Source organism: Rhincodon typus, chromosome 30 (genome assembly GCF_021869965.1).
Source record: "Rhincodon typus isolate 14 chromosome 30, sRhiTyp1.1, whole genome shotgun sequence".
Taxonomy (NCBI): Eukaryota; Metazoa; Chordata; class Chondrichthyes; order Orectolobiformes; family Rhincodontidae; genus Rhincodon; species Rhincodon typus.
The window spans coordinates 19735039-19878110 of NC_063361.1; the positions used below are offsets into that span (position 1 = coordinate 19735039).

Consider the following 143072-nt stretch of genomic DNA (forward strand, 5'->3'; position numbering starts at 1 on the left):
AACCTCATCCCGCCCCCTGACCTGTCCGTCCTCCCTGGACTGACCTATCCCCTCCCTAACTCCCCGCCTACACTCACCTTTACTGGCTCCATTCCCGCCTCTTTGACCTGTCTGTCTCTTCTCCACCTATCTTCTCCTCTATCCATCTTCTATCCGCCTCCCCCTCTCTCCCTATTTATTTCAGAACCCCCTTCCCCTCCTCCATTTCTGAAGAAGGGTCTAGGCCCGAAACGTCAGCTTTCTTGCTCCTATGATGCTGCTTGGCCTGCTGTGTTCATCCAGCTGTACACCTTGTTATCTCAGATTCTCCAGCATCTGCAGTTCCTAATATCTCTGTACCAATTAGTCCAGACCAGCAACAGTCAACAAGCTTTGCTCATTCCCAAATAGGTAACTAAAATCCTGAGTTTTCTAAACAGCTGACTCAAAAGATAATCTAGCAAAGACTTGTACTGATAGTGAAAATGTTTTGTTTAGTTAAAACATTCAGTGGTACAGATGTTAGGTTGAAATTTCAGGCTGTTAATGAAACTAACTGAGGACTGTACATCACAACATTCCCCTAAGGTGATAACATGTATTTTAGTGATGTACGATATTAAGCTAAAATCCCTGTTAATTTGAATAAACAAAAGCAAAGCAAATGGGAAATTTTGATTAATACTTATGTCACAATAATGTATAATTTGTTCTAAAAGCTTTAAAACTATTTTACCTGCACTGCCTGATTCAAATATTTAATACTTAACTTTGCTTATGTTTTTCAGCAGATGCCAATCTTTCAATACATCTCCCTTGGGCATACTGATTTTACTGGTGGCACTTTTGCTCACAACACTCATTTACACAAAATTTATTATGCTAAGCAATTTACTTCCTATTGTGAAAATGAAGAAGCAGATTGATAACTGGCACATAAATCTCACACCACCTGAAAAACGAACTTTTCTGTCTCCATATGGAGGAATTTGGTAAGCTGTGTCATATAATGATTGATTGATTGATTTTTTTGTCACGTGTACCGAAATAAAGTGACAAGTCTTTTTTTGCCAGCGGTACAGGCAGATCATAGTAAGCAAAGGATGGACAGATCAAAAAGACTTAGACGGAGGCGCACAGGTTACATTGCACAGTGCATGCACTCGGCGAGATCAACGTTAGCAAAATCAGCATTATTTGAGGCTAGAGAGTCCATTCAACAGTCTAATAATGGCCAGAAAGAAGCTGTTTCTGAACCTGCTTGTGTTCAGGCTTCTGTATCTTCTGCCTGATGGAAGAGGTTGTAGGAGATCATTATCAGGGTGCGATTAGTCTTTGATGATGTTAGCTGCTTTTCCACAGCAGCGAGCCGTGTAAATGAAGTCCATGGGTGGAAGTTTGGCTTCTGTAGTTTCTTATGGTCCTGAGCAGAGCAGTTGCCATACCAGGCTGTTATGTACCCAGGCAGTATGCTTTCAATGGTGTATCTGTAGAAGTTAGTGAGGGACCTTATGGACATGCCAAATTTCCTGAGTCGCCTGAGGAAGAAGAGGCGTTGTTGTACCTTCTTAACTGTCCCATCTACATGGAAAGTCCAGGACAGGTTGTTGGTTGTTTCTAATTTAAAATAATTCTCAACGAGAAATGGCTAAAGACATTCATAATTCTGACATTAAATTAGCTAAGACCTTTTTTTTAATTGTCCAAGAAGTTTCCTTTACTTAAAACCGAAATTGGCAGCAATAGATTTAACACCATATAAATGATTTGGATAAGAATATAGGAAGCATGGTTGGTAAGTTTGCAGATGACACCAAAATAGGCAGTATAGTGGACAGTGAAGAAGGTTATCACAGAGTATTATAAGACTTTGATCAGATGGGCCAGTAGGCTGAGGAGTTTAATTTAGACATATGTGAACTGTTGCATTTTAGTAAGGCAAGCCATGGCAGGACTTACCCAGTTGATGGTAGGGCAGTGGGGATTGTTGCCAAAGAAAGAGACCCAGGGGTGCAGATGTGTATTTCCTTGAAAGTGGGGTCGCAGGTGGACAGGATGGTGAAGAAGGCATTTGGCACACATGCCTTCAGTGGTCAGTGCATTGAGTATAGGAGCTGGGATGTCATGTTGTGGCTGTACATGACATTGTTGAGGCCACTTTTATAAAGCTGCATGCAATTCTGGTTGCACTGCTTTCGAAGGATGTTGTTAAACTTGAAAGGATGCATAAAATATTTATATCTGGATGTTGCCAGAGGGTTTGAGCTATTGGGAGAGGCTGAATAGGCTAGGGATTTTTTTTTGCCTGGAGCATCGGAGGCTGAGGGGTTACGTAATAGAGTTGTGTGTGTGGAATGAGCTGCCAGAGGAAGTTGTAGAGGTGGGTACAATTATAACATTTAAAAGGCATCTGGATGGGAGCATGGATAGGAAGGCTTTAGAGGGATATCAGCCAAATGCTGGCAAATAGGACTAGTCCAGTTTAGGATATTGGGGCAAGTTGGACCAAAGGGTCTGTTTCCATGCTGTATGATTTTATGACCCTCTGACTGTAACTTTTCACATGTGGAGATCCAGCATACCTTACACCACTCTGTTGACCTCCTAGTACCAAAAAGAAATTGGCTTTGGAGACCCTATGCCTTTTGTTGGAATCTAGTGTATTTAAATGAATGGTGCATCCTCGGAGCTGCCATGATAATAGCAGGAAAGCAATCCATGGTCACAATTCAACTGCAGATCAATGTCTTTCTCAGTACTGGCCTTAACTTTGCCTGCTGATGTTGAGGTCTTCTCTGGCAATTTTGCTTACATTTCCTGAGTGGAAACCATGCCTCACCTTGATCGCAATGCTAAGGTTAGAGTTATCTTTGGGAAGCAATGTTGTGTATTATCAGGAGCAAAAATGTTGATGGTGTGGCAAGGAATAGAAAGGAAAGATAGTTCAAAAGAGCAGAACCATTGTGATTGTCAGTCTGATGTCTGATAGTGAATGGAAAGGACCAGTAAATTACTCAAGAATCAACAGCTGATGAGTAAATGCTTCAGAACAGGTGAAGATATAGATATCAATATTTCAAAATACAACGGTTCATTGACTGCAGAAAATTAAAGATCACACATTAATATTGGATTTTGTTTAGCTGAGACCGCTGCAATATGGCCGACAAAATAAACTTTCCTGATGCAGCTATCAATAAGTTTGAGCTGCTATATTTGAGAAATTTCCCTAAAATTGCTAGAAGGTCCATGTCATCTTCTTCACATCAAGCTTCAAGAGTTTGAAACAATCGAAATGTTATAGGTTTATAATGATAATTATTTTCATTAATTCAGGGGAGGATGAGAGGTTTGAGATGTGATAGAAAACCTTTATTTAAAAAAAGTTCACTCATTGGATGCAAGCATTGTTTGCTACACCAGTACAATGCATATCCTTGATTGTCATTGTGAAAGTGGTGGTGAGTTGCTTCCTTGAACTGCTGTGGACCATGGGGTATAGCTGCATACACAGTGCTGTTGGGAAATGACTTCTTGGATTTTGACACAGTGACAGTGAATGAAAGGTGATATGTTTCCAACTCAAGAGGTGTGTGTCTTGGAAAGAACTTGCAGGTCGTGGTGTTCCATGTTTTGCTGCCCCTATCCCTCTGGGTGGTAGAGATCACAGATTTTGAAGCTGCTGTCAAAGGAGCCTTTGAATCTTCTATACATAACATCTTTCTACCATTATGTATTGGTGGTGGAGGAAATAAATGTTGAATTGGAGGACAAGGTGTCAATCAAGTTGCCTATTTTATCCTGGATGCTGTGAAACTTCTTGAGTGTTGTTGGACCTGTCTAGTAATTATATCTGACCATTTATAGTTGTTTTTGTTGCTACTAATCCCCAATAGGCCCAAGACAAAGCAAAGGTAAAGATTGATTGTAATGAACTAGCTCAAAAAACATCTTACCCAGTATCATGTACTGCTAGAGGTGGAAAATACAGATGGTAAACCAACTATGGTTAACCAAAGAAGTTACAAATCTCATAAAATTAAAAGGGAAACAAGAGGATTGAGAAAGTCTTTTTTAAAAAATCAACAGAAGTTGAAGGAAAAGAAGATAAAGAAGGAGAAAATAACCTTCAAGAGTAATCAACCTTGTAGTTTGAAAAAGATAGTGAGAATTTCTTTAAATAGGAAGACAGATAACATGGGCCCCTCAATGAATGAGGCTGGGGAAATAATAATAGGGGACCAGGAAAAAACAGAGGAAATGAATAAGTACTTTGTATCCGACTTCATGATACAAAACACTAATAGCATTCCCAAAATATTAAATAATGAAGGGACAAAAGAAGGGGAGGAAATAAATACAATAACAATCACTAAATAAAAAGTACTACAAATACTAATGAGGCTAAAAGCCAATGGGTCCTCTGGTCTTGATGGTTTTTATTCTAGGACATTAAAAGAAGTAGCTATAGAGACAGGAGAATCTTTAGATTCTCAAACAGTCCTAAAGGCTTGGAAAATTACTAATGTTACACTCTTATTGCAAAAGAGAGAGAGACAAAACAATAAGCAATTTTCAGTAGGGTATTTTAACTTCTGTTCCTAGGTAATTATTAGTCTCTATTATAAAGGATGTAATAACAGAGGATTTAGAAATACATTACATAATTAAGCAGCTAGAATGGTTTAATGAAGGTGAAATCATGCTGACAAATTTATTAGAATTTTTTGAGGAAATAACGAACAGGATAGATAAAAGGAAAGCAGTGAATGTAATTTATTTGGATTTTCAGAAGGAGGTAGATAAGATGCCTCATGTTACGTTAATGAGAAAAGAGCCCATGGAATTGGACGTGGTATATTAGTATAGATAGAGGATTGTTTAATGGATGAGAGAGTGTTGGGCTAAGGAGGCTATTTTCAGGGTGGCAATCTATAAGGGATCAGTGCTGGAGCCACAATTATTTACAATATACATTAATAATTTGGATGAGAGAAATGAATGTACGGTCACATTACAAAAGTAGGTGGGAAGTGACAAAGATATAGACAGTTTAAGAAATTGGGAAAAATTTTGGCAGATACAATATATGTGGGAAACTCTGAAGTTACGCACTTTGGTAGGAATAATAGAGGAGCTGAATAATTTGCAAATGGAGAAGAACTGCAGAAAGCCACAGAGGAATTTTGGCCAGCCTTGTGCGTGATTAACAGAAAGCTAGTATCCAAATTCAAAAGGTAATAGCGAAGGCAAATTGAATATTGCCTCTATTTAAAGAGAATAGGATATAAAAATAGGAAGATCTTGCTAAAATATATAAGCAATAGCTTGCTCTTGCCTGGAAAACTATGAATAACTTTGGTCATTGTACCTGTGGAAGGATATACTGGCATTGGAGGCAGCAAACTAGGCTGATCTTAGGCATGGAGAGATGTTATTACCAGCAGACGTTGAGTAGGTTGGGGTTGTACTCATTGGAGTTTAGAAGAATGATAGGCATCCTTATTGAAACATACAACATTCTTAGAAGGCTTGACAGGATAGATACTAGGAAGTTGCTTCCACTTCTGGGAGAGTTTAAGACCCGATAGCATTATCTCAGAGTAAGGGGTCATCCACTTAAGACAGGGAGAAGGAGGAATTTATTGTCTCTGAGGGTGGGGAATCTATGGAATTCTTTACCACAGAGAGCTGTCAAAGCTGGGTCATTAAGTTATTCAAGGCTGAGATAGACAGATTTTTAAACAAAAAGAGAATCAAGACTTATGCGGATAGGGCAGGAAGGAAGAACTGGAGATTATCAGAACAGCCATGATCTCATTGAATGGCAGAGCAGACTCAATGGGCTTAATGCATTACTTCTGATTCTGTATCCTCTGGTCTTATAAAGGTCATCTGGGAAGATACCACAAGGTAAATTCTGCAAATGGGGAAATTAAGGAAACATTAAAGAGCCATGCACAGGAAAATGTTAGGTGCATTGGCTGTCTTGCCAGACAGCTCCTGACTCTTTCAAGAAACATGTAGATGCCAGCCTTCAACTGACCAAAGCTCGCTATCTCCACAGCCTTTACTCCAATCTCCGATCATGCTACTGAACCAGAGTCACTGCCAGTGCTGGCCTCATAACTGCTGCATAGATCACCTGCTCCTCTGTCACCCTGTGAGGATGAGGTGATATTTTCTGCAAAAGCAGGGGCTCACTGAAACCTCTCCAACAACACTGCAAGTTACTGATAGGTGCTTTGCAATAGAAATCTGTTGAAAACAAAATGACGTTCACTCGATTCAGGATTTAAAATAAAGCCACTGCAGGGTCTGACTTTTCATCTTGCTTTTTTTTGTAAGGAGCAAACAATGCAGATCACGCTAATTAATTTATTGCCCAAATTTTCGATCTTGGCCTCCCGGCAGCTAGCTATTTGTGTCACAGCAGGATAGTATGTTATCAATGTCTTTGACTGAACAAAGATAAGCAGCTATATGCATCCATATTCTCCAGAACATGGTACTGTTCATGCCTGTCAGGAAATGTTCCAGGAAATGGAGGCATGTATTCCTGTTGTTGCTATACTATTGAGTTTGCTGAAATTTGTTTATTTAAACATGGTTATTGCTGATATTAAAAATTATGGTCAGTAGTCTAACAACAAAAGTAACAAATAAAAGCTTTTGCACGTGTATGTGTTTGTGTCATTGCTTGTATGGTTCAATCTCACACACTTGTCTATCCAAGAGGTCAGGGTCACAATTGTGGTCAAGCAACCATGGGCCCAAAATTGAACATTCTAATTTGACCCAAAAGGAGAGAAAATTGGCCAAACTACAGCTATCGGCTACAGAGAATGTTGGATTACAAAGGTCAGAGAGGTCAGAAAGGTTTAGGGAGAAACAGTCACATCCAGCCTGAGGGTTGTGAATTGGAGTTCTTTCTAGCACCTTGACTTCCAACCAGTGCCTGAGGACATGCACTTTACACCTCCCTGGCACGGCAACAGTGAAGTGCGTTAGCATGACCCCATTGGATACTTTGAACACCACGCATGACCACACTGACCAAAGGTCACAGAACCTTCGGGGAGGGGGATAAAAACACAGACACCTGGAAACTGCCCCACCCCCACCCCCAATACCCCTCAGCAAAGATTCGCAGCAAGACTCATGATAGAAGACCATGCAGAAGCCCATGATGACCCAGGAGAAGATCCGCCCTGACCTGAAGGACTCACATTATTGGAAGAGAGAAAGCCCTGTCAGAGAGGAAGGAGATTCCAACAGCCCAGCTCAAACACATTGATCATTGTGGATAATATCTTTTTCTCAGGCAGACACAACTAGATATAGAGTAAATATCATGGGAATTTGAGAAATGCTCACATAGCATTTTTAAAAAGGAATATTTTGTATAAAAAATCAAATTGAACCACATGCCAAATTTAGTGTCCCTTTGTCCACCTCACCAACAAAAGTGTTTTTAATGCATAAACTGATCAAAGTGTTCAAAATACAGACAACACAATGGACCAGAGAGGAAGCTACGCCACTGTGAAGGAACCCAAACCATTTACCTGAAGTTACCAACAATTATGATTGAAGCCAAAACATTTCCAAACTAGTTTAGCAGAAGTCACAGCAATATTTGAGTGGATCTGTCTTACGATTCAGGGTTGCATTGTGATTATGATTACATTGAATCGGATTATATGGAATAGACACATGAATTCTTTCACATTTTACTTGTCACTTTGGCTCATGTTAACTTTAACTCCTTTACTGGTTAAACAGCAAAAATAATTGCAGCTGTAACATTGGGCGACCATTACCTTTAATAATCTCTTCCGATCAGAAAGACCTATTTGCAATCAAAATAAGAAGAAAATTACAGTATGAACAACAAAGAAAGAGATATCTAATTTTGGAAGTACTGATATTTGAAGAGCAACTCTCACAAATGTTTTGTAAATTTATGAAATTAGTTTTATTTGGAAACTTTCTTGACAGAAGCATGTTTAGCTTTAAGATTGATTTGTATTTCTATATTATGTAGACAAAATGGAAAGAACCTGGTTTCATTTTTGAGTTCTGTGAGTGGAGATGTGTATCTGAAAATGTGTGTACATGTATTGTAATTAAACTTTTCAAAAAATCTTGAGCTGAATGGTACAGTGCTTTAGAAAACAAAGAATACAAAAGAGAAACAAATGGGCTCTTGACTACCAACAAAATGTCCTATGACAAGAAGTTAGAGACAAAAAATCAGTTCTCTTGGAAAGTCAGAATATCCAGAAAATCAGAGAGTGGAAAGGTTTCTTTGAGCAAGTGACCTACAAAGGCCTCTACAGAAGCATGAGTTGATTTATGTGAATAGACCAGGAAAAATGCCCTTGGCTGATCAAGATATTAATGTAGAGGGTACGTTACCAATAAAACAGAACTTTTATAAACACACGCAGGAGAATTAGTTCAAGCAAGGCAAGAGATTAAGCTCATGGCTTAGAATGTGTAAAGACTGTATTTTTCTGTATTTGTGATTGTGAACTGAAATGGGAAAAGGATAGTTGTAAAAACCTAGGACAGTGGATTGCTGCACTTTTTAAGAGGAAGTTACTGATATTTTTGTAAGGGCTGTTTACACTGCTGTTTGTTCAAGCAGTGGGGGAGGTTACTGTAGATGAACTGGAACCAGGGGTTATGTTTGAAGGGTATTCAGCTGACAAATTGCTGATTGGTGTGTAGAGTGGTGACCAGTTGTTGACGACAACAGTTTTCTGCCTGCCAACAATTGTATGTAGTTGGCTCCCAGGTGGTTGAAAAGCTTGTAGCTGATCATAGTACTCCAGGTGCGGTCTCACCAGTACTTTGTACAGTTGCAGTAAGACTTCCCTATTCTTCTACTCCAACCCTTTGAAATAAGTGTCAATATTCCATTAGCCTTCCTGATTACCTGCTGCACCTGTGTGCTAACTTCCTGCTTTAATATACAAGCAATATTGCAGCTTTTTGAAGTTTTTCTCCATTTAAATAATATACTGTGCTTTTGTTCTCTCTTCCAAAATGAACAACTTCACATTTTCCCACATGATGCTCCATTTGCCAACTTTTTACCCACTTAATTCACCTGTTGTACCTCTCTGTGAACTGTTTGTATCTGTCTTGCGACATGCCTTTCCACCTATTTTTGTGTTGTTTAAGAAGCAGCCCTAGGGTTGTAATCTTGGAATTATTTCCTGTGCCACGTGCCAGTGAGGCTAAGAATAGGAAGATAGTATAGTTAAATAAATAGCTAAAGAGTTGGTGTAGGAGGGAACACTTCATGTGTGCTTTCTGGGGCACATGACCTATACGAGAAGAACGGGTTGCAGCTAAACTGGAGGAGCACCAATAATCTGGCGGGGAAATTCGCTAATGCCATTCAGGACAGTTTCAACTACTGTGGCCGGGGGATGGGAGTGTGGAGTTCAGAGGGGTAGGGGATACCAGAGCAGTAGGTCAGCAAGTAGAATGACCGAGGAGGAGTCAGAGACCAAGGCCAGTAAGGCTAATAGGAGGAATAGAAAGGGAGAGGTTACTGAACGTGGCAGGATAGGTGGTCTGGGGTGTATCTGTCTTAATGTGAGGAGTAATGATGGCTAAGGCAGATAAACCTACAGCTTTGATTAATACATATAACTATAACTATATAACGAGGCAAGTTCTTTTACACAGAGGGTGGTGGGTGCCTGGAACTCGCTGCCGGGGGAGGTAGTGGAAGCAGATACTATAGTGACTCTTAAAGGGCATCTTGACAAATATATGAATAGGATGGGAATAGAGGGATACAGTTCCAAGAAGGATAGGGGGTTTTAGTTGTGACGGGCAGCACGTCGGTGCAGGCTTGGAGGGCCGAAGGGCCTGTTCCTGTACTGTAATTTTCTTTGTTCTTTGTTCTATGATGTTGTAGCTATTGCAGAGACTTGGTTGAGAGAGGGACAAGACTGGCAATTTGATTTAGACACTTCAGGCATGATAGAGAGGGATGTAAAAGAGGTGAGGGAGTTGTGTTGCTGATAAGGGGGACTATCACATCTATACTGAGACAGAACACCTTGAAGGGCTCATCCAGGGAGGCCATATGGGCCCAGCTCAGGACTACAAAGGGTGCAATCACTTTGACGGGATTGTACTACAGACTTCCCAACAACCAGCAGGTGATATAGGAATGGATATATGGACTGTGCCAGAGACTTTGATTGGGTGGGGAGTTTGTTAGGTGTGGATGGTTTCTTGAAACAATATTAAAATAGTCCAACTAGGAAAGGGTGTGTACTAGATCTGATATTGGAGAATGAGTCAAACCAGGTGAAGTTTCAGTGGGGAAGCATTTCAGGAACAGTAAGTTTTAAGTTGCTTATGGTTAAGGACAAGGGTAGTCCTTGGTTTAAACATTTAAATTGGGGGAAGGCTAACTACCAAAGTACTAGGTAAGAACTGGGGAATGTAGATTGGGAGTGGCTGTTTGAGGGTAAGTCCACGTCTGGCATGTGGGAATCTTTTAAAGACCAGTTGATTGGAATTCAGGACCAGCATGTCCTTGTGAAAATGAAGGATAAGGATGGTAAGATTCTGGAACCTTGGGAAACATGAGGAATTGAGAGCTTAGTCAAAAAGGTGATGGAGGCACATGTAGGACTTAGGAAACCAAAGACAGAAAGAATCCTCAAACAATACAAAGATAGCAGTAAAGAACCTAAATAGAGAATTAGGAGAGCTAAAAGGGCCATGAAATAACTTTGGCATTAAGGAAAATCACAAGGCAGTTTATACATGCCAAAGGAGCAAGAGGGTAGCTAAGGAAAGAATAGGTCCACTCAAAGATAAAGGAGGGAATTTATGCATGGAGCTGGAGGAAGTAAATGAGGTCCTTAACGAAAGTTCTTTGCGTCAGTATTCACAAATCAGAAGGGCATTATGGATGGTGAGTCTCAGGAGGGTTATGTTGATATTCTAGAGAGTGTCAACACAAAATGGGAAGAGGTGTTGGGTAATTTTTAAAAGCATTCATGGAGACAGGGCCTGATGGCATGTATCCCAGAATGCTGAAGGAGGTGAGGGAAGAAATTATCGGAAGCTTTTTTTGAAATCGTTGTATCCTTTTTAGTCACAGGAAACGTCCCAGAGAACTGGAGAATAGCAAACATTGTTTATTTGTTTAAGAAGGGCAACAGAGATTATCTGGGAAATTACAGATGATGAGCCATATGTCAGTCGTAGGGAAACTATTGGAGAAGATTCTTAGGGATGGATTTACTCACATTTGGAAAAAAATGCTCTTATTAGCAATAGGCACTATGGCTTTGCACGGGAAGATCATGTCTCAAGTTTTTGAGGAAGTGACAAAGATGATGGATGACAGCTGGGCTGTAGATGTTGTCCATATGGACGTTAGCAAGGCATTTGACAAGTTCCCTTATGGCAGGCTAATACAAAAGGTGAATTCACATGGAATATGCTGTCAGTTGGTAAGATGGATACATCAGTGTAACAGCGGAAGGGTGTTTTTCAGATTGGAGATCTGTGACCAGTGATGTTCAGCAGGGATCAGAAATGGGACCCCTGTTATTTGTAATATACATAAAATGATTGGGAAGAGAATGTAGGTGGCCTGATTTGTAAGTTTGCGGATGACACAAAAATTGGGGGCACTGAGCACAGTGAGAAGGATTGCTGAGGATCTGGCAGGATGCAGATAGGCTGGAGACTTGGATGGAGAAATGGCAGGTAGTGCCTACTCCAGGCAAATGTGAGGCAATACATTTTGGGAGATCTAATACAGCACGGAAGTACACAGAAAATGGCAGAACCCTAAGTCGCATCAACATACAAAGGGACGAAATTGGCAGCACAACTAAATAAGGTAGTCATGAAGGCATATGGCATGCTTGTCTTCATCAATTGGGGCATAGAGTATAAAAATTGGCTAGTCATGTTTCAGCTGAATAGAACTTTAGTTAGGCCACATGTGGAATATTGTGTACAGTTCCAGTCACCATACTACCAGAAGGATGCTTTGAAAAGGGTGTAGAAATGGTTTACCAAGACGTTGCCTGGTTAGGAGGGTATTAGCGATGAGGAGAGATTGGACAAACTTGGTTTGTTTTCACTTGAATGTCAAAGGACGAGGTTCAATCTGATAAAAGCTTACAAAATTGTGAGAGACATGGATAGAATGGAGCTTTTTCTCAGAGTAGAAATGTCAATTACTAAAAAATAAGTCAAAATGTCAAAGGGGGTAAGTTTAAAGGAGATGAGAGAGGCAGTTTTTTTTATATAGAAGATGGTAAGTGCCTGGAATGTACTGCCAGAGGAAATGTTGGAGGTGGTTATAAATTCTGGATTCTAATACCTGCCTCACTCACAGGTACACACATCCCAGCATCTAGCATTTAATGGGTGTTGTTATCTTCTGAAACATGTTATCCAGATATCTCTGCCCTTCTTGATATATCACAGTGTCAACAACTCAGACTCCATCTCATCAACTCTAACATCCTTAAACAGTCAATATTTGTTGCAGATGTGGTTAACATGGATTGGATCTGTTTTCAGTAGTTCCCACATACTACAGTTGCATCACATAGCCTGCCCAGCCAACTCTAATCTATTTAACTAACTACTGAGGATTTTAGATATTTTTAAAGTAAATTTCCTAGCTGAACTCTTCAGCTATAATAAAGAGTAAGGTCAGAGGAGATGACAAGTTTGAGAGGACAGTTGTAAAATCCATTATCATATTCAAATGTAGAGAGAGAGATTCAGAGAGGGTCAGAGGCCAATAGCAGAGAGAGATATCATATGAGGATGCTGAAGTTAGATGGAGGTTAAAATCACCAAGGATGCAAAGTTAGTCAGTACACAAGCTGAGAGAGAAAAGCAGTGAACATATGACAGTAAAAAATGAAGTAATTGGGTGATTCATTAAATACAATTGGCTGAAACTTAGATTTTCTTGGCTAAGTATCCATTTTGTTGAGTATTGACAGAAATCAATATCATAGAACCCCAACAGTGTGGAAGCAGGCCATTCAGCCCATCGAGTCCGCACTGACCGTCCAAAGAGAATCCCACCCAGACCCACCCCTCTACCCTATCCCTATAACTCTGCATTTCACATGGATGCACGTCCCTGGACACTGTGGGCAATTTAGCACAGCCAATCCACCTAGCCTGCACATGTTTGGACTGTAGGAGGAAACTGGGGCACCAGGAGGAAACCCATACAGACATAGGAAGAATGTGCAAACTCTACCTGAGGCTGTAATCGAACCTGGTTCCCTGGCACTGTGAGGCAGCAGTGCTAACCACTGAGCCACTGTGCCATGAAATCAATTGCCACATGTTACCATATACTCCTCATTAACTGCCTACCTTACCCCTATTGCACCCGTCTTGCCCAATTCTAGCCCCATCTTACCACACACCATTCCCCGAATAATTCACTCACAACTCAACATATATCCACTGAAAGAGTTGCGTCCTGGCACCCGCACCATATTGAAAAGGCATTTGTGCAACCAGATGGGCACTTGCATTCTGTAGCTGCCCTGCTCTGTGACAGCATTCACTGAGAATATGTTGGTGAAGGGAAGAACAGCATTTCACTTCTTCAACAGGATCTCACCGTCACCTCACCTTGACAGTGTTGCAGCTGGCCGAGGAAGTAACACCCAATCCACTGGCATTGGGTGGACTGTTAGAGACGAGACAACTGCTCAGTCCCAGGCAGTAGCGGGCCCTTTGGTGTCAGCAGTCAGAGGCTTCATCCACATTCACAGGGAACAACAGGATGAGCAGTCAATTGTGTGTGAGACAATGGCCTTCATAGCAATGAGGCTGCTGAAGAACAGCTTCTCTATAGAGACTCAGCTTCTCAATCTTGCATTTGTCTGGCTGCTTCAATGAACAGCACTCTCAACGTCCTCTGGTGATGCACACAGACCTGCCCTCCACTGTCCCATTGGTCAATGATCATTGGTCCTCAGGACCAAAGGCATAGAGACAGGAGACGGGGAACTGAGTGCGTGTGCCAGATGCCCTTTCCTCAGAAGAAGATGCCAGGAGGCAGAGGACAAAGGAGGGCACACACACAGACCCCTCCAAAGTCTTATTCAAGATAATCCAGATGTTGCTGGGCTCCACCCTGACTGTCCGCCTCCAATCTTTGGAAATTCAAGATGGTTAGTCAATGTCACCCCCAAGAGTCACCCAAACGGGCTTCACTGTCAAACAGACATCCTATCCCTTCATCCCTCCTTCTCACTTGTAGGCCTGTGCGAGGCAAAAAAAGAAAACAATACATTTGAGGTTATTTTGGTGGCATGGGTGAGAGTGCACTTTATCACTACTTCATGAACTTTATTGGTTTTGCAACAAATCTAATTGTCTGAGTCTCTCTTGAGTCCTGAGTGTGACAGTGTCACCGTGATGGCTAACTCAGTATCCAAACTGAATGTACCACAGATTGACATCTGTGTTGAGACCCAGCCGCTGCAGTGTGAAAGCAAGGTGGAAAACGCAGATATCAAGCAATGGGCTCTGCTGGTACCATTGCCCCTTGTGGTCAAACATCGCTACTCTTTTCCTGACCTCGATGTGTAAAAGTATTGGCATGAATGCGGTGGTCAGCAATGTGTGGGACAGGGAGGAGCAGCACACAGGGAGCCAATGTATTTAGATTGCTAGGGCTAGGGGCCTGCAGGTCTGTGTCCTTTACAAAGCATAGGTCTGTGAGTAATGTTGCTGTTGTCTAAAGGACTTCTCATGAGTGTCTTCCTGCTGTGTGTGAACCAATCCTGGAAACAGGTACCCACTCTGTCTCCATGCCAAGAATACTCATTGTCTAGTTTGTTCATGAAGGTGGTAAGATGGAAAGCTGAATATTAATAATGCAAGATGTGGAGTTAATAACACCATTAACAAGCAATAATCCCCTTTCGTAGGCAACTCACCTCTCCTTAGCGAGACTCTCACCTCAATGATGAGAACTCAGTTAAAAGATGCAGCGAGCTGCTCCTGACATCGAGAGAGGCCTTGCCTGACTCTGTCACATTTCTCACGAGAGCCCACATCACTCAATCGCCTGTAAGATTCTGCCCCAATGAGTTTAATTGAATGGTGAGAGAAGTGGAGGCAAGCTGAGGCACTCAAAGGAGAAGTGCTAGAGGAATAGAATGTATTGGAGAAGGGAGAAATAAAGGTGAGCGCCATTGATCAAAAAGGATATATAAAGTTATGATGAAACTTGAAAAACTGATCACCAGTTCAGAAACTCAGCAGCTGGGTCTTAATGCGTAGTCCAGATGACAAGAAATTTGAAAACCAATCTGAGCAAAGATTTTTATGTTAACGAAAGTAAGCAAGTACCAGTTCCAAATTCTACATTTAAAACGAGAATAGTATCCCTTTGAAAGGAAAGGGCTACATTTGAATATGAAAGCAAGTTCTGTTCTTTTCAAAAGAAGTCTCATGGAATTATGTCCCCACCCATAGAATGGGTATCACTATTTACTATTAATGGTAAGTATTTCAGCAGTTACTATAACATTTTGAAGGCAATCTAATTTTAACTGGATATTCAGATTAATCAGCAGACATTTAATTCAAGATTATTGCAGATGAAACAAATTAGATTCCATCTACTAAGTAGTATATTATTAAATCTTGCTAAACAGTCACCATTGAAGAAAATAATCATAGCCCAACCCAGTTCTCCACTAAGCTATCCCATCCATGGAATTGAAATAATACCACAACAGTCAATTATCATTCCAGGTGAGAATATCCAATTTAAGATCCAGGAGAGCAATGAATGTTAGAAACCAAGGTGTAGAGCTGGATGAACACAGCAGGCCAAGCAGCATCAGAGGAGCAGGAAGGCTGATGTTTTGGGCCTAGACCCTTCTTCTTCATTGCTTGCAATGAATGTTATTCATTTTCACTTCCACATTTTGTACAAAACACAATCTCTTCTTTCAAGTTTGGGTGTGTTTGCATTCGATAAACAGGACTATAAGGTAGGTGCATCTCTGTTTCTTCCAAGTTTTTGTTGGTGTGAAACTATGGCTGGCAACAGATAGACTTCCTGCACTATGTTCGAGCTGCTCGTCTGTACCTGGGAGACCAACAGGGCTGTGGAGCCAGCGTGGCTCAGTGGTGGCACTTTTACTTCAGCATCAGAAGATAGTGGGCCCTTGTCTCATTCCAGAATCTGGGCAAGTAATCAAGGCCAATGCTACTGCGAACTACTGAGACAGTCAGAGACACTGCCTTTTAGATGAGATTAGATTCTGTTCCTGTTAATTAAAGTAACTATCACACCAAGGACAGAATTATCCAATATTTGAATTAATAAAAATGAAATGTGGGTGAGAATTTGATGATAAAAATTTTAAATGCTCAATAGTTAAAATGTCTTTTCAACCCTACTCACATGTGCAAGCCTGCCTGATGAGGCTAAATAATAATTTGCATAATTCGCTAGCAAAACCTGCTTTGCATTTAACTAAAAATATTAGCAAGGCAACAACACACAGTCACATACAAATTCTAGACAGTAATACCCTAAAATCACGATTAACTATATCAAAAGCTAATGCATAATGATTTTGTTGTTGAATTTAAAATGTTGCAAAGCAATATGGCTGTGTAATAATTAAAGTGTGAACCCACCTCCTTGGAATAGTGTGATAGGTCAGACACTCACTTTCCCCCACCCCTCCCCACCATTCCAACTTAAGTAAAACCAAACGTGGTGAGGGTTTGGAGTTTGGATTATGGCTTTTAACACTTTAAGCCCACTCCTGTTCATCCAACATGATAAAGATTCATACTTTTGTGTGGTTAAATGCACCCACTTTAAGTAAAGGAGCACATGCATGATTGACATGCATATGACCAACCTAGACATAAAACATTAGCACTGACCATGTATCATGAAGCTGAATTATATTCCATTCATTAGATTGCTTAGCTCTTGGAAGATTTGTTTCATAAAGCTTTCAGTTATATGTTGCAATTCAAAAATGTGCTCTGTGGAAGTGTAACTATGAAAGACATGCAATAACAGCTTTAAGCTTAGGTAGTGCTTAGCATAGATGAAGAACAAATTGATAAATTGTCACATAGCACGTTGTGACATAGAATGTAAAGTTGTCTATCTGACAGTGTGTAACTTTGGAGTATCTTTATTTCATGACTATTCTTAAAATTACACTGTTCTCTTCAACCCCATTGCTATATACTGTAGGTACTGTAAATAATATTGAGCTTTGACAATGACCATCTTCCAGGAGTTCCACATTCCAAACCACCTGACTATGTATGTAGATGATAGTAAGACTGGCAAGGTAAGGAGGAAGATATTAGGTTACAGGAGAATATAAACAGATTGTTCAGATGGAATTTAACCCTGATGAATGTGACATGATGCACCTTGGAAGAAGGATCAAGACAAGGGATCAAGACTCAATTAATTATAGGACACTTCTAAGCTCAGAGGAACAGAAGAACTTTGAGGTGCTTATCCACAGATTCCTAAGGCAGCAGGACAGGCTAATAGGATAGCTAAGAAGACATACAGATCACTCATGGTATATATTATAAAAGTAGGGAAGTCATGTTGGAGCTGTGCAGAACTTTGGTTAGTTCACAATTGGAGTACTGTGTGCAGTTCTTGTCACTGCATAAAAGGAAGGATGTGATTGCACTGGAGCGGGTGCAGAGGAGATTCACCAGCTCCTCTATTGCACACTGTCCATATTGGGGTCAATAATACAACACTGTCACTGCCCCCTTTTTATTCCTAAGGTGTACCCACAAAAGCTTATCTGAAGACTCTTCCAAGATACCATACCCCTTACTGAAGTCACCGACTCCTTAATTAATAATCCAACACCATCTCCTCTCTCACACCCTCCACTATCCCTGCCTGAAGATCCTATACCCTGGTAATTTGAATTGTCAGTGCTGCCCCTTATTCAATTACGTCTCCATGATGGCAACAACAACACAATTCCATGTTTCAATCCATGCCCTTAACTCATTTGTCTTACCTCTAACACTCCTAGCATTAAAGTAGGCATGATCCAACTTTGCCTTTCTCAACTGAAGCTCAACGTGGCTCATCTCTGTGTGCCTAGTTTCCTTTACTAAAGTATGCTGTAGCCCTATCGTACTAACACTCTGTGTTGCCAGCCCTGCCAAACTAATTTAAATTCCTCCCTTCAGCATTAGCAAACTCAACTGTAAGGATGCCGGTTCAGATGAAGACCATCCTGCTTATATGGGTCCCACTTTCCTCAGTGATCCAGGAATTGAAACCCACCCTCCTGCACCAACTCTTGAGCCACACATTCATCTGCCTTATTTTCCTACTTTTGTACTTGCTGGCATGTGGTGCTGGGTGTAACCCAGAAATTGCAACATTAAAGGTCCTGTTCTTTGGTCTACAGCCTAGACCTCTAAATTCTTAATGCAAGACCCCATCCCTCATTCTATCAATATCATCAGTACCAATATGTTTCATGACCTCAGTCTTATCACCTACAGGATGCCCTGCAGCTGCTTGGTGACATCCCTCACCCTGGCACCAGGGAGGGGACATATCATCCTGGAGTCACGTCAATGACTGCAGAAATGCCTGTATGTTCCCCTAACTAATGAATCTCCTATCACTGTCACACCTATTTTATTCATCCTCCCCTGCTGGGTATAAAGATGCTGAGGTGAGCCAGAAGCTTGGCTCTACCAGCACTCCTTTGATGAACCAGCTCTCTTACGAATTTCCAAAATGGAAAACCAATCTGTGAGCAGACCCCAGGGGTCTCCTGCAATACATGCCTGATTCTCTTTGATTGCATGGTGGTCACCCATTCCATTTTTTCCTCAAGTGCCATGAGCTGCAGTATGACCATCTCTCAAACATCTTATCCACATAACACTCAGCTTCACGGATGTGCCACAGTCTCTCCAGCCACTGCTCAATCTCATTAACACAGAGCTCATGTTTCTGCAGTTGGGAGCACTTCACTTTCATTATATTTCAGAGAATAAATGGTGTAGTCCTTCACTCAACAGATTTTAACTATACTATCATTTCCACATGTTCAATTGCACATGCATACTGTAGCATTCTACAAAACTCAACACTATATTTCAAAGCACAGGTAATAATCCAGTTTCTTGTTATTTATGTGAAACTAACAGCTACACTAGGAGTATTTAACATAATTGCTGAGGTCCCAGGCAGTGTATTGAAAGGATTAGGTAAAAAAGCATTAACAATAACAAGTCCAAGTTTGGATTTCATAAATGCCGTGCTTCAATATATTACTCAGACTAGCAAACAATATCACATCAATACAGCTGATATAAGTAAGTACGGCCTTTAATATTTTATTTGTTAAATGTTGTATTAAATAACTTTCAATTCAAGCTGTACATGAAATTAATCCTCTTTCTTGGTAATTATTCCACATTGTTCCTTCATGGCATAGGTATTTAAAAAAAGCAATTCTTACAATTATTCTTGGATAGTTATATCCCAAATTCAAACTGCATTCTATTAGATTTGGCATTATAACTTTTGGTAGTTTTTGGCACAGGACTTTATTTGTACACTTGTTAAATTCTACAATAAAATTGTAAAAATAGCAAAGTGCCTGAGTTCAGTGTTTTTCTGTTGCAACTGACACAAATCCCAATTCTCATGTTCTGCGTTTCTGTGGAGGAGGTATATCTCTGGACTAGTAATCCAGAACCTCAGTCTCACGTTCTGCGGGCACAGATTTAAAATCACCATTGCAGATGATGAAATTTGAATTCAATAAAAACAATTGAAATTAAAAAACTACCCTAAAGGTGATCATGTAACTTATATCTTTTAGAGCGGAAAATCTGCTATCCTTAAATAGTCTGGCCTATATGTGTTTCCAGGCACATAGCAAAATGGTTGTCTCTTAACTGCCATCTGGGCAATTAGGGATGGATAATACATACTGGTCTAGCCAGTGATGTTACATTCCATGAATGAATAAAAAGAATGTATATTTAGAACAGAAACAAAAGTAGATCTGTAAAATATCTGAGGTCTTTATATTATCACTAAGGCTTATTAAAATTAACCAGGCTATTTAAAGGAAGTAACATCTTTGACTGATGAATTCCACTCCCCATTCCCCCGCCCCGTGAGATGGTAATGTGAATCCTACAGACCCAATACTAAACATTCCAATACTAAACATTTGTGGGATTAACTCACTTGAATTTAGCAGAAGGGAATTATCTAGGAAATGCTCCTTATCTAAATTTCTTTTAAATGAGAATTAAAAGCTATAAACCTTGATTCAGCTACTCCAATGTACTCCTAGTCAGACTTCCATCTTCCACTCTTAGAAAATTGAGCTCATGTAAAACCCTGCTCCACAAACTCTAACTTATGCCATGTCCTGTTCAACTAACACCTCATTGATAGTTGACCAGCATTAGATCTGTTTGTCAAAGCCTTGATTTTCAAATCATCATCCTCATTTTTAAATCCCTCCATAGCTTCATGCCTATTTCTGTAATCTCCTCTGGCCCTACAGTGTTCATAGAACATACAGCAGTACAGCACAGGAACAGGTCCTGCAGCCACCAAGTCTGAGCTAACCATGACGCTACTCTAAACTAATCCAATCTGACTGCATGTGGTCCATATCGCTCCATTCCCTGCTTGTTCTTGTGTCTGTCTAAATGGCACATTTCAAGGTCTATACACCTCTCTAATTTTGATTTCCTGCACAACTCCAATATTAATCAAAATACAATGTGGCTGGAGATCTGGAGTCAAAATGGAAAGTGCTGGACAAATGCAGCGGGTCTGGCAGCACCTGTGGAGATAGAAATAAAGATACCATTTCAAATCTACTGATTTATTTCAAATTTCCAATATTAATCCAATTTATGGGTGCCTTCAAACAGGGATGAGGCCACTTTTAGAATACTGCATACAATTCTGGTTGCCCTGCTATAGGAAGGATGTTGTTAAACTGGAAAGTGTACGGAAAAATTTGCAAGGATGTTGCTGGGACTGGATGGTTTGAGTTATAAGCAGAGGCTGGATAGGCTGAGACTTCTTTCCCTGGAGCACCAGAGGCTAAAGGGTGATCTAACAGAGGTTTATAAAATCAAGAGGGACATAGATAGAGTGAATAGACAAGGTCTTTCTCTAAGAGTAGGGGAGTCCAAAACTACAGGGCAGATGATTAAAGGTGAGAGGGGAAAGATTTAAAAGGGACCTGGGGGGCAAATTTTTGACATAGAGGGTGGTGAATATGTGGAATGAGCTGCCAGAGGAAGTAGTACAGCAGGTACAATTACAACATTTAAAAGACATTTGAACAGGTACACAAATAGGAAAGGTTAAGAAGGATATGGATCAAAAACATGCAAATGGGATTAGTTCAGTTTAAGATACCTGGTTGGCATGGATGGCTTGGACTGAAGAGTCTGTTTCCATTCTGTACAACTCTAAATTTGATTTGAAAGCACAATTCAATGATTTGGTATTATATGAAACCATTCCTGATTTCTAACTTTGCCACCCATGTACTGTAACTTCAACATTAACAGTTCCAATGTGGACTGCAAATATTGCACAAAAATGAACTCAGGTTTATTTGGGATTATTTTCAAGGAACATCCAAAATGACGATCAAATCCATCAAAGAATCAATCCATTTAGTCTATCATGGGCTAACTAGGCATTTTGCCTTAATTCCAAGCTCCTGCCTTTCCTCATAGCCCTGTACATTTTCCTTTGTCTTCCAGGCCACAAATATATAATTATATGCCAAAACAAAACACAAAACCCACACTGAGAAGTATTCATCGCAGAAACACTCACTATACAGCCAAAGCATTTTGAAATAATTTCTGTTCCGGGACCAATCCACTCATATAGAATCTTGCAGGAACTTCAACAGATGCATCATCCACTACATTACTCAAACATCAAGATTAGTGTAATCAGTAAATACTGATGCATATCCATCTCCAGTCTGCACGGCCAACTAAAAATCCACAGAAAGCAGGAGTGCATAGGTCAGGAAGATCAAAGTGTACTTTTCAAACTGGAAGACTGCAAATCAGCTAAATGGTTTAAGCCACTATCCCAGGACTTGAAATCCATCACTATTCCAACATACTGTATCAATGGCTGATAGGATTTAGTGTGTTTGCTAACCATGTCACTTCCACTGATGTTGCTTGGGGGAGACTTGAAGCAGAGGCTTGTTACTTCCCTGTGGATGAGTACTCAACCTCAAATGTAAAACTGGTGCTAAAATTATCCTGTTCATTAATCTCGTGAATGGATTTCAAAAAAAAGGATCAATAGAGACAAAATTTGTCATAAAACATCATTTTGATAATCAAGAAAGGACTATCTATTCTGTAATGAAATGACCAAAATTTCAGCGGGATAGTACACTAATTAGAAATTATTTTATTTTTGAGTACTGATCTGAAAGTACAATTCAATGATTTGGTATTATATGATATTATTACTGATTTCTCACCTTCGCCACCCATGTACAGTAAATTCAACATTAACAGTTCCAATGTGGACTGCAAATGTTGCACAAAAATCAACTCAGGTTTATTTGGGGTTACTTTCAAGGACCCAAAATGAGGCTCAAGCCCATCAAAGAATCAATCTATTTGGTCTATCATTGGCTTTCTAGACATCTTACCTTAATTCCAATCTCCTGCCTTTCCTCATAGCCCTATACATTTTCCTTTTCAAGTTATACCTTTTGAATGTCTCAATTGATACTCTCTCCACCAAACTTCCAGGCAATGCAATACAGATTCTAACTACTCACTCCGTTTCTTCTCATTTCATATTTTCTAAACTATTTGTACTGGATGGGGACTGTAGAACTAGGAGGCATAGTTTGAGAATTAGGGCCAGACCATTCAGTGGAGATATTAAGAAGTACTTCTACACATAAAGGGTGGAAGATATTTGGAACTCTTTTCCACAAACATTAGTGGATGCTGAATCAGTCATTAATTTTAAATCTGAGATAGATAAACTTTTGTTAAGCAAAGGTGTTAAAGGAAATGGGCCAAAGGTAGGTATACAGAGTTATGCCACAGATTAACCACGATCTCATTGAATGGTAGAAGTGAGTTGAGGGGCTTAATGCACTACTCCTGTTCCTACGTTCTTCTTTTGCGGAACACAAGTTTGTGCCCTCTAGCAATTTCTCCCCATCTCTTCTGCTCAAACCCATTGTGAGCTTAAAAACTTCTATCAGATCTCCTCTTAGTCTTCTCCTCTCCAAGGCAAACAATCCGAACTTCTCCAATCTATCCTCATCAAATGAAGCTTCTTAGCTCAGACACCAATCTCATAAACCTTAGTCAAACCAGATTTTCCATTTGTCTATTAAGAGTAGCATGATCCTGAGCCATTTTTGGTCCCAGGTTCAATGGCATGAATCCAATAAGCTGCAAGTCTCAAGTCAATGCCTTATACAGCTCACGTGATCTAGAAGGATGAGCACTTGGTCAGTTCACCAACTAAGCCTGCCAACATGTGATGTCATGGGAGCTGGGAGTGGGGTGAGGTTAGCCTGAGCTTCCTGATTTTCGTGAGATGCTCAATTGAGTAAATATGAAAAAAAGCTTCCTTTTATATCACATGGAACTTCAAGTTCTGATTGTCCAGATGTGAGCTGCTTTCAGTGCTAACCAATCTTGAATTGAGGATTCAAACAGCAAATATGGATTTATATCGATATATGCTCAGTGGTAAAGCATATCCTTTGTCAAACTTTTACTCCAAATACACTGGTTATGGCTACTCCCACTGTTGCTGTTTATTCCCTGTACAGTTTTTTTTGATTTGCCTATCGCTCTGGTTTACTCCATTATCTTTCAGCACTATCAAGAGCTTAATCCAATCAATCCGATCAAATGCTTTTTCAAAACCTTAAAGACAAATATATAATTCTTGTCCAACCTTTAAACTACATTCTCTCACTAATCATACAATACCAATTGCATCTCGTGTCTCTCTTCCTCCCTGGAATCCAAACTGGTCTTCTTTAATTTGATTCTGTGACTTCTAAATCCTGCTCTTGGTCCTAACATTATTATTATTAAGAACAGAGTGTGAATAATACCTACCAGACTGGGACTACTGGGAAGGAATTGCCACTCAGTTCTTCTTAGTGCAAGTCCTTCTCTAGCAGATGTCCCAGGTTAGTATTCTTGGAAAATAGAATATAGAATATCCTTTATTGTCGCGTCTGCTCCATTGCAGAAATACAGCAGAAAGCTTGTACAATGTCTGCCTCTTATGGCGCCATCTTAGGTACAAGTACCTAGGTGCAAATCTTGAATACAAAAGAGGAAAGACGCATTACAGAGTTTAAAAAATAAGTTCGAAATAAGGTAACGTAAAGGATTGATGTTACAGTCAGGTAAAATAATTTCAAATTGTAGCAGCTCAGCGCAGGGCCTTTGCACATGGTCTGACCGCCAGCACCAACACCATGAATTCTGCTCACTTCAGCTCACTTCACAATGGTAAGAGCCCCAATACCTGCCAGGAAATGCCAGTGTACCTGACTTCAAACCATTTCAGCTCTCCACCATTCTATTGTCTGCTGCAACATCCTGCAATGAGGAGGGCAAAACGCCAGATATTGTGCACCACTGTGTTTGTGAGATTAGCCTGCCATAGTTTTGTAGCTGGAAGCATTACTGGTGGGTGCACAGTGGTAACATGGGAAGGGGTGTGAATTGAAGTACCTGTATTTTAGACATGAGTTCTGACTAACAGGAAATTCTGCTGGGTAAATGTTAGCTATGTGATGATTTGATTGTTGGACAGTGAAATAGCGAGAATAAGATGTCACATAAAGATACATTCAGTGACATTGACTATCCACGTGAGTTCATTAAGGTTCTCGTAGCACTGGGGCTAGGTCGTCAAGATTAATTGGCAGGAATTGACATCTGCCATGCCTCTCCCTGTCCTTTCTGAGGGCAGTCCTTGAGGGAATCCTTTGCCCTGGAAACAATGGCATCCCTCCTGCTGGCCACCAATACAACTTGCACCTCAAGCACCAAATACTCCTTCTGCACTTGTCTTCCATTTCCCATGTTTTAAATCATAGCATTATTATTTAGTGTCATTTCCCATTAAAAGAGACAATCTTCAATAACACAAGGCTGACTATAACACATAATGTTCACTCAATGTTCCACAGCCCCTGCATATTGCAGGGGCAGCCAATCACATGGCAGATATTTAGACCTGCGCTAAAATCATGGCAATTGGGCGTCAGCAACATACTGATGTGATACCCACCTAAAATGAATCCAGTGTCAAGTGGTAACCCCAGCACTTCTAAGCCAATTTTTAGGCCAGTTCTGCAGGTGTTGGGTAATTCAGTCTATTCCCTGAGTTAGTTTCCTTATTGCAAAACTCAACCATTCAACAAAAGGCTGCACCTCTTATTCACTGTTAACTGGTATGTCAGTTTAATTTCCATTCCAAATTTTGGACAGGATCCTTCATTATGAAAATATTGGAAGATTTACAAGTTGTTTAGTTGAATTAGAAAAATAGGAGGGAAAGAGGTTGGAAGTAAATGCTGGAAAATAGAGTAATCTCACAACTATTGCTCACACTTTAAGCTAAACACTTCTTGTAATAAAATTGAGGCCAACCCAATTTCAAATAACCAAATTCTCTTCATCTATTCATTTTGAAACTCTTGTCATGTTCTTCTTCACAGGGATGGTTAGCTGAAAGAAACTTGGCAGCTTCTCAAGTCACAACTAAAAACCTTCATTGGGTGGATGAGGATTTTTTTATTCACAAAAGATACAAAAGTGGAAAAGCTGGTGGAAGTATTGGAAAACATTGACTTGGATGTGATAAGAATGGAACTGGATAGGAAGTGGAAGAATTTTCTCAAATATTTCAATCTGATGACATTTCAGCTTTATATTTCCAGAAATGAATTTTAATTTGTATAGAAAATATAGTTATTGATGTTTCGGTCATATTTATACACAAAAATGATTTCTACCTATTACCCTAGAGCTCAACATCAATCATACAATAAAGCCAGCAAACTTTTTTCAAGATTATTTCCTTCATCTTACAAGAACTGATAGGTTTCGTTCAGCCTGGAGACTAAATAGCTTGAAATCTGAAACGGGAACTCAACTTGTCTCAGATCTACCCATTCCCAGTTTTTGGCAAAGGTGGTGACCAATTCTCCTCAAGACAGAAGCAAAGCAGAAACTGCTGGTGCAACTCAGCAGGTCTGGCAGCATTTGTGGGAAGAAAACAGAGTTAATGTTTCCAGTCTGGTGACTCTTTGTCAACTCTAATGAAGAGTCACTAGACTTGAAACCTTAACTCTGCTTTCTTCCCACAGATGCTACCAGACCCGTTGAATTTCCACAGCAGCTTTTGTTTTTGTTTCAGATCTCCAGCATCCGCAGTTCTTTACTAAATCTGCTCAAGGCCACACTGGTTATTTCAACGTTTTAATACATATCTTCATTTAAATGTCCCCATTTTCCCTGGTCTTGAGGTAAACAAGGTAAGAAGTGTTGAATGCATGAGGAAAATGTCTTTATTGCATTGCTTTTTGGCTACAAGGAATGGGAATCTTGCTTTTCAGTCCAACAAACTTATTTACAGATTCTTTCCCTGTAATCTCTCTGTGCACTCTAATCCCATAGTTGGATTACCCTGGCTGTTATCACTCTACAACGAATCAGCATCCCCCTACTCCAGCAGGACCAGGTCATAACTTAGTTATACCTGTAGATCAGACATTCCTATTCGACAGCAAGTAGCCTGTCACTCAGAGAAAAAAAACCTCACATCTTGCAGTTAGAAAAATGGAGAAACCCATCTTTCCAACTTGTTAACTCAATGTTTAACAGAGGGTGAGAGAAGGGAAGGAAGGCATGGATAGAGTGAGGGAGAGGTGCAGGGATGAAGGAAACAAGAAAGGGATGGAGGAAGGAACAAAGAAATATCTGTCATTGGGAAAATGCTAGAGTGTATTTCAAAGGATATAACAGCAGGGTAGTTAATAATAAATAATATAACCAAATAGGATGACCATGGCTCATGAAAGGGAAAGCATTCCCAACAAAAATATTCGAGTTCTTTGAGAAAGTAGCAAGCAGAATAGATAAAGGGGAGCCAGTAAATGTAACATATTTAGATTTCCAAAGTGTCTGATAAGGGAACACAATTAGGCTACTTCATAAGATAAATATCCATGGTGTGAGGGTAGTGCATTAGCATGGATTGAGGTTTTGCTGGTACATAGAAGACAGAGAGTTGGGATAAAGGGGAAATTTTCAGGATGGCAACCCATAACTACTGGAGAGCCACAGGAATCAATAATAGGGTCACAATTATTTATAATATGTATTAAAAATATATATTAACAACTTGGATGACAGAAATGAATGTGTTATCACCAAGTTTGCAGGTTACAGAAAAATAAGTGGGAAAGCAAGTAAAAACCATGACACAAAAAGTTTATAGTGGTTATAACAGATGGAATGGATGGGGAAAATATGCCAGACAGAATATAATAAGGGAAATGTGAAGTTATGCACTTTGGTAGGAAGATTAGAGGAGCTGAGTAATACTCAAATGAGGAAAGACTGCAGAAAGGTGCACCAGAGAGGGATTTGAGAATTCTTATGCATGAGTCACAAATAGCTAGCATCCAAATTCAGTAGGTAATAGACAAGGCAAATGGATTGTTGACTTTTAATTCAAAGGGAATGGAGTATAAAAATAGGAAGCTCATGGTAAAAATATGCAAGGCACCAGCCAGACCACAGCTGGAATACTGTGAATAGATTTGGTCCCTTTGTATAAGGAAAGATGTAACGTTATTGGAGACAGTCTAGAGAAGTTTGACTGGTTGATTCTAAGCATGGAGGGAATGTCTTATGAGGAGAAATTAAGTAGATTGTTCCGGCACACATTGAGTTTAGAAGAATGAGGCATAATCTTATTAAAACATAATACTCTGAGGGGGTTTGACAGGGTAAATGCAGAGGCATTGCTTCCTGTTGTCAGCGAGCCTGGAACCAAAACGTGGAATCCATTTAGGATAGTGATGAAGAGGATTTTTTTCAAAGGGTGTGAATCTGTGAAATTCTCTGCCACAGAGGGCTGTCAATGCTGGTCATTAAGTATATTTAAGATTGATATACAAATTTTTAATCAGTAAAGGGATCGGGGTTACGGAGATAAGGCACGAAAATGAGTTGAGGATTATCAGATCAACCATGATCGCATCAAATGGTGTGGCAGACCTGATGGGCTGAATGGCCCACTTCTGCTCCAATGTCTTTTGGTCTAAAGGTCTTGGAAAGGAAGGGTGGAAAGGGACGAATATTGGAAGGAAGGAAGGAAGTAAGGAAAGAATGAAGGGGATAAGGAAGTGAGGAAAGGTAGCATGGTGGCTCAGTGGTTAGCACTGCTGCCTCACAGTGCCAGGGACCTAGGTTTGATTCCAGCATCAGGCGACTGTCTGCGTGGCGTTTTTCCGGATGCTCCAGTTTCCTTCCACTATCCAAAAATATGCAGGTTCAGTGGATTGGCCATGTGAAATGCAGCTTTGCAGGGATAGGATAGGGGGTTGAGTCTTGGTGGGATACCTTTCAGAGGGTCAGTGTGGACTTGACGGGCTGAATGGCCTGCTCCACACCGTAGAGATTCTGTGAAAGGAGGAAGGAAGGCTATTTGTTTCTTTGAAGGCAATCAAGGCATGGAAATCTAGATGAGGGCTTCCCAAAGTGATTGTCATGATGCCAAGTGAGGTCATAAACTGAAAATTTGGTATCATGGACTCTCAGGTAGTAATGGATTGCTTCCCTTTTCCCTGCTCATTCCGTGGTTCTCCATTTCTCAGCAAGACGACTGCTAGAGAACTCACAACAACTATACAGCCTTGAAATGGGCTCACAATGGGGAAACACTTAGGAAGCACTGACATATATACCTTGTGGTATTGGATGAAAAATCATTGAGAAAAAAAAACTACATCCCATTTCTCTAATCACACGAAATATAATCTTTATAGGTTGGAGGCTCAGTAGACTGGAATCAATTCCACTTTAGGCTGTGGTATGAAAATGGAAACCTTGATGACGGAGAACGCTTATTTTCCAAGACTGGTGGCTTTCATGGCTTGGACGGGTTTCCAAACTGTGTGATAACCAGTGAACATAGAACATAGAACATAGAACATAGAACAGTACAGCACAGTTCAGGCCCTTCGGCCCACGATGTTGTGCCGACCTATTATTCTACTAAGATCAATGATCTTAGTGGTGTGGTGAATTTCTTCCTGGCAAGGACATCGAAGATACTGAGTGTTGGATTTGACCCTTGATTGGCCAGGGTAGCTCACTCAGGTAAGTGAACCATTAAGTTGCTCTGCTCCTCTGTCATTACCACTATTAATTGGTGATAATCAACTTTTATTCTGCTTTGTTAGTTTCATGTTTTAGTAACAACCTTAGGGAGCCAAAATTTACCATGAACATGAGTCAGGGGTTTTGTGACAAAATGGGGTTGGGAACCAAGGAGGGTGGGCACAAAACCTCCTTCTGCCAGCTGCCCTGCTCATTCTCAGCATGGTCCAAAGTCTTGGACATTTTCCAGGAGGCCAGGTTGTGACCAAGTGTAAGTGGGTCACCAGTGAACCAATTAAAGCTCCTCTCCTGCACTGACTGGGAAGTTCCAGTTAGTCCATTGACCTTACAGTGGCCAAAACACAGCCTGACAAAAGGAAGCAGCTGGCCAGTGATAGGCCAAGGTCTGACCTTCCAGATTGCTTTAAACCCAAGCCTCCTCCACACACCATCATTGCCAAAGATGAAGAATGACCAGAGCTGCAGTTGTATTCCATCCTCAAGAGGGTTCCCCTTCACAAAGGTGTGATTCAGAGTCATAGAGATGTACAGTACTGTATTCAAGCTGTGGAATGATTGCAGAAGCCATAATGCAAAGGTTAGAAGGAACAGCGCTCCCACTATACGACCCAAACTCTGGGTCCGCTATGTAGTTGACACTTTCATGATTATCAAATGCTCAGGACTACAAGAAACCCACCAACACATAAACAATACCCTCACTGGAATAAAATTCACAAAAGAAGAAGAGAACAATAACCGACTACCCTTCCTAAACATAATGGTGGAACTTAAGATCGACAGGGAACCCCAGACTAGCTTATACAGAAAGATCACACATGGCTTGGACCAGCAACCAACCCCAACAACCATTAATGGAGCTGCATCAGGACATTATTCAAACTGGCCACAACACACTGAAGCGACCCAGGATTACGCAAAACACAACAGGAGCACATATACGGAGTTTTTAAAAGGAATAGATACCCAAAAAGCACAATCCTCCGTTACCTCTGCTACAGACCACAACGAGAGGACACAACACAGCCAGAAACACTAGTCACCCTACCATACATCAGAAACATTTCAGAGATGACCATAAGACTGCTCAGGCCCCTAGGTACCAGGGTAGCCCACAAGCCAACAACCACCCTGTGACAGCTACTGATGAACGTAAAGGATCCCATACCAACAACCAATAAAACTAACGTAATATACAGAAATACCATGTAAGGACTGTGAGAAACATTACATCAGACAAACTGGAAGAAAACTGGCAATGAGGATACACAAACATCAACTAGCCACCACGAGACACGACCAATTCTCACTGGTCTCAACACACACAGACAAAGAAGGACACGAGTTTGACTGGGACAACATATCCTTAATAGCACAAGCCAAACAGAGACATGCCAGGGAATTCCTGGAGGCCCAGGATTCCAACTGGAACTCCATCAACAAACACATTGAACCGGACCCGCGAGACAAAGCGCTGGAAAACATAACCAGAAGTGATGTTAATCACCCCAGCAGACCGAGGCATATAAATAACAAGCAGGACAGAACTCCGCTTCACCGGAGTTGCACTGACGATGTTACCTAGAAGGGTGATGAAACATCTGCAATCAAACACACTGACTCGACAAGCAAGTCTACAACCTCCCCTACAGTTTGCCTACCGACACAGCAGATCCACAGAGGATGCTGTATCCCTAGCCCTGCACTCATCCCTGGAACATCTGGACAACAAAGACACCTATGTCACACTCCTGCTCATTGACTACAGCTCTGTCTTCAACACCATTATCCCCTCCAGACTGATCTCAAAACTCTGTGGCCTTGGTGTCTGCAACTGGATCCTCAGCTTTCTGACCCATAGGCCGCAATCAGTGAGGATAAGTAACTGCACCTCCTCCACAATAACACTCAACACTGGAGCCCACCACACCCCCACCACCACCATCCTCAGCCCCCTACTGTACTCCCTGTACACCTATAACTGTGTTGCCAAATTCCAAACGAATGTCATCTACAAGTTCACTGATGACACCACTCTAGTGGGACAGATATCTAACAACGACGAGTCAAAATACAGAAGGGAGATAGAGGGCTTGGTGACACGGTGCAATGAAAACAATCTGTCTCTCAACATCGGCAAAGCTAAAGGACTGATCATGGACTTCAGAAAGAAAGGAGGAGAATACACCCCCAACTACATCAACGGAACTGAGGTTGAGAGAGTGAAGAGAATCAAGTTCCTCAGAGTGAAAATAACCGATGATCTGTCCTAGACTTTCCACGTAAATGCGACAGTCAAGAAGGTACAACAACGCCTGTTCTTCCTCAGGCGGCTCAGAAAATTTTTATGTCCATAAGGTCCCTCACCAACTTCTATAGATGCACCATTGAAAGCATACTGTCCGGGTGTATAACAGCCTGATATGGCAACTGCTCTGCCCAGGACCGTAAGAAACTACAGAGTGTGGTGTGCACAGCCCAGACCATCGCGGAAGCTGGCCTTCCATCCATGGACTCTATTTACACAGCTCACTGCTGCAGAAAGGCGGCCAACATCATCAAAGACCCATCACACTCTGGTAATGACCACCTACAACCTCTTCCATTAGGCAGAAGATACAGAAGCCTGAAGACACGCATAAGCAGGTTCAGGAAATGGCTTTTCTCCAGCTGTTTTCAGACTGCTGAATGGACTCTAACCTCAAATAATGTAACCTGTATGTCTCTCAATCTTTTTTATCTGTACATCCTTTGCTTGCTGTGGTCTGCCTGTGCCACTCATAAACAAATCTTTTCACTGTATTTTGGTACATGTGACAATAAAAATCAATCAATCAAAAAAATCAATCAACCAATCAATCCCTCATATTGGCCTTTCAATATCATCAACTGTCCTTATGACTGTGAGTGCACCCTGGTTAAGAATCAACAAAGCCTGCAAAGGCTGTAGTCTGACGAAGGATCATTAGACCTGAAACATTAACTCTGCCTCTTTCTTCACAAATGCTGTCAGACCTGCTGAGTTTCTCCAGCACTTTCTGTTTATACACCCATAAGACATGGAGTTTTTAATTAGATAGACAAAGGAAAATCATCACTTGACAATACTCTTCTTTTAACAGTGAAGTACATGTTAAAAATGGAAAACTCATACCAGTAAATGCTTCCTCTTGTATATGATCTTCTTTCTAAATTGCTTCTCTATGAATCGGCAATTGTTTTCTGGGAAATTTAATTGCACAATGAATGAGTACTTTTTTAACTACACTTTTAATTCTTTTTAATGTTAAAGAAAGAAAAACATTTTTAAACAAATATCAAAGTTAGAAACTCCTTGAATGTCTATTTATAACTAATTCATTTCTATAGTTCTTGAGGGTGGAATTATTAACTCATGAATGGAGAATAGGTACAGAGGTTTTCAGAGTTTCAGACAAAGAAACGTACACAAGGTAAGCCATTTTTGGATTTTTAGGGTTCTACTTAATCTCATAGGTGTTCTGAATTGTGAAACTCAAATTGTTTGATTTAGTTCGAACTCTATACCCTTAAAATACCGTGATATACTTGCAAAATGATGTCATCTTCATCGATAATTATGTGCCAATTCTTTCCTGAATCCGCTGCATCTTTATTTTATGTGCTCTGCTAATTCCATGCCACAGTTTTATTCAATGGTGCAGTGCCTATTCTGAGGGTGAAAATAATTCAAATGTACCACAAGTGGGACTGGGGTACATTTGACCATCATGTTCATAGTGCCATCTAAGGATGTGTGATGAGAATCAAGAGAATTGAATGAGGTGACAACAGATTACAGAGGATTGGGGTGACTGGAAATAGTGAAAGGAGGCAGCAGGAGGTGAGAATGTGAGGGAAGTGAGGTCAGATTTTGAGCATGATAATGTCAAAGGAAGGCAAGAGAAGTGCTTTATTGGCCAAACATGAGATTAAGGACCACATCAGCCAGTCCAGTACTTCTATTTAATAGCAAGCTACTTATGACAAAGGATATCGCAGAGACACCAAGGATCAGGTTTGGAGTAGACTTCTTCACTCCCACAGCAAATAATTATCCTGTCACTGTAGACTACTATTCGGATGAATGGGAGTTAGACCAGCTGATGTCAATGACTACCAGTGAGATTGTACAATACCTGACAGCACAATTCAGTATATAATACATTATCTAGCCACACGTTCGTTCTCACAACAGCAGGGTTTGTCTTTCTATTGCTCCCGAAAACGAAAGACCTCCCGCTTAACACTTAGTACACCCGAGGGCACCCAGGGAAGGGTCCGTGAAGCTGGGCTATCCGTTTTCACTGCTTATAGCCATTCCCGATCTTCTTCCTTCCAAATATCGCCAATGAACTGTGTCTTTAATTATTCACCGAGCTGTTATAACGTGTGGGTATTGAGTGACGCCTGGCAATGTACACACTTGGCAGAATCAGAAGCCGGCAAATAAATAATGAAAGGGTGCGAATGTTAAAATAAATGTTGACAAAAAAAAGCTTCCGATGCTGGGATCCAAGGTAAACAAACGGGACTGAAGAAGGGTAATACCGGAAATGTTGAAGTCTCCTTTCCCCCAGATACTGCCAGGCTTGCTTTGTTCTTCCAGCCTCCCGCTCGTTTACCTTGACTTATTCCACCCTGTCACTGCTTCAAATCTGGCACTTTGCGCCGACTCTGTCGGTTCTGCCCAATGTCAGATTGATGTCTAAGCCATTGTACAACAGTTGAGAATTTACAAAAGAGAAATGCTTGTCCCAGTGTGGCATGAAAAGTGTCTCAATAACAGGAAGGTGGAACTTGAAAAACACCGCACCTGATGGCAACAGTTTTCAGGAAGTAGATACCTTGTGTACTGTCTGCTTAAGTAGGAAGGTCGGCAGTGGTTGGGTTTTACCAAAAATTCAAATCATGTTACGTTTTAACTTTATTCTGCTTTGTTGATTTTTTTTTGTATTGCTGAACGAAAATAACTTATTTTTAATTTTCTTTTTAACCGCAAGTGGAGTCTAGTCAGAGACACAGGTATGTCTTTTTCCCCTTTCGTTCTTTGCTACAACTATTCTGTTTGATTTATATTTTTCTTTTATCCTTAATCTGTTAATTCAATTCATTTGGAAACAGGCATACAAAACACTGGCATTTGACTTTTTGGGAGAGATGTAGTAAAACTCAAACCTTCAGAATTGCGTTTCTGATATTTTCATTTGTTCAACACGACCAGTTCTGCAATTCGATACCATGAGAGTCATCGCAATTTTTGTGCGGGGAGAAGCAGATTTTATAAAAAAATTGCTGTTACCTCAAACATCATGAATACTTGTCTAACTCAATGTTAGAGAGTAAAACTTCCAAATGCACTTTTTTCTGGTCAGGTAATATAACTGGAAGATATTTGAAAATATAATTGTTGCTATTGGGTTAGACAGGACTGGTTTCTCAGGTTCTTTACAGTCTTCTGGGTTTCTAAAATGGTGGATAGAAATCCGAAGGTGATTTAGGAGATGGGACTATACTGCTCACCATTTTAGAAAAGATCAAAATTTGGCATCCAGGAACAAGTCTTAAGCAGTTTCCTTGCAGTTTTTTTTTCCTTGTGATCTGCTACAGTTACATTATTAATAATAAATTGGAAACTTTTGTTTATGTTACAAATTAGGTGCCCAAGGTATATTATTTGTAAACAGATATGTTATTCGTAAAGTCTGGCTAGGAATAATTGAGAAATTTTGAGGGTCATTGAATATTTTAATTTCTCTGTGTTGTGAAACTAGTGATAGGGAGGCTGACTTGGTTTGGCTTGTTTTCCCTGCGTTATAACATTATGAAGGGATGCCATTAGCTGCACTGCTAAAGGCAGTTGAACTACGCAGGTTCTGTATTACTGAGGCTCGTAAAATGTCTTACAACAGTGATGACTTTGTGTAGGGGCTCTCAGAGAAATCTTCGAAGCTGTGAAGCACTCAGAAGAAGGCGATGCACAATTCATAGTTACACAACTGAATTACACTGGTTCTGCACAGTCGGGGGCTGAGAGAAGCTCTAGACTAGTTGAATGGCTCTGTGTAGTGGGAGCTCGGGAAATCTATAAGTGAGGGACATAAATCTACTTGAAGTCTACCGTAAAGACAGGTTTACCTTGAAGCAGCCCCAGTTCCAGAGGATTGTAGTGAAGGAAAAAGTGAAGTGAAAGACACTATAGGACGATAGGCTGCACCCTCATTAGAGAGAGAGAGATGACCAGTGGTGAGTTGAATCTGAGGGGCATCATGCTTCAGACAAGGGGTGAAGTTGAGAAGGCAGGGTCTGAATGGTGACCTCAGTCAGTATGGGAGCTGAACCCACAGTGTTAGCATGACTCAGTATTACAAAGAAACCATCCTGCAACTGAGCTAACCAACACCTGAATTACCATTCAGCTGACACTTCATCCTCCCACACCTCCCTGGCTATTGTGTGCAACTGTGTCTAAAGTAGTTCCAGGAATTTTGTAACTGCCGTCTTATCTGATTCATGCATTCATTGATTACTGTGTGCATGAAGAATTTCTTGCAGCCCCAAAGAGACTGTTTTTTTAACTTGTAAAATCTGTGTTTGGATCAATATCTGTAATCCTCCTTATGTAAAGATAAGACAATATGGTTTCTTGGCTGACATTTAGGCAATGAAATGAAAAGTGTACATAGCTTAAAATGGGATCATGTAAATATATCTCACACATATTAACAATGATAGCAAGACATTTATTCAGCAACACAAAAGATGAAGGATCACACAAACGTAACGTCCCCTTGTACTTTATACAAAGACGGAATTGCTTAAACAAAACAAAGTCACAAAAAAATGAATTCAAGCCCAGTTCAGGAATCAGGTTTTCATAAGGCTGTTTCTGTCCTCTTTGGCCCTCTCTGTTAACAATTGACTGCCTCATCTTTATCCTCAAAAGATTGCCGTCAATCCCTCATTGTGTCTGCACCCAGGATATCTCCTCTTCATTGGCTCCAGTTTCAGGACACAGCATGTCAGAGGAGCACTTTGTATGGGCGTTACTGCAAACTCCCATAGAGTGGCTCAGATCCTCACCTTCAGGAGGCCAGAGATGTGTTCCACTGTGACCCTGGTGGAAGTGTTGCTCCCGGTATTGATACTTCATTCTGTATCAGTCTGAGAATTTTGCAAACGTGTCATGAGCCATGTCTGGATCTGATATCCTTGTCTCTCAGCAGCCATCTCCGTATGGAAAATAGAAGGAAGCTGGAAACCGTGAGCTCTCCAATATGCAAGAGACATGGCAACTCCCAATATATAATCACTTGGACCCCCAAAGCCTGGCACGGATGATCACAAATTATTTGAAAATTAGAGAAGTCTAAGCCTTCTATTTTCACAATCATCATAGAGTGGTGATGGGATGCTCTCACAATAACATAAATGAAATTTATAACACCCTGCACTCGGAAGAAGCCAGCAATGATCCCAATGGCCTAGCTGCTTGACTGTCATCAAGGGGGAAGTATATGAATACATGAGAATATAGCATCAGTAACATCCTGGATGTACTTATGGATTGAGGATTTACAGATGCCACAAAGGTTCCTAGCTATTCCCAGAAACAAGCCACTGGCATAAAAGTTCAGGGTTGCTATGACTTTGATAGCCACCAGGATGAGATTGCTACCCTATCCTTGTGAGTGCAAGTCTTCCTCTAGGAGATAAAGCATTCAGAGATAGTAGGGTGGGCCATCACCTTCTCAGTCTTTCAGAGGGTTGAAAACAATGACAGAAAGGTGTATAAATCCTGAGTCTCATCATTCATTTCCATCCCCTCAGTGGATCCCGTCCTGCTGTTTCTCCCTCTGGAGGTTGTATGATAATTGCTGGGAATTACTGTTTTTGCTGGGTTTGTTGAAGATATTCTGCACAAAAACAACCAGATTCCTCTGCACTGATGCACTTTGAATCTAATTCCCTTCAAAATAATAATTTGCCCTTATATTTTTCCAGCCAAAACGGACAATCTTGCACTTATTAAACTCCATCTGCCAGATTCTAGCTCATTCCTCTCGCCTATCAATATCCGTCTGTAAACTTTTTATCTCTTCTTCACAGTCTGCTTTCCCACCCATTTTAGCATGGTCTGCTAATTTTGCTATGTTACAATCTGTCCCTGTTTGCAGATCATTTATATAGATTGTAAATAGTTGACGTGTGAGAACTGAACCCTATGGCATCCCACTACAGTTCACCATCCAGAGAAGGCAACATTTGTCCCAACACTCTGCTTTCCGTCAGTCAGCCAATCCTCTATCCAAGCCAATATACTACCCTTAATCCCCCGCAATCTAGCCTTCTGGATGAATCTTATATGTGGCACCTTGCCAAATGCCTTCTGGAAGTCAAGATATTCCACATCCAACAGACCCCCATTATCCACCTTGTTGGTTACATCCTCAAAGAACTCCAGCAAGTTTGTCAAGCATGACTTGCCCTTCATGAAACGATGCTGACACTGGCGAATTGAGCTTTGTTTTCCCACGTGTTCAGTTATCTCCTCCTTTATGATCATTTTATACTAATTTGGCGGGGGGTGGGGGGAGTGGGGGTGGGATACATATTAAATGTAAACTCAGGAGCCAGGTCCAGTCAGATAAGGAAAGACTGCTGGGATAGTGTAGGAGGCACAGAAAACATGAGCAAGATAAGACACATGAGTGAAAAAAAATGAAAGAACTGTGGATGCTGTAAATCAGGAACAAAAACAAAGTTGCTGGAAAAGCTCAGCAGGTCTGGCAGCATCTATGAGGGAAAAAACAGAGTTAACATTTCAGGTCTGGTGACGCTTCCTCAGAATGCAACATTCAAGACACATGAGTGGTTTAGAAAGCTAAATTGTATCTTTATTAATGCAAGGAACTTGACTGATAAGTGGATGAGCTTAGAGCATTGATCAGAACGTGAGATGATATTGTTGCAATCACTGAGACACAGTTGAAGGAAGGACAGGACTGGCAGTTCAAATTTCCAGGATGTAGAATTTTCAGGTGTGTTTGGGGGTGGGGGGTGTAAGACAGGTGGGAGCATTACATTACTGATAAAGGAAACCATCAATGCGGTAATGAAGGAGGACATCCTGAAACTGTCTTCAAATGAGGCCATCTGGTTAAAGCTTAGAAATGGACAACAAGGTGTGATTACCTTGCTGGGATTTTACTAGAGGCTTCTAAACAGTCAGAGTGAGATAGAGGAGCAGATATATAAGCAAATCACAGAAAGGTGAGAGAGAAACAGTTATAGTTGCAGGGGACTTCAACTTTGCTAACATTAAGTGGGATCATCTTAGAGTGAAAGGATTATACGGGAGGAATTTTTAAAGCGCATCCAGGAGAGCTTTTGTTCCAATACGTAGTTAGTCCTATTAGAGATGGCGCAGTGTGAGATCTAATCCTAGGGAATAAAGCCAGTCAAGCGCTTGTAGTCTCAGTGGGTGAGCATTTTTGGGATATTGACCAAAACCCTGTAAGTATCAAAGTCATTATGGAAAGGGACAAGAATAGTGCAGAAGTTAAATATCTAAATTGGGGAAGGCTGATTTCAATGTCATTAGTCAGGATCTGGCAAACATGGAAAGGTAAGTCTACATTTAGAAAATGGAAGTAGTATAGTGAATATTCAGGGTCAGCTTGCCTTTGCAAGAGTGAATGGCAATGGAAGCAAGTCCAGGGTACCCTGGATGTCAAGGGATATCAAGAGACTGGTAAAGGAAAAGAGCAAAGTATGTGGTCAGGTACAGCACATTAAAAACAAGGGAGGCCCTTCAGAAATGTAGAAAGTGTAGCGGGTTGCTTATAAAGGAAATTAGGAGGGCAAATAAATCTTTGGCAGATGGGATCAAGGAAAGCCTCAAGGTTTTCTGTAAGTATATTAAGAGTAAGAGGATTACAAGGGAAAGAGTGGGAGCTACTAGACACTGAAGGGTCAAGTGGATTTGGGTGAAGTCTTTAATGAATACTTCTCATCTGTGCTCACAGGAGAGAAAGATGTTGTAGCTGGCGATTTCAATTGATATGTTGTTCTCCAGAACACATTAAGATTAATAAGGAACATGTATTAGATGTTTTAGCAAGCATGAAGGTGCATAAAGCCCCAGGGCCTGATGAGATGTCCCTCAGGCAGCTACAGGAGGCAAGGGCAGAGATTCCTGGGGGCCTGATGACTGAAGGACAGCTAATGTCAAGAAGGGCAGCAGGGATAGGCGAGGCACTTACAGACTAGTAATTAGTCTGATATCAGTGGTGAGGCAATTATTGGAAAAAAATTTTGAAGGACAGGATTTATCAATACTTGGAAAGGTAGGGATTGATCAGGGATAGTTAGCATGGATTTGTAAGAGGGAAACCCTGCCTGGCTAATTTAATTGAGTTTTTTTAAAAAGTGACTATGTACATTGATGAGGTTAGTGCAGTTGATGTGGTTTTCATGGACTTCAGTAACGTCTTTGACAAGGTCCCACATAGAAAGCTGATCCAAAAGATAGGAGCCAATGGGATCCAAGGCAACTTGGCAAAAGGATCCAAAACTGCTTACAAATATGAGGCAAAGGAAGATGGTGGAGGTTGTTTTTGTGACTGAAAGGTGGTAACTAGTGGTGTATCACAAGGATCGCTTCTGATACCTTGCTGTCTTTTATGTAGATTAAGAATTTATATGTAAATGTAGAAAATTTGATTAGTAAATTTGCAGATGACATGAAAATTTGGGGTGTTGCTGAGAGTGAGGAATATGGTGTCAGGTTTATAACTGATCAGTAATAAATTGCAGATGAGGTGTCAGGTGATGCATTTTGGGAAGTCTAATAAGGGAAGGATACATACAGAGAATGGTAGGTCCCTATGGAGTACTAATGAACAAAGGGACCTTGATGTATATGACCATAGATCCTTGAAGGTGTCAACAAAGGCAGACAAGGTGGTGAAGAAGGCATATGGGATGCTTGTCTTCATTAGCAGGGGCAGAGAATATTGTAGCAAGAAAATCTTGTTACAACTTTGTAAAACATTGGTTAGGCTACAGATGGAATACTGTGTGCAGTTCTAGTCATTATACTGTCAGAAGGATGTGATTGCACTGGAGAGGGTGCAGAGGAGATTCACCAGGATGTTACCTGGGATGAAAAGTCTTAGCAATGAGGAGAGACTGGATAGCCTGGGTTTGTTTTCTTAGGAGCAGAGGATGCTGAGAGGGATCTGATTGAGGTATACAATATTATGAGAAGCATAGACAGTGTAGCTCATGAGAATCTTTTCCCCATGGCAGATGTGTCTAAGACCAGAGGTCGTAAGTTTAAGGTGTGGTTTAGAGGAGATCTGAGAACTTTTTTTCACGGAGGATGGTCGATATATGGAACATGCTGCCTAAGAGGGTGGTGAAGGCAGTTGCTCTTGCAACATTGAAGAAGCATCTGGATGAGCACTTAAAATGCCAGGGTATAGTAAGCTATGGACCAAGTGCAGGTGAAAGGAATGTGATTTGGTGTTTTTTTGCTGAGCATAGCCATGGTGGGCTGAAGAGCTTGTTTCTAAGCTGTACGACAATGACTCTCTATGCTTCTAATTATGGATGGACAATAAATGTTGTTTTAGCCAGCCATGACTACATCCCCTTAAGAACGAGAATAAAGGGATAGCTGACCACTTAGATGCGGTGCTCCATCTGTAATCTAAAAGCATAGAAAATGCAAAGTTGGAGGCAAAATATCTAATGCTAGAACTTGAAGATAGTGAAATAGATAAATCAAAATTGAAATAGCAAAGACTAGAGCAAAAGTTACAAGAAGGAAAAGAAAAATTCAGGATAAACAAAGCGAGAGATAGAGAAAACAAGCACAAGGGGTTTCCAAGAAAGGGCAATGGAAGGACAAAGAGAATTCCATGAAAAGGAACATGAAAGAGAAAAGGAGTTCCTATTGAAACAACTCAAGCTGAGCAAGACAATTGAAGGCAGCTCTCTTGAGGGAACTGCATTCAACTCAGATCTGAGAGTTAAAGTTTTCAGATTTGACATTTGAATCCCTGAGTTTGATGAGGAAAAGATAGATAGAAAGATAGATGCCTTTATCTTTATTGAAAGGTTTGCACAGCAGTTAAAGTGTCATGTTAAACAATGCACGCTGCTATTAAGGAGCAAGCTACAGGAAATGCTCATGAAGGCAATACCATCTTACTAGAGCAGAGCGGCACTGACTACATGGGTAGCAAAGGGGCTACTTTAAGTGTGTGCCAGCTGGGGCCAGGAATGTATGTGTAAAACATCCCTCCCCTCAAGAAACAGCCTGGCCAGACATTGCTGGAATTTGAACAGTTTAAGCAGCTTGGCTTTGATCAGTGGCTATTGTTATGGACCAGACCAGATTCTCTCAAAATACATTAAGAAGGTAGCCTAGACCCTAACTTTGCTTTCTTTTAAAGGTAAATGTCAAGAGCTATGTGGCAGATGCAATTCAATTGGTCAAACTACTTGTTGTTAAGCAAAGCACAATTTATTCAAATGCTGTAGTTAAAATACAACAAAAGAAAGAAGAACTTGGAATAACTTAATCTTCTTGGAAAACTTAACCAAATAATAGATTATTTTACTACTAAACAGTAACTGTTCCAATATAGTTATAGCCCACAAACACTCCTTTGACAAAAGGAAATTTCAGAAAACAGAATTGCCTCACATGTCACTCTCATAGCGGGCAGAGAGCCCCTGGCTTTTGGCTGTAACCGAGTGAGAAGCAAAAAAAAACACTTCCATCTCTTCTAGATCCCAACAGCGACTGCTGAAAGATAAACCTAAAATTCCTGGTTCTGTGGGTGAGAGTTTAGCCACACCTATTAAGGCTGCTTCTATTGTTCCAATTTGTGAAAAAAACACCCAAGGATTCACAAGTATCTTCTCAAAGACTGCTAGGCACCTGTCCCCCCAGTCTCTCTCTAAAAGAAAACAGGACAAAACACGACTTTTAAAGCCATAGTGCATCATACTACGTGCACTTAAAATTGAGGTCACCTATAGAAAGCATTGTGTGGTACTTCCGTTGAGGAATTCAAAACCTTCAAAAAAAATCTCGAAAACATTCAAAAACTTCATAAAAACTTCAAAAACTTCAAAAATAAATCCAAAAATTTCAAACTTCAAAAACTTCATACCCTGACAAATCCAAATGGACGTTGAGGAATAGTGAGTAACAGGGTCCAGACAAGCAGCAATTCTGGCTGACAACAAGATATAGACCAATAAACCCAGGCAAGCTGTCACAGATCAGAGAGTTGCACTGACAAGGTAAATACCCCTGATACAGGCTGTGGAGAAAAGGGAATCCAGGTAGAGCAAACAGAATTTTCTCTAATTATAACAAGAAAAGATCTTTTTAGGAGATCAGTGGGAAACCATCGCAGGTGCTTCAACTGTGGAGAACTGGATTAAGGAAAATGGTTACTCTGGCATTCCCCAAAAATGTAAGTTACAAGGTCTGTGTCTGGAGTAGTAAATATGGTCAGTGTATGCTCAGGTGTAACTGTTGTTGAGAATAGCTGTCAGGAGTTTGAGTCAAAAGAAATGGTGAGTACTGTCCCTTTTAAAAAAACAGAGAGAAGAATGACAGGTGCTCACAGACCTTGCTACTGAGGAAAGCAAGGGGTTTTCCACCTGGAAGCAAATTATATTCCAGAGAGTTGATGAAAGACCTCCTGGTATATATTAGAAGAGGCACTGGTTAATGCTTGCTTAAAGAATGAATTTGTTACAGGTCTGGGAACAGTTGGGGTAGTCCCAAACTTGCCAGTGCCAGGGACAGACATACTACTGGCGAGTAATTTAAGAGTAATAAAATGTAACTCTCTCATAAAAAGAACTGTGGGTGAGAGCAAATGAGGGAAGATGTTGCGGGCAATAGTGAGCAGGCATGAACCTTGGGAGGAGATGCTGTGCATTCCTCCAGATGGCTGAGACTGCATTGAACTGAGTGGACACTTTGGACCAGGCTGGAATGGTGTGATGTTGTGATCTCCACTGCTGAGGCTGGGAGAAGAGGACTTTCTGCCTGTGGACCAGGACCTCCAGATCCCTGCCTGTAAAGCTAGTTTTCCCTGTCTGCCATGTCCGGGCAAAAAGCACTTACATTGCTTGTTAAGGTGCACCACAGCCTTTTAAAGATGGCGTTGGAGGCGGGTATGTTAGTCCAATTCAGGATTTCCCAGCAGTAGTAATTTGTTTCAAATAAAGCGAGCGATAGAACTGGAATGGGATGAGAAGGGCTTCACAGGGTTGGGGAAAGTAGTTCATGAGGTGGGTTTGGTAAGATGCAATGAGAAAATCCATGAGGACACACGAAGAAAAAACCCCCCATGAAGCGCAACGAAAATGACACTTAGCCACAAAAATGTAAGATTCAGCACAAGGACAGCTTAGAGAGGCTGAACGGGTTGGAGAAAGTGAGCAGCAGAGTGGGTAGCAATTAATAGATCTTTGGAACTACCACAGGAAACAGTAAGAGCCATGGGGATTTAAGTGATTCCAGAAGGTCATTCCAATTAATTGAGCAGAAGCAACAAAGAGGCGAGCAACCAAGGGAGGCTCAGAAGCTGTACAGGAGGGTAGTAAAACCCAGGAGGGTTGGGGTGCATCCGGAAAGGTGTCAGTTGAAGCAAACAGGTCTGAAGCCCAGCAAGAAGTTTCAGAAAGGTTCAGGACAGATTCCAAAGCAGTTAAAAGGGCTGGAGTTACACTAAAAACTTTAAAAGAAGGCAAGAACTGGCCATGGAAGGTAACAAAAGAGAACAGACTAGCATCAGAAATCTAGTTGGCAGATATTTTAATGAAAAATTACAAGGGAACAAGTGGAATTCTCAAACAGGGGCTAGAAATAAATGACAATGATGCCTTACGTAGCAGAAGAGCCATGGGAGAGTATGGGAAAAGTTCAACATCCACCTTTTAGTGGTACTTTCCCAGAGAGGGTTCAACAGATTAGAGAAACACCCATTTGCAAAACAAAGGGTAAAGAGAGTGGAACATTAACAACAGCAGGGACCATTGGTGGAGGTCACCACAGGCAGACCACTGAGCATCGCCCACTGAGAGATAGGAGGAACAAAACTAAGTTTCAAACTTCAACCAGTCCAATCCAAAGTTAAATTAAAGTGAGTTGCACGATGCAAGTCCAGATACCTATTGATCACCTAGAAATCAAATTTGTAAAGCTGCCTGAATGCAGTAAGTAGATTACAGAACTGGGAAATGAAAGGTTAAAATGTTTGAAAATGGCATAATTCAATAAACAAGTCCAACTACCAGACTGGAAATAAGTTTTGAGAACAAGTTGGGACAATGGGCCTGAATGTGGAATGTGAGTGTTGTAGACCCAGTATTTGTACAGGTCTTTCATGCTCGCTGGGCCATAGAACGTTCACTTGAAAATGAAAGGTATACTTTGTCTCTATTGTTGGATATTGGGATCCCATAAGAACTGAACTTTTCTAGTATTTACCGTGTAGCTTGAAATTTTATTTAACGTTAAGTATGGCAATAAGTAACGTTCTAGCATGGGAAAGCAATCGGAAAGAATTATAAGGAACATATATGTCATAATGCACAATGAACTAGTGTCAACAGTTTATATGGTGCCAAATCTACCCTGTTGCCAGTGCGTTGTTTTCAAAAACAAGAAGGTTTCAGACATAACAAAAAGTTAGCATCAAATGGAGGCGGTCAAAGGGACAGTAGTCATCTGACATCATGACTAGTTGCCCCATAGCCATTGGCCAAAAGGGTTCACACAATCGATTGACACAGAGAAAATAACTCGCCCTAGAAATATAACAATAAGCATTGGAGGCAGAGGGATGTTCTTTTAGGGAGTTCGCTTCAAGCAGACCTTGTAAGCAGCAGGTCTAATTGGGCAGTTCCCAGACAGCAATCTTCATCAAGCATTCCCACTCAGGAGATGAAAGAGGGAGGAAGAAGTAGAGGAGGAAGACCCAGGGAAGAGTTCCCTATCACCAACAGTTAGAAAGCAGGATACGTTCTCCCCACCTCCTCCCCACATTAATGAGACTAACAGGTTCTGCAATGACCTCTCTGACCTCTTGTATCAGTGAACTATACCCAGTTGTCATGGTTATGTACTTTCTTAATCTGACAAACTAAGCTATCAAGGTCTATCATTAACACTGAAATTGCCATTTATCCAAACACGATGAAACCAGACAATTAGGTTGGTGTTAAGAAATTTGATTTGTGTCTTTATTGTCTCTAACAATTGATATTAGGAGATGTAATGTTGTTTGCAGAGTATTTAGCTTCAAAAGACAATCCAGCCAGACTTGTGTTCAAACTGCCTGAGCAGAGACAAAATTGGAAATTTGATTGAAATTGCAAACAAATACACTTTTCCACATTGATTATTGTTGAATAGTTAGACATAAGCAATACAAACCTTTCCCTTTAACATCAGCTCATTCTTGACAGAGGCATGAAGCTTTTCTTTGTGTCTTTAATTCAGTTTATTGCAGTAATTGTGATTCATGGTTTGAAATGCACTTTCCGCTCCCTCTTTTCTGTTTAAATAATGAATATAACAATCAACCTTTTGCCGTTTACACTGGCATTTGAGTTTTTGCAAAAGTGTTTTCCAAACTAGATCTTTGTTCTCTTAACAACAACTAGGTTAGGTGAATTGCTCATGCTGCATTGCCCACAGTATTCTGGGATGCGCAAGCCAGGTGGATTAGCCATGGGAAATGCAGGGTTACAGGGATGGAGGGATGGGACTGGGTGTGATGCTGTTCGGAGGGTCAGTGTGGATTCGATGGGCTGAATGGCTTGCTTCCACACTGTAGGGATTCTATGATTATATGATTAACTATCCTTATTTATATATTGTCTTTATGGAGTAAAACCACCAATATCACTGTATTCATTATTTAAATATAAAAGAAAATGACAGTTTTGACATGGTTATTTCTGGAGGTCAGGTTCATCTAGTCCGGGATTAGCTATATGTCAGTCGGGGAGCTGCACAGGGATCAGTCTGGGGTCCAGTCACTCATCAGTCAGGGCTGTCATTCAATTTGGTCAGAGGGATGGTGCAGACTCTGTCCTGTGGGTCTGCTCACTGAAAGTCATGGGGAGTTACCAGGAACCATTGCTATGGTGTGAAAGTTATTTGTGGGGAAGGAAGGCAGCATGCTGGGATCCAGACGGGACAATAACTGTGAAATGGGTAACTAAACAAAAAAGGTTAGGAGACATGAAGGCATAAGGATGCACAGAGTACAACTGGATGAGGGTCATCTACGGTCACCACCAGCCTGGCTTGGATGGGGTGACAGAGCATCCCTATATATTGGCATAACGAAGCTGTAGACTGGGGCTTAGGGGTAAAGTGGGAGACGAAAAGTTAAATAACAGGGTTGGATGGGGAACATGCAGAGGATCAGACCTGTTCGGGTTGACAGAGAGTAAAAGGCAGAAAGGAACCTGAAGGTTTGTGGAGGTCAGCTAGATCGAATGCAGAGTGCTAGCCGTCTTTCCTTCCATCCACATCCAAATCACAAATGTGCATTGGAAATGAAAAACACTTGCCAGCAAATCTGGAACAGGCGGAGTAAGTCTTTTCCGGTCTGAGGGAATAGGCTTCACTGTGGGTGACATTTGGCCCTTCAAGGGGTAATTGCATTAATCAGACTCACAATACAGGTTGAAGACATCAGATTGAAAGTACAACGTTCTGCATTTGTAGCTCTTGCAATGACCAACTACGTCAATTCCAAATTCTGGGCACCAGTAATGTTGACCATGATGTCGATCATTACAAATCAATCCTCGTAATCTCTGTGAAGCAAAAATAATCACAGGCGACTTATCAGTATCACCTGCACACCACAATTCGCACACTAATAGGCTGCATGAGGACCCAAAACTGCTTTTCGAACACATTCAACTGTAAATATTATTGCTGAATGATCACGTTACTAAGGAGCCACTATTTTTTCTGATATCCTCCACATTGGCCCATTGGGACTGAGCAGGTGCCTGACCTCCAGCTCTCCTCTGAGTACCACTGACCTGGAAGCAAGAGACAAGTCAGCGATATGTTCACCAGAATGTGCTCCTGGTTAGCTCCGACCGAGCTAACATAACCATGGGAATGATAGTATCTGAGCTGGTGTAATATGCAAGAGACAGCCTTGCCTGTGCTTGCTCTGAAGGATCTGTGGCTTCTTCCTCACAAATGGAGGACATAATGGTGCCGAAAGGGACTGGTCGCCTCTGGCGTGGTGTTGCTAAGATGTCTCTGCTGCATGCAGAAGACAAAAGAGGAAATGAGTTGAGCAATAGATGCAGAAGCTTCAGCATGTTGCAAAAATACTCCCAGTGACGGTAATAGGACAGCAGCAGCGTGCTTCACAATGAATCTTGGTTGCCAGAGTATGGAGGCCTTGGCATCACCACATCAATGGTCCTCTCCTGCAAAGGCAAGGATTTTTCCCTTGAGCAAATGAATGTCAGGCACCTCATCAGCTATGTTTGCCCCCTCTGTCCCACTGAGGGCCGTTTTCTCCCATTAGAAGGCAATATCGGGCACTGAGTGAGATAAACATGGTTGGAACAGCCGTTAGCATCGAGTGGGAGAAGTGTAGTAAGGTGTTTCAAGTGAGTGAGTAGGCAGCACAGAGGGCATGAGGGTTATTAGTTTTATGGATTGACAGAGTGAAATCATTGAAGAAAGATGTTGCATGCAGTAATGAGAATGGTAGACTATGAGCGTTGGTGGGAGGTGGGTACAGTGGCAGAATTAGAGTGAGTGTGAGGAACCAGAGGGAAGATGGTGGCACTTATCCTGGCAGATCACAGAAAGTCATTAACCTTCTTCCTGCACTGTTAGGCTCTCTTCTGGACCCTGGAAATTACACCAATCCAGAAGGAAACATTAGACCAGGCTGGCAGGTTCTGGTGCGTTGACTCCCCTGGTGGTCCTGAGGAAAGAGGAGAACAATAGATTCCATCACCCTACCTACCAGGACCTCCAAGTTCCTGTTTGTGAACTTGAGTGCCAATTTACCTCTGTTGGCCATCTCCTTTGGACTTCTACATACACTTGAACTGTGAAAGGCATTAGAAATAGCAAGGTGTAGAGCTGGATGAACACAACAGGCCAAGCAGCATCATAGGAGCAGGAAGGCTGACGTTTCAGGCCTAGACCCTTCATCAGAAATGGGGGAGAGGAAGGGGGTTCTGAAATAAATAGGGAGAGAGGGGGAGGCGGATAGAAGATGGATTGAGGAGAAGATAGGTGGAGAGGAGACAGACAGGTCAAAGAGGCGGGGATGGAGCCAGTAAAGGTGAGTGTAGGTGGGGAGTTGGGAGTAGATAGGTCAGTCCAGGGAGGACGGACAGGTCAAGGGGGCGGGATGAGGTTAGTAGGTAGGAGATGGGAGTGGGGCTTGAGGTGGGAGGAGGGGATAGGTGGGAGGAAGGACAGGTTAGGGAGGCGGGGCCGAGCTGGGCTGGTTTTGGGATGCGGTAGAGGGAGGGGAGATTTTGAAGCTTGTGAAGTCCACATTGATACCATTGGGCTGCAAGGTTCCCAAACGGAATATGAGTTGCTGTTCCTGCAACCTTCGGGTGGCATCGTCAACGAGACAGAGGAAAGATAAAGAGAATTAACTTTTAAGCTGGGAGTGGTTATGACCTTGAATTGCTTGATAGATTGCAGAAGCAGATTTAACAGTAACCTTCAGAACAGGTTTGAACCAATACTGTCTCTACCACAGATAAAGCTAAAAAATGATGTGTACAACTGCAATTTGTCTTTGATGCCAAACCAATCTGAAACCTGAACTGGAAGGAATGACAAATCAATGGCCAGCAGTGAACACAGAGAGAGCTGAGTAATCAAGTTCTGACTTCTTAAAAATATGATAAAAAATTAGCAACACTCCTGATAATCCTTTCATCCACGTAGCCTGGTGACAGTGCATTCCCACAATGAATTAAGAATTGTTTTTAGCACCAGGGGTGGGGGGAGAAGACAAGCATTTGGAGTAATTTGAGTCCAGTTGCCTCCTTAACTGGGCTGTTAGTGAGGGAACCTTTGCACAGTCACTCCCTTTCTCTTCCCACTCATCTTCTTCGACTCCTGTGTGCTTTAAGATTTTGCAGACGTAAGGATCTCAGATCACTACGGTGCTTTAGAAATGTTTTTGTGCTGCACCCTCTCCAGGAGATGTGCCCTATCACACACAGCACATAGCTGATAGAACCTGTTCACACTGACGTGACACCAATTTAAAGGATTTTCAAGTTAATATTCAAACAGCTGCAGCCAGCAAGAACCAGCTCAATTATCTGGATGTGATGTGAGGTCAGCAATAGTCAGGGTGGGGATGGAATGGCTAGTAGAAAGGTACTCTTAAAGGCTCTTGCTGCCGGCCTGAAATTATCAGCAGCCACAGTGTGCACTGTGGAGGACCTTCAGCCCACTGCTACTCACCCACTACCAAATCCAGCAATAATGGAAATGTGATTTTAATGTAGACTTTTAGGAAAACTGACCTGTGTGAGTAACCACATGTTTCCTTCACCAATCACAGTAGCACTGGACTGGATCTTCCCTGGGAGTTTCTGAACCACATGAGATGCTTCAATCATGGGTCAGAAACCAGCAGCAGGTACTGACAGAAGGTAAATGAGGGTAAGGATACTTCAAATGAAGTAGCCCTTTCTCACCATATTTTTTGAAGTCTAAATGAATAAAACGAAATAAAAAAGTACAAATTAGGATAAACCAAACTATTAACATATAGTGCAAGCTTAAACTTTTTGAAATACATGGTAAATTATAATTCCATTATTCCTATCCGCACTCCTTTGCAGTACATACAGCAGAGTGAGTTCCTGCTCACTCACATTCAGAGGGCTTAATTTGAACTGTGGCTTCAATTCACTGCCTTGAGAATCTGATAACCTGTTTCCTTGAATTTTCATATAATTAAGCTTAGATGTTCTCAGCTTCAAATAACCTCTTCACTGTTTTAGCCAAGCACATCTGGTCAGGACCTTTCAAGCCATGGCACAGTGGCTCAGTGGTTAGCACTGCTGCCTCACAGCGCTAGGGACCTGGGTTTGATTCCACCCTCGGGCGACTGTCTGTGTAGAGTTTGCACGTTCTCCCTGTGTCTCTGTGGGTTTCCTCTAGGTGCTCCGGTTTACTCACACAGTCCAAAGATGTGCAGGCTAGGTGGATTGGCTATGCTAAATTGCCCATAATGTTCAGGGATGTGCAGATCAAGTGGGTTATACAGGGATGGGTCCGGGTGGTCTCTGAGGGTCGGTGTGGACTAGTTGGGCCGAAGGGCCTATTTCCACACTGTAGGATTTCTATGATTCAAACTCCTTATATTGAGGTCACCTTTTTCTTAACAGTTCTATAATATTCTCTTTCTTTAGGAACAAATGACTTAGACAGCTAGCTGCAGCCAAGACTTTTGCAGAACTACCCAATATCAATAAGACTTTTGCCAAGCTCTGATCACTTCTGCTGAGCCAGAATCAAATCCCAGAATCTATTAACAGAAGCCTAATGCACATCATTATTTATTACATTCAATTATAAAATTTTCACAGTGTAAACAAAATCTTATTACTCTCCGGGAAGTCAGTCTCATCATGTGTTTTAAAAGAAATCACATGGCTACAGAAATACTTACAAGTTAATCCTTAAACCACATCATGGAGACATACCAAACCCACAGGCCAATAATTCAATATCCAAACTCTAAAGTATACGCTATTAAAATAAAAAGAAATCACACAATGTACATCACAATACGAACAAACCATGTTTCAGTGGCTTGCATAGCAGTGCAGACAGAGAAAGAAAAATGGGTTTTTAAGCAAGAGCTGGAACTTTCTCTCGCGCTTGCACATTTTAGTGGAAGTATGATAGCTGTGTGCCAGTATTAAATTAAAAAATATTTGTGGCGATCGACTAAGAGGAGGTTGAAAAGTGGGGAGTGCATCTGAAATGTAACAAGTTGAATTATTCATCAAAAATGTAACAGGTTGAATTATTTTTTTTTTATGAGTCTGTTTACAATTGATGCTTACTGTGCTTAATTAGTCACACCTGGATGTTTGCTCAGAGAAAGGAAAATGAAGCTCGAGAAAGAGCCAGAACCTAAAGCTAGAAGCATGAAGTTGATATTTTAAAACACTGTAAACAAAATCTGTTACGCACATAGGAATGAGTGTAACCTTTGTATAAATCAGAGATGCAAAATGTGCAACATCTCTGACACAGGATGATTGTCCTTCATCTGCGGAGGCACTTAATTCTGCAATTCTTTACCAAATATGTAGCCACACTGCTTCTCTTTCATCCTTTAAGACCCGAGTTAAAACCAATCTCCTTGGCCAATCTTTTAGCCTTCAGCTCTACTATATCCATTGCCTTTTAGGCAGCATCATTAAGGACTTCTGGAAGCATGAGAAACTATAGATATATAAGTTGTTGCTTTATTGTTCATGTTGTTATTGCTGACTGAAAATGAAAATATAGGAAGTTTTCATAAAGCATTAATGCTGTACCCATCTGTTGGACCTGGTGAAAAGGTGAGGAAAGATAGATATCTATAATCCTGAAACTCCCTCCATCCATGAACCATGGTTACAGGGCACTCCAGTATGAATTGTAATATGAGAGGGGTTTAAGAATTGTTTTTCGTGCAAATGGCCCAGGAAGAGGAACAAGCATCTAGGGTAATTTGAGGCCAGTTATCTTCTAACCTGAGCTGTTGAACCATGACACATCTCCTCCTCCTCCCATCTTCTTACTTTCCTAGTCAGCTTAAGGCTTTGAGAACTTAAGCATCTTGAGTCCCTAAACTGGTTTAAAATTGATGCAGTGCTGCATCCTCCACAGGAGCTAGGGAACTGTGCAAGCAGTGTAATTATGTGTTTCTTCAACCAATCCTTATGTCCATGACAACTGCCTAGTTAAAAATACACTCTAGTGGCTAGCTTTCAATAAATAGCACATGGTCATACCTCATTACAGATTTACACTTTTCCAGTATTAACTTTGTCCTCTCTTCCCTAAAAGTTAGCTGCATCTCTTAATAGCACTTTTAGTCTTTGATAAGAAGGGTGAGCAAATTGTTTAAGTTCAAGATGATTTGCTTTCATTTATCTTATTATTTTCACTTCTCTGACATTCAGATTAGACATTTCATGTACAGTTAGCAGAATGTAATCATACACTAATTGAGTAAACTGCAGATCATTGACTTTCTAAAAACAATCAATTTATTAGGTAACAAGGTGTAGAGCTGGATGAACACAGCCTGCCAGGCAGCATCAGAGGAGCAGGAAAACTGATGTTTTGGTTTCAGAAGGGTCCAGACCCGAAACGTCAGCTTTCCTGCACCTCTGATGCTGCTTGGCCTGCTGTGTTCATCCAGCTCTACACCTTGTTATCTCAGACTCCAGCATCAGCAGTTCCTACTATCTCCAATTTATTAGGTTCCCTGTCTCGTTTCATTTGTGCCTTTTCCACGGAACATCTATTCAACAACAAGGGTATCTCACTGTAGACTACATCAGCACTGATAAAATCATTAGTTAAAGGTTTAATTTAAACATGAAGGGCATCAGTTTGCAGGACATGCTTATGGCATCCAGAACCAGAAGACTTCACTTTTGAACAGAAGCCTAACAATTTTCAAATTTGAAGAAGGATTCTGACCACCCAAGAAATATTTGTCATAAATCAACTTGATGTACTTATGCTACAAGAAGACTTTATTGATCTAAGACATTGCTTGCTGAACGCAAAATGAAACACATATCAATTGAGGTCAGTTGGGTTGGTATTAAACAATTTTTTACATTACCAACATAACTATCTCTGAGAGGAATTAGTTCTCAGCTGTTCTAACTTAGTTCTTCAGCTAGTCAGTTCTACAGTCTATAGCAATGTACCATGAATCTAACGAATAACTCTTAAGAGATAACAATGTCTCTCACCTAATATTAATGCAGTTAATCTGTCTTAAGCTGAAGTAACCTGTTATCTTCATATTACTTAATAAACTACTTTGTGTTCAAGTACTTGCCCATTCTGTGAAGACTTAATAATGGTTAAGCTGTTATCAATGAAAACTAGTAAGAGTTCCATGGAATACAAGAATGATTCGTAGCAGCACGTCTACTCAAAAAAGATCTGATCATAATCGGGTGCCAGTTGCAGGCATCTCTTACAAAATTCACTTTTGTTTGAGCACTTTTTTCACGTAGTTTGCAGGTTTTTCAGAGAGAAATGAGATCTGTGTTATCTTGCACCTGTCCTCGGACAGATGTTTTAGTATGGAGGCTGCTTCCCAGTGCACTTACTCAACTTCAGTGTTTTCTGCAGCTACTAAATGAAGAATATTCAAAGTCACCCGAGTTTACCAACTGAGCAAAGAAGAGTAATGTATGGAAAGGAATGACATCTGTCCCATTTATAGCGATGTGTAAATTGTGTCTGCCGTTTAACACTGTGCCCGAGGTTGAGAGGAATATAGTCAAAGAACTCTTTGCATCAAGCGTTGTATATCCACCTGAAGAATGGATACATCTGTCACTGTATCCAACTTAAAATTATTCCAATAGTCATAATATCTCCACACAAGAATTTGTCTTGCAGTCTGCATAATTAGTGCAGCGAAAATCCTGTAGGGGGCCTGTAACCTCACCAAAAAACAATTCATGTTGCCCTTCAGCAACTTCTAATGTCTTGACACTTAAAACCTGTTGTGGTCTCTTTTTTAAATATTGTGCTGCTCTCGAATACTCTCTCTTGGCAGATCTGACCCACTTCGTTAGTGGCTCAGTAAAACTCTTATTGATGGGTTTTCTTCATGGCCAAGCAATGCCTCTTCTCTGGTTTCTGCTGGTGAACTTTCTGAATACTGTTTTCTTTCTCATATCTTTAAAGATTTCCAATCTACAGTTCCATATTATTGGCTGTTGCCGACTGACTTTTCAGTTTGATATGTTTCCTGCTGCAGGCTTTTCCACACATTATCATCATTGCATGGCATTTCCCTCACTACACTCTGGTGTCTGGAATGTCCTTGAAATCCTTGACCCTGCTGTGATTTATTGCAGCGTGTTATCTCTTCAGACTTCTTATTGCTTTCTGTGATCACTGTGATCACAGATCATTGTAAGTCCTTTGAGATTCAGGGCAAGTTGGATCTGCTGAGAGCTGCAGGCCGATCAGTGAGTTCTCTATCGAGTGCCATGCGGATTGGCAAGTGTGGGCAATGCACCCAGCAGAGGCCCAGCATCAGTAAGGAGCGCAGATGTAAGTGAGTGAGAGTTGGCTGTAGAATTTGACATGGGGATTAGGGTGTGTGTGCAAGGGTGTCAGAGGTCGCAGCAGGGAATCGCATGTCAGTCCCTGCCATCCACCAACATCCTCGGCTGTGGCTTTGTCACCAAGGAGAGACTAAGATGAAGCCTCTTTCGTGATTGAATTAAATTAAAACTGCTATGATTTTCACCACTGCAGACAGCATTAAATTCAGCCCCATTGTGTACTGCTGGCTTGCGCTCTTTACAAAACAAAAACAAATCATCTATTTCCTTGTTCCAGACCAACATTTAAAATTTAAATTTTAAAATGTGCATATAGTCTTCCAATTTCACAGTAAAATTATTGCCACGCATTCAGTCAAGAGGCTACAAGATCTTCTGTCATTAAATTATACTGCAGTACCATCTAACAGCAATACATACTTTCAAATCCTTGGTTTACTGTTCTCTAAACATTTGCCTTAAAATTTCATAGTTAAGTTGCATTATCAACTCAACAATCATTTGCTTCTTTTTGATTTACCTATTTTTGTACCATTTTGTCAAATAGTAACTTTTTTTAAAGCTGTGGTTAGTCCGGGATTTTAATTTTGGAATTATTTCATCACATCAGTACTGTTCCGACCAAATTCTGTACCTTCTGCTCAAATTACAAGCAATGCTTGTCCTGACATATTTCATATTTGCTAATCTAATATTCCTGTCACGTGGATGGATTCAAACGTTCAATCAACGTTACCTGATACAAATTTACCGGTCGCAGTTAAATCATAGCTCCATCTGCAGTGCAAAAAAGAAACAAAATTCAAGGAACTGTCTTTGTATTTCTGAAGCGTTGTAAGGTTATTGATGAATGCATGTGTTTTGTCACGTCATCACACCCTTGGTTTTCTTCATCTGTGCCATGAGATTGATGAAGGAGCTTCTGTATCGTCATTTTTGGGTTTTGTTGTTTTGAAGTTAATGATTGCACTAAAAATATAAATGCCTGATATCTGTTGTGTTCATGTACAATTTGACCTATACTTTACCATTTATCTTGCTCATGCTGAAATTACCCTATTGCAAAATAGAAAACAAAGTCTTGAATCCAAATTATGTGCCTATTCAGTGTCCGACAATTGCGTCACACCATCAGACATTTGCTTAAGATGTACAGCACAGAAACGGACCCTAGGGTCCAATTCGTCCATGCCAACCAAATATCCTGAATTAATCTATTCCCATTTGGCCCATTTCGCTCTAAACCCCTCCTATTCATTACGCATCCAGATGCCTTTTAAATGTTGTAATAGCCAGAAATAGCTGAGCAGCAACAATGGCAAAGTAGGCTTGCTTTGTGCGCAGTTATCTGGAATGATTAAAAATCCCAGGTCTACACCCTACATTTCAAAACAGAACTGATCTCTTATTTTGATATAATACACTTCACCACTGGTTGGAACTGAATGGTATCGGTAGAACAATTAAGTCAGGACACCACTCCCTGTATATTTCAACATTGAAATTACATTCAACCCATTGAATACGTGTACAATTCAATTAACAGTTGCAGACGTCAATCAGCAGCAAATATCAAAGCAGTTGATAAACCCTTTAAATAGTGCCGATGCATGAGCTGTCTGTTTACTGAAAGTTCAGTATGCAGCAAGAATACTGAACACCCGCAGTCTGTGTCCGCTCCACACACTCAAGGCTTCAGATTTGGTTTTACAATAAAACAAGTGTATTGCACTAAAGAAATAGAAATGAGACAAATAAGCTATCTAAATATAATATTGTTTGAAATATTTCAAATATGCGGCAAAACAAAATCCTATCTACTCAACACCAGCATTTATCAATTCATCAAAATCTATAAATGTTTGTTCTTGTACAGTCTGTAGGTTTGACTACACTGTTTCTTCTCAATTCCAGTCCAATGAACTAGGAAAGCTTTCCTCTTGACTACGCACTCAACTAAGATCTTAGACTTTATCAACTTTGAATAACCAATGCAGATTTCTAACCAACCGCTCCTCCACCAAAAGTTTTATAATCTACACTCTTCTGCTGAAGTAATTTATTTCTTAGCAGCTCTGAACAATCTTCCTTTTCCTGGTAGGGCAACACTTTTATTTGTTTTCAGTCAGGTCTCTTTCAGTTAAGTTACAAGAAATTTGCTCATGTTATCTTCTGTTAAGAGTTTTAATGGTTTCTTTCTCTGGTAATAAATCCTTCCCTCCACTGAAAATAAACAAGCATCCACTAACAAGCCAGAATGTGCATATTGGTTTAAACTCATGGCTCTGAAAAGACTGCCCCTGTTAATTTTTAAACGCCTTCACAAAAATAAACCAACACTCATATGCCACTAGTTTAAAATCCAAGCTCATAAGAATTGATATCATATATATAAATCACACATCTTTCATCACACAATGGATTACTTCCAGTCCAATGTGCTCCAAGTTTGTTTGCTAACCTCACATGGTGGGGGGGGGATGCTATCAAAATCTAGAAATACTACATTTGCCCTTATCTATGCTACAAGTACCACTCTGTAAAATCTGCAACAGATTTGTCAAATATTACTTCATTTTCATAAACACTTGATTTCCTTTGAGATGAGGGTGTTGCTGGCTAGGCAGCATTTATTGCCAATAGGGCAGTTAAGAATCAACCCCATTGCAGTGGTCTGAAGTCACATGTAGACCAGACCAGGAAAGGAAGGCAGTTTCCTTCCCTAAAGGGCATTGGTGAGCCAGATGGGTTATTTTCCAGCAATGGACTCATGGTCATTGTTAGATTCCTAATTCCAGGTATTTATTGAATTCAAATTCCACCATGATGAGATTCGAACCCTTGTCCCCACAACATTATCTGGGTCTCTGGATTAACAGTCCAACGATAATACCACTAGGCTATTGCCTCTCCCATTGTTATGCTGCCTCCAATCCTACCATTATTTTCTAAATACAGTTAGCTCAAGGACTCTTGTGACTCAGTGATAATGTCTCTATCTCTGAGCCAGGAGGTCTAGGTTCAAGGTGTGCCATAACACATATGCACAAGTCGACTAAAATAAATTAGAGAGGTCTTGTGGTGCAGTGGCAGTGTCCTTGCCTCTGAGCCAGGACATCTGGGATTAAGTCCTATCAGTTGCAGAGCTGTACTGGAACATATTTGAACAAGTTAATTAAAAATACTGACAGCTATCTCATACTTTATTACAGATTCTAACATACCACTGATAGCAAACTAATAGATGAGTAGTTGTCAGTTTTCTTTCTCCCTCCCTTCTTAAATGGAGACAAGGACACTACATATCCTAGTTTCTAGATTGCAGGAAGTTTCAGAGTCTACAGATTTTTAAAGGGTTAGCACCGATGCACAAATTACCTCCATAGTCACCTTCTTCATCATCTGGGAGATAATTCATCTGCCCAGGTGATTTGTTAAACTTCATCCCAATTAATTTTGTGGATACTATCTTTTCATTCATGTTAATTTCTTTAAGTTTCTCATTTTCACAAGTCATATGTTCCCGAGTATTTCTGGGAAATTTTCTGTACCTTCATCTGTGAAGACAGACACAAAGTAATTCTAATTCTAGTTTATAAATTTTCCCACCTCCATCTTTAATGTCACCCTTTTACCTTAGCTAACCATTTCCTTTTAATGTAAACAATAAACTTTAACCATCCAACTTTACACCTCATACTAGTTTGCATTCATATTCACTTTTCCCTTTCTTTATCAGACTATTGGTCATCTTTTTCTGGATTCTAAATTACTCCCAGTCTTCAGTTTACCACTTGATCTGGCAATCTTAAAAGCCACTTCCTTTAACTTTTGTTAACTTTGGTTGATTCATATTTCCTCTGAGTTTTTGCACCTTAGAGGCATACATCCTTGCTTCTTGTGAACCATGTAATAATTCTTTAAACACTAGCCTTTGGTTGTCAATTGTCAATTCTTGTAGTGTACTTTCCAAATCCATCATAGCCAAACTGCTGCCCATACTTTCATACAGTCATAGAGTCATACAGCACAGAAACAGACCCTTCAGTCCAACCAGTCCATGCCGAATGTAATCCCAAACTAAGCTTGTCCCACCTGCCTGCTCCTGGCCCATATGCCCCCAAATATTTCCTATTCATGTATTTATCCAAACATCTTTTAAATGCTATAATTGTGCCCGCATCCACCACTTCTTCTGAAAGTTAATTCCACACAAACCACCCACAGTGTAAAAAAATTTCCCCTCATGTCATTTTTAAATCTCTCTCCTATCACCTTAAAAATATGCCCCCTTGTCTTGAAATCCCCCATCTTAGGGAAAAGAAACCTACTATTAGCCTCATCTATACCCCTCATGATTTTATAAACTTCTATAAGGTCACGTCTCAACCTCCTACGCTCCAGTGAAAAACGTCCCAGCCTATCCAACCTTTCTATAAAACTCAAACCTTCCATACCCGGCAACATCCTCGTAAATCTCTTCTGAACCCTCTCCAAGTTAATAAAATCTTTGCTATAACTGGGCAACCAGAAACTAGACACAGTATTCCAGAAGAGGCCTCACTAATTGTCCTATATATAATCTCAATATGACTTCCCAAATCCTATAATTACAAGGACTGAGCAATGAAGGCAAGCATGCTAAACGCCTTTTTAATCACTCTGTCTATATGTAAAGCAAAATTCAAAAAATTATGTACCTATACCCCTAAGTCCCTCTGCTCTACAACACTATCCAATATTTCCTTTTGCTCAGATTTAAGATGCTAGTTTCAGGATGAACTGGATTATACTCAAGCTTAATATAAAATTCTACCATATAATGATCAACTATTTACCACAAGCTTCTTCGTAGAAAGATCATAGAATCCCTACAGTGCGGAAGCAGGCCATCCAGCCCACACTAACCCTCTGAAGAGCATCCCACCCAGACCCACAACCCCTTACTCTATCCCTGTAATCCCACATTTCCCATGGCTAATCCACCTAGCCTGCACACAATGGGCAATTTAGTACAGCCAATCCACCTAACCTGCACATCTTTGTACTGTGGGAGGAAACCAGAGCACCCAAAGGAGACTCATGAAGCCATAGGAAGAGTGTGCAAAGTCTACACAGACAGTTGCCTGAGGGTGGAATTGAACCTGAGCCCCGGCACTGTGAGGCAACACTGTTAACCACTGAGCCACCATATCACTCCAGATTAATTGTGTAATTTTATATCATTTTGATATAAAATGTTGGCTCTTCAACATACAGCTTCACAAAGGCATTTCATACATACTCCAGGAATTCAATCGCCACAGCATTAGTGCTCATTAAGTTTGCCCAGTTTGTATGTAAATTGAAGTTGCCTGTTATTAATGTATCATTCATGCTATACATATTTCTAATTTCCTGGCATGCATCATGCCCAACGTTATCACTATTATTTAGAGTCTTATAAATAGCTCCCCTAACTACCCCAGGCTGTTTCTTAGTTCCAACCAAACTGATTCTCCATTGTGATATTTTGATATAATATTCTCTCTCACTAATGTTGTGATCTTAACCCATTTTAAGAGTGCTGTCCATCTTCCTTTTCCTTTAAACTTATACTTCCAAATGATAAATATCCTTGAATTTTCATGACCCACCCTTCATCACCCAGTAACCATGACTCAGTAATGGTAATTAAATCACACTGATTTACCTCCATTTGTGCCTTCAAATCTTCTACTTTCTTACAAATATTGCATGCATTCAAATAGACTGTCCTTAACTTTTTATTTAGCATGATTATGCATTCTGATCCTGTTTTACTTTGTCTTCTAATTTTGCTTATTACTGTTCTACTTCATGTTACTAATTTTGGATCTCTCCAATCTGAATTTCCTATTCCCCTAACAATCTAATTTGAACCTCTTCCACCATCAGTCCCAGGTATTAGTCTATCCTGCTAAGGTGTAACTCATCCATTTTGTACATGTCTTACCTACTTTAGAACTATTTGTTATGTCTCTCAGTCAGTATTTCAGTATACCTTTAAGAGACATGCTCATGACACCATCACTAGAGCATGTGACCTTAAGGTCTCATACTCTATCTTTCCTTGCAACACTTGAAGCATGAGATGCTATTCGAAACATACTGTTTAATTCCTTTCAGTTGTAATGTTAATGTTGACTGACACTTATGTGCTTCAAGTACCTAATAATTGTATGTAATAATTAGCTGTAATATTGTCTGTTGGTTTCTTCAATACCACAATATGGTCACCTAGTTTCTTATGTGACAAGTGGTAACATCAGCATTGTCATAATGGGAGGAACACCAAGAACTGGTCCCAGTGTCTCAGAAATCTGATATCCTCCCATATATGTTGAACCATCAGCCATGTGTTCAATTGCTCAAACCTCTTATTCGAATTCACAGTAGCACATGACACTGAATTTACTCTTGAGGTTTTTTTTTTCTTTCCTACTCCCATTAAATCTACATTCAGAGCCATTGGTTCCAATGTAGATCACAAATTGTGGCTGTTCACAACTGCAGAACAAGAAAGAAAGAGGAAGAAAATAAATATATAAAACATATAAGCATATGAAAAGTAAAATCATTCGTAATAGACTGTTGGAATGATCTGGGATAAAGAAATCAAGCTGTGGAATGAGAAAGTATAGTAGAAGTATTAAACAGTTTGATAGTGAAAGAGATGTGGAGGTGGGAGTATAAGAGGAGGATATGCTGCTCTTCTGTGACAGGCAATTATCTGAACAATTGCCAACTCTTAGAAAAGTGTAGATTAAATATTGTTCTTAGCTACTGCACTAACCACAAGGAAATAGAGACTCCAGGAGCCACTCCAACATTGTCCAGTTGGATATGACTATACTTGGCCGGCTTATTCTCATCTATCAACCATAGCCACGGAATGATGTGTATTGGTTTCGCTTTCCATTCACAAACATTTACCTCTGGTCTGAGTCTAAGTTCTATCCTGGCTCATTGATATTTCACATTTACATACTACCTTTTAGAGACACCATCCAAAATAGCATTGGTTTCTACCTCTTTGCTGATAATACCCAGCTGTACTTCAGCGCTACCTCTAGCAACTCCTTTCCTGGGTGTAAGCTACTGGTTTCTTGTATTGATTCAACAGACATTTCCACCAAAGCCATTGTTGTACCCCTCACCAACAAACATAATTTTCTAGCTACAGACCCCATCTTTTTCTTGTCAATTGTATGAGCTAATCCACACTTTTCACAACTTTGGTGATATGTTTTTTTTAAATAATTAACCAGAAAATGGACTTCACTACATATCCATTCTATCATCAAGACTGACCCTTACCATCTCAATAACATCACCTCACTTCACTCTTGCCTCAGCTCATCAACTTGTGAAACCCTCATTCATGTCTTTGTTACTGATGGACATAGATATTCCAACATGCTCTGGGCACCTCTCATATTCACGCTATAAACTGGAGGTTGTTCAAAACATTGATGTTCCCGTCCTCACTTTGAGATCCATCACTCATCACCCTGTACTCATTGATCTACTTTGGTACAGGTTAAGCAAGCTTTCACTTTTAATATTCTCATTCTTGTTTTAACATCTGTCCATTACCTCACACGTATCTAATGCTATGGTCACCTCTAGTCCCAAATATCCACATTATTCTAATACTGTCCTCTTCAGCATCCTTGACCTTAATCACTCCTGTGGTGTTCAATGATTTAATGTTCGATTACAAATTTATTTACTATTGTTACACCTTGTGCTCTGTAAACCAGAACAATTAGAAAAGCGAGCAAAGCTGTAGAAACATCTAGAAACTGGAATTAGAAACATGAAATAGACATTTTAAAAAATTAAATAAGACCTGTTACATATGTAGAAACTAATGTCATGTCTGCACAAATCAGCGATATCAAACATGCAAACAGCTCCAACACTGGTTGTCCTTCCTTCATCACAATTCACTTCTTTTCTCTCTACAGCACTAGCTTTCCTCTGTCCTTTAAACCATGGCTTGAAAATTACCTCTTTGACCAATCTTTTGGTCTTCAGCTGGAATATCTCCTTTGCTTTATGATGATCTCATGGAGCACCTTCAGGTTGTCTACTGCGTTAACTGCTCTGCAGAAACACAATTCATCTTGTTTTGATACTGTCATTGATAACAATAAGATGATTCTACAGGAAAATTCCCTAAAGCAATGTTCTGATTGTGTTCTATGTGCCTTAATAAAGTCAAAGCTGGAAGCTTTTAGTTCATTCTTAGTTCTTTAGTTCAGTCTTTGGTTCAGTCTTTAGTCCAGTTTACAGAGTATGTGCTACAAATGCTAAGGTGGCTGGCAAAGATAGTCACCATTGTGGGAGCATTCACAGGTGGCACTGATGACTCTCGGTATTCATAGCCTTTACCTGGGTTGTGAATCGGCAATAAGGTTTTGATGGGTTAGAGAGATTGCAAGGGGATGTCTCCAACTACAATAAAGACATTTTTGATTGGCATCAAGGGTAATGTGGAGGAAGTCCAGTCCCAGATCAGGTTCAGCATCAGGAGGAAGGTGGTGAAAGATTGCAGACTTTGGCTCCTTCAAAAGTGTTGAGAAGGAAACCTGGGGTAAGTGGTGAAGAAGGTGAAGTTATCAACAGACAGGAAACAATTATTGTGTATAAATCACCACTACTTACTTTAATTCAGCTACTTAATAAAAAACCTCGCAATCAAGTACGGAAACAATGATTTAAATTTTATTGCACGTAGCAATCAAAATAAGACCCCTCAAGTAAGCAAGTTAAGCCTCACCACTCAATTTCACTATTACCCAATTAATGGTAGAATTTAGCTATGATTCCAACTAACAGTGTCTGTCTGTGGATGTGTCCAGGGTTCGATCCTTGTGTAGTGTTGTTCTTTGAAGTTCTGCTACTAAATTGTTCTGGTGTTGATTCTTATACAATTTCCTCTCTTTCAAGTTTGTGGTGTGACATTATTGGGGATCTTTTAGATTCCTTCATCCCTGACATTGATTACACTTCTGGAGCCCTCAAGTCTGTCACTTGCTTTCTTATCAGAAGAAGCTCCCCTGCTCCTTGTTACATTTGGTGTTAGCTGTCTTTTTGAAACAGCCTGCAATTAACTCCTTTACTTCAGGACATTCCTTCTGCCAGCTGTCTAAATTGCCCATTTGTCACAAGGCAGCAGGTTATCAAGCAGTGTTATCTCTTCTATCCCAGGAAACAGATTGTTTATGTTGCTTTGACTCCTTCCTGGGGATGGTTAATGAGCATGTTGCTTTTAATTCCTTTATAACAGTTTCTCTTGCCCCTTTCATTTTGGGAAGCAATTTATTTCAGAAAGAATTATTGCTGATTCTTTCAATCCACAAAGTTATTAAAGTTCTGAACTTTACATGGTCACAGTCCTTCCTCGTCATTTGTTATTTTTAATCTGATGAACAAACACTTGGAATTAGTCACTTTCCACTATCTCGGTTCATATCCAAGCGGAATTGCTATACCATGTACAACTTAAAAATGCACCATTTCATTTTACGGTACAGGTATATGCAAACCAATAATCAATAAGTGAATTACAGAATAATGATCAGTAAATAAATCACAAACCAGAAGTAGGTTAATAAGGATGTATTATGCTTCACCCATGCAGCTTTAAGATTATCATGTCTTAATTCCCTTTTCACCAACTGCATTTATTGCTGATGCCAATAGCAAAAAATAACAATAATAAGAAAGACCCAAGTACACAAAACAAAATAACAAGGTATGAAACAGTACAAACCCATGTGGCCATGTGTATATTACTTCCCCAGTTCCAGATGTTATCCCACCAAGAATGTTCCTTAATGTTTTAAAATCAGCCTTGATTCTCCAACTGTTCTACTGAACCTTAACATGTAACCTGAGCCTTCCACAGAATCCCTTTTATTCCTTCCCAATGTTCCCCTAACAGGGCATCTAACGTCCAAATGCCATTTATACTACACTAAGCTACATTTATTTGATGTTGACCGCTCTTTCCTGCTTCTTTATTAACTTGTTAATTGTGCAGTGATTTGAAATGCAGCACTATTAGTGGTGTCCCCTGCCTGACATCTAAGTTTAGTGTTATCATTCATCGCACCTAATATACCTTTAATTTGAGAAGTTAATTGATTTAATTGATCACTTATATTAGTGATGTGTAGACCATTATTTGTAGAAATGCCTTTCCCATAAATGCCTGCAGCATCTCTTATCAAACTTCTGTGCTTCCTGTTTTTCCCCTCGATTGTGTGATCCTCTTGATTAAACAACCTCTTGACCAATTCCTTATAAACGCTAGGACACCATGATGGTAACTTGACTACCTGAGAGATACAGAATTACTGGTACTAATCCATGATGGACATTTTCATACAATACTTTACCCATACTTCACATAGCGATCCCTCTTTTGCATCCTTTGTTTCCTACAGGACATTCGACAGGGTTTCCAGTCACTTCTGATGTAAAAATGAGTGTGATCTGAAGTTCTGTGCATGTCATCAGCACAAATGGGTCTAACTTCCAAGGTGCATGTAAAATTAACACAAAAGGTGTGGGTGGAGACGTCTGCTCGTGCTGTCGGTCTGTACATATCATGGTTATGTTTACACATCATGTTCACCTTCATTGAGCACTAGATCCCTGCTGCTGACTCCCTACTTCATTTGTAAAAGCCAGGTCAACAATACAATTCCAATAATCAGCTTCATAGTTTATCTAAAGCTCTAAAACAAAACAAAAAATCAAGGTAGTTTCTGCTATTATTTCCAGCTTCACCTTTACACAGATCCTTAATCTGAATTTGTCCTTCCAAAACTCATCGGGCTTGTTGTCTGTGAAATATTCGGCACAGACACTTCAAACAATTTATTACCTCAAAAATGCATTTACCCAGGTGCCCCTGTTTTATCAGATAAATAAAGTACTGCAGTTTAAACTTAGTTTTATTCATCTTTATATTCTCTCTCTTTAGGGTTCATGACAGGGATATGGGAATCAGTTAAGATTGGGGTCGCGTCTTTGCTGTATTTCCGTTCCAGTCCCTCTAAGCCTAAGGCGTATCAGAAAATCATTTCACACCCCCCAATCTTTCAATCCATGAAGTTATTACAGTTCTGAAGTTTACCTTGTCACATAATTCTGAAGAAAACAGCAACCAGTAAATAAAAGGCTGTAAGTGTAAAAATCAGAACTCAGAGTGGCCAAATCTCTCTGAACAGAGCTGAATCCACAAAACAGTGATCCTTGTTACATGCGGAGGCTCATTCTCAATAAAGATCATTTCAAATTCATGCAACATCAAAATATTGCAGATGCTAAATTTCATTTGAATTGAACATTAATTAAATCCCTGCTTTCTCAGTCAAAATGAAGGTATCTGGTAGGTACTTTACCTCTCTCCACATGTGCACTTTGTGAGCCATGTAATGGTGGCATTTATACAAATTCACAGCCTTCAATCTAGTGGAGCAAAAGTATTCCAAATGAACTGATTGAAATGTATTTTCCCTCTTATCTCTTGTCTTCTACTATAATGCATATGGCAATGAACACTTAAATCATCTACACTGGCTTTTAACTTTTTCCAAAGATGGTTAACCAAGCTAAATTCACTTAGCAACAACCACCGACATTTATATAGTCCAACAAGTTTATTTGAAGACACTCCTTCTTCAGGTATCAGTGAGAGAAGTGGCAACAGATACACAATTTTCAAGCAAAAGTTCAAAGTGTCATAGAACTGATGTGAATGTGCTGAACAAACCTAAAATGACTGTTAAATCTTTAGTCAGTTAGAAAGGATTAATATGCAAATCCCAGAATTGCTTTCAAGTCACTGCCCTGCGATTACTAAAGGTCTTTCTTACCAGTTTCCAGAGGTGACATTTCAGGTCAGACAATGCATTTTAGGTGTGAAACCTTGTTTGGAATCTGGCTGTGTATCAGCTTGGGGTCAGACTGGTTTTATTTCCAAAGTAGGAATTTATAAAATGCCACATTGTTGACAAATTGTGTGCTTTTTGAAAAAAATAGAATGTATCTGCAATTACATATCTGCAAATGCAAATTCACTCCATAGGTTTATGTGTGTGTGCACACGGCATCTATGTGTGCATGTGTGTGTGTGTGTTTGTGTGAGGGAGAGAGAGAGAGGAAGAGAGTATGTCTGTGGGTGTGTGTGCATACTTGAGAGAGAGTGTGCATGAGTGTGTGTATGTGAGTGTATGTGTGTGAGAGAGGGTCTGCGTGAGTGTGTGAGTATGTGTGTTTGTGTGAGAAAATGTATGTGTATTTGTGTGCGTGTGAGAGTGTATAGTGTGATGGGGTCACCTATAGTGCAACGTGAACCCAAGGTCCTGGTTGACGCCATCCTCATGGGTACCAAACTTGGCTATCAGCCTTTGCTTGACAAATCTGCATTGTTGTGTATCCCAAAGTCCACCTTGGAGGACGTTTACCCGAAGATCTGAGGCCGAATGTCCTTAACCGCTGAAGTGTCCCCCTGTCTGGCGATTGTTGCACGGTGTTCATTCATCACACGTGCACACATACACACACACACTCTCTCACACAAACAGACTCACACACTCACACAGACCTTCTGTCATACACACACTCTCTCTCCCTCTCTCTCACACACGCACACACTCTGCTGCCTCTGTAATTTACCAGGAGGTCTCGTTATTTTCTCTGAGTTTCCTGATACTTTACAATTTTGAACCTGTGTCCTGTAGTCTGCTCTCACAGTTATATTTCAAGCATTATTTTAGATTTAGTCTAGCTATCCTGTAAACAATCTTATGTACATATGTAAAGTCACCTCTGAGAAGAATTCATCTAAGATGAGTGCATAAGCTGAAAATCCAGCTTTTCTGCATACCTCATGTTGTCTTTTCGTTTACAAAGTGCTGGAAAGGTAGAGTAATGTGGAGCCCTTGCAGATGGTGAAGCTAACAGAAGATTCGAAAGCGGTCTTCAAATCCTTAACAAATTTAGTGAAAAGAAATAGAGAAGGAACCTCTTTCACACAGAAAGATCATGAATCTGAGGACACAGATTTAACATTTTTGTCATGAGGAAAATAACAATGAAATGGTGAGTTATTGTGATTTGGAGTGTGTTTCTGTGAAAGGTGCTGGGAGCAGATATTACAACTATTTTCTGAAAGGTATCAGGCAATTATTTAAAAGGCTTCAGGACTACGGGAAAAAAAGCAAAGCATAGTGTTAATTGCAAAGCTCTGTCAAGAAGCAAACCAATGAGAAAATAATCCTGCTTTTATGCTATACTTTGACTGAATGAATTGCTTTTATATTTGTTTCGTTGTTTTTTTTCTATCAGTTGTTTATGCATAAGGTAGGGAAATAAAAATTCTTTTTTGGTATCCAAAATCTGGTTGTCCCCACCTTACCAGCAACTTTTCAGACAGCACAGTATAGGGGAATTTTACAACGATCAGCCCAACCATCAGAGAAATTTAAAGACAAGATTTTAAATAACATGTTCAAAACCGTGAGCGTTTATTTAATGTAAAAACAGAAACTGTTTCCACCGATTGGTAAATGAGACAGGTGAGAAATAGGCAGAATTTCTAAACAGAGAGTGATTAAGATCTGGAAAGGACTGCCTGAAAGGGTGTGGAAGGAGTCACTTTCCAAAGGGAATTTCGTACCGTCACTAAGATGTAAAATCAAAAGGCATGTTCGTACAAAGGCAATTTGCCTGCAGTCATGGCAACCTCATCGGAAACTTAGCTGGAGTTTTCTCCCAGTTTGTCCTATGTAATGTCTTTCAAGTCCATGCATGGTATTTTGTATATTACGTTAGTTTTATTGGTGTGGGATTCTTCACATTCATCAGTAGCTGTTGCAGGGTGATTGTTGGTTCATGGGCTACCCTGATACCTAGGGGTCTGAGTAGTCTTGTGGTCATCTCTGATATGTCTCGCAAGTACAGTAAGGTGACTAATGTGTCTGGCCGTGTTGTGTCCTCTTGTTGTGGTCTGTTGCAGAGATAATGGCAGATTGTGCGTTTTGAATATCCATTCCTTTTAAAAACTCCGTATAAGTGCTCCGGTTCTGCCTTGCGCAATTACCGGGTTGCTGCAGTGTGTTGTAGCTTGTTTGAATAATGTCCTGATGCAGCTCTGTTTATGGGTGTGAAGGTGGTTGCTGGAGTAATTAAGTATCTGGTTTGTATGTGTTGTCTTTCTGTATACGCTAGTCTGGTGTTCCTTGTTGTCAGAGATGACTACAAGACTACTCAGACCCCTAGGTATCAGGGTAGCCCACAAGCGAATAACTACCCTGCGACAGCAACTGAGGAACATAAAGGATCCTATACCCACAACCAATAAAACTAACGTAATATACAAAATACCATGTAAGGAATGTGAAAAACATTATATCGGACAAACTGGAAGAAAACTGACAATAAGGATACACAAACACCGACTAGCCACCAAGAGACACGACCAGTTCTCACTGGTCTCAATACACATGGACAAAGAAGGACACGAATTATACTGGGACAACACATCCGTAATAGCACAAGCCAAACAGAGACGTGCTGGGGAATTCCTTGAGGCCTGACATTATAACCAGAACTCCATCCACAAACACGTCGAACTGGACCTGATATACAAACCTCTGAAAAACAGAACCGGTAGTAATGCCAACTATCCCTGTGAACCGAGGCTTATAAATAACAGGCAGGATTGAAAACCAATGCTTCACCGGAGGCGCACCGACAATGTTACCTAGCAGGGTGACAAAACATCTGCAATCAAACACACCGGCTCAGCGAGCAAGTCAGTGAACAACCCAAGCTACAAATCTTCTCAAAAATGTCAAATAATTCCATGTTTCTTGAACCAATCCAATAGATGAATTTGCACTCTGGCTGGATTGGTCTTCATTTCTTCAATGGTTTTCTGAACCTAACTTTCAGGATCAACAATAGAATAAAAAACATGAACTGTGTTATAACCCCAGCTTATGATACCTACTGAATAAGTCAAATCCCAAATGAAATCTGGCTTGATGGATCATATGTTTTATTTTAGGTGGTTAATGTAGTGATCATCCATCAAAACATATTCATGTGAGCCTGAGATAACAAGATGTAGAGCTGGATGAACACAGCAGGCCAAGCAGCATCAGAGGAGCAGGAAAGCTGACGTTTCGGGCCTAGAGCCTTCTTCAGCTGCTTGGCCTGCTGTGTTCATCCAGCTCTACACCTTGTTATCTCAGATTCTCCAGCATCTGCAGTTCCTACTATCTCATGTGAGCCTGCATGTTTTTCTCTAATGACAGAACAGAGATTTATTACAGAAAAGAAGAAAAAGCAATAAACAAATCTATCTAGAAAGAGAAGACCATTTAAATGATCTTAAATCACACAGCTAAACAGATTTCCAAAGTGTTTCTTGATATTACCCATTACAGACTCTCAAGTCCAGAACAACTGCTTCCCAATCTCAACACCTCAAGTTTCTACCTAACTGACTCCTTACTTTGTCATAGACTATGCAGGCAATTCAGTGAGCCCTTTCCCAATCTGCTGACATGAATTTCTCACAAATCTGAGAATTTAAGCTTTCTTAGTTATGATAGTCTGCAGATTTCTGATCAAATCCTCCTGACTTGGAAGATTCAAAAACTAACTTCTTCCAATAAGATGACTGGTTCCTTGAACTGTCTGGAACTCCTTCTAGTGGAGGAACTGAACATGCTCCTGAGCCCATCCTCATGTTTTCTGAATTCACTTTTAAAAATTGCTCATTCCTAGATTATTCTGAAATGAAATCAAAGCCAGTTGCTCTAAATATAGATTAACAGGCATCTAAACCGGCACGCCCTGCCAAACAGCAGTATTGGAAAAGCAAATCTAATTGCCTCCTTTTAATCGGACTTGTTTCATGTGGAGGTTTTCAGTAGCTTCTCCCTCTAAATGCAAAGCACTTTCAGTGAAAGTCACATAAGTACGGAAGTCAGAATATACATTGTACTTACAAATGCATTTCTCAAAACATCTCCCTTTTCATTAAATGTCTTAAAAATGCAACATAATGTCTGCTATATTCGTTCTTGCATGTCCCAATTCATCAGTCTTGGCACACCCATAACTCTCAACACACCCAATGGCTTCAACTCATGCTATTGCACAGTACGAAGAAGTGCTCAGTAAATGGAACCAGCACACTGCCTGGCAGCAATAATTTTAACATGTGCTCTGCAGTGCGATTTAAAAAATCAATGTGCTGAGTCTAAACTAGAAAGCATACGCTTTGAAAAGTTGTTTCCATTTAAGGTAAGGCCTGAAAACTGAATGAAGAATTTTATAAAAAACATTAAAAGAGAAAAATAAAAGTGACAAAAACATTTCATAAAAAGATTGACATTTTTTAAATTTTCCAACAATAATTAAAATCTGATAGGATGCTTCACAATTTTGGTAAGATTCATTATTTGTCAGTAATGAAGACCATTAAAAATTCACTTAAGCCTTAATAGACAGCCCTAAATTTATCTGCTATTTTTATTGGATTGCATTTGTTTAAATATAGAGTGCATAAAGAGGGAAACTCAGGCAACAATTTGCTGATATTGATGTTTAATATGTGCAGATGTTGAACATTGTATGTACCTGCCCAAGAGGAAGACCATGGAATGACAGGGCTGAACACAACTGTTTATTCCCCAAACATAGGGATCAATCAGTTTTACTTAGATGATACTTTGTCGGAATGAATTTGAGCTTATTATTATAGAGTCATGGAATCATAGAGATATACAGCACAGAAACAGATCCTTCGGTCCTTGCCGACCAGATATCCTAAATTAATCTAGTCCCATTTGCCAGCATTTGACCCAAATCCCTCTAAACCCTTCCTGTACATATACCCAACCAGATGCCTTTTAAATGTTGTAATTGTACCAGCTTCCACCACTTCCTCTGGCAGCTCATTCCATACATGCACCACCCTCTGTGTGAAAAAGTTGCCCCTTAGGTCCCTTTTAAATCTTTACCCTCTGACCTTAAACCTATGCCCCGTAGTTTTGGACTTCCCCATCCTGAGGAAAAGACCTTGTCTATTTACCCTATCCATGCCCCTCATGATTTTATAACCTGTATAAGGTAACCCCTTAGGCTCCTACGCTCCAGGGAAAATAGCCCCAGCCCTATTTAGTCTCTCCCCATAGCTCAAACCCTCTAACCCTGGCAAACTCCCTGTAAATCTTTTCTGAACCATTTCAAGTCTTCCAACATCCTTCCTATATCAAGCAGACCAGAATTAAACGCAGTGTTCCAAAAGTGGCCTAACCAATGTCTCTGTACAGCCACAACATGACATCCCACCTCCTATTATTATTACCTATTAATGCGAAATTATGATTACATCACTATTATTCCTATTGGAAACTTGTGCCAATATTTCCACAGTATAATGAAACATGATGCCTCTGCGGAAGATACAAGAAATTCCAAGGTTTGTTTCATTAAGGCAACTGACACCATTGGAATGGGGCTGACAGATAATTGCTCTTGTAGCTGTTATGTTTGAGAGAATTCCTCACAATTACATAGATGCACATGTAACCATAAAAGACATAAATCAGTAAGCTATCAGGCTTCCCATTTGCTGAGCAATACCATGGGGAACATTTAGTTAATCACAGGCTCTTCTTGAACAGCATGTGTCTCAGCTCCAGGGAAGAAACTTTAAATGTGAAAGTAAAATGGAAGACATTTAATAAATGGAAAACAAAATGGATGACAGTGGAAAGAAATAGTGAAAATTTAGCATAGCATTGACTAAGAAAAAGATGGAAAGGGAATACAGGCAAAATAAAACACCAATTAATCCAGAGGCGCAAAAGCCAATGAGCAGTATCCATTTCCAAATAGGTAAATAATATCCTGAGTTTTCCAAATTGGCTGACTCAAAACATAATCTACCAAAGACTTACACCTATTATACAAATGATGTGTTTACTTAAAATTTTCACTAGTTTCTATGTTGGGTTGACATTTATATACAGTATACCTGCCCCGATTCTAAAATTCACCTGCTTAGACAGGTAATAAAATTAACTAAGGAGCACATTATAAGGTTTCCTCCAAAACTACAACATGTTTTAGTCATGTACCCCATTAAGTTAAATTTGGACAAATTAAAGCAAAATAAATGTGAAATTCTGATTAATGTAACTATCATTACAATATAGTACAAATCATTTTAAAGATTTTAAAACTATTTTCACCTGTGTTGCTTCAGTTAATCCTTAACTTTGTTTGTTTTTCTTCAGCATGCACCAGTTCTTCAGAATTTCTTCCCTAATCATGTCTGTGTTGGTGCTGATACTTTTCCTCACAATGCTCATTTATACAAAATTTATCATGCCGAGCAGTTTACTTCCTGTTATGAAAATTAAGAAGCACAGTGGTAACTGGCACTTGAATCTCACACCACCGGAAAAGCTAAGCTTTCTGTCTCCATACAGAGAAATCTGGTAAGCCTAGTTGGATATTAATTATGATTTAAATGTAATCCCATTCTAGCAAGGTTAAAATGTATTCTTAATTCTGTCTTGGAACTGGCTAAGGAATGTTCTTTTACATCTAAGTGATTCCAGTTGTCTTTATCTAAAATGAAAAATATCAGCAATAGTTCTATTACTGAACAGCACTTTTAACATTGGTGGTGATCCATCATTACATTTCCCCACTCTGCTGACCTCCTACCACCCAAGAGCTATTGGCTTTTGCAGATCTTTGGCATTCTTTGGATATTATTTCAATAAGTGAAGTATCCTCCAAGCTGCCAGAGCCAATTGCAAGGCCTGCCTACTTTCAAGGAACGAAAATGGATGGACAACTTGGCATTGACCTATGGATTGGAACTGACAAAGACAAACTCAGCCCTGTCAATTCCAACCGGAGCTCCATCAGCAAACACATTGAACTGGACCCGATATACAAACCACTGAAAAACAGAGCCGGAAGTAATGCCAACGTCCCTGATGCATATAAATAACAAGCGGGGCAGAACACCAACGCTTCACCAGAGGTGCACTGACGATGTTACCTAGTAGGGTGACAAAGCGTCTGCAACCGAACATACCAGCTCGGCGAGCAAGTCTACAACCTCTTCTAGCCTAATTAGAATTTTGTACATTTCGGTCAGATTCCCTCTCAGCCACCTGGAGTCCAGTGAATACAGACTCAGTTGAACCAATCTCATCTTATACAATAGCACTGCCATCCTCAATATCAGCCTAGTAAACTTTGCTGCACTCCCTTAATTGAAGAGAGATCCTTTCTTCGGACACCAAAAGTCTGCACAATAAGACCATAATATGGAACCAGAATGAGGCCATTTGACCCTTCAAGTCTGCTCCACCATTCAAGCAAGGTTGATTTGTTTCTCAATCCCAATCTCCTGCTTTCACCCCGTAATGTTTGATCTGCTTACAAATCAAGAAACAATATCTCTGTCTTAAATACACTCAATGACTTGGCCTCCACAACCCTCTGTGGCAATGAGTTCCACAGATTCACCACCCTCTGGCTGAAGAAATTCCCCCTCATCGCAGTTCTACAGGGTCATCCCTTCACTCTGAAGCTGTGACCTTGGGTCCTAATCTCTCTGGCTTGTGAAAATATCTTCTCTAATCCACCATATCCAGGCCTCTCAGTTTTCTGTAAGTTTCAATGAGATTTCCCCTCATCCTTCTAAACTCTATCAAATACAGACCCAGAGTCCTCAACCAATCCTCATATGACAAGACCTTCAGTCCTAGGATCATTCTTGCAAACACCTTCTGGACCCCCTCCAACACCAACACATCCTTCCTTAGATACGTGGCCCAAAACTGCTCATAATATTCCAAACGTGATCTGACCAGAACCTTATACAGCCTCAGCAGTACATCTCTGCTCTTGTATTCTAGCCCTATTAAAATGAACGCTAACATTGCAAATGCCTTCCTAACTGCCAACTGAAGCTGCACGTTAACCTTAAGAGAATTCTGATGTAGTACTTCTAAGTGCTTTTGTGCTTCAGATTTCTGAAGCCTTTCCCATTTAGGACAGAGTCTATGCCTGTATTCTTCCTACCAAAGTGCATAACCTCCCACTTTCCCAAATTGCACACAATCTGCCACTTCTTTACCAACTGTCCTAGTCTTTCCAAGTCCTTCTGCAGCCTTCCCACTTCCTGAACACTACCTATCACTCCACCTATCTTTGTATCATCTGCAAACTTAGCAAAAATGCCCTCAGTTCCTTCATCCAGATTGTTAATGTATAATGTGAATAATTGTGGTCCCAACACAGACCCCTGAACTGAACTCCATCAGTCACCAGCTGCTATTCTGAAAAAGACTCCTTTATCCACACTCTCTGCTTTCTGCCAGTCAGCCAATCCTCCACCCATGCAAGACCAAGGTCAGGCTAACCGACCTATAACTTCCCATCTTCTACCTGCCTTCTTAAATAGAGGTGTTACATTAGCCATTTTCCAGTCCTCTGGGACCCTCCCTGACTCCAGATCGCCACTAATGTCTCCACAATCTCCTGAGTGATCCCCTTCAGAACTCTAGAGTGTTGTCTATGTGGTACAGGTTGTTTAGACCTCTGAGCTTCCCCAGCACCTTCTACTTAGAAATGGCCCCTGCACTGACCTCTGTCTCCGACTCTCTTGAAGCTCTGGTATGTTGTTGGTGTCTTCCACCGTGAAGACTAATGCAAAGTACATTTTCAGTTTCTCTGCCATTTCTTTGCTCCCCATTACTACTTCTCCAGCCTCATTTTTCAGTGGTTCAAAATCTACTCATTGCCTCTTTATTATCATTCGTGTATCCAAAAAACTTCTTACAATCTTCTTTTATATTACCAGCTAGTTTACCCTCATATTTCATCTTCTCACTCCTTACTGCTTCTTTAGTTACCCTTTGACAGTTTTTAAATTCTTCCCAGTCCTCTGGCTTCCCACTAATCTTCATCACATTGTATGCTTTTTCTTTGGTTTAATGCTGTGCCTGACTTCCCTTGTCAACCATGGTTGCTTGTCCTCCCTTTGGTATGTTTCTTCTTCCTTGGGATGAACTTCTGCTGTGCCAATTTCAATCTGCGCTATAAGCTCATTTATCTTGTTTTGAATACTGCATACATTTAAATACAATACCCTCGGTCCTACATTGACCGCTTCCCTTCTCATAGTTGCCCGTTTATCCGCTCTGCCTGAAGTTAGATGCTTTACCCTTTACTGCCCTCTTGAAATGAATGTTAACATTGCATTTGCCTTCCTAACTGTCAACTGAACCTGCATGTTGTTCTGGAAACTTTAATAATCTCTGCTGATACCTTCCTCCCACCTTTAACTTTTTCCATAATTTTTCATGCAATTGAATGCCTCCCCCCTGCCTCACTATTTAGTTTAAAGCCCTATCCATTACCCTGGTTATGTGATTCAGCAGGACTCTGGTTTCAGCATGATTCAGGCAGAGCCCATCCCATCGGAACAGCTCTCTCCTTTCCAATACTCCAAGTGCAGTCTTACCAAGACCCTGTATAACTACAATAAGACATCCCTACTTCTCACAATTCCAGAGGTGAGGTGAGATTGACAGCCTTTGACATCAGGGCTGCATTCGACCGCGAGTGGCATCAGGACCCCTGGCAAAACTGGAATCAATTGGTATCAGAGGGCAAACTCTCCAATGACTGGAGTCATACCTGACACACGGGAAGATGGTCGTGGTTGTTGGAGGTCAATCATCTCAGTTCCAGGACATCTCTGCAGGAGTTCCTCAGGGTAGTGTCCTAGGCCCAACCATCTTCAGCTGCTTCATCAATGACCTTCCCTCCATCATAAGGTCAGAAGTGGGGATGTTCGCTGATGATTGCACAATGTTCAGCACCATTCGTGACCCCTCAGATACTGAAGCAGTCCATGTTCAAATGCAACAAGATCTGGACAATATCCAGGCTTGGGTTGACAAGTGGCAAGTGACATTCTTGCCACACAAATGCCAGGCTATGACTATCACCAACAAGAGACAATCTGACCACCGCCCCTTGACATTCAATGGTGTTACCATCACTGAATCCCCCACTATCAACATCTTGGGGGTTACCATTGACCAGAAACTCAACTGGACTCACTAAATAAACACAGTGGCTACAAGAGCAGATCAGAAGCTGGGAATACCGCGGTGAACTCACCTCCTGACTCCTCAAAGCCTGACCACCATCTACAAGGCACAGTCAGGAGTGTGATGGAATACTCCCAACTTGTCTGAATGAGTGCAGCTCCAACAACATTCAAGAAGCTTGGCATCATCCTGGACAAAGCAGCCCGCTTGATTGGCACGACATCCACAAGCATCCATTCCTTCTACCACTGACGCTCAGTAGCAGCAGTGTGTACTATCTACAAGATGCACAGCAGAAATTCACCAGAGATTCTCAGAGAGCACCTTCCAAACCCATGACCACTTCCATCTAGAAGGACAAGGGCAGCAGACATATGGGAACACCACCACCTCCAAGTTCCACTCCAAGCTACTCACCATCCTGACTTGGAAATATATCGCCATTCCTTCACTGTCGCTGGGTCAAAATCCTGGAATTCTCTTCCTAATGGCGTTGTGCGTCAAGCTACAGCAGGTGGACTGCAGCAGTTCAAGAAGGCAGCTCACCACCACCATTTCAAGGGCAACTAAGGATGGGCAAGAAATGCTGCTAGCCAGTGATGCCCACATCCCACAAATGAATAGAGAAAAAAAAAGAACTTAAATCCTCTTGCAATGGACAACAACATAGCAGTCGCCCTGCTAATCACTTGCAGTACCTACCTTTCTACTTTCATTAACTGGTGTACAAGGACACCCAGATCCCTTTGTACATCCATGTTTCCCAATATAGCGCCATTTAAATAATACTCGGTCTCTCTGTTTTTTCACACCAAAGTGTATAATGTCACATTTAGCTTAGATCTGCTATGCATTTGCCCACATGCTCAACTTTTCTAAATCACCCTGAAGCTTCATTGAATCTTCCTTACAATTTCCAACCCCATTTAGTTTTGTGCCATGACCAAATTTAGAAATGTTGCACCTGCAGTACACCACTAGTCACTGCCTGCGAACAGGAAGAAGATCCATTTATTCTCATTCTCTATTCCTGGCCTGTCAACTAATTCTCAATCCATACTATTATATTACCCCTAATCCCATGTCTTTTAATTTTACCCACCAGCCTCTTATGCGAGACCTTATCATAAGCCTTCTTGAAATCCAAATACTCCACATCCACTGGTTTTCCCTTATCTATTCTACCAGTTACATCCACAAAAAACTCCAGTAAATGTTAAGTATGACTTTTCTTTCATAAACCCAGCCCAACTTTGCCTAACTTCATTAATGTTTTCTGAGTATCCATTATCATCTCTTATATAATAAACTTCAATATTTTCCCCACTGCTGATGTTAAGCTAACTCAACTCAGGAGACATGGCTGACAGTGACTATTGGCATACCACAAAATTCAATGCTTGGACCCCAATTACTCACATACGTCCTCCATAGCCAGAGGATTCAACTACAGTTGTAGGGATGTAGGAGTAGGGATGTCTTCCTGCAACTATACAGGTCATTGGGTAAGACCACAGTTGGAGAATTACGTGCAGTTTTGGTCTCCGTATCTCAGGAAGGATGTTCTGACTATTGAGAGATTGCAAAGAAGATTTACCAGACTGATTCTTGGGATGGTGGGACTGATGTATGGGCAGAGCCTGAATCAGTTCAGGCTATATTGACTGGAGTTTAGATGAATGAGAGGAGGATCTCAGGGAAGCCTATAAAATTCTAACAGGATTAGGCAACATAGGTTCAGGAAGAATGTCCCAGTGATAACAACACAACACATCTGCAAGTGAGGCAACAAATTGTAGTGTCACTGACAGTTCAGATGAAAAGAAAGCATCAGTAGCAGAAGGAGTGTGTGAAACCCAAGGATCTCACCCTCTCCCTTCAGGAAACACCACTTGCCCTACCTGTGGCAGGTTTGTGGATCCAGCATTGGACTATTTAGTAACCACATGACCCACAATTCCCAAATGGAGGAAAGTCATCTTCAATCCCAAGGGACTGACTAAGAAGGAAAAGAAGGGATGTCCAAGGGGGGTGAATGAAGTGCCAATCAAGCAGGTTGCCTTTTCCAAGATGGTGTTAAGCTTTTTGAGTGTTATTGGAGCTGTAATTTTTCCCAGGCTCTTAGGAAGAATTTCACCTTACTCTTGAATTGTGCCTTGTAGATAATTGACAGACATTAAGTTATCAGGAAATGACTTGATCATTGCAGACTTCCTGGTTTCTAACCTGATCTTAAAATCACAGCATTTATATGGCTCGCCAGTTCAGTTTCTGAGCAATAGTAAACACCAGCATGTTCATGGTGGGAGATTCAGTGATGATACTGCCATTAAATGTCAAGGGGTGATAGATTCTCTCTTATTGTAGGTCGTCATTGTCTGGTATTGGTGTGGTGTGAATGTTACTTCCAGCTTATCAGCCCACATCTGACAGTCCAGATCTGGTTGCTATGGACACTGATTTCGGCAGAGACATGAATGATGCTGAACAAAATGCATTCATCATCTCTGACCTCATGCTGGAAGAAAGGTCAATGATGGGACAGTTAAAGCTGGTTAGATTTCGGACACTGCACTGATGTCCCAGGACTCAGATGATAGGCATCAAACAATCACAACCATCTTTCTTTGTGATAGGTATGACTCCAACCAATGGTGAATTTCTCCCATGATTCCTCTTGGTTCAAGTTTCGATACAGCTTTTGCAAAGCACACTACATTGGGCAGGAGAAAGCAAATGTCTAGAAATGGATTAGCCTTATGTTTTGGATATTGGCATCAAGATTCACAACCTGCCATTGCCTGGTCTGGTCAAAGTGCCAGCTAAAATTCATCTACCCGTTTTAACAGCATAATGGTGACACAAAGCCATACACTAACTGTATTGCTGTAGGCTGTTAAATGCTGCTGTTTACTCAAGGGGGGACCCAAGCAGCATTGTTTATAAACTTTGTGGTAAAGGCAGTCTATTCTTCTTAAAGTCAGGTGGGGAGGCTTTGGGTTAGTGGTATTATCACTAGACTATCAATCCAGAGACCCCAGTAATGATCTGGGGATTGAGTTCAATGAAACAAAAATCTAGAAGTAAGTGTTTAATGATGACCATGAAACCAGTGTCAATTGTCAGCAAAAACCCATTTGGTTCACTAATGTCCTTCTAGAAAGGAAATCTGCCATCCTTACCTTGTCTGACCTACCTGTGAATCCAGACCCACAGCAATGTGATTGACTCTTAACTGCTCTTTGGCCAGTTAGGAATAGGCAATAAACGCTGGCCTAGCCAGTGACGCCCACATCCTGCGGATCAATTAAAAAAAAGTCCCAATTAAAAATCTCCATTTCTCACCTAATACCACTATCTTCAACTCAGGCTCACACCTAACATCTAAATGCCACACCTCATCTTCACACACCTACTTTTGCTGCCAACCACACACACACTCCTCTCACCTCCTTCACAAGCTTCCAGCTATGCAGCACTTCAGCACTGTGCTACACAACCACCAACATCTTGCCCTTTCACTTGCAGGAAGGAAAAGGTTCTCTGCATCATGGGATCTATAGCATCCAGTGAGCTGGAGAACATTGAGGATGGTGGCATATTTCTCACTTACATCCTTTGTCAGGTCTCAGCTCACACTCAACCCCAGTATCTGGCATGGTGGGCAATATACTGATGGTGAAATTCTGGACATCTTGTTTTCCACTACAGCACCCACAACACAGAATTATTGAATGGCTACTGTGCACACAGGGTCCATTTAAGTTTAGGTTCTTCTCATTCATGTTCATTTTACAACCTGGAACCGTTTCTCCTTATCTATTTTGTCCAGCTCCCTCATGGTCAAAGAATCATAGAGTCATACAGCATGGAAACAGACCCTTCGGTCCAACCAGTCCATGCCGAACATGATCCCAAACTAAACTAGTCCCACCTGCCTGCGCCAAACCATATTCCTCCAAACCCTTCCTATTCATGAACTTATCTAAAAGTCTTTTAAATGTTGTAATTGTACCCACATTCACCGCTTCCTCACAAAGCTAATTCCACACATGAACCACCCATCTGTGTAAAAAATTTTCCCACCATGTCTTTTTTTAAATCTTTCTCCTCTTACCATAAAAATGTGCCCCCTATCTTGAAATCCATGTCCTAGGGAGAAGACAACTACCATTAACGCTATCTATACTCCTCATTACTTTATAAACTTCTATTAGGTCGCCTCTCAACATCCTGTGCTCCAGTGAAAAAAGTCCCAGCCTATCCAGCCTTTCTTTACAACTCAAACCTTCCATAGCCAGCAACATCCTGGTAAATCTCTTCTGAACCCTCTCCAGCTTAATAATATCCTTCCTATAACTATACTGGACACAGTATTCCAGAAGAGGCCTCACCAATGTCCTGTACAACCTCAACAGGATTCCCAATTCCTATACTCAAAGGAATGGGCAATGAAGGCAAGCATGCAAAACACCTTTTTAACCACCCTGTCTGTATGTGACACAAACTTCAAAGAATTATGTATCTGCACCCCTAGGTCCTTCTGTACTACAACACTACCCATGGCCCTAACATGAATTGTTTGTTTTACTAAAATGCAATATCTCACATTTATCCAGATTGAACTCCATCTGCCATTTTTCAGCCCATTGACCCATTCGGTCAAGAACCCTTTATAATCTTTGAAAACCTTCTTCACTGTCAACTAAACCAATATCAAATCTTCTCTTAGCCTTCTCCTCTTCAAGGAAAACAATATCCAACTTTCTTAATTTATCTCCATAACTGAAGTTTCTCATCCCTGCAATTCTCAAAATGCATTTACATCATTCCTGACGTTTGTTGCCCACTTCTGTTATACTAAACATCCCCTCCAAGTTCTGAAGAAGGGTCACTGGACCCGAAACATTAACTCTGCTTTCTCTCCACAGACCTGATGAATTTCTCCAGCAATTTTTGTTTTTGTTTCAAATTTCCAGCATCTGCAGTTCTTTGTTTATATTCCCTATAAGTTCCTGTCTCTAAGCTCCCAAGTACTGCCTACAAGCAAAAGCTACAGATGGAGGAAAGTGTGCAACAGCCTTGTACTGTGGAAGAGGCCCGAGCACTCCTGGGCAACAGCTTATTGGTGCTCCATGACCTTGAAAATTGGTACAAAACTGGGATCAGTGTATTCTAAGTCGTGTAGGCAAGGGTACGGCCAGATATGTTTGCCAATTCACTACAAGGTAAGGTAAGCACTAATGCAGAGAATGCAGATAAAAACCTTGATGGAGGAACATACAGGTAACTGCCGAACAGGAAGGCACACCAAGATATGGGGTGCATTGACAGCTTCCTGTTGCTATGGAAGAGCATGGGAATGGCAGCCACCAACTCACCAAAGGAGTAACATAAAACCCAGTCTCTGGGCAGCCTCTATTCCATCTTTGTATTATACTGCAGAGCAAGATTCACTCCCAGCTCTGCCCTCATAACTGTTGCAGACATTGTATGGGCAAGTCACCTTCTTCTCTGCCATCCCAGTGGGGTTGAGACATTATCTTCTACCAAAGGCAGGAATTCACGAAAACATCTCCAACAATGCTCCAGATTACTGTAAGACACTTTTCAATAGAAGTATTACAAATAATCAAGTTTCTTGACATTTTAAATAATGCTACTGCAGGGTCTGTCTTTTCATCTTCATGCCTCTCCTTTCATGACCAAACAATGCAGATGGATCCAAAAATAAAGTTGCTGGAGAAGCTCAGCAGGTCTGGCAGCATCTGTGAAGGAAAAAGCAGAATTAACGTTTCGGGTCCGGTGACCCTTCCTGTTCGGAGGAAGGGTCACCGGAGCTTCTCCAGCAACTTTATTTTTGTTCCTGATTTACAGCATCCGCAGTTCTTTCGGTTTTTTTTTAATGCAGATGGATCCTATGGTTTATTGCCCAAATTTGAGACACTGACTCCACATCAGCTGGTTGGTTGTATACTGGCAGATTGGTCCCTCATCAATATCCTCTGCTCCACAAAGGACATGGAAGCTATGTATTCTCCACTAACATTGTCAAGTCAAACCTGTTAGTAATTCGTTGTGCCCCTGTAAAATGCAGTAATGTGTTTCTGTCATTGTTGTGGTCCTGAAGTTTACAGCTAATGTGTTTAGCCAAACATTATTATTGCTGATTTTTGAATTTATAGTCGAAGCTGCAATAACACAAAAGCTTTCTAATTTGAAAGTTCTCTGCTCACTGTGTGTGTGTCTCAATCTCAGAGTTTATGGACAAAATGGAATGGCAGAGTAAGCTATATCACTGTGCAGGAATTCAAGCCACTTAACCATTTACCTGAGGTTCTCAATAATTATGACTGATGTTAAACATTTACAAACCAGTTTGGCAAGGGTCATAACAATGGTTAAGTGGATCAGTCTCATGAATTGGGAAATGCACATTGAATAGGTGAAAATAAGTGAACACATGAATATGTTACCTTTCATTTGTCACTGGCTAACATCAACTTTAAATCTTCAACAGGATTAATGAAAAAAATAATTGCAGCTGTAACATTGGGGCACCATTACCTTTAACAAAGACTTATGATCAGAAAGACATGCTAGCAATCGAAAAAAGAAGAAAAATACAATTTGAACAACACAGAAAGAGGTATCTAATTTTGAAGATGTTGTTTGCATAGTGACTGCCACAGTTGATTTCCCAAAATTCCAAATCTGACCAATTAGGAGGCTGTTTAGAACTTCCTCTACTGTTCCTCAGCAGTGCGTCTCAACTCTAAATTCAGAAGGTTCCTATTTCCTAATCCATTATTAACACAAATTTTAAAAGTAAACAGAAAGGGTAGAATCCCTGCTGTATTATTCAATAAGATAATGATTCTTCTTCTTATCTTGGCTACATCATGAAGCCCTGACAGTGTCTAAACATTGATTGATATCTGATTTGAATATTTTCATTAACTGAGCAACCACAGGTCTATAGAGTTGAGAATTCCAAAGAGTGACAAACTGTTGAGTGAGAAAAAGTTATATTCATCTCAAATCCAAAGGGCTGATCTCTAATTTTCAGATGATGAATCCGAGTTCTAGTCTGCCCAGCTAAGGCAAACGTCTTTCCAGCTTCTGACTTTAAGAGTCTTAAGGATCTAAAGTTTCAGTGAGATTATTTCTTATTCTAGCAAACGACAGAGACCTCAAACTACATAAAATATCACATAGTCACTAATGCAAAATTCAGAAACCTACCAATGGAAAGAGTGGAAAACTGTGGAATTCATTTCCTTAAGGGATGCTTCAGCTGAATAGCACAATGAAATATCAAAAGGAACTAGATCAGCAGAAGAATAGCAGCAAATGATAGAGGTCTCACTTCTGTGTCAGAAGTTGCAACATTCAAACGCTCAACCAGGTAAATGTGGAAGCAGTGAATAACCCCAATTCTCAAGACTGAGATGTCTCAGTTGGACGCTAGCATCTGCTGGATTGCAGCTTCCATAAAATATTCTAGTCGTATCAGAGTGACCACTTGATTGACACATACTAATTTAGCTACAGCCATATCAGACTATTAATCAGCAAGAAACCATTTCCTGTATTTAAAACTACATTTTAACATTTCTATAGTAGTTCTATAGCTCGGCCAAACAAGCAATGTGACATTTAGAGGAAGAGGAGGAATCGAGAGAGGTGGGAATGAGAAATGTTGCCTTTCTTTCTTTGGCGTGCAATGATTTATTTAAGTGCACGGCTCCTGCAAATATCTTGGCAAGCGGCAGATGCAGCAGAATAGATGGTCTCACACTGAGTGACGAAAATCTCCTTGAGCCCATTGCACTTGTTTTTTGAGATGAGGTTGGAGGTGGCAGGGAGAGTTGTTTAAGGAGGTGGTTTTCAGTGTAGAAAAAAAGCTAGGTGTTGCTTGTATATTCCAGGATGATCCTGGCATAGCATCATTTTAGTAGAAAGGAGTTAGACACAGTCATACTTCATAGAGGCCAGCCAGGTTAATACGTGTACTCATTGTCTGTCATAAACTTTCAAGCCTGTGATCACGGACTTCAGGGAGTCGCGATAAGAGTCATGCCAGGGAGAATGACCAGGTTGTGATTCAGCACATCAGTAGCTGTCATGGTACTAAGGTATATGGAGAGAAGAGGAGCCAGCTGAAATTTTCAAAGTGCAATCTTAAGTGCCTTGGATGAGAAAATGCAAAACGGGTGCACACAGAAGAAAGTGGACTTTTGAGTGGAAGGGGAGATGTGGACATAAAGCAATACAAGGAAATAATCAATTATGGACTTGCGATTAACACAATGAGAATAGTAAGGTCATGGGAGATGCCAGCTACGCATTTGGATGGTGGAACTTAGGTGAAAAGAGAGAATGGGGAAAGTTGGAAGACAGTGAATCCAGGGAGTCTTGAGAGAGAGGTAATGAGTTGAGATGGGGATTAAAATATTTAAGGGTGCAAAGTGATTCATTCAGAAGCTAACAGGCAACATTAGGTAGATATCACAATTAAAAATTTGGAGTGGTAAATAGGTAATTGGCAGACAACACAATATTTTACAAATGGCAAATGTGATAGAGAAAATTGAGGTACTTAAAGGAGGAGGTGCAGGAGGAATAGGGGTCACTCCAGGATGTGATTTGGTGATTAGGGCAACACCAAAGTTGCAGCAATATGGGCAGGCCCGACAGCAGAATGTAGAGCCAGACAGGGAAGTCTTTTTTCTTTTAAGGAATGTATGGGTGGGTCATCATCTCTCTGTCAAGTTTCATCAAGGCCATGATACAATCATCGACAACAATCTCATTGATGGCAAGGACCATTTGTACATGTTAATAGACATTCTGGAGGTTAGTATGGATGAGGACTGTAATAGCCTTTACATTGACAGAGTACCAGGGTCAGCATTGGGATGGATTATGGGGGCAGAAGAAAATTTGGAAACATTAACTCTCAACAGGCACAGTGGGCAGGAAGCTCAGCAAGAGAATAAGATGTGGCAGCTGGGGATAGTGCTTATAAGGGAGCAGCAATGGATACATCAAGAAACTCTTCCACAATGTAAAGGCCAGCATGAAGAGACAGTCTAGGCTTGTCGAGGAGATAGTCAAACCCAGGATAGCAGGCAAGTAAAGATGTTGAGATGGGATTAAATGTTGGGGCAGTAATTGGTTGAGAAATGAAAGGAGATGTGATAAAAGGAAAAAGGTGATTATGAGGTCTGAAGAGAAGAGGCGAGGCTTCTACAATATTTATATAACTGACCACTAAATCCTAGACACAGCAGCTGAATGTTACAGGGTAATATAATGGAGAAGTGTCGCCTTAACATTCAGAGAAGGGAAGGAATTTGATAAACCAAGTTTAAGTAAAGATCTGTATGCTCACTGAGGTTAAAAAACCAGCATGTACGGCCAGGAGTGCACAGTAGTAACTTTAAACTCTAAGGTAACTCAGAGTTAAGGCTAAAATTCACCCTCCATTAGGATCAGAGAAACATAAACAGTGGAAGAGAGAAGATTGTGAGATAAAACTCAAAAGTAAGCAACAGATGGCAAAGGGTAGGGTTGAACAGTCGTGGTGCTCCGTAGGGAGCTGCCAACCCAAGAACCATCTTAACAGAGATCTATTTTCCACAGAATCAGTATGAAAATAAAACAAACAAATCTCTTTGAGAGAGCAGGCTTAAACTTGAACACGAGCCCAATGGTCTATTCCTTTCAAAAGAGGTCAAGTTGAAAATGGAATGGGTGCCACTATTTATTTTAATGGGTAGTGTTTCAACTGTTACAGTAATATTTTGAAGTTCATACAATTTTAGCTGGAGATTCATAGAAACATAGAAACATTTGGTTCAAGTTTATTGCAAATGAAAACATCGCTCATCAATTAAGTGGTACATAATTAATTATTTCTATGCAGGAATGAATCACCGTTGAAGAACATAATCATAGCTCAACCCAATTCCCCACTAAGCTATCCCATCCATGGAGCTGAAGTAATGCCACTCCAGTCAATTGTCATTCCAGGTGAGAATAGCAACTTAATTTTCAGAAAAACAATGAATTTGTTCATTTTTACTTTTCCATTTTTTATGAAACATAATCTCTTCTTTCAGGTTTAAGTGTGTTTGCAATCGAAAGAGAGGAGTATACGGTATGTATAATTTTACATTCTCTTTTACTTCCACATTTCCTCACTGATTCAGGGGGCCAACAGTCCCATAGCTATTGGTATCCCTTCAGCACATTGTTCAACAAGGTGCTGGTCTGTACCTATGAGCCCACACGTGATAACCAACAGGGCTTTGAGTGCAGCTGGTCTCACAACTAGCACTCTTAACCTGGGACTCAGAAGATGTTAGGCTCCAGCCATGTTATGGAATGTGAGTTCCTAATCAAGGCTAAAACTTCAGCAGAGCACTGATTTGTTGGAGACATTACCTTTGGATAAAATTAGATTGCATTCCTGCTAATTAAATGCATTTTTGTCCCAAATACCTGAATTATCCAATATTTGAATTGATCAAATAAATAAGAATGAAGTGTGGTTTGCAATTTAGTGTTAAAAATTTTAAGTGTCCTATACTGAAAGTGTCACTTCAACTCTATGTACTTTTGCATCACTGCCTGACAATGCCAAAAGGTCCTTTGTGTTATTCCTTTGTCTAAAAGTTTTATTTGTCTAAAAATATGAATAAGGTAACACACTGTCACATTCTACACAATAGCCTAAAATCACTATTGAAGGTATTATTGACAAACATTTCATGCTTTTGTCTACCATTCATTTATCAAATTTTAAAAGTGTTCATCTTCACCCTCTCGTCCCATCAGTTATAGCTGCCTATTGCTCTACTTTGATATTCCTTCTTTCTTCATGGTCTCTTTCTCTTCCTTCATTTCTGACTCTCTCATCTCCTCAATGAGGTATCAATTAGCACACTTGGCAAAGAAAAATTGTCATGATCCCAGATAATGTTATTATGGTACAAGTCAGATCCTAGACTGATAGATCCTTCTGTCTTGATACATCATATTTTGCTTTGTTTCTATTTAATGAGGTGGTCCTTCTCTGACGCACAAGCATGCAATGTTGCAGATTTGGCTTTAACAATAAAACATAAGTACATTATGTAAAAGCAAGTAAGATAAAATAGACTAAATGAAGCAATCACCATGAACACAATTTGAAATATTACAAACATACTATAACATATTCCATCCATCCCAACAGCACCCCTTTATAGTAATCAAACAGAGGTAATTCCCTTTTTTATCACATCTAAGTTTGATTCAACTGTTGTTTTCAATTCTCAGTCTTAAGTGTTTTATAGCCTCCTGATTGAGTATTCACACACTGAGTATTCACACACTGAGTATTCCTCAGCTTTAAATAATACCTTCACGGTTGAAGCCAAACATATCTGATCTGGAGCTTTCAAAATAAAACCTTTAAATTGAGGTAACCTATTTCTAGCTTATCTGAACTCTTGCTTCCAGGAGAACTGTTCCACACATCCAACTTCAACCAAGACATCTGCAAAATGAAACTAAAAAGTTTTCTAACTGAAAGCAAGCTAATGCTCTTCAGTGGTTATTCTGTCTGTTACTAAAACTCAACCTATGTAAACAAATTCCCACAACCACTCCATACCTTTTCTAATAAAAAAAGTGGATCCAGGAATACTGAAACGTTAATTATTAAACACCTCATCCTCACAGACCAGCCACATGCAATTTGTTCAAAATCCAATCTCTAAAATAAATATTACACCCCCTACATCACAAGATTAAAACTAAATCACTCTCTATAACAGGATCGTTACCAAAAGCTGGAACCATGTGGCACAGCCTTGCAGTTCTTTATTGACTTTGAAGACTTACCTGGGACAAAGGAAAATCAAAAAATTACAATTTAATAGAGTTTAAAGGAGATAATTGTCTGTTTTGGAGAAAAAGTAACTCACGAAAAATAAACCTCGCTCTCTGGCAATTCAACAGGTTCCCTGCTTGGAATCCTAATCTGACTGAGACAGGTAGCTTCTACTCAGAATGGGAGCATCCCAGAGACATCCAAATGGGTCTCCATCCTGGGCTGATGGGTTTGGGGAGGTGGTGCTCAATTACAGGGAAGGTAAAATTAGGGGCTTCTCATTCCCAAGGTCTTGTGATGAGGAGATGGAGTTGAATACATTAGGTAGAGATTGCAAGCCTTGGGGGGATATCAGAGGCTGAAGGTGGAATGTTGGAGGGTTAGAAAATTTTGAAGGACTCTGAGAGGTAGATGGCAGATCAGTAAGTTTGGTGGTTCGAGATGGGGGAGGATCCGAACATGAAACTTTCCCAGCAAAACACAATAGATCCAAAGTTAAATGGAAAGCTGGATATCTTGAGTTGAAATGAAAAGGTTGAAAGCCAAAAGGCTCACAGCCTCAGTTTAGTGATTCAAGCTAAGCTACTTCCTTGAAGTGTAGTCAAAATTCCAAATCCATTAAAATCAGAAGTTGGTACGGATTTTGATATTTAATTCTTTTATCCCTGCAGATATCCCAAACCCATACATTTTTGTGGTTAAAATTCCCTACTTGAGGTTAAAAGAAATGTGCATAACCATATGGTCAACCTGTAGGCAAATTAATGTATTAGTGGTGACCATGATTCATGAAAATAAACTATATTCCAGTAATTTGAATGCTTATCTTTTGGAAGGTGGGAGTTTTACAAGGCTTTCAATGGTATATTACACCTTGAGTATGTATCCTGAAGAGGTATGACGGCATCTTGCTAGTCAACAGGGCTAGAGACTGCAGTCATGTGATGAACAGGCAATGGAAGGTTTGAGTGCTGCCTATCTCACCTTGACTGCTATGGATACTTGTACATCACAAACCCTGTGTTTACTAATTCAATTTATCAAATTTTAGCTCATTCAGTCCACTGAATTATCTGAAGTTATAGCAATCTCCAACTACACAGATTCTATACTTCTGAGATACACAGTCTAAAGAGGGGAAACCTATTATAAGATTTGAAAAGAAAACAGAAAATCTTGATTTCCTTGGCATTTTTCATAGTCACCGAAAATCTCAAAACAACTTACAGCACTAAAATATTCTTGTCAACCGCTGTTGCAATGTAGAAATGTAGGAGTCAATTTGTGCACAGCAGCTTCCCACAAAAAGTTTGTAATAGTGAGCAGCTAAATCAACTTTTGTGACATTAATTGAGGGATTAATATTTGTCAGATTATCAGGGATGACTGCCCAGTTCTTATTCAGTTTAGTGTTCTGAGATCTTTTACATCTATGCAAGCAAGTAAATGCCACTTCACTTTGAGGTCTTACCTGAAAAACAGCATCTCTAATGGTGTAGCAGTCCCAGAATGGGATATGGATCAGAAATCTTACCAACTGAGACACAAGTGACATTACTTACATTAAATTTCAGAGATTAAATGGAGTGGTTCATCATTAAATAGATATTGACTGTCACTGTTTCCCAGGTATTCAATTGCACAAACATATTTTAGAGTTCTACAAACTCTACACCATATTTATGCACTGAAAGGCATTTGTGTGAGGTTAATTACTCATTTTCTCATTATTTAGGTGAAACTAACAGTTACGCAAGGAGTATTTAACACAATTGCTGAGGTCCCACAGGGTGTGCTGAAAGGTTTAGGTGACAAAGAATTAACAATAACAAGCCCACACTTGGAACTCATCAATGCCGTACTTAAATATATTACTTACACAAGCAAAAAATATCACATCGATACAGTAGATATAGGTAAGTTCAGTCCTTAATATTTTCATTTATTGATGTAGTCTCAAGTTACCTTTCAATTCAATCTGAAGATGAAGTTAATTCCCTTTCTTGACTATTTATTCCAGATTGTCTGACATGGTGGAAATGTTAAAAATGAAAAAAAAAATGTTTACAATTATTTTTGGCTGACTCTGTAAGGAGACATCTAGCTGATAATATTATTACACTTTGTAATCAGAAAATGCACTGTTAGTTAGTAGTGATTAAAGCTCTAAATGCGGAAATATCTAGTCACTAACATCTGGTTTGACTTATGCAACATTATCCATCACTGTCTCTGTTTTAGCTCATCTGCACCTGAAATCATCATCCGTGATTACTTCCATTTGTGCCCACTGAAATGTACTGCTGGTCAATCTTCTTCCTTATAACATTGAGTTCATCCAAAGTTCTACTCATATTTAATTTGTACTATGTATTGTTCACCCATCAACTCTGTGATTGCTGACCTACAATGGCTCTCAATACATCAATACATTGTTGATGGTGGGGATTCAGGAACGGTAATGATTTTAAATATCATTAGGAGAGATTAAATTCCACCTTGGTGGAGGTTATCACTGCTTTGCACTTGGTTGATACAAATGTTACTTGCCACTAAGTATCCAAGCCTGAATAGTGTCCAGGTCTTGTTACAAATGGGCACAGGCTGCTTCAGGTTTGAGAAGTCATAAATGGTGTTAAACATTTTGCAATTATCAATGAATATCTCCACTTTTGACCTTGTGATGAAATGATGGTCATTCATGAAACTGCTGAAGGTGGTTGGGCCTACAGTAATACTCTAAGTAATTCCTGCAGCAACGCTAGAGGCCAAAGTAATTGGTCTCCAGCAGCCCCAACCATCTTCCTTTGTGCCAGATATGACTGTCCTAATTGGCACTGGCTTCAAACATGCTTGGGCTCATTAATGTCACATACCCAGTCAAAAGCTGTTTTGGGATCAGGGAAGACTCTCTTACATCACCATTTGAGTTTAGCTCTTTTTTTCCTGTTTTGAACAAAACAATAGTTAGGTCAGGAGATGAATGGCATCACTGAGCATCAGCAAGCAGATTATTGCCATGCAAGTGCCCTGTGATACAGACGTCTATTACCCCTTCCATTACTTTGCTGATGATCGATGGAAGACTGGCCGGAATTTAGTGGCTGGTCTAGATTTATCCTGCTTTTTAAGAGGATGTATCTGGGTAATATTTCACATTTCCACTGGTTAGATACCAGTGTTGTAGTTTTATTGGAACAGTTTGACTAAAGACGCATCTAGTTCTGGAGTACAAGTCTTCGATGCTATTAACAACATGTTGTTAAGACCTGTAGCCTTTGTTACTTCCAATGTCTTCAGCCATTTGTTGATATCAAATGGAGTGAATCAAATTGGCCAAAATGACTGATATTTAAGATGCTGGGGTCCTAAGGAGGAAGCATTACCCACATCAGCCAGCTGAACATGGTTGCAAACATTTAGTCTTGTCTTTTGTAAAGTCCCAGATTATTGCCTCCAGTCTCCCCTCTGTCATTGAGGATGGACGTTTTTGTGGAGCTTCCTTCTCCTCCAATCATTGCTTAGTTGTTCATCACCATGAATGTAGCAGGACAGCTGAGCATAGATCAGATCCCTATTGTTAGAAGGACGAAATGTTGTTTGCATAATGCAAGAGACCAAACTATATGAGGAAGTTATTAAATAAAAGCACAAAGCCTGCACTGAGGGATATCCATCACAGGAGAATTCCGACTGCGCAGACAAAGCATTTTGAAATAGTAGCTCCTCCTTGCCCTGTGGACTAAGGGTGCAAATAATTCAACAGATCCCTCAAACAGCAAGATCAATACAATCAGTAAATACTGACGCATGGTAATCTTTAGTCTGTACAGCCAGCTTAATACCCACAAAAAGAGGAACGCATGGAAAGTAAAAATGTACTTTTAAACTTGGAAGACTATAACAAGTTTAAGCCACTATTCCAGGAAGAAGAACCAGGTGGTATTTTAACATGCTGAACCAGGTTTTGTGTGCTTCCTGTTAGTTCACAGTTATCTGGGGGACGCAAGAAACAGAAGCTGAACACTTCCACATGACTGAATACTGTATCTCTATCATAAAAACAACATGAAAGTCATTAGCTTCAATGTTCATTTGGAAGGAACTTAAAAGTACATTCGATAGAGTCAAACTATGTCATAAACAAATTTTAGAATTAAGAAAGGACCAAGAGTTTTGAGGGTAATGGCATAAGCTATCTATTCTAAATTTCAAGACAAGCAGAATTGTCATAATGGCAGTAGGAGCAAGATTTCTCATTTAGTTTAAGAACCAGAATAAAATATTTTTTGCGCATTATTAATAACTTAAATTGTTACAGTCTTTCTGTCGGTGAAACTTTACAAATCTTCTACTCAGAAAACATATTCTATGGTACCTATTTTACATATGATTTGTTTTTATAAAAGTGTCTTTTCAGTTTGAAGAGCATGTTGCTGAATTTCCGATTATTATCAGGCAGCCCCCAATGCCACGGTTGTTTGATCCCGGTCCAGGTAAATTTGGTTTCATTATGGGTTCTGAACATTAGAGTTTTGATCAGTTAATTGTCATTAACATTGTTCCCTCAACTAATTTAAATTGTCTTTCCTTATTCCAGACAATGACATCAGTTCCTTGGTAACCATTACAACAAAGACATTTTTAAGATATCATAAGCTTCGAATCTTGATAGACAGCATTCGGAGATTTTACCCAAACATGATGATAATCATTGCAGACGACAGTGAAGTTCCTGAAAAAATTGAAGGACCCCACATCGAACAATACATCATGCCATTCGCAAAAGTATAGTAAAGATTTCCGTATTCAATTTATATCCCTTGAAACAAAAACAAGATCTGAAAGCACATTTCAACAAATTGGGATTGTATGATATCATGATGGATTTCTGTCCTTTGCAACCCATTTACTGTAACCTTAACATTAACATTTCCAATGTGGACTGTGAGTATGGTACAAAGATCAGTGCAAGGTTTTTTTTAATTAAACTTATTTTTTAATCAACCTGTTCAGAGATATTATTACACACCTCTGGAGCAGGTGGGACTTGAACCTGGACCTCCTGCTTCAGGGGTTGGATACTACCACTGCACCACAAGAGGGCCCCCAGTTTAAGTTTGTTCGAGGTTATTTTCAAGTAACAGCCAAAATGAGCATGAATTAAGTTGATGTTCCATTTACCTATTTATTGTGGTATGAACTTCAGCCACTTGTGAACCCAGGCTCAATAGAATGGTTACATTGAGCTGCACGCACCAAGCAGAAAAATAAGCATGTCATTAAAAGGAAACATTCTGTTGAGAATAGAAGGCTAGGTGATGTGGTAGAACCCAGCTCTTAGTAGACTAAAACATATTGATATTTTGTAGAAGCTGAGTTGTATTTGGAGGCAATGGTCTCATGATATTATTGCTAAACTATCAATTGTATAGAGCTAAGTAATATTCGAGGGACCTGGCTTCAAACCCTGCCATAGTGGATGATGAAATTTGAATCCAATTAAAATCTGGAATTAAGAATCTGATGATGAAACCATAGCCAATTGTTAGAAAACCTCATCTGGTTCACTAACATCTTTAGGGAAGGAAATTGCTGTCCTTTCCTAGCCCGGCATACGTGAGACTCCAGACCCACAGCAATGTGGTTAATTCTCAAATGCCTTCTGGCTGTATAGGGGCAATAAATGTTGGCCTAGCCAGTGATGGTCACATTCCATGAACAAATAATGGAAAAAAATCACTCTCCATGTTTCTTCCATTATTTTTCCTCGGTCTATCCCTGGATAAGTGAGGTTACCTATTATTATGATTGCATATATTAACTCTACTTTAATAGTTTGCTCATTAATGTAGGATAATTAAGATAATTTGGGCAAGTGTAGAAACATTAAGGACCACTGTAGTAATTTGTGTACGGAGCCAAAGGACCTAGGTAGGGTTCTAAATGAATACTTTGTGTCAGTGTTCACTGGTGAGAGGGATAGAAATCAGGGTGAAAAACTGTGATATAATTCAAGAAATTAGCATAGACAAAGAGGGTCTGAGTGATCTGTCAGGCTTAAAATTAGGCACTGATAAGACCACACCTTGAGAATTGTGCGCAGTTTTGGACTTTTACCTGAGAAAGGATATGCTGGCTATGGAGGGAGTGCAGCAAACATTTACCGCACTGATTTCTGGGATGGCAGGACTGATGTATAAAGAGAGAAAGGATCTGTTAGAACTATATTCACTGGAGTTTAGAAGAATGATGGGTATCTCATAGAAGCCTATAAATTCTAACAGAACTAGATAAGATAAAGCCAGGCTGGAAGTTCCCAATGACTGGGGCGTTAAAAGCCAGCGGTCACAGTTTAAGGATATGAGGTAGGCCATTTAGGACTGAGATGAAGAGAAATTTCTTCACCCAGGCTGTGGTGAGCCTATGGAGTTCTCTGCACCGAAAGCAGTGGCCAAAACATTGAATATTTTCAAGAAGGAGTTAGATATGCTTTTTAAAGATTGATCAAAGGGTATGGGGAGTAAGTGGGGCTAAAGTTTCGGGTTGGATGTTCAGCCATGATTATATTGAATGGCAGAGCAAGCTTGAAGGGCTGAATGGCCTACTCCTGCTACTATTTCTACACTTCTGTGAAAGAGGCAAAATGATATTGATGATATGGCACTGTGTTTGCTTTACATTCCTGCAATAGCTGAATATCTGCAGGTATGGGGAAACAGCAAGTGGTGGGTATGAGGCTGACAGCATTTGTAGGAGTCTGAGTTGGAATGGCTTTATTTTAGGCAGGAGTCCTGAGGAAACATTGCTTGGTAAGTGTCGTGGATGTTTTGCATTAAACAAAGTGAGAGATTGATAGTGGGGTGGAAAAGAGATATGATGAAAATATACATTCACTGATATTGATATCCCACATGAGTTCATGAAACTTCTTGTGGCACTGCTGCTGGGTCCTTGAGGTTAAATGTTAAAACTGACATTCCTACTGTCAGCTCCCACTCATTCCTGAGTGTTGTCCTAACTGGCTTGCTTTGTCCCTAGGCATCGTGGCAATTCTCCCCTTGCTCATTTCCACCACTGTCCAAAGGATTACAACACCAAATTTTACTCCCACACTGTCATAGACTCTGCGTAGTGCAAAGACAGCTGGCAATGCAGCAGATACTTAACCCTACAGTAAAACCACAGTGTTGAGGAGACTTCACTAAACATACATGATATCAACCTCCAAAGAAACTAGTGGGGGCAAGTCTCAAATTGCAAACCACTGCACGAAAAAAAAATTTTTGGTCCCTATTGCTTCAGGTATTATGGCTAATTATGCCTTTTGCCTATTATGTAACATTGTTTGTTTGCTTATTCTAGAAGCTTTAGCTTTAGGTGAGTTCCAGTCTTGCCAAAATTCTTGCTCATTGTTAACTGGCATGACAGGTTTTCTTTCCTTTCTAAATTTCACACAGTATCCTTTATTATTAAAGACTGGGGTATTTAAAAGCCTTGTAGTTGTATCTGAAAAATGGGCAGAACAAGGGAAGAAGAAAATATTTGAGAATGGAGCAACTCTACTACTATTACTCTCACTTAATGCTACACAAAATCATTCTTGTAGTATTACTGAGGCCAACCCAATTTCAAAGACTCAAATTCTCCTCATTTATTGATCTTGAAACTCTTGGCATGTTTTTCTTCATAGGGATGGTTTGCTGGAAGAAATTTGGCAGCTTCTCAGGTCACAACTAAATACCTTCTTTGGGTGGATGAAGATTTTTTATTCACAAAAGATACAAAAGTGGAAAAGCTGGTGGAAGTATTGGAAAACACAAACTTGGATGTGGTAAGTACAGACCTGGGTAAAAGTGAAGTAATGTATTTCAAATGTTTTAAATTAGGAACAGGAGTAGATCATTAAGCCTATCAAACCTGCTGTGTTATTTAATTAAATCATGGCTGATCATCTCCCTCAATCCACCTCAATGCCATTTGACCCATTATCTGTAAATTTGTTGGTATCATTAGTCTCCAGAAATCTATTGAATTAAGTTTTGAATATGTATAATGACTGAGCTTCCACATTTCATCACCTTCTCTGAATGAAAAAAGATTCCTCCTCACCTCAATCTTAAATAACCTATCCATTACAATGTCCCCTGTTTCCTGACTCCAGGCCAGGGAAACATTTAATCTACATGCTCCTTGGCACAACCTATAAATTTTTTATAAGCTTCAAAGAGGTCACTCCCTCATTCTTTGAAACTCTAGGGATTAGAAATCCAGTCTCCTCAATCACTCCTCATAAAACAGTCCCACCACCCCAGGGATTAATCTGGGATTAAACCTCCATTGATTTCTCTCTATGGCAAGTACATGAAGCAAGACCCTTTTAGTCCGTCACTCAAATCCTCTTACAAAGAAGGTCAACACATTATTTTCCTTCCTTATTAATTGCTCCCTCTGCAGGTTCATTTTAAGGACACTTTGGACACAATCTCTCACCATTTAAGAAGTTCCCTGCCTTCTCTGGGTTGCATCTTATAGGACCTTGAACAGTGTGAGCTTTGGCAAGAAATCTGGGAGAATCATGTGAGAAATTAGGCAAGGCTTTCTCAATGTCGAGAGCAAATTGTTGCAATTTCTAACAGACATTTGGGTGTCAAGACATATTCTTGCTAGGAGTGGTGAGATGCCTACTAAAGGGAACTATTCCTTGTTAACAGACTCGTCAACAATAAATCATGTCTCATTGATATGCAGTTTCCTACCCTACTACCTGCCACAGAGAAACTACACGCTGACAATTCCTGAAAGTTGGATGGGGTACCTGATAGCTTCAATTTGCCACTCATTCCTTCATGCTGCTGTCTTGCACACCTGGCACCAGCCTCAGGGCACAAGCAGTGGCCACAAGATAGCCCCACGACTACACTGGTCCATGGACATTGGCATCTGACATGTGCCCAGCCTCCCCACATTGTCATGGTATATCTCCGATCCACTTACAGTATGCACTTTAAAGGTGGACCTTGGGGCTCACTGGCAACCATTATTGCATTGTTGCTGCAAGGATACCTTACACTCAGGGATATGCAACCAGCTCATAAACTAGACCAGTTACTCATCAAGGCTGTTTGCTTGCTGTCTTAGCACTCACTCACTTTGAGCCTTCCAGGATACTCTCAACTTCCCTGCCTTGCCTTGCCTTTGTGTGGTGTACATCCTCGGCTAGAGATACCAGGCTCACAGTACTTCTGTATTACCTTGCACAAAGCTTGGAAGCATGTCAATACTTTCAGAGGTTCTCAGTCAGGTCTTAGGAGAGACATCTTTCAGTCAGAGTGTCCCAGCAGAGTAAGTCAAGGGCAGCCTCCAATAATAGCCCAGGAATTTGGACACAGTCAGCTACTCAGGTCAGGATGCTCTCCTTTGACTGGGTGAGGAGCCCAACATCTGGCAGCCCACCATGCTTCTTGGCTCTTTCTGCCTTCTATTGTGGGCTGCTTTCTCTTGCAATAAGAGAAACCGAGGTATTAAGGGAGATCGAAGTGGTTGCCATAGCTGGTGTACCTCACAGAAAGGTGCTGAGGTGTTCTGAGAGAGTACAGAGGGAATGCAGGGTAAGTAGTGTGCGGAAATCGGGTAAGTGAAAATGAGTAACATTGCGTGCATTAGTGAGAGAGATAAAGCATGAGCCTTGATGAGGGGGGCGTGTAGTTGCAGAGATAGAGTGAGTGTGAAGGACCAGCCAGCAGATGGCGTCTCTTACTCTGGCCAAGAAGATAAGGTCGTTGACTTCTTCCTACATTGCTGGGCATTGCTCCAGACAACTGACGATGCAATGATAATATCAGACCAGGCTGGCAATGTCCGATGGTATGGCATCCTCTGCCTGACCTGAGGAAGAGGCATCCCTCCCCTATACCACCCCATTCACCAGGATCCCCAGCTGCCTGTCCACAAAGTAAGGTGCCAATTTCCCCTTATCTGCCACATCCGGGAAAAATGTCACAAACTGTGCAGAGCAGCTCCAGAATGATGGTGCTGGTTCGGGTGCACATATTTCAGAGATGGCATGTGTGATTGGGATACCAGTCTACTCCTGGATATCCCAGCATTGGTGAGCTCTTCAAGACACAGCAAGACATAGAATCAGGCAAGCATTTGACAAGAGCATTGCTATAGAGGTAGGATGGACAGTTAATGAGTGAGTTTGAGATCCTCATCCTCCCTCCTTAAATAGTAGGTTTACATTTGCTATTTTCCAGTTTGAAGAAACCTTTCCCGAATCTATAGCATCTTTGAAGATAACTACCAATCCAATTATTACCTCCCTAGTCACTTCCATTAGCACTCCTTGAAGCTTATCTGGTCCGGGGAATTTATCAGCCTTCAATACAGTTAACTTATCAAACACTACCTTTCTATTAATGCTGATTCCTTTTATTTTTTCAGTTCTGCAAGCCCCTGGTCTCCTAGCCTTGCTGGGAGATTTTCTGTATCTTATTCCGTAGCGACAGACTTAAAATAACAGTGCAGATTCTCCACCATTTCTCTATTACTCACCGTAAATTAGTCTGTCTGCCCTAGTAAATGGGCCCACAAAGCTTTCATGTTCATCATTAGCTTACATTCATGTTCTTTATTCCTTTTGTAATGGGTATCTTGGTCATCCTTTACTAGAATCTAAATTGATCCCAATCCATAGACTTACCATTTTCTGTCTGCTATCCTTTGATCTAATGTGGTCTTTAACTTAGAGTCGTAGAGTCATAGAGTTGTAAAATGCAGAAACAGACCCTTAGGTCCAATTCATCCATGTTGACCAGATATTCAAAACTGAACTAGTTCCATTTGCTGGCAATTGGTCCATATCCCTCTGAAGGCTTCCTAATCATGTACCCATCCATCTTTTAAATGTTGTAATTGTACCAGCCTTCATCACTTCCTCTGGCAGCTCATTCCATACACACCACCCTCTGCGTGAAAAAGTTGTCTCTGAGGTCCCTTTTGTATCATTCCCATCTCACCTTAAATCTATGCCCACTAGGTTTGGACTCCCCTACTGTGAGAAAAAGACCTTGTCTATTTATTCTATCCATGCCCGTCATGATTCTATAAACCTTTGTACGGCCACCCCTCAGCCTCTGACTTCTTTAATTATCCACTGTTGATATACCTTTCCCATATCAGATTTGTGCATGAAAGGAAAATACATCTGTTGCAGACTATGTAACATTTTTTAAAAAAATACTAGCCATTGCCAATCCAATGACAAATATCTCAGAGTACTTTTAATAACCACAATAGCTGATTTGTACATTATGCCTTCATAATTTCCTCACCCTCCCTTAATAGCTTTGTGTGTCTACTTAAATTAAATGGACTGCAGTGGTTCAAGAGGGAGCTCGCCAAAGGCAACAAGCCCACATCCCTTAAAAGAGTAGAAAAATCTTTCTCTCGATTCTGACTTGATTTTGTTTTTAACTGTTGCTCATCTGTCTTCTATTTACACCTTTACATTTCTATTTGCTTTTATCAGTTTTGTTTCCCTCAAAATCTGAGCTCTCATTTACAGGTACTCAGCCCCTTGACAATCTCTTTTAGAACCTCTGCATTCATACTAACAAGTCTCCCTGTGAAGATATTAGTCCTGGTCCTGCTATGATGTTGTCCAACATGTACAGGTCCCATTTGTCCCTAAATGTGGAAATCTGGTGCTATCGCTCCTGCACCATGTCTCCAGTCACATGTTCAATCATTCAATTTCCCTATTCCCATGCTCCTTAGCACCTCAGACTGACAGTAATCATAAGGTTACTGTTTTTGAAGTTCATCTTTTCGATCACTTTCCTAACTCCCCAAAATATTGAACCTGGCTACTTTCTAGCTTAGTCATTGATATTGATGTGGATCATGACCTCTAGCTTTTCACTCACCCCCACAAGAATATCCAGCAGCCATTCTGTGACATCCTTGACCCTGATACCAGGGAGGTAACCTGTCATCCCAGATTCATGTCCATGACCATAGAAATAAAAATCTGTTCACTTTGCTGCAAATCACCTGTCACAAGTGCTCTTCGCCTCATTAGAGCTGAGCTGTGAGGCTTCTTACGAACTTACCTCTGACCACACTCTTCTGAGACACCAATTAATCATAGAATCATAGAATCCCCATAGTGTGGAAACAGGCCATTTGGCCCAACAAGTCCACACCACCCTTCCGAAGAGCATTCTACCCTAACTCCTTCCCCTACCCCGCATTTCCGTATGTCTAACCCAAACACCTCTGAACACTATGGGCAATTTAGCATAGCCAATCCACATAGCCTGCACATCTTTAGACTGTGGGAGGAAATCCGAGCACCCAGAGGAAACCTCAAATTACCTCAACAGTGTCCAAAATCAATTAGTGAGTGGGACTTCACTGGAATACTGCACTGCCTGATGGTTACTCATTCTCAGTTTACCCCCATATTCCTAGCCTGCAATGTAACCAACTCTTTGAACTTGCTATCCATGCAACTCTCAGCCTCCTGGATACACCACAGTGTCTCCAAATGCTGCTTAAGCTCCAAAACCTGATGTTCAAGTTTCTGCACATGGTGAAACACTTCCTGCACACACGATCATTTAAATCATAGATACTTCTCACATTCCACAGGGTACACTTCCACATGACCATGCCATCCTACCATGCCTTATTTTACATCACTGATGTAACTTTGTTTCAATTTGCTTTACTTATATTAACTTACTTTACTTGCCTTAACTAATAATCTGCGCTAATAATTAATACTAATAAATGTTATAACTATTGACAAACCTCACCAGTTCTGTTAAATCTAATACTTAACACATTTACTAGTTACAATAAATTAAGCACCACTTCAGTCGTTAAAAAACTTGCATCTACTAATAAATTCAGGAATTTTGAAAGGTGATTGAGCTAAATACTCTCCCGAATCCTTGTGGTGACACTTTTATTTTTCTCTGTGCACTGACACATGATGCCTCTCTAAACTAACAACCTTTTACCTCTATGTGATCCAATATCCCTAGGGCTCTCAACCTGATTTAACAGCTCACCAGGTCTTTGCCTTCTGTCCCTGTTTTGACCTTTCACCAGGGCTCTCGGCCATGTTGTTTTAATTGCTCATCGGGTCTTTCTAATGTATATATGAACATTTCAGTTTGATCCATTCCAAAAATGAATTTTAATTCATGTAGAATTTATAAGTATTGATGTTACATTGAATTTTGCAGCCACAAAAATGATTTCCATTAATTAACTTACAACTGGCACTATCGGTTGCAGGACTGCTTCAATACAGTTGGGACTCTGCTGCTTTAGGCATGCAAGGCCTTGGACTGAGATCAGAGGTTGCCATTGACATACAGTGCCATGCCCCCCTGACTAAAGGGTGTCTCCCTGCACCCCTCCTGTTTAGACTTTTGAGAAATTGACATTTGCTTGTAGCATATTCATTGCATTTGGCGAGCATGTAGCTGGCACACTAAGGCTTGAGGCAGCTGCTGCCAAGGTATAGTTGGGAAAGACCACCATTGAAATGTCTTCCTGCCAAATATAACAAGTGTACAAGTTCCAAGACTCTCTCACTGCCTCCAAAAGAAATGTAAGCAGTTTCCTGCATGAGTGGGAAATGTCTTTGTTTTGCAACTGCATGGAATCTCTGAGAAATGTCAAATGCCAATGTGTTGCCAATCTCTCTCTCTGCGATGCCTGTACAGAACTAGTTTTGCACTTTATTGTATGCACTTTTAGATCATTTCTTATGAGGAAAGTATATTTTTGCAATAAAAAGAATTTGGCAAGTATGCAGCTGGCACATGGTACAGGTGCAAAGTTGATGCAGCCCATCCAGTTAAGGGTCCAAAGCGCAAAAAGGCAAGGCAAAGCTGGGCTGCTGTGAACATCCACGTAGGTGCAAAGTGAGTGAGCACTAAGTGAGCAAGCAAGCAGCCTGAGCTACAGCCTGGTCCAGTCCATGAGTTGAGAGCCTGTCCTGCACACATAGTGCCCTGCAGCACATTCTAATGAGAGGAGCCAATGCACACTAAGCGCAGCATTAACTTGCAGCAGTGTACTATAAGTGGATCAGGGATATGCCATGATGATGCAGTGAGGCCAGTATATGTCAGATCGAATGGCTGTGAATATGGGGTGCGTGCAGCCAGTGCCCAAGGAGACTGCCCTGAGAAGTTAGTGCCCAGTACCCAGGATGGAAATCCAGAGAAGCAACTGGAATCGTTTGGTAACCATTTTGCCTTTCATGTCAAGAATTCTCAGTATCTAGCATCTATCAGCTGGGTGGGAGAATGGGACATACATATTAATGAGGCAAGATTAGGTAGTAAAAGGATTATAATGAGCAATAATCCCCGTTAAGTGGCCTCCATTGCTCACTAACAAGAATCACACCTTTACTTCTTGGACTTGATTGGAAAACGCCACGTTTTGGTCTTAATATTGAGATGGTCCTTACTTAACATTGTACCCAATTTCCCTAAATTTCTCATCATAGTCCACATCATTCAGGACATGGGAAGGTTCCACTCAATGAGTTTAGAAGAATTAGATGCGATCTAATTGTGGTGTATAAAATGCTAATGGGGGTTGACAAAGTAGACACAGAAAGGACAATTCCTCTTGTGGGGCAATTAGAACAAAATGTCATTGTTTTAGGATAAGGATTAGCAGATTTACATCAGTGAAGAGGAGAAATTACTTCTCTCAAAAGGCTGTGGATCAGTGGATTCCACTACACCATAGTGTGGTGGATACTGGAACATTGAGTAAATTTAAAGAGGAAATAGACATTTTTTAATTAATAATGGGTTGAAGGATTATGGAGAGCAGGCAGGAAAGTGGAGTTGAAACTGAGTTGAGATCAGTCATGAGTGTATCTGCTTGAAGGGCTGAATTGCCTATTCCTATTCCTAGTTCTTGTGTTCTTATGTTATATGGACCAGTTTTCAAATAATAAGACATATTATTTTCCATAGGTTGGAGCCTCAGTGAACGGCAATCAATTCCAGTTTAAGTTGTGGTATGAGAAAGGAAATGATGATGATGGAGACTGCTTGTTTTCCAAGCCTGGTTCCTTTCATGCATTGGATGGATTCCCAAACTGTCATCTAACCAGTGTTGTGGTGAACTTCTTTCTGGCCAAGACATCAAAGATACTAAGTGTTGGATTCGACCCTCGATTGGCAAGGGTAGCTCACCCAGGTAAATGAGCTATCCCATTATGCTGTCCCTCTGTTATTAGAGCTACTAGATGGTGATAACTAAGTTTAATTTGGTTTTGTTCATCTTCAAGTGTAAGTGATAATCTTAAGGACAAAATTGCCCAATGAACATGGCTGATCTGGCAGCTATAGAAATTGTTTCTTTTATGTATTTCAAGGAGATTGAGAGGGCACCTCCTTCTTAAGTAAAGTGCACCCTCTGGTCATTAATCAACCAACCCTTTAAAGATTGTGTCAGCTAATTACTCTGACACATTACAAGTTCAGGTTCCACATCTGATTCCAACTCCAAAGAAAAAGTCCAACATATGTTGTCAAATAAACTACTTGATGTGATAAAATCTTAGATTCGTTTTATCTTTAGATCATGAAACTAAAAAGCAAAGATTAAAATTAAACATCAGATAACCGTTTACATTCTCCTGGGGAAGGTTCACATTGAGTTTCTTTAGGTAGTTTTTCCTCATATAAAGAAATTTATTCGATTGCAATATTTCCGTGCTCTTCAAGGTGCTGTTCCAAGACAGGAAGATATACGTTGGCTTAGAAATGATTTGTTTTGTTGGTCGGCACATTCTTTAGACTGTAGCACATCTTTGAGAAGTGACTCCTTTACTATAGTGAATGCATTTATGGTGTATGGCTGGATAGTTTTGTCTTCACTGATGGTGGGTATTGGGTCCACACTTGACAAGGTAATGTAGTATCAGATTGTTTAGGATTTCACATACAATATTTGTTTAAGAGAAGAAGCCAGTTGAATGCTGCGTTGTGTTTAAAGTGGTGAACACTCTCTTTAGAACCTTCTGCATTAAATGAAAATTTTGCCTCATAATGCTCTTTGAACAATTTTTAGGCTGTGTATCAATGGCAATTTGGACAGCTCATTCTAGAGGTAGACCCTATTTTGATCAAACAAGTTCAGTAACTGATTCATCTGAAAGATCAATGAAAATTCTGTTGCAAATGAGAGCCTCTCGTGCATTTTTATATTTGCATGGTTCATTTGTACATTTGGCCATGAATGAGGCTACCTACAAGACTCTTCTGTAAATTAGTAGCTGCTACTAAAGTGTGATCTCGCCAGTGTCACATGCAAATAAATTACTTACAAATTAGCAAAGAGATAAGAGCATTGGGGAAGTGAACACACGGCTGAAGAAGCAGTGTGGGAAAGAGGAGTTCCATTTTGTGGGCCACTGACATCAGTATTGGGATAGAAGGGAACTGTACTGTCAGGAAGGGCTCCACCTGATCCGATCAAGGACCTAGTGGAAAGACTAAATAGGATGGCCACAAGGACTTTAAACTAGTTAAAGGAGGGAGGGCTCAGCAGAGGTTATTAAAGTTTCCAGAACAAGTAACAGTAGACAGTATGGAAAGGGTCAGGAATCTAACTTCAGGAACAGCAGATAATGGTTTGAAGGGTTACAAGATGATGAGAGGCATAGATAGAGTGGACAGTCAGAGACTTTTTCCCAGAGCAGAAATGACTATTACAAGGGGGCATAATTTTGAGGTGATTGGAGGAAGGTATAGGGGAGATGTCAGAGGTAGGTTCTTCACACAGAGAGTGGTGAATGTGTGGAATGCACTGCCGGCAGTGGTAGTGGAGTCAGATACTTTAGAGACTTTTAAGCAACTCTTGGATAGGCACATAGAGGATAGTAAAATGTAGGGTATGCAGGGTAGATTGATCTTAGTAGGATAATAGGTCGGCACAACATCGTGGGCCAAAGGGTCTGTACTGTGCTGTACTGTTCTATGTTCTGTGTTCTAAGGGGGCGGTCATAAAGGGACTGAGGGTGTTATACTTAAGTGCATGAAATAAGGTAAATAAGCTTGTAGCACAGATCGCAATTGGTAGGTAATATGGTGTGGGCATCACAGAAGTATGGCTTCAAGGGGATCAGGTTTGAGAACTGAATACACATCCTATCAAAAGGATGGGCAGAGGGGGCGGGTTGCCTCATTAGTAAGAAATGAAATTAAATTGATAGCAAGATAGCAAGAAAAGACATAGGGTTGGAAACTATAGAATCTATATGGTCGAAACTGCAAAGAGCAAAAAGACCCCAATGGGAGCTGTATGCAGTCCCCCGTACAGAAAATAAATCAAGAGATAAAAAAAGCCATGCAAGAAAGGCACTATTACAATAATCATGGGACCCAGATTTGATTCCAGCCTTGGGTGGTGGTGTGTGGACTTTGCACATCCTCAACATGTCTGCTTAGGTTTCCGCCGAGTGCTCCAGTTTCGTCCCATGGTTCAAAAATGTGGAGTTTGTATGGAGATGGGCCATGCTAAAAAACCCTATGGTGCCCAGGGATGTGCAGATTAGGTAGATTAGCCATGATAAATGCAGGGTTACAGGGTTAGGGTGGAGGACTGGGTCAGGTTGGATGTGCTTCGCAGGGTGAATGCAGACGGGTCGAATGGCGTCTTTCTACACTGTTATGATTCTATGACTTCAATATGCAGGTGGACTTGGGAAATCAGGTTGGTAGCAGATCCTAAGAAAAGGAATTTATGGAATGTTTACATGAATTTTTTTTGAGATAGACCTCACTTGGAAAGAGTAATTCTGGATTTGGTGATGTTTAGTAAGGCAGACTTGATTAGGGAGCTTAAGATAAAGGAACTTCTAGGGGGCAGTGATCACAATATGATAGAATTCACCCTGTAGTTGAAAGTGGGAGAAGCTGGAATCAGATGTAACAGTATTACAATTGAGGGAGGAACTGGTCAGCTTTGATTGGAAGGGGAGCCTAGCAGGGAAGTCGGTCAAGCAGCAATGACAGGAGTATCTTGGGATAATTCAGGGGGCACAGCAGAAATTCATCCCAAGGAAGAAGAAACAAGCTAAAGAGAGGATAAGGCAACCATGGCTGACAAGGGAAATCAGGGACAGCATCAAAACAAAAGTGAAAGCATACAATGTGATGAAAATTAGTAGGAAGCCAGAATATTGGGAAACCTTTAAAAATCAGCAGAGGATAACTAAAAAAAACAATAGAGGGAGGAGAAGATGAAATATGAGGGTAAACTAGCTAGTAATACAAAATAAGAGTGCAAAAGGTTTTATTTTAGTTTTATAAAAAGGTAAGAAAGATGTAACAGTGGGTATTGGACCACTGAAGAAGTAGTAATGGGGAGCAAAGAAATGGCAAAGGAACGGAATAGGTCCTTTGCATCATTCTTCACAATGGAAGACCCCAGTAACACCCCAGAACTCCAACAGAGTCAAGGGCCAGAGGTGAGTGTTGTGGCCATCACTAAGGAGAAGGTGCTAGGGAAGCTGAAAGGTCTGAAGGTGGATAAATCACCTGGACCAGATGGAATACACCCCAGGGTTCTGAAGGAGATAGATTGTGGAGGCATTGGTGGTGATCTTTCAGAAATCACTAGAGTCAAGGACAGTCCAAGATGACTGGAAAATGGCTAATGTGACATCCTTGTTTAAGAAGGAGGGAAAGGCAGAAGATGGAAAATTATAGACTAATCAGTCTGACCTCAGTTGTTGGTAAGATTTTAGAGTCTATTATTAAGGATGAGGTTGCAGAGTACCTGGAAGTGCATGGTAAAATAGAGCTAAGTCAACACGGCTTCATCAAGGGGAGGTAATACCTGACATATCTGTTAGAATTCTTTGAGGAGGTAATGAGTAAATTAGACAAAGGACAGCCAGAGGATGTGATTGATTTGGATTTTCGGAAGGCTTTCGACAAGGTGTCGCACTGGAGGTTGCTAAATAAGACAAGAGCTTGTGGTGTTAGGGGTAAGGTACTGGCATGGATATAGGATTGGCTGACTGGTAGAAGGCAGACAGCAGGGTTAAAGGGATCTTTTTCAGGTTGGTAGCAATTGACTATTGAAGTTCTGCAGAGGTCAGTATGGTACTGCAGCTATTCATGTTATACATTAACAATCTGGGAAAAGGAATGGCGAGCATTGTTACTTAGTTTGAAGATAGCACAAAGATAGGAGGAGGGATACGTAGTTTTGAAGAAGTGGACAGGATATAGAAAAAGACTTGGACAGGCCAGGAGAGTTGCAAAGAAGTGGCAAATGGAAGGCAATGTGGGAAAGTGTGAGGTTAAGCACTTCACTAAGAAAAATAGACATGGAGACTATTTTCTGAACAGGGAAAGGCTTTGGAAATCAGAAGCACAAGGGGACTTTGGACACCTTGTTTAGGATTCTCTTAAGGTTAACATGCAGGTTCACTTGGCAGTTAGAAAGGCAAATGGAATGTTAGTATTCATTTCAAGAGAGCTAGAATACAAAAGCAACTATATACTGCTGAGGCAGTATAAGGCTCTAGTCAGACAGCGTTTGGCAGTCAGAATATCGTGAACAGTTTTGGACCCTGTATCTAAGGAAGGATGTGCTGCCTTTGGAGGAGGTCCAGAGGAAGGTCACAAGGATGAGCCCAAGAATGAAGGGCTTATCATATGGGGAGTGGTGAAGGACTCTGGGTCTATACTTGACGGAGTTTAAAAGGATGAGGGACATCTGATTGAAACTTACAGAATACTGAGAGGCCTGGACAGAGAAGAAGTTTACACTAGTAGGAGAGACTAGGACCCAAGGGCATAGCCTCAGAGTGAAGGGACAACCCCTTAGAACTGAGATGAGGAGGAATTTCTTCACTCAGAGGGCAGTGAATCCGTGGAAGGCTGTGGACACCAACTTATTGAGTGTGCTTAAGACAGAGATAAATAATAAGGGGATCAAGCGTTATGGGGATAAGATAGGGGAATGGGGCTGAGAAGCATAATGCGGAGCAGATTCAATGAGCTGTACAGCCTAATGCTCCTTTCTCTTATGATATTATGGTCTTGTCTTATTTGCCCGTGAACTGAAATATTAATTAAAAGCTATTAGGTGGTTAACGAATGTAATTTGTTTCTCATCAATATTTGTCTAAGTAATTCATGATCAGGTGTTTTCCCATATGTAGTCGGGAAATGGGCTAACCTGTTCTTCATTTGACTTGGTATCAAATCCTGAAGCTGTTTGAAAACTGAATTTTTCTGGTGGAAGGAGCAGCGCAGGTGAATCTTACTGCACTGTCTGATTCTTGGGGATAAGCATTTAAAATTGTCAATTAGTTTCTTGATTTGGATGATGATTCAGCCAGGAGGCTGAAGTGTTAAATGTAGGAGCTTTATTGTGAAGGTGTTCACTCAGCAGGGAGCAAGCTTAGAGACAGAGCTGTTTGTAACCCCATAAACTCCAATGGCATCATCATTATGTCACATGATCAGATTCTTAAAGTGATAGTCCACTATACAGAAACAAATTGACCAGTTAGGATCTCGATCTCCTGGTATTACATTTGTTGTATCCTTAGTTTGTCAAAGTTGATTTTGAATCTGAATCTGAATCTTTTGTTGTTACAAAGACTATGGTTGCAGTACAAAACAGAAACTGATAAAGTTTCTAGAGGTATCAATATTGCATCTTATGTAAAGATTGGTTCTCTTTTACCAATCTGGTGCCTGTTTAGATGCGAATGTACATATTCTTTTTTCTGAGATGGCCAATTTATTTCTGAAAGATCTGTGGGTAGAAACTTTCTTAAAAGGCTGCGTTAGCTTTTTCCACCACTAACATTAGACTGATCGGTCTACAGTTGTGGGCTATATCCTTCTCAGCTTTCATAACATTTGCAATCCTCCCTGGCACTACACCCATTTCCTAGGAGGTTTGGAAGATTTTAGTCAAAGCCTCTCCAATTTCTGGCATGTAAAGCCTTCATGACCCTGGGGTAACCCTGTAATGATGTCATGAGATGCTCTTCACCAAGCTTAAAGAGCACAGTATGTGCAAAATTAGTTAGATTAGAAGAGAGAAACACAAGCAGAGAAGCATGTGGAGTAGATTAACGAGCATGACTGTAGACCAATTGGTCTAATGTCAGTGATGGGAAAACATTTAAAGGCAATAATGTGGAACAAAATTAATTGACCGTTGGAAAATATAGGCTAATAAATGGAAGTCAGCACAAAATAGTGAGAACAAGGTGTAGAACTGGATGAACACAGCAGGCCAAGCAGCATCAGAGGAGCAGGAAAGCTGACTTTTTGGGTCTGGATCCTTCTTCAGAAAGTTTTCTGAAAAAGGGTCCAGGCCTGAAATGTCAGCCTTCCTGCTCCTCTGATGCTGCTTGGTTTGCTGTGTTCATCCAGCTCTACACCTTGTTATCTCAGATTCTCCAGCATCGGCAGTTCCTACTATCTCAGCACAGAATAGCGCTTGGGAGAGTTTATAATTAGGTTGACTTCACTGAGCAGCCTGAAGTTGTTTCATTATCATCTGTGAACACAGTGTAACCCCAGGTCTGAGTTCCTCCAATCACCTCTTCCCACTGAGTGCTGGGACACCACCTATGGATCCTATCGACAATTCCCCACTTCCAACAAGAACAGCTGGTGGACCACTCCAGAGTGTCATGCAGGACTATGGGAGTGTTCATGTAAATGTTGATATTAAGATCAGAGAGGCCTCTGCATCACTGCCTGCTTGAAGCCCACACGCAGCACTTCCAAGTCCAACTCACACCCCCACTGCATTTTAGAATCAGTAATAAAATCTCAGAATACAGAAACTCTTATGAATCATAGCCAGCCAAAAACAATGAACTTATCTCAGTTTATTTTGACAACTGGATTTTATTGAAAGCAACTTTCCTTTTGTACATTTAATGGATGGAGAGGCTTTTTGATAGTTGTGGTGGGATGGATTGGGACGGATTTGGGGGTTTGTCTAATATATGAAGGGAATGGGCTTGGCGACTGAACGGCCTTTTTCATTCTATGACTAAGTTTAATTGTCTTATACCAATGACTTTACCAATATGATTGAATTTTAATTCTTCATAGAGTTTTTCATTGATGGACTTGGCAGACTGCTTGTGGGGTCGTGCAATGATGTCATCGTTAGCCATCAAACAACAATGAGTCCATCAAATAATACGCTGAAAGCAATTGAAGAAAAATATGCCAAATACCGAAGACGGGCTCAATGGGAAACAGATCTGAAGCATCGTCTACATTATTTCAAAAACCACTTAAAATGTTATAGCAAGATTTAATGTCTGTGGTTGAATACAATCTCAGGTTTCCTATACTGCTAACTCTACCTCGCTCAACCCCACCACATTGTCAGACTACTTCATTGACATCTATTCCAGGATTAACAGAAATTTCATGCAATTAAAGTTATATTTATTCTTTCATGGAATGTGGGCTTCACTGGTTACCTATCCCTAATTGCCATTGAGAAGGTGGTGAGCTGACTTCTTGAACCACTATAGTCCATCTGCTTAACATCAGCAAGATAATGCTATTTTCCTTCATTCCTGACATAAGCACCATCGCCTAGCCACCAATTCTATCATCCCACCACCTTCCCCCCTCAGTCACTGCTCCAACGAACTGCTCATAAATGTGGTGTCCTATTTGAACATAGCTCAGTTTCTAACCACATGCCCTGTCAATCACCAACATTTCCTATTTCCACACTTTCCCCTTCATCACCTGCTGAAACCCTCATTCATACTTTCAGCTTTGACTGTCCAAATATTCTGCAGACTGACTTCCCATCTTCCACCTTCCTTAAACTTGAGCTTATCCAAAATTCTGTTGGCTATATTCTAATATACACCAAGTCCTGTTTATCCATCAGCCCTATACCCACTAACCTATATTGGCTCTTGGTGCACCAATTCCTTAATACTAAAATCCACATCATTGTTTTTAAAATCCCTCCGTGGCCTGACCCCTTCCTATCTCTGTAACCTCCTTCACCTCACCAACCCTCCAAGAATCCTCCAACTCTGCCCTTTTGTGCATCTGCCAACACTTTTTTTGCTTTACACTGTCAGCTGTACCTTCGACATTACGATCACTAAACTCTGATTTTCTCTTCCGAAATTGCTTCTCTTATTTAAAATCTAGACACCTTCTCTGGTGTCCTCTTGTTTAACTTGGAGTCGCATTTTGTTTCGTAAGGTTCATAAGAAGTGTATCAGGGCATTTTATTGTGTTGGCTACTATAAAAATAAAAATTGTTGTTGATACCTGATTATACTTCGTTGAAGCACTTTGAGATACGGTATATGCATATAATAAAGATGTGATTTGTTGTTGTATTTAATTGTCTTTGCAATTCATGGTGCTAACATACTTTATGACTTGACAAAGCAGAATGTATATAACAACACAGGTAGAGTCCTTTATCTTTTTCCAATATTCAATGTACCCTCAGGATCCACTAGATCTTGACACAGACCCAGAAAATCACCCCATAAATCCATGGCGTCAAAAGTTAAATCACGTACATAACTCAATTGGCAATTACTCATGGATGAACCCAAATTAGAAAAGCAAGCAACTTATTTTTTTCCAAAGCAGAGCAGTTCAGCCAACGTGAATAATTTTTGATCTCATGTTCACACATTTTCCATCAAAGATTCAATGTAGTTTACTAATGAAAATTCTTGATAATATTTCCTTTGCCTCAAAAGAACATCTTTCAGTGGTAACATACAACTACTGCACACGATTAAATAGATGTCACAAGTAAAATAGAGATATTGGTATCTTTGCAGTTATAGGTAAGTACTAAATCACTCAGCGCTTTCTAATTTAAGCAATTGTGAGTTCACTTACAAAGACTCCTGAAACACTAAATCATTGAATAGATACTGAGAAAAGTGCGTGTTAAGATTCTGGCTGAACATCTCATGTATAGCTAGATCACAATGGCAGCTGTGACACCTTTTTCCAGTTGGTACTTGGAGTAAGATTCTAGAGTGAGAACCAGAAAGAATCCTGGTTGAAAGATTCAATTTCAGACTTTCTCTTCACTTTGTCAGGAAATCAGTTTCAATGAATGCTGTGCAATTATCTTCTACAGGTCAAGTAATAATTTTACAATGACCTATTATTTGATGTTATATGTATTGGGGTATTGCTTAAAATAATATTAGTATCAAGCTATCCTGATATTTTTTTTTAAAGTTGAGGTTCTGTTGAAGAGTAAATTTGCACCATAGAAAATTACAATGGTGAAAAATGACTCCTGCAAATGAAGGCTACCATAATAAATGCAAATATGTGTTGAGATTTGAATCAATAGAATTATTTGTGTATACGTATGCATATTTATCATTATTTACAGCTGCTGCTTCTTTCAGAAGATGACAGTAGTATAGAAACATAGAGGATAGGAGCAGATGGAGGCCATTCAGCCCTTTGAGCCTGCTCTGCCATACTTCATGATCATGGTTGATCATCCAACTCAATAGCCTAATCCTGCTTTCTCCCCATAACCTTTGATCCCATTCACCCCAAGTGCTATGTTTAGTCGCCTCTTGAGTGCATTCAATGTTTTGGCATCAACTACTTCCTGTGGTAATGAATTCCACAGGCTCACCACTCTTTGGGTGAAGAAATGTCTCCTCATCTCCGTCCTAAATCGTCTACCCCGAATCCTCATACTGTGACCCCTGGTTCTGGACACACCCACCACCGGGAACATCCTCCCAGCATCTACCCTGTCCAGTCCTGTTAGAATTTTACAAGTCTATATGAGATTCCCCATCTAGCAAACTCCAGCAAAAACAATCCCAACCTAGTCAATCTCTCCTCTTACATCAGACCCGCCATCCCTGAAATCAGCCTGGGAAACCTTTACTGCATTCCCTCAAAAGCAAGAGCATCCTTCCTCAGAAAAGGAGACCAAAACAGAACACAATATTCCAAGTGTGGTCTCACCAAGGCCTGTACAACTGCAACAAAACATCCCTGCTCCTGAACTCGAAGCCTCTCGCAATGAAGGCCAACATACCATTTGCCTTCTTTACCGCCTGCTGCACCTGCATGCTTACCTTCAGCAACTGGCGCACAAGGACACCCAGGTCCCACCGTGCATTTCCCTGTCCCAAAGATGGATTTTAATCAACTGATTAGAAGTATCTACTCAGACTAACAGAAGTTAGTATTAAATGAGCAACCTAGTGCAAATACTTGAGGTTTAGTGAGAATATTCCAGGCATTGAACATTATTAGGTGCACATAAACCCCAATTTTACTAATTATTTGTTAGCTAAGATAGCATGTTCTTTAATGTTTAGGGCCTTTGTCGTGCAGTGGTAGTGTCTCTGGCCTAGAAGGTCTAGGTTTAAGTCGCATCTGCTCTGGAGATGTGTCATGATATTTCCAAACAGGTTGCGCATTCGATAGCAGACATTCAAAAGAACAGGTGCAACAGTAAGATTGAATATTTTTAGCCACTTAATTAACAATTATAAGAATCAATTGAAAATATTTAACCAGAAATTGAGAAAGAAAAACGTTTCAATATATTAATTTTCATTTGTTCAGGGGACGTGAGCATCGCTGGCCAGACCAACATTTATTGCCCATCATTAATTGGAGACGGTAGTTGTGAGCTGATTTCTTAAAATGCTGCAGTTTCAGCCTGTAGAAAAACACACAGGAAGGTAGGAATGGAATGTCTGTATTCTGTTCCTGATACAATGAAGGAAATGCATCATACTTCCAATTCAAACTTTGTTCTGAATGGTGTCAAATTTCTTGACTGTTGTTGGAGGCTGTAGTTTGCTGATGATGGTGGGTAGGTTGAAGGAGCTAAGTTGGATTTGTCCTGCTTTTCATACAGAGGATGTAGCTCAGCAATTCTCCATTTTTATAGCCAGAGTCTTTCACAAGCTCAGGGTGTCTTTAAGTGCTTGTCAAACGAGCAAATATTTTTGAAGTGCTGACACTGTTGTAATGTAAAATGCAGGACTTTAGGCAAGACAAAGAACATAGAATATAGATCAGTACAACACAGTACAGTCCCTTCAGCCCATGATGTTGTGCTGACCTATTATCCTATGCTAAGATCAAACTAACCTGCAAACCCTACATTTTACTATCATCCATATGCCTATCCAAGAGTTGCTTAAATGTCCCTAATGTATCTGAATCTACTACCACCGCTGGCAGCGCTTTCCACACACCCACCACTCTCTGTGTGAAGAACCTACCTCTGACATCTTCCCTATACCTTCCTCCAATCACCTTAAAATTATGCCCCCTCGTAATAGCCATTTCTGTCCTGGGAAAACGTCTCTGGCTATCCACTCTATCTATGCCTCTCATCATCTTATACACCTCTATCATGTCACCTCTCATTCTTCTTCACTCCAATGAGAAAAGCCCTAGTTCCCTCAAACTTTCCTCATAAGACCTGCCCTCCAGTCCAGGTAGCATCCTGGTAAGTCTCCTCGAGAGCTTCCACATCCTTTCTGTAATGAGGTGACCAGAACTGAACACAATATACCAAGTGTGGTCTAACCAGGGTTTTATAGAGCTGCAGCATAACCTCGCAGCTCAAACTCAATTCCCCTGCCATTGAAAGCCAACACACCATACGCCTTCTTAACAACCTTATAAACTTGGGTGGCAACTTTGAGGGATCTATGGACATGGACCCCAAGATCCCTCTGTTCCTCCACACTGTCAAGAATCCTGCCATTAACCTTATATTCTGCATTCAAATTCGACCTTCCATAATAAATCACGTCACACTTTTCCAGGTTGAATTCCATCTGCCACTTCTTTGCCCAGCTCTGCATCCAATCAATCCCGTTGCAACCTACAACAGCCCTCCACGCTATCCACAACTACACCAACTTTCGTGTCATCAGCAAACTTACTAACCCACCTTTCTACTTCCTCATCCAAGTCATTTATAAACAGCAGAGATCCCAGAACAGGCCCCTGCTGAACACCACTGGTCACCGAGTTCCAGGCTGAATACTTTCCATCTACTATCACCCTCTGTCTTCTATTGGACAGCCAATTCTGTATCCAGACAGCCAAATTTCCCTGAATCTGATGCCTTCTTACCTTCTGAATGAGCCTGCCGTGGGGAACCTTATCAAATGCCTTGCTAAAATCTCTATACACCACATCCACTGCTATTCCTTCATCAATGTGTTTTGTCACATCCTCAAAGAATTCAATAAAGCTTGTAAGGCATAACCTTCTCCTCACAAAACCATGCTGACTATCTCTAATCAAACTATGTTTTTCCAAATAATCATAAATACTGTCTCTCAGAATCCTCTCCAATAACTTACCCACCACAGAAGTAAGTCTGGTCTGTAATTCCCAGAGATATCCCTATTCCCTTTCTTGAACAAGGTAATAAAATTTGCCACCCTCTAATCATCTGCTACTACTCCAGTGGGCAGTGAGGATGAAAAGATCATCGCCAAAAGCGCAGCAATCTCTTCCCTTGCTTCCCGTGGAAAGCTTGGGTATATCCCGTCTGGCCTAGGGGACATATCTATCCTTATGTTTTTCAAAATTTCTAGCACATCCTCCTTCCTAACATCAATCTGTTCAAGCATATCAGCCTGTTTCACGCTGTCCTCACAAATGACAAGTTCCCTCTCACTAGTGAATTCTAAGCAAAATATTCATTAAGGACCTCCCCTATCTCCTCTGATTCCAGGCACAAGTTCACCAAATTATCCCTCATCGGCCCTACCCTCACGCTAACCATCCTCTTGTTCCTCACATAAGTATGGAATGCCTTGGGGTTTTCCCTAATCCTACCCACCAAGGCTTTTTCATGCCCTCTTCTAGTTCTCCTAAGTCCATTCTTCTGTTCCTTCCTGGCTACCTTGTAGCTCTCTAGAGCCCTGTCCAATCCTTGCTTCTTCAACCTTAAGTAAACTTCCTTCTTCCTCTTCCTCATGTCTTGTCATCCAAGGTTCCTTCACCTTACCATCCCTTCCTTGCCTCAGTGGTACAAACCTATCCAGCACTTGCAGCAAGAGCTCCCTAAACAAACTCCAAATTTCTGTCTTGCATTTCCATGAGAACATCTGTTCCCAATTTATGCACCACATTTCCTGCCTAATAGCATTGTAATTCCCCCTCTCCCAATTAAATACTTTCCCAAACCGTCTGTTCCTGTCCACACTTGATATAGTAAAGGTCAGGGAGTTGTGATCACTATCACCGAAATGCTCTCCCACCAAGAGATCTGACACCTGGCCTGGTTTGTTGCCAAGCACCAAATCCAATATGGCCTCCCATCTAGTCAGCCTATCTGCATATTGAGTCAGGAATCCTTCCTGGACACACCTGACAAAATCTGTTTCATCCAAACTATTTGCAGTAAGGAAGTTCCAGTCAATATTAGGGAAGTTGAAGTCACCCATGACGACAACCCTATTACTTCTGCACCTTTCCAAAATCTGCCTCCCAATCTGTTCCTCAGTGTCTCTGTTGCTATTGCAGGGTCTATAGAAAACTCCCAATACAGTGGCGCTCCTTTCCTGTTTCTGACTTCTACCCATATTGACTCAGTAGACAAACCGTCCTCCACGACCTCCCTTTCTGCAGGTATGATACTATCCCTGATTAGCAATGCCATTCCCCTACGTCTTTTACTATTTCTTTTGAAACATCTAAACCCTGGAACATCCAACAACCATTCGTACCCCTGTGTTATCCAAACCTCTGTAACGGCCACAATATCGTAGCTCCAAGTACTGATCCATGCTCCAAGTTCATCACTCTTGTTCCTGACACTTCTTGCACTAAAATAGACACACTTCAACCCGTCACACTGACTGCAACTTTGCCCTACCAACTGTCTGTCCTTCCTCACAGACACTCTGCATGCTGTATCTGCTGTAAACCAGCTGCCCGATCCTCTGATCTGTAGCTCCAGTTCCCATTCCCCAGCCGAACTAGTTTAAACCCTCCCGAAGAGCTCTAGCAAACTCCCGTCCAGGATATTGGTGCCCCTCCAGTTCAGGTGCAACCCATCCTTCCTGTACAGGTCCCACCTTCCCCAGAAGGTATCCCAGTGATCCACATATCTGAAGCCCTCCCTCCTACAACAGCTCTGTAGCCATGTGTTCAGCTGCACTTGCTCTCTATTCCTCGCCTCACTAGCCCGTGGCACCAGCAGTAATCCTGAGATTACTACTCTGCTCGTCCTGCCTTTTAGCTCCTCCCCCGCCTTAAGAATCCTGAAGACTCGATCCGAGACATCCCTGACCCTGGCACCTGGGAGGCAACATACCATCCGGGAGTCTCACTTGTCACCACAGAGTCTCCTGTCTGTTCCCCTAACCAGTGAACCTCTTATCACTATCGCTCTCCTATTCTCCCCCCTTCCCTTCTGAGCCACAGAGCCAGGCTCAGTGCCAGAGACCTGGCCGTTTTGGCTTTCCCCTGGTAGGTCCGTACACGCCCACAAAAGTATCCAAAGCAGTATACTTATTAATGAGGGGAATGGCCACAGGGGATCCCTGCACTGTCTGCCTATTCCCTTTCTCTCTCCTGACAGTAACTTGGGTGTGACCACCTCCGTATAACTCCTCTCTATCACCCCCTCAGCCTCCTGAATAATCCAGAGTTCATCCAGCTCTAGCTCCAGTTCCCTAACACGGTCTGTGAGGAGCTGGAGTTGGGTGAACTTCTTGCAGGTGAAGTCAGCAGGGACACTAGTGGTGACACTTATCTCCCACATTCTACAAGAGCAGCATGAAAGTTCCCTAGCTTCCATTCCCTCTGCTCTAAATTGCCAAAACAGATAAAGAGAAAGAAAAAAAAGGCCACTGCCTGAATGTACTAGTTCACTTATCCAGCAGTCCCCCATTTCTGCATTTGCTCCTGCTCAGCCTTCATTCCGCCTATTCATGAGGCAGGTATTTTTTACACAAACTTACCTTCCCGGCTGCCCCCGGCTCGCACTCTCACGACTCCCGCCACAGAAATAGAGGTTATGGCTATGAGGAGAGCAGCTACATTGCAGTCTATCAGACAGCTAATTTGATCACAAATTCTCCCTCTCTATCCAAGGGAAGAGTGTGAAGGAGCAAAAATCTACCTTTTATATGATATGATCCCTGCTACAAACAGAATCTGATCCAACTCTTCATTGAGTATATGCAGAAAGTGAATACTCTACGTGCAAATGGGAAATATGTTCCAAATATTTTCTGACCTCTGGGGAATGAAGATCTGTCTAATATCTAACCTAACCTTAACTTTGCTATGTGCATAACACCTGGTCATTCTCAATCTTTTGCATTGAAATAATCTGTTTAATAATCATTTGAAGCCTATTATATCCCTTTCTTAAAAGCCTCAAGGAAATCTTTTATGTACATGGTACTATTACAGGTACTACTCACGAAGTGCAGGCTACTATTGTGTTTATAGCACTGTGCTTTCTGGATGATGCTCAAGATTCATTGAACCATGCCTATGTTTTCACTGGTCTATTTTGGACCAATCATTGAAACCAAACTCTGGGCTGAAGAATAGCATAAGTAAGCAATATACCATTTCAATTGTGTTTGCTTCTGCTGAGGACTGTGCTAAATGATCTGTAGAGAAATTGTAACAATTTTAAATTCCTATTTTGTTCTCCTATTTACCTCTTTCTTGAATTGATACACCTTAAGGAACCATTTCCGCAGCTAAAACCACACATATTTAAGGTAAGATATTTTATTTTCAGTTGTGTCAGGAGATTCCTTCTGGTGAAACTGGTTGAAACACATCATTTATCCAGAAAAAGGTGTCCAATCAAAGTAAGCATTAAAAAAGCAACAATGCTTTGTTTTAAAATTTGCCAATGCTTTTCTTTTACTATCTCAATTATGGATCAAGTTTCTGGGACAAATGAGATCCTGGAATGCAGTAACCAACTTGAATCAGGTCTTTGAAAGAATGATTGAGATTTATGTGGGTTTTATTTCCACTAGATTGAAGCTGCCGTTAAAGCAGTTTCCATTGACACCACTAGTCTTTTATTATAATAATTACTCTTTACAATGTCTGAAATTTAAACTTTGATTCAGCTTTGGATTTTTAGGATGCTTCTGTCAGCTTAATGTCGATGGACTCCACTTTTGATGCTGCAGCGAGTACCCTCCTCTTCAGCAGACCTGGGTCCCTGTTGGTTTTCAGGATTCTGCTGAATCACTCTGTTCAGATAATGAGCCCCAGGACATGAAACTCCAGCGTTTGAATGAATCTAACTGCTACCTCAATCTGTTGATGAAGATCAGGAATGGGGAAATTGTGCTGAGTGATTGGTCAATTTGTGAAAAATTGGGTTGTTCAGTATTAAGGAAAAGTTTTTTTGTCTAATTCAAAATGTTAAAACAATAGTAGAGTAGGGAAATAAGAATATTTCATGAACTTCACTTAAATGTACAAATAACCACTCACTCCAACAGCCTCAACCTTAAAAGGGTTTCTCCTGGCATGAAATTTATTTCTTTTTCTTTGACTCTGACTATTCCTTTTCAATCATTTTGATAGAGTTTACATTTTTGTTCATTAAGGTACCACTTGGATACCTGGAAAAGGATTCTACATCAAGTTAAAGATGCTTGGCATTTTTAAAGTTACTATTATTTATTTTCAAATTGTGCTCATGTGAAGACCTAGTCCAAGAAGTATAATCAAATTAAATTTGATCTTATTCTAAAATCATCCTTATTTGTATGTTCCAGATTTCCATGTTGTTGCGCGTATTCAGTTTTCTGCTGAATACAAAATGATGGTGTAGTCTCAAATGTACCTTCAGTTTGACCGGGTTCATCAGTTAACCAGCTCCATTCTGATATGCTTGAAGGAATTCTGCTTGATTTTAAATGATTTATACTAGATCTGGTCACTGATACTCAAAGATAAGGGGAAAGCCTTGTTCCATATTACATATGTATTACTTTTGCAGTGCTTATAGTTGGAATGTCAATACAAGAAAAAGCTAAAATACAAAAGACATAATTACCATCAAATAGTCAATAATTTGTTGATTAAACAACCAAAAATCACAATATTCTGAGATGCTCGTGTACAGATTGCCTTGCTTCCATCTAGGTTATATAATAACATTTTACGAGTGACTAATGACATTCTAATAGAAGGTCACTGAGGTAGTAGGAAAACACAGGTTAAGTATTTTCATTGGCCAGGATTACATAAAATGTGTTGAAACTTTGCTAGACATGCTATTCACGTCAGATAGTGGAGAAATATCAACAATTAATTAAACCTGCACCTTAGTTCTTTGCCAGTTTTAAAGTACTATTTAACAAGGTTTTAATTGATTGTGTAGGCCCCCTACATAAAACTAAGAGTGGGAATCAGTACTTTTTAACAACGTTGCTTTTGTTGACAAGATTTGGGAATAGAGAAATGGCAGAGTAGCTGAATGTGTTTATTTTCGCTTATAAACACACAAAAAATCTCCCAGAAGTAGAGATCCACATTTCTAGGGAGAATAAGAAGTTGACGTAAGCTAGAATTAGCAAAAAAGGTCATACCAGGGAAATAAGAATGTCTGAAAACTGATAAATATCTAGACTTTATAGCCTGCATCACAGAGTGTTGATGGAGGTAGGTACAAATATGCATTGGTAATTACCCTCCAAAATTGTATAAATTCTGGAACAGTTCCTTCAGATTGGAAGGTAGCAGCTATCGCCTACTATTTAACAAGGGATAAAGACAGAAAACAGGGAACTACAGGTCTGTTAACTTTACATCCATGGTAAGGAAAATGCTAGGATCTGTTATAGAAGATAAAATAAATAAACACTTGGATGATAATGATTGATTGGGTATAGTCAGCATAGTTTTGCAAATTGAAAATCATGTTTGACAAACTTGATGAGTTTTTTGAAGATGTTACTAACAGCGTAGATTGAGGAGAGCTGATGGATTGAGTTTACTTAAATTTTCAAAAGGCTTTTGATTAAGTCCCCTCCAGGAAGCTTGTTAGAAAAATTAAAGCATATGCTAAAACATCTCCACAGAGGCCGGTATCCTGTCATCAAAACACCCTTTATTTATACGTGGAATGTCCTTGATACTGATTCAGCTTCCTCAGAGCCAGCTCTCAGAGTGAATAAAACCTCTGACACTCCTGTTTATAGCTATCAGCCAGGGCTCCCTAATGGGATCAGGCTAACAGCCCCAATCAGGGAACTCATATTCTTTGTGGTCCATCTGGCCAACATCGTCACAATCACTACATATGGGATATAAGGTAATGTGCTGGAATGGATTAATGTTTGCCTAACAAACAGAAAACAGAATGTATGAATAAATGAAAACTGAAATTGCTGGAGAAACTCAGCAGGTCTGGCAATATCTGTGGAAAGAAAGCAGAGTTAACATTTCAAGTCCAGTGACCCTTCTTCAAAGCTATTTTGAACTAGTTCTAAAGAGGTATCGCTGGTCATGCTGAATTTTTCCAGCAATTTCTGTTATTGTTTCAGCATCCACAGTTTTTTGTTTTATATTAGTAGGAAGAAATGGGTCATTCTCATATTGGTAGACTATGACTAATAGGGAGCCAGAAAGTTCATATTTGGGCTCCAGCCGTTCACAACATACATCAATGCTTTGGAGGTGGTGACCAAATGTAATAATTTCAACTTTGCAGATGATACAGAGCTAAGAGGAAATCTGTATTGTGAGGTTGTCAGGTTAGACAAAGGAGAGCCAATGGATGTTATCTGCTTGGACTTCCAGAAGACCTTTGACAAGTTGCCATACAGGAGGTTGCTGAGTATGATAAGGGCCCATGGTGTTAGAGGCAAGGTCACTTAGTGAAGGAAACATGTTGGCTTAACCTAGTCTGGCCAACCTATGACTCCAGCCCCCCAACAATGTCATTGACTTTTAGCTGACATTCATTTTTTTGAGACTTTTAAGCAGTTTGAATTGTGAGCTGGAAAAGATTTGTGGACACTGGGACAGTTTGTGGTAAAGGGAAAAGAGCAGACTAAACAAGCTTTCTTTGTTGTGAGGCCAGGCATGGAGGCTAATTGTAGGCTGAGCCTTAATTACAAAGGTTCTAACAGACACGCTGATCTTGGAAAGAACACCATATTTAAACAGTTAGGAGAAACTGGTTATTAATGAGATCAGTCCTTGGGAATTGGTTCTGGCAAGTCTTGAAGAGACCCATGTTCAAGCAGATGGCAGTTATTGAATCAGGAAGAGTTGATCCATCTATCAAGGTGGAACCAGATTTGAAGCTTTCTTTTTTAACCTATGTTTTCTCAGAGATGGTTTTTGGCTTTTTTAAAAATTCATTTGTGGGATATGGGCATCGTTGACTGGGCCAGCGTATATTGCCCATCCCTAGTTGCCCTTGAGAAGGTGGTAGTGAGCTGTCTTCTTCAACCGCTGCAGTCCACCTGCTGTGGGTTGACCCACAATGCCATTAGGGAGGGAATTCCCTGAAACACATGAAGATTTGAAGGCACCTTGCTTAATCTGCAACACCAGCTTCCAAAAGTCCAAAGAGTAGAAAGTTGAGAGAGAAGCGTTGCTGCTTTTACCTGGGTGAACTAAGGAGGTTACCCTGATCAATATTTCAGAAAAGTGGCCAAGGAGTCTAAATTTATGCCTGTGAAACAAGGCATTGTGAAAGCCATTTAAGTAATTGGGCCAGTTTTGTTATTTTCTTGTATTTATCCCTTAACTGTGTTTATTTGACTGTCTGTATTTTGTGTGAATTGGGGCTGAAAACAAATGTTTTGGGTTTAAAGCATTGACATTAATCAGCTTACCTTCTTGTTTTTAATTATCTGTCTGCTAAAGTTTGTGTGCATTTAATAAATACTTAAGTGTTTTATTTGAGATACAAAACCAGTGTCTGGAATTAATTATTTACAAAGTCTGGGATTGGTTATTCAAAAGTCTCGTTAGGAACTACTGGAGTGACTATTGGGGGTCTTCAATGGTTTAATAATACTGTGCTGCAAATACAGAGGTTAGGAAGGCTGATTTGGTTTGGCTGTGTGTCTCGTTGTCATAACACTATCCATAATGATATTGAATGGGATTTGTTGCTGATAATACAATATACTTACAGCCTTGTTAGGTCAAGTGAGGGAAGAGATTAAGTTCAAGATGGATGGTAACATTAATGAATCATAGCAATTTAAGCACAACTATCATCATAGCACTGAAATTGGATGGGTCACAGAGATTTTGTAACAATTATTGTAGAGTCTACACAGTAGCGGGTGTGGTTAAAGATAGTATAGCTTCAGCTTCAGCTTCACACAGGAAAAAGACAAAAAGACAATGTTGTCGAGGAGAATACTGAGATACAGGCTATTAGACTAGATGGGATTGAGGTTCATAAGGAGGAGGTGTTAGCAATTCTGGAAGGTGTGAAAATAGATAAATCCCCTGGGCCGGATGGGATTTATCCTAGCATTCCCTGGGAAGCTAGAGAGGAGATTGCAGAGCCTTTGGCTTTGATCTTTATGTCGTCATTGTCTTCAGGAATAGTGCCAGAAGACTGGAGACTAGCAAATGTTGTCCCCTTGTTCAAGAAGGGGAGTAGAGACAACCCTGGTAATTATAGACCAGTGAGCCTTACTTCGGTTGTGGGTAAAGTGTTGGAAAGGATTATAAGAGAGAGGATTTATAATCATCTAGAAAGGAATAATTTGATTAGGGATAATCAACACGATTTTGTGAAGGGTAGGTTGTGCCTCACAAACCTTATTGAGTTCTTTGAGAAGGTGACCAAACAGGTGGATGAGGGTAAAGCGGTTGATGTGGTGTATATGGATTTCAGTAAAGCGTTTGATAAAGTTCCCCATGGTAGGCTATTGCAGAAAATACGGAGGCATGGGATTGAGGGTGATTTAGCGGTTTGGATCAGAAATTGGCTAGCTGTAAGAAGACAGAGGGTGGTGGTTGATGGGAAATGTTCATCCTGGGGTTCAGTTACTATTGGTGTACCTCAAGGATCTGTTTTGGGGCCACTGCTGTTTGTCATTTTTATAAATGACCTGGATGAGGGCATAGAAGGATGGGTTAGTCAATTTGCGGATGACACCAAATTCAGTGGAGTTGTGGATAGTGCGGAAGGATGTTGCAGGTTACAGAGGGACATAGATAAGCTGCAGAGCTGGGCTGAGAGGTGGCAAATGGAGGTTAATGCGGAAAAGTGTGAGGTGATTCACTTTGGAAGGAGTAACAGGAATACAGAGTACTGGGCTAATGGTAAGATTCTTGGTAGTGTGGATGAGCAGAGAGATCTCGGTGTCCATGTGCATAGATCACTGAAAGTTGCCACCCAGGTTGATAGCGTTGTTAAGAAGGCGTACGGTATGTTAGGTTTTATTGGTAGAGGAATTGAGTTTCGGAGCCATGAGGTCATGTTGCAGCTGTACAAAACTCTGGTGCGGCCGCACTTGGAGTATTGCGTACAGTTCTGGTCGCCGCATTATAGGAAGGATGTGGAAGCATTGGAAAGGGTGCAGAGGAGATTTACCAGGATGTTGCCTGGTATGGAGGGAAGGTCTTATGAGGAAAGGCTGAGGGACTTGAGGCTGTTTTCGTTAGAGAGAAGAAGGTTAAGAGGTGACTTAATAGAGACATACAAGATGATCAGAGGATTAGACAGGGTGGACAGTGGGAGCCTTTTTCCTCGGATGGTGATGGCTAGCACAAGGGGACATAGCTTTAAATTGAGGGGTGATAGATATAGGACAGATGTCAGAGGTAGGTTCTTTACTCAGAGAGTAGTAATGGCGTGGAATGCCCTGCCTGCAAAAGTAGTAGACTCGCCAACTTTAAGGGCATTTAAATGGTCATTGGATAAACATATGGATGATAATGGAATAGTTTAGGTTAGATGGGCTTCAGATTGGTTTCACAAGTCAGCGCAACATCGAGGGCCGAAGGGCCTGTACTGCGCTGTAATGTTCTATGTTCTATCTTCTAAACCTAGAAAAAATATCTACACCACTTGAACAAACTGTTTGATTAGCTATAAAGTGCCAACTTTATTAACATTCAGGACAGTTTTTGGACAGTTGCTTTGTTCTGTAAGACAGAAAAAACAAAAGGAATATGGACTGATAACATCAAGACATAATATAAGCTTCTCTCACCCTGTTGCTCTCAGCTTCAGGATCCAGCACCCAAAAGAAAAACAGCTTGGAAAAGCAATCATTCATTGAGAACATAGGGATATCTTAAAACTTCTCCACTGCTAAAGAAACATGACAAGTTAAACTGTTGGGACTCAGGTCATTCTCACCATTCAAGAAATTTAATCTACAATTTTTTAAAAGTTATTCATAGGATGAGGGCATCACTGGTGAGGCCAGTGTTTATTGTCCATCCCTAATTGCCCAGAGGGCAGTTAAGAGTCAACCACATTGCTGTGGGTCTGGAGTCACATGTAGGCCAGACCAGGTAAGGATGGCAATTTCCTTTCCTGAAGGATATTAGGGGACCAGATGGGTTTTTTGCATGGATTCATGGTGATCATTAGACTGTTAATATCAGATTTTTAATTGAATTCAAATTCTACCATCTCCTGTGGCAGGATTTGAACTCAGGTCCTACAGAACATTATCTGGGTCTCTGGATTAACAGTCCAGCAATAATACAATAAGACCATCATATTACCATCAATTACCTTAGTCCTCCCGTCTGTACTAAGCACATTCACAAATTTATTTTTAAAATGATTACTTCTGTTTTTGTGTGTGTTTGCTGTTACATTTTTATTATTTTTCAGGGTTAGTAGTAATAAAATTACCCTTTCTTTCACTCAAAGAAACCTATTAACTTGATTCCTTCATTCCTGTTCAGATAATTAATGATGTTTTAATTGAAATTTAATAGCTGTGTACTAAAAAATAAATTTTAAAACTTTGTTGCAGCTGACTAAAGAAGATTAAAATGTAGAGACTGATTACCCCTCCTTTCTTGGTAATTACAATGTTCTTGATAATCCTAACCTTCTGGCAACATCACTTTGTATTTTCATGGTCTGTTATAACCTATTCCATATTGGGCTCAGATCTGCAAACAGTCCTCCCTTGGACTTACTGCAAGTGATCAACTAACATTGGGATCAAAACTGTACCTTACCGATTACTATGGTTGGCCCCTCATCGGGTAAATTAAGTTCAAGATGGAAAATTACATTATTGAACCATGCATAATACCTTCAAATCGTCTAACATCATAGCACTAAAATTGGATTTAGAAGATTTAGAAGAAAAAGACAAACATAATTTGTCACTAAACTTGACTTGCTAAAAAAAATTAGCAAATTCTATTGACTGAGGAACTAAGGAAATAGGAGCTTTTGCAACAGCAGTTGTAAAGTTATACCATTTGGAATGAAAAATCTACTAGCAACTTTCAAAGGATAAACAAGCAAAGTCATTGAAAGATTATATAGCTTCAGCCAAATATGAGAAAATTATTTACTCGAACAAACAATAAAAATTAAAGCTGATAGAGAGGCCAGCACTCAACATGTTGTTGTTGGAGACACATTAATGTTATTAACTGTCTCTGTGGAATGGTTCAAAGATAGGAACTCAAAGATGTGAATTATGTAGACAGAAGGAAAAGTCAGTGAGTGTGTCTTGTTAACATGTTAAGGAAATACCATGGCAGGGAGGACAGTCAAGTGGAAATTATATTTACAGTAGTGAGAGAAATAGGGAGTGAAGTAAAAATACTAGAACAATTGGAGATTAAATCTGATATTGAAAATTCAGAAGTTGATGCTCTAGAAATCAGATTAGAAAGTACAAAGCGCTTAAAAAATAAGACAGAATGTTATGCTAACTTTCAGAAAACTATTAAAGTGACTTATAAAGGTTACCATAGACTGTAGACTTATCAGGTTGGCTCATATTGTACATATTCAGTATACTTAAGATGGTTTGATTTCAATGTAATTAATTCATGACTTTAATTTTAATCACATACAACTCCTCCAGCATGCAGTACAAGACGTTTTGCCTGATTTTCATGTTAGCTGGACTGGAAGCACTTCTGCTTAGTGTTGTCATCAACAGGATTTTTATCACATCCACAAATTTACGCCCCATTAGGCCGGTTAACAACCTCAACAGCAAGCTGCTCTTAAACATTACACCATGGGAAAAACTAACGTTTCTGTCTCCATATGGAGGGAACTGGTAAGCTTTATTTCATGTGATATTCATCTTTCCTTGTAATCCTGTTTTAGAACTTTGACATTGTCACCTCACTTTTCTTCTGCCCACACTCTACCCAGTTTTAGGACTAGCAAAGAGCCTGTTCGATGGGTCCTGTAGCAAGATATTGGTAGCAGAAAGTCAGCTGAGTACACTTCACCAGAGGGATTGGCCACCATCTTCAGGCCCTTCAGGCTCCTATATAAAAAGTAGTTGGAAGCTGCCAGAGCCAGGGATCCACTGAAGCACCTAGGGAATAAAAAGTCAACTAATTCAGAAAATTTTCTGAAGAAGGGTCTAGACCCGAAACGTCAGCTTTCCTGCTCCTCTGATGCTGCTTGGCCTGCTGTGATCATCCAGCTCTACACCTTTTATCTGAGATTCTCCAGCATCGGCAGTTCCTACTATCTCTAATTTTTTAGGCAGATCTGTCCTTAATACCATCCTTCAAACCAAGAAAGGAGGCCAATATCTTCTAACAACACTGCCCTCCAGTGGCCACCAAGAATGCAGCAAGTTAAAGTTCAAAGATCCTATAATGGTCTCCTCCCTCATTTTCATGGTTGCCTCTCTCCACTATTGATCCCAGGAAATCTTTGAACAGCATAAAATGGAGCAGAGATCCAATGCCACTTGTGCCTGCTTTCTTTTCAGTTTTGTTTGCACCTGGAAATTGAGTAAATTCCCAAAATATTGGAAGAATCTTTGGAGCCTATGGCCACAAGTTTGAAAAGGCCTGATATTGGGCAGAGGGTAGCAATGTGTGATTAGTCTACATCCATTGCTTCTGATGTAGTCAGCTAGTGTTACACGCACTAAATGTTGCATTATTATGCATGATTGTGAGAATCTAGCACCATTTAACACTGTTTTTATATCTCTATTTTTCTAATCCACCTGTTCAGAGATGTGTTTACATATCTCTGGAGCAAGCGGGACTTGAACCCAAGCTCCCATTCTAGGGGTAGAGACACTACCACTGCTCCACAAGAGGGCCCCCTTCTAGCAATATTTAACCTATTTTTCTCATCAACATGTTCATAGATGTTATTACACAACTCTAGAGCAGGTGGGACTTGAACCCAGGTCTCCCAATCTAGAGGTAGGGACATTACCACTGTGCCACAAAAACCCTATCTAGCACTATTTAAAGTAGACTACACTAATTAAAGCCACATACATCTCTTAAAGGAAGTCAAGAAATAAATTCTAAGAGGGCAATGGGACCACATGGTGGAGGTATTCAAGCTAAGAGTTTCACCCCAGCCTGGATTCTGTACCACAGGAATTTCAATGACCTCATGCCAGTGGTCAAGGTCAGAGAATGTGTCTTCAAGTGCCAAAGCTCAGCACAAGCCCCACGCACAGCTCTATGCACACCACCACATCATTCATCTACCAAGATTCTCCATCAATCACATTCATACCTCATCACCTCACCGCCACGCACTCAGCAGCTTACACAAATTGCCAGCTATTTGGTGTGACAATTGTATTACCCAATACAATGTGCACCACTCGCTGGCAAACGTACTTCTTTATTGCAGGAGAAAATAACTCACAGCTGGAATCAACAGAGTGTGGAGCTGGAGGAACACAGCAGGTCAGGCAGTATCAGAGAAGCAGGAAAGTCGATGTTTTGGCTTGGGATCCTTCATCAGGATTGTGGAGGCAGGTGGAGGGAGGGTGGCTGGGATTAGGCACAACTCTATGTCCTTCGTCTCATGGAGGAAATGGTGTCCACCATCATTGACCATGGCTGAAGATTTGAGCAGCAGCAGAGCTGAAACCATTGAAGATAACAGTATGATCATAATTTCTCACATCCTACATCCTCCTCATCCCACAGTTTCTTTGAATGTATTATTTGGAGATGTTCTAGGCACACAACTCTTACTTCTCCATCCTCCTGTCATGTTATTGGTAATGGTGTAATGATCAATCACTCATTAAGGATTGATTAACGCTGCATGAGTTAGCTTATCTAACATTGTAAAACATTGAAATAACCAACCAATTTCTGTTTGTGTGTGCACGTGCATGTGTATAAGTTTGTGCGTGTGTGTGTGTGTGTGTGTATGTGTACATGTCCGTGCACGCACACGCATATACATGTGTGTGAATGCATGCATGTGTATGTGTGTGCATGTGTATGTATGTAGCTTACAGGCCCACAGCAGACTAACTGCCAGGCAGAGTTGCAACTTTATATACAGACAGCACGTGACGTCCTCAAAAGTGAACTCTCTTAATTGTAAGGTAAACTACAAAAAACCCCTTTTCCCAAAAGAACACTACTTACAATAACAGGGGCAGCACAGTGGCTTAGTGGTTAGCATTGCTGCCTCACAGCACCAGGGACCCAGGTTCAATCCTACCCTCAGGCAACTGTCAATGTGGAATTTGCACATTCTCTCCATACCTGTGTGGGTTTCCTCTGGGTGCTCCAGTTTCCTCCCACAGTCCAAAGAGGTGCATGTTGAGTGGATTAGCCATGCTAAATTGCCCATAGTGTTCAGGCTACATTGATTAGCCATGGAAAATGCCAGGTTACAGAGATAAGGTAGAGGGGTGCATCTGGATGGGATGTTCTTCAGAGGTTCAGTGTGGACTTGCTGGGCTGAATGGTCTGCTTCCATATTGTAGGGAATCTATGACTTTAAGTGAGTCTGTGAACTTCTATGATATATGGGTAATGACACATCCTGATCTCATGAAGATGAGTTTGTCTGAAAGTGTTGTTGTTTGCTCACAGTCACAGTGACATCATCTGTCATTCCTGTTGTCAAATGTTTCTTTCATAGACTGCAGTTTCTGTTCCAGCATTTGCGATCCTGACGCCATGCTGCCACATTTTGTTCCAGTTTAGCAGCTGAGAACCATTATTCCTCAAGCTGTTTTAAATGGTTCAGATGTTCCTGGCATTTATTGTTTTGTTCCTTACGAGCTTCCAGTTCCTTTTGTTTTTACATCCTGGATTACTCTATCAAAGTTTTAGTCCTCTGTTGGCCCAATATACTTTTCTTTCTCATAGCCAGTTGTAATGAATGTCCAGTCTCACCAATTCTTTCCCTGCTTTTCAGTAGTTGTTTGATTTCCTCCATGTAGGTCAGCCACAGTAGGTCAGTTTCTAGATCTTAATCTCATTTTAGTGCTCTGCCAGAGAGGTCTGATCAACAGTGCAATCTGCAATGCACGCACCCAGCTCAACTAAAGTAGCTAACTCATCATCTTCCTTCACACCTTCTCCACTACAATCCTGCCCTTGTCCACTCTAGTCAGATACACAAGAATTGCAAATAGCTACACAGTGCTGGAAAAGGTGGAAAAGCAGGAATGCACTGATGGTGAAGAAGCACTATCACTTGCTCAGATCAGATATTAGCATGGACATACTTTAGCGTCTAGCTTAAAGGAGAGGTTTGCACATGATGAGATACTGGGCACAAGTGACCTGAAAACAGGGCAAGGAATAAGCATAGCAAAGATGCCAGCTCACCAGAAGATAAAGTACATATGGGTTCTGCAGTAGTGCAATCAGCTCAGGAGCTCGATTGGGCTGGCATATAGGAGAAGGAATTGGCAGAATTCCAACTGATGTCTGCTGTTGCTGTCATGGAATATTTTGGAATCCAACATTAACTTACAGCAAGACGTTGTACACAGCTGGAAACCCATCCTCTCCAGCACAGAAGCAGTGGCTCATTACAAGATGCAGTATCTGATGGCCAATGTTTCAGCTCCCATTGCAGAAGCAAAAGCTGCCCAAGCTGAGAGACCCACCAGGTCAGAATGTCTTTGGCAAGCTCAGCTTGTTACCAGAAAATGTCAGTCTGCTGCCATCATTGCCCAAAGGGCTAGCAGGATGGCACCACAGTTCAGCAATCTGTTGTCATACACTAGGATGGCTGAGACTCTGCCCCTGGGTAGTGGCACCATGAAGCAAGTCTCTGTTGTCTTCCCCAGGATGTCATATTGATCCACTGTCACAGTACCCATGCCCTTGCTATCAACTAGCCCTCCCAGACTACTTTCGACCACGCTGAGATGGCGCAATCCACAGTCACTGTGCCTAGAGCTAGAGATGATCAAGTTCATCTGCAAGGACGTCTGAAGCCTCCCTCACTGAAAGTCAGCACTTTGTGCAAGTGCTAAGACAAACACAGCAAAAATAGAAAATAGCCGTTTGATAGCACAGAACTTGGGTATTGCCAGAAAAAACACATTTTGTCAAAATTGTTCATCGTGCATTCATCAAAACAATTCACAAGAATACCAATGCAAAAGGAAAACAAACATTTATACCTCAGGCAAAGGTGATGCTGATTGGTTGGCAAGTGGATTCTGGTTAGTAAAGGCAATGCCTGGAGAATACAACAATTAATGATGATTGACAGTTAACTGCCAGGTTTTGTTTAAATATGAACCAACAAGTCATTGTCACCTATTTTATTCATTTGAAACAGTCACAGTGCATTAATATGTTCTCTCCGCTTGCAAAAAAATTGTCCCTGTGTACTACTATATTTAGCTTTCAGTATACACAAGTGCACCACACTGCATGTCCAACTGACAGTTTTAAATTGGTTGTCAGTATGGTTGGTGTGAAAGGCTCTAAGGTGGTTCATGAAAAGTGCCCAGTCTATCTCAGATTACCTCGGAAAGGGGTAAGGCATCTGAACAGTTTGAGCAATAGGTAAAGTTAGCTGTTTCACACCACTACTACACTGTGACGTCATGACTGGTGCTCATCACTAACAGAATGTTTCAAAGAACAAAGAACAAAGAAAATTACAGCATAGGAACAGGCCCTTCGGCCCTCCATAGGGCCTGTTCCATGTAGCCATTAACCTTTCATAAATAGTGTTATGCATGAATTTCAGAGTTGTCATACAGTCAGGTGTATAAGCTATATGTCCTAAAGACTGGTGGATCATATCAAACAGCACGTTCCTTCAGTTTCTCACTTCAAACAACTTACTGACCACACACAACTAGCCCATGCTTTCAAAACGCGCAATGCAGTATCTAACCTTACATATGATTCTGCAGTTGGACAACATTTGCTAAATAATCTCAAGAGTGCAAACAATAATATTGACAACAAATTTAGGATTCTCAGTCAGGCTCAAAGTAAAGTGAGCTTGCGAGTACTAGAATCTACAAACATTAATACACAGGGCCCTATTCTTTACAATCAAAAAGAATACATACACACAAAATAGGTGACAGCCATTTTCTGGTTTATTTCTCAGGACAACGATTTGACCAATTAGAGTTAATAAACTTCGTTTAAATTTTATAAAGACAGGCATTTAATTGTAAATTATCATTATCTGTTGCAGTCTCCATGGCACATTTATCAATCAGAGTTAACTTCCCATGAATCAATGCTAAATGATTAATCAGCTGCAGTAAGGCTCTGTGCATGGTGTTTGAGATCAACATGCCAATCGCAGTATTGGCATCTGGTTCCCAAAGTCCCTGCCAATTTCATGGCCCTCAGAGACCCTTGCTGCTGGAACAAAAATTAGAAGGAATGCTAATCAGTACTATCCTCCTGTGTAGTGCAAATGTTGGTTTCCCATTAAATTGGAATTCTTATGTATTGACCTGATGTGTGCAAGATAAAACTTCAATAAAATATGTCTTCTTCAGCAATACACAAAATCTCAACAACATTTGATTTATAAATTCTGTAGGGGCTTTTATTTTAGCATCACAGGCCATAAGATGAAGAAGAATGTGGTGATCAGTTACCTTGCCCCTCTGTTCCCTTCCAGTTCTTCCTCCTCTCCTCATGTGTTAATTACTGGTTCGTGCAAACATCTGTGCATATCTGGTTTTATAAGTGGCCATGTACGCAAGGTCTCCTCCAGTGCAGTCCAGACATCTGGAGCAATGTTTAATCACATTGCTGATTTTCTTTAGTCATTTCATGTGACTTTCGTGATGAACATGGTCACAGTTGCATGTTCGAGGGGTAGAAATGCCTAATAGTCTTGTTGCCTGCAAACTGACATCTGTGCAGTAAATGCCTCCCTACACCATGGTGACAACTGCAATCCTCACAAAGCTCTGCATTTACTGTTTCCATTTTTTTTGCTGGCAAGAGGGGGTGGAATGTGTGGAATAAAGTACCAGTGACCTCCCTAATGCAACAATGAATGATGATTTTTGGAGAGATTGCATACTGCGGCTGCTCCAGCCTGGGAGGAACCAGACACATGGATGGCTTATCCCCTTCCTAGGATCCTTCTTCCTCACTCAGATATATCCTTTTTCCAAGCCATGAACTACTCTCTTAAATGGCATTATTCATCAACAACATTTTCTGCTAAACTCCTTTGCCATTCTATTCCAGCTAACTTTGCCCTCATCACGATGTAATTACCTTTATTTCAGTTTACTACAGTTGTTTCTGACCAAAGTTTCTCACTCTGTAACATTGAAATCTATTATATTATGGTTACTGTTTCCTAGAGGATCCTTTGCTCTGAGATTATTTATTAAAACTGTTTCATTACATATTACCAGTTCCAAAATATATTGATATCTGATTGGATCCACAACACATTGTTTTAGGAAACTATCCTGAATGCACTCTATGAATTCTTCCTTGTGGTTACCTCCGCCAATTTGATTTTCCCAATCTACATAAAAATTAAAGTCACCCACGATTAATGTGCTGACTCTTTTATGTGTCTTCATTATGTCCTGATTTGTTCTCTGTCCTACACTCTAGCTGCTGATCAAAATAGGCTTTCCAGCATCTGTTGCACTGTCAAACCTCAACTTTAAATGTTTTTGAGTTCTACAGGACATATGGCAAAAATGAATGCAGCTGCGCAGCTTTGGAACCAGAAATGGTTTTACATGATTTTGAAAATGTTTACATTCAGAAAGATATTTTGTCAGTCAAGGAACGAAGAAGACTACAATATGAGCAACATAAAAAAAGGTAATTTATAAAAGACAAGCATTGTATCATTTAATCAGTTTTGTATGTATTTGCACCACATTCAGGACCAGAAGCAGGTTATTGGAGGCAGTGCCATAAAAAGAGACCTACCTGACTGTTACCAAATTTATGCAGCAAACAATATCTGTTTAGGAATGGGTGAAGGTCATTGCAGCTTCTGTTCCTACATGTATTAACTTTCAAAATGGTATGCCTGAAAACAAATGTTAATAGAGAATGACCTTGGTAAAGAAAAGGTGCTTTGGAATTGTTTTCTGACGAGATTGTTGGGAAGGTGTAGTTTTCTCCTGCAGTCTCAGATTTATTTCTTGTTTGTCTCCTTGTAACTTCTTAATTGTTGCCATTGTATTTATAGTGTCATTGTGACTTCCATTGAAAAATTCCACACTTTCAGTAGACATTTGGTGATTGATGGTGATTAAAGACAAAGACAACAAAAAGGGTGTGTTCAGAGTTATATTGTTCTGAGATGAATATTTTTTCTCTACAGAACTGAATCACTCATGAAGAATATAATCATAGCAGAGCCCAATTCTCCTCTAAGCTATCCAATCCAAGGAGTTGAGGTCATGCCATTGTATTCTATCCTCATCCCAGGTTTTGTGCATTAGTTTCATTTTTCATTCAATTGATTTAAAAAAAATACACTTTTATATCTCACCACATCAAAATTAATCTTTTTAAATCTACTTTGCTTTAGGTTTAGGAGTGCATGTCTCAGGAAGAGAAAATTATACGGTATGTGAGATACTAATGAACATCAGCCATTGACATGTAGAGAATTATTTTTGTTGGCGCACTTTAAGAGGGAATAGTGTTATAGGTGGAGTTTTCTGCTCCCATTAATGGTAAGGAGGTAAGATGGGAGTATTATGGAATAGGATATTAGTGAACCAAATGCAGCTACCTTCCTGCCTCTACCTGAATTACATTCTGGCTGGAAGGTCCCTGGTCAATGCACCCCACAATCGAGGCATTTAAATGATCATTTCAGGTCTCATTCCACCACTGCTATGATTGACCTAGCTGTAGCTGAGCCTGTTGCCAAGCAGCGTGCGTGACAATTCAGACCATGTGGCCATCTTTTTAAGCTCCCCTCCCACAAAATGGAGTGTCCCCCAATCAAAGATAATCAGTGTCTGATTGTGGGACTAGACGTTGGGAAGGGTTCTGGGGGAGGCACACCTTGCATTTCCTACAAATCCTCTTACATTCCCAGAAGGAAAGCCAGTAAAAGTCTCTGATGGCACATAATACTCCAACTCGGCTTGCTTACTTCAAAACTAGTACTTTCTTTTCCAGGTACTACTAGTTTTTAATGGGTTTTCCCTCTAGGTTTCACACCCACAACTCAAGATATGCATTCTGTGAAACTTCATTACTCCCCTTCCCCCCTTCCTAGTCCACATGTTGTTTAACTGCGATTGGGATCACTTCATGAACCTGGGATCCCAAAGGTACTTTACTGTAACAATCACAACCTCCCCTGAGGCTCTCAGTAGATGACATTTAGACTACTTAATTCTAGCTCTTAATTCTTAATTCTAGGGGTCTTAATTCTAGGGGAAGTTCCTCCAGTCACCTTTTCACTGCTTAAAAAGCTTGTAGATCAGTGGGCTTTCTCAGAAAGGAGAAGCTTGAGTCCCTTTCTCGCTCTGTGAGGCCCCCATCTCCTAAAGCCACAACAAGGTTCCACCTGATTTCTACTTTATTACTGCTATAGACATGATGTAAAAAAGTCTGCAGAATCACCAATATTTATATGAGTAAATTATTTATTTTTTGTGTAAAGGTCAAACTGAAAGCTACGCAAGGACTATTCAATACAATTGTTGAAACATCTGAAGGCATGTTAAATGGAGTAGGTAAAAATGAATTGACTATAACAAGCCCAAGTTTGGAAATCATCAATAGTATACTCAAACATGTCACATATACAAGCATAAAGTACCAAATTGATGCTGCTGATTTAGGTAAGCATATTATATTTTTATTTTGTCCTTAAAATACCTCTGAGTCCTGAAACAATTTTTGACTCCTGGCAAATGCTACCAAGTTCAGGATACAAAGATAGAGCTGGAGCATACTTTCTGAATCAGCTTTTTGCTGCAGTTATTTACAGCTTCCAATGCAAATTTTGCTAATTTTTGAATTAAAGGAAAGATTGTCAGAAAATCTTGACAAGTAAAGCTTAAAGAGATGTCGTGCAGTGATTGTAATGAAGGTCAGCCAGATGGAACTCCTAGAACATGAATTACCTGATTGGGACTGTTAATCTAGTCCAATCATGGAGCCCTGGCTGACAGGTAAGTATAAGAGTGTCAACATCCTGTTCACTCTGACAGCTGGGTCTGAGGGAACTGGATCAGTGTCAAGGACTCAGTGTAATTAAAGGGGGACTTGGTGACGGGATGCCTGCCTCTGTAGAGTTATTTAAGGTGCACAAGAGAGAAGCATGTTCCTGAAGAAATTCGCTCGCAACAGTCGTCTTTGAGTCGGGGTAAGCATTCCCAGAATCATGCTATTATTTGGGAAGCTTGACACGTTCAATTCTGCTGTCAAAGACTGGGCCCAGTATGTGAAAGAGTTTATTATTTTTTCCGGGCCAGTGACATTGGGCAGATGAAAAGCAACGAGTAATTCTCCTGACAGCTTGTGGACCCATGGCTTTTTCGGCTATTAGGAGCCTAACTTTCCCTGAGGCACGAGGTATGAAAATCTTTCAAGAATCGACGAATTTAGTTAAGGAATATTACGAGCCCAAATGTCCTCTCATTCTGAGATACTATTGGTTTTACTCAGCAATTCGAGAACCAGGTGAATCCATCTCGGGATTTTTGATGGGGTTAAGACGACTGGCAGAGGCATGTGACTTTGATTTAACCCTTCATGAGATGTTGAGAGAAGGTTTGGAACTTGGCATTAATAATGTATCCATACAAAAGCACCTACTAGCTGAAGCTCAACGGGACTTCAAACAGCATTACAACTGGCTTTATCATTGGAAATGTGGCAATTGGAGCATATGAGTTGCAGGGTATTCTGAAGGAAGTGGACACCAGTCTGACTGAGCTTGGGGAACACCACTTGATTGAAGACAATTGCATAGCCTCACTCAGGGCATATCCTGAACAGAGGGACTCTAGGTCAGCCCATAGCAAAACACCAAAACAAAGCCAAGCCTCTGCCAAACAGTTAAAATTTTCTTCAGGATCCAGGCTAGCAAACCATTGTAGTTGTTGCTGGTGTGTGGACGCCAAACAGCGAAAGAGACCCACTAGACCTAAACCGAGTGAAAAAAACTCATAGGCCGGTATCCAGGACAGTGCACACCCTGGAAAATCCACGTATATCTGGTTTAGAACAGTTACATTGTTTAGCAACATCCAAATCAGAACCAATCAAAATAAATGTCTGATTAAATGGTCACTCAGTTTTAATGGAGATCAATACCAGTGCGGCCATTTCAGTGATCGCAGAATCAGGCTTTAACAAAATTCGCTCTGGACTGCAACCCTCAAGTTTGCACAAGACCTCAGCTCGACTGAGAACCTATGCCAGGGAACCTTCACAGGTTAAGGGTATAACTTTGGTTCCAGTCTGTTATTAGAAGCAGTTGTTTCAGTTATCACTGACTGTAGTAAAAGGCTTCGGCCCAGGCTTGATGGGATGCAATCGGTCCTGGCAAAACTGAAACAGCTCATGGTGATGGGGGAAACCAAGGGGGCTGTCACAACCAGTATTGAAAGCTTTTCGGACCCGGACAGACGGGATTACCATAGAGGATGGCATGTTATTACAGAGAGCAAGAGCGATAGCCCCGAACAAAGATCGCTGCCAGGTACTGGCTGAACTCCACCAGGGTCTTTCCAGGAGTTTCCAAAATGAAGATGTTGGTGAGAAGTTATATCTGGTGCCCAGGATTGGTTGCAGGCATAGTAGCGTTGGTGGTGCACTGCCCAATTTGCCAACAAGGACAAAAATTACCACCAGCAGCTCCCTCAAATTCGTGGGAATAGCTGGGTAAACACTGTACTCAGTTACACATCAACTATGCAGGTTCATGGGCTCAGTGTTCTTAGCCATTTTGGACGCCCACTCAAAGTGCTGGACATGCATAGAGTTCATTCATCCATCACAGGGACAGCAACAGAAAACTGCACACATCTTTTGCAACATATGGACTCCCGGAAGTGTTCGTCATAGATAATGGGCCATCATTTACCAGCAGAGAATTTGAGTGTTTCCTAAAGTCGAATAGCATTTGACGTATAAGGACAGCTCCATTATCCATCATCCAATGGTCTGGCAGAAAGAGCAGCCCATAATTTGAAGGCAGGCTTAAAGAAACACTCTACAGCATTATTAGATACCAAACTGTCCTGGTTCCTATTTGATTATAGGACCACCCCTCATGCAACTACAGAGATAGCTCCAGCAGAATTTCTAATGGGGAGAAGACTCTGCACCGGGTTAAATCCGATCTTCCTGAACCTGGGGAGGAGGGTGAAACAGCAGCAGGAACATGAATGCCAGACACAAGACTCTACTAAGCGAGAGAAACAGTTTACTCCAGTGGATAAAATTTGGCTTAGGAACCATGAATACGGCCCTGGATGAGTAAGAGGCACGGTCAACGCGAAGTCAAGTCCAGTGATGTTAAAGTTCAGGTAAGTGTGACAGTCCTGTACAAGCACTTGGACTACATGGATGCTGCAAACTCGCAAACAATGTGGGAGCAAAATGTGCCCAGCTCCTAACAGCCTTTCTGACTCTCCAGAACCCATGGGTTCTGCCTCTCTGTCAAGATTTGAAGATGCCTTGGAATCTGAGATGGACACAGCAGATGTCACTGCCTCGATGCCTTTGAGCCTGAAGAAGAGAATGAATTTCTTCTGAGACACTCCAGGCGCCAGGGGCAAGCCACTGTGCATTACAAGCTGCCCGTATCTAAGGCAGAGTTGGACGAACTGGACCCAGTGTAAAAACGCCCCAGGAGGAGCCACAAAGCAAACATCCAGCCTATATTCTCAGACTCTGAGGTGGAGGGATGTAATGGTTGTAACAATGTCAACCAAGTGGACCTCATAGAATATGAATTCCCTGATTGGGGCTGTTAACCAGGTCCAATCAGGGAGCCCTGGCTAAAAGATAAGAGCAAGAGTGTCAGAAGTTCCGTTCACTCTAAGAGCTGGCTCTAAGGGATCTGGATCAGTGTCAAGGACTCTCCATGTGTGAATAAATGGTGATTTGGTGACCCGGGATACCAGCCTTCATGGAGTTATTTCATGCAGCTTCTTATAGGAAATGGGCTCTACCAGGGATACCATTCCTATCACCTTTGAAAATAGTGAAAGGACAGTTAAAATCTTTGGCAGCTTGCAGTGGTTGGTAAGTGTGAAGATGGGGACAAACATTATCAAACAAACTGAGGTGTAAATAAAACTAGTGTGGAGGAATGAGACAGAGGCTGTTAGTGTGGGGGTGGTGCATAGTGAAGGAAATGACTGACCAGCCTTGGACCTGGCTTTGTATTAATGTCATGACAAGTGAGCACAATAGTACAAGAGGTGAATGTGTCAGATGGCTTCCCTTATTAACAGGCCAAGAGTCCTTCCCCATGGAGCAGATGTACATTATTCCTGCAGTAAGTTTGGGCTGGGCTGATTTATATATTTGGAGTCTTGTACATTATTTTATCAGAGATTTTTTATTCAGTGCTCGTTATTAAATTATTATACTTATTTCTTTTTGTTATAAAAGTATATTTTCAATTTGAAGAACATACTGCTGTTTTTCCAATCATCATCAGACAGCCCCCAATGCCAAGGCTATTTGATCCTGGACCAGGTAAATTTTATTTAAATTTGGGCTATAAAAGGAAAATTAGAGGCAGCAGCTGAAGATTAGCCAATGTTTAAGGCAATTAATTACGCCAACAGCGGATTGTCTGTTTGTTTGTTTGTTTAAAACTAATTTGTGTTATTTCTGAATTTTCATTAAATTTCTAAATGATCTTTGTCAAGTCAAAAATTGCTCATCATGTTTGACTGGAATTTGTAATTTCAGTTTTTATTTTTAATACTTATTCCAGACAACAGCATCAACTCATTGGTTACGATTGTGACAAAGACATTCTTAAGATATCATAAGCTTCGGATCTTAATCAGTAGCATACGGAACTTTTATCCAGAAATAACAATAATCATTGCGGATGACAGTGAAACTCCTGAGAAAATTGAAGGACCTCACATCGAACAATACATGATGCCGTTTGCAAAAGTACAGTAAATCAGTTCTTGATCATCATTTGCAACATTGGTAACATAAACCAGAATTATGTTCATACCGTTCTAGTTCCATGAATAGTTCCTAGTCTCCATTGAATTGGCATAGCCAAAGTCTCAATGCTTCCCTCAGATGATATAAATATGTTGTTTATTTAATGTGTATGTTTTTCTTTATTCTTTCATGGGATGAAGGTATCACTGGTAGGGCCAGCATTTTTTACTCGTCCTTCATTTCCTTTAAAATTAGTGGCTTGCTAGGCCATTTTAGAGGGCAGTTAAGAGTCAACCACCTGCAGAAGGTCTAGACTCACACATAGGCAAGAATGGGTAAGAATGGCAGATTTCATTCTCTGAACCTGGTGGGTTTTTACAACAATTGATGATAGTTGTCATGGTTACCAATACTATTTGATATTCCAGATTTATTCACTGAAGTTAAATTCCACCAGCTGCCATGGTAGGATGTGAACCCAAGCACCGAGCGTATTAGCCTGAGGTGATGGATTGTTTACAAACGTAGGAAGTGCTGGAGAAACTCCAAAGAAAGGTCAGGAAAAGGATATGTGGAATTTGCGGCTAAGCCTGCTGCTCGCAAGGCTTTGGAAAGATGTTCAGATGGAGCATTTTTATTTTCCTATTCCTTTCTACACTAATGCTGCAAAAACTGCTGAGTTTCTCCGGCATTTTCTGTTTCTATGTCAGATCTCCATACCAACAGTATTTTGCTTTCGCCTCTGGACTATTAGTCCCATGATATTACCATTCCACCACCAACTCCCCTTGAATCATAGAAATAAATATCTATGTTATTTTGTAGGAATAGTACTTTATCCAAATGGCTGATTTTCAGAGTAACTTATATTAAAAAAAATTACAAGTAAACAAAAAACATCTAGTTAAAAATATGCAAACATTTAACAATCATGTGGTACCAAAAATAGACAAACAAATTCAGCAACAACAGGGGAATGTTAAACAGGCTATAAAAAGGAGCATAATGATGGATTGAAAATGTATTAAAATACAAACAAATATATCAATCCCATACTATAGGCACTGGAGTACATATCAAACTGGCCATTTAAGTAAAATAAAACAAAGAACTGTGGATGCTCAAGGTCTGAAACAAACAAAAACCGAAATAGTAGGAGAAATTCAGCAGATCTGGCTGTGAAGATCATTGGTCATAATGTTAACTCTGTATTCTCTTCAGATGCTGCAGACCTGCAATGTTTCTCAAGTAATTTCTGTTTATGTTTGTTTCCTCATTTAAGTATTTCATTAAAGATGTGAACCATAGGGCTACACCAATACCTTTCACTCCTGAATCTAACAGGGTTAAGTTTAGTTAAACATCTGAGTTGCCTAAATTGTTTTGGTGACAACAAGGTGCAGGGCTGGATGAACACAGCAGGCCAAGCAGCATCATAGGAGCAGAGAGGCT

At 40.5% G+C, this 143072-nt stretch overlaps 2 protein-coding genes across 6 annotated transcripts in view; both read left to right on the forward strand.

The window, feature by feature from the left end:
* The first annotated feature begins 34350 nt into the window (after positions 1–34350).
* LOC125486578 (beta-1,4 N-acetylgalactosaminyltransferase 2-like) lies at positions 34351–112423 on the forward strand. Of its 5 annotated transcripts, none has more exons than XM_048614616.1 (12): positions 34351–34545; positions 50157–50247; positions 73287–73490; positions 83656–83784; positions 87067–87173; positions 87263–87300; positions 90755–90935; positions 93429–93515; positions 93620–93807; positions 96713–96853; positions 104040–104265; positions 111174–112423. In XM_048614616.1, the coding sequence occupies exons 2-12, from the start codon at positions 50213–50215 to the stop codon at positions 111383–111385; spliced, it is 1548 nt and encodes a 515-aa protein (XP_048470573.1). In that variant the 5' UTR covers positions 34351–34545; positions 50157–50212; the 3' UTR covers positions 111386–112423. The 5 variants fall into 5 exon arrangements, with proteins under 5 accessions (XP_048470573.1, XP_048470572.1, XP_048470575.1 ...); XM_048614615.1 differs by lacking the exon at positions 50157–50247 and adding an exon at positions 72421–72466; XM_048614618.1 differs by lacking the exon at positions 50157–50247.
* Positions 112424–132403: 19980 nt separating this feature from the next.
* The window catches only part of LOC109931404 (beta-1,4 N-acetylgalactosaminyltransferase 2-like), a 21925-nt gene continuing 11256 nt past the window's right edge, over positions 132404–143072 (forward strand). The window contains exons 1-4 of the mRNA XM_020530700.2: positions 132404–132487; positions 137131–137311; positions 141102–141188; positions 141433–141620. Of these exons, the coding sequence (XP_020386289.2) occupies positions 132404–132487; positions 137131–137311; positions 141102–141188; positions 141433–141620 (540 nt within the window). The remainder of the gene's footprint in view (positions 132488–137130; positions 137312–141101; positions 141189–141432; positions 141621–143072) is intronic.

Excerpts from the sequence above, each read along its gene's own strand:
- LOC125486578 (XM_048614616.1), top strand. The coding sequence starts at position 50,213 with ATGGGTCAGAAACCAGCAGCAGGTACTGACAGAAG. Across the intron at positions 90,936-93,428 it reads CATCGATACAGTAGATATAG|TGTCTTTTCAGTTTGAAGAG; the intron begins GTAAGTTCAGTC and ends TTTTTATAAAAG. Across the intron at positions 93,808-96,712 it reads ACATCATGCCATTCGCAAAA|GGATGGTTTGCTGGAAGAAA; the intron begins GTATAGTAAAGA and ends TTTTCTTCATAG.